Source organism: Pongo pygmaeus, chromosome 14 (assembly GCF_028885625.2).
Source record: "Pongo pygmaeus isolate AG05252 chromosome 14, NHGRI_mPonPyg2-v2.0_pri, whole genome shotgun sequence".
NCBI classification, from domain to species: Eukaryota; Metazoa; Chordata; class Mammalia; order Primates; family Hominidae; genus Pongo; species Pongo pygmaeus.
The window spans coordinates 99,651,609-99,795,787 of record NC_072387.2 but is presented as its reverse complement, the minus strand read 5'-3'; the positions used below and the strand labels follow the sequence as shown (position 1 = coordinate 99,795,787).

Sequence of the window (144,179 nt, the reverse complement as noted above, 5' to 3'; positions counted from 1 at the left end):
TAATAGCACCAAAAACGGTGGGGGAGGGTAAAGAAGCTATACTGGAGCAAAAATTTGACTACTACTATAGATTACTACAGAAAGCAAGTTGCTATTAATCCAGGCCAATTTTTAAAAGATGTTAATTATAATACCCAGACTGATCATTAAGAAAATATGTCAAACATACGTATATAAGAAACAAGATGTGTAAAATGGTATACTAGAATATAGATATTTAAGACAAGAAACGGAGTAATGGAGGACTACAGGAACAAAACAGTCATAAAACTTATAGAAAACAAATAAAATGGCACATGTTAACTTACCTTGTCAATAATTACAATAAATATAAATGATTTAAATTCTCCAATCAAATGATGCAAAGTAATAATTAAAATAATAATTTAATAAATTAAAATAATAAGGCTTTTTTCCAGAAAAAAAATCGTTTATATTCAGACGTAATAGGTTGAAAGTAAAGTGTGAAAAAATATATATAATACTAAAAAGTACCAAGCAAAAGCTGAAACGGCTATAGTGATATTAATTTAAATTGACTTTAAGAGAAAAAAATGTTAACTACAGTCAAGAAAGGACATTTTATATTAATCAAATGGCCAATCCCTTAAAAATAGAAATTATAAATGTACTTGCACCCAACAAAACATCCCCAAATACATGAAGCAAAAACTGCCGGAATTGAAGGGAAAAAATTAAAAACAGTAATTAGAGGCTCAGAAACCCCCTCATAATAATGTATAGAACAATTAGGCACAGAACAAAATGGAAATAGAAGACTTGAAGAACACAGTAAACTAAAATACTACAGAGCTAACTAACGTCTATAGAATACTCCACCCTACAAGAACAGAATACACACATTTTTTTCAAGTATCATATGGAACTTTTTTCAATTATCATATGGAACTTTTTTCAGAATGGAATATGTTAGGACATAAAACCGGCCTCAATCAATTTAAATTTATTGCAGTCATATAAATAATATAAAATATTTAAAAGGATTAAATTGTGCAGTTGTTTGTCAGCCACAATTTGATTATATTAAAAAATCAATACAATATGAGACATTAAATTATTTGTTTTGAGATGAATAAAATCACAATACAACTTACAAAACATATGGGATGCAGCTGAAAAATTAGTACTGAGAGAGAAGTTTAAACCAGGTCTAAAAATAGATGTCGAGGCAACAACTTTATTAAACAAACTATGACAACTCCCTAGTACATTATTTTTTGGTAGATAATGATAAATTCTACCAAATTTAGAGAAGGACTTGCTGGCTAACAGCAGGAAGTGTGGACATCAGAAAACTTACAGGTGTCAACTTCTTCAGGCTGCCCTCCCAAGGAATCTTGCATTTAGTTATTTTACAACCTTGGAAGCAAAGGCCTGTCAATTCTTGGCACAAGCAAGACACATCAGACATACAACACAGTATTTACTCCAGAGCTTCCTATCAGGCTTTGTTGGGAAGGCTTTTATGTTTTAGCTTTTTTCTCTGTCCAACTTGCTTCTTCTCCCTTCCTTTCATGGGTGTTATTCCCTAATAATAATAATTTTTAAAATCCTCAAACTCTGTTTCAGCACCTGCTTCCAGAAACGTATCCTGCAACACTGTATGTCAAGACAGGTACAGTGAATCAGGCAATAACCTGAAGCTTCATGCTGTCTCATTCATTATCTGATTGACGTTGAGTCACATTGGTAGTAGGCAGGGTACAGACAGTTCCTGGGACAAGTTGATAGTTTAATTGAGAAACATTTTACTTAAGGTGAATTCAGATAATGTGAATGAATGCACAACAGACATCTAAGAAGTAATGGGAAAGTAGCAGTTATGTTATCTATCCACCGCCATTCCATTGGGATATAAAAGAGGAGAACTATTAAAACAGCAATGGATGACAATGGGCCCTGGAATATATAATAATGAAGCTTGAACTGACTCTCTGATTCTGTTTGTCCTCCACTCAGATGTAACAATTCTAGCTCATGAATTCTTTTTGATCCTGCCACACCTGCCATTCCTTTATATAAAAGGCAAGGCCAGTTTTTCAAAACCTGTATACTGCTGGGTTGCAGGTGTCATGGCTTTGTTCTAAAACCTGATGTCTTGTATTGTGGTTTTCTCATGAGGAAGTGCTACGGACTTTACATTTCTCCCTCTAATATCTCCAAAACCATAGCATCTGCCAGATCATATGACTATCATTTTTTACTTCCTTTCTTCATAAAATCTTGTGTAAAGATATGATGTGATGCCTGGAGCAACAATAGACACCATGTAAGCAAATAAAAAGAATATTAAAGTTATCTACAGCCAGTGCCCCACTATTATTGGCTTTTTGAACAAAGTTTATAGACTTTATTTTTGGCAAATTTTAAATATCATTATGGTTTTAGCCACTGTATCTGTTTTTACATTTTTCATTTATCTCATTTGAAAGTTTTTCTGTGTCACTGGTTACTTTAGAAAATGGGGAAATATTTTCATTTACAAGTTCCAAATGTAATTTTGAAATCCTTAAAGTATATCTTGGAAATGAATATATCTCAGAAAGGAACTCAGACACCACAATGGAAGTACCATCATTTTTTTTCTTCTCATGTAAGGCCTATTATCCTTGACAGAGTCATGTTGCCTCAACTGGGCACTTTTCCTTCTTATTTTCGGTACTACAAATTACTTAAGATACCTCAGCCTGTACTGGACATCTCTGTTGATTCCTCCAATAAAATAGCATCTCCTAGACCTAACTTCAATTTATCTATCTTATTATTATTTTTCACTAAGAATTTATTATCTTTCAAGAATTGCCTCAGTTACTCATAAAACTAAATCTTCTGCGGCCAGAAAACATAGTTGGTGAGATATATTGGGATGCATCTAAATAACATCTGTGGCCACAACTTATGCTTACAGCAGCAATTTGCTACACATGATAGTCTAGGGTTTTGAACCTGACTTTGTAATAAGTGGATGGCAGTAGCAGAACATATTCAAGTGCCAGGAGTTAGATGATTTATTTTTTATAAGAATTGTGAATAGAAATGTAAGATAAGTGTTGGTGAGGATATGGAGAAACTGGAACACTTATATACTGTTGATGCGAACACGAACTGTTGCAGTCATGGAAAACAATACGGAAGTTCCCAGAAAAATTAAAAATAGAACTCTCATATAATCCAGCAATCCCGCTCCTCAGTATACTCCAAAAGAATTGAAATCAGGCTCTTGAAGAGATATCTGAACTGCCATGTATATTGCACCATTATTCATAATAGCAAAAATATAGAAATAACCACCCCTTACCATGTTAAATGTTTATTGGTTTACTTTTTTGTTCTTTCATCCAACAAAATATAAGCTATATGTGGCTGTTAAGTTTTTTAGTCATGATCATTGGTCACTTGAGTAAATGCATAAATAAACTCCTTGACACTTCTAGTTATTTTTGTAAGTATAATTATTTTCCTTCTTATTTACTCTTCAAAACAAGTGCGGATAAGAAAGGACAAGATTTATTTTATCTAAAGGGAAGTTTTCTTCAGGCCAAAAGGGTCTCTTAAATTAGCTTCTAAAAGTGATTCAAATAATCAATAGGCAGTGTAATCCTCCTCACCACCTTACCAAGGGATTCAACACACCTACCCAAATTCTCATGTCCTCTGCTAAATCTTCGTCTTTCCACAGCCATTTGTGCTTCCCTAGCTTCAGAGTCAGTGAAAAAATCCTCCTGTACTCACCTTTAGAAAACGAACTGGCATGGAATGTTCTTCCATTTGTTTGTATCCTCTTTTATTTCATTGAGCAGTGGTTTGTAGTTCTCCTTGAAGAGGTCCTTCACGTCCCTTGTAAGTTGGATTCCTAGGTATTTTATTCTCTTTGAAGCAATTGTGAATGGGAGTTCACTCATGATTTGGCTCTCTGTTTGTCTGTTATTGGTGTATAAGAATGCTTGTGATTTTTGTACATTGATTTTGTATCCTGAGACTTTGCTGAAGTTGCTTATCAGCTTAAGGAGATTTTGGGCTGAGACAATGGGGTTTTCTAGATATACAATCATGTCATCTGCAAACACTGACAATTTGACTTCCTCTTTTCCTAATTGAATACCCTTTATTTCCTTCTCCTGCCTAACTGCCCTGGCCAGAACTTCCAACACTATGTTGAATAGGAGTGGTGAGAGAGCTCATCCCTGTCTTGTGCCCGTTTTCAAAGTGAATGCTTCCAGTTTTTGCCCATTCAGTGTGATATTGGCTGTGGGTTTGTCATAGACAGCTCTTATTATTTTGAGATATGTCCCATCAATACCTAATTTATTGAGAGTTTTTAGCATGAAGCATTGTTGAATTTTGTCAAAGGCCTCTTCTGCATCTATTGAGATAATCTTGTGGTTTTTGTTTTTGGTTCTGCTTATATGCTGCATTACATTTATTGATTTGCGTATATTGAACCAGCCTTGCATCCCAGGGATGAAGCCCACTTGATCATGGTGGATAAGCTTTTTGATGTGCTGCTGGATTTGGTTTGCCAGTATTTTACTGAGGATTTTTGCATCAATGTTCATCAAGGATATTGGTCTAAAATTCTCTTTTTTTGTTGTGTCTCTGGCCGGCTTTGGTATCAGGATGATGCTGGCCTCATAAAATGAGTTAGGGAGGATTCACTCTTTTTCTATTGATTGGAATAGTTTCAGAAGGAATGGTACTAGTTCCTCCTTGTACTTCTGGTAGAATTCTGCTGTGAATCCACCTGGTCCTGGACTCTTTTTGGTTGGTAAGCTATTGATTATTGCCACAATTTCAGAGCCTGTTATTGGTCTATTCAGAGAGTCAACCTCTTCCTGGTTTAGTCTTGGAAGGGTGTATGTGTCGAGGAATTTATCCATTTCTTCTAGATTTTCTAGTTTATTTGCATAGACGTGTTTGTAGTATTCTCTGATGGTAGTTTGTATTTCTGTGGGATCGGTGGTGATATCCCCTTTATCATTTTTTATTGCGTCTATTTGATTCTTCTCTCTTTTCTTCTTTATTAGTCTTGCTAGCGGTCTATCAATTTTGTTGATCCTTTCAAAAAACCAGCTCCTGGATTCATTAATTTTTTGAAGGGTTCTTTGTGCCTCTATTTCATTCAGCTCTGCTCCGATTTTGGTTATTTCTTGCCTTCTGCTAGCTTTTGAATGTGTTTGCTCTTGCTTTTCTAGTTCTTTTAATTGTGATGTTAGGGTGTCAGTTTTGGATCTTTCCTGCTTTCTCTTGTGGGCATTTAGTGCTATAAATTTCCCTCTGCACACTGCTTTGAATGTGTCCCAGAGATTCTGGTATGTTGTGTCTTTGTTCTCGTTGGTTTCAAAGAACATCTTTATTTCTGCCTTCATTTCGTTATGTACCCAGTAGTCATTCAGGAGCAGGTTGTTCAGTTTCCATGTAGTTGAGTGGTTTTGAGTGAGTTTCTTAATCCTGAGTTCTAGTTTGATTGCACTGTGGTCTGAGAAACAGTTTGTTATAATTTGTGATCTTTTACATTTGCTGAAGAGAGCTTTACTTCCAACTATGTGGTCAATTTTGGAATAGGTGTGGTGTGGTGCTGAAAAAAATGTATATTCTGTTGATTTGGGGTTGAGAGTTCTGTAGATGTCTATTAGGTCCGCTTGGTGCAGAGCTGAGTTCAATTCCTGGGTATCCTTGTTAACTTTGTCTCGTTGATCTGTCTAATGTTGACAGTGGGGTGTTAAAGTCTCCCATTATTATTGTGTGGGAGTCTAAGCCTCTTTTTAGGTCACTCAGGACTTGCTTTATGAATCTGGGTGCTCCTGTATTGGGTGCATATATATTTAGGATAGTTAGCTCTTCTTGTTGAATTGATCCTTTTACCATTGTGTAATGGCCTTCTTTGTCTCTTTTGATCTTTGTTGGTTTAAAGTCTGTTTTATCAGAGACTAGGATTGCAACCCCTGCCTTTTTTTGTTTTCCATTTGCTTGGTAGGTCTTCCTCCATCCTTTTATTTTGAGCCTATGTGTGTCTCTGCACGTGAGATGGGTTTCCTGAATACAGCACACTGATGGGTCTTGAGTCTTTATCCAGTTTGCCAGTCTGTGTCTTTTAATTGGAGCATTTAGTCCATTTACATTTAAAGTTAATATTTTTATGTGTGAATTTGATCCTGTCATTATGATGTTAGCTGGTTATTTTGCTCGTTAGTTGATGCAGTTTCTTCCTAGCCTTGAAGGTCTTTACAGAGAATACTACAAACACCTCTACGCAAATAAACTAGAAAATCTAGAAGAAATGGATAAATTCCTCGACACATACACCCTTCCAAGACTAAACCAGGAAGAGGTTGACTCTCTGAATAGACCAATAACAGGCTCTGAAATTGTGGCAATAATCAATAGCTTACCAACCAAAAAGAGTCCAGGACCAGATGGATTCACAGCAGAATTCTACCAGAGGTACAAGGAGGAACTGGTACCATTCCTTCTGAAACTATTCCAATCAACAGAAAAAGAGGGAATCCTCCCTAACTCATTTTATGAGGCCAGCATCATCTTGATACCAAAGCCGGCAAGAGACACAACAAAAAAAGAGAATTTTAGACCAATATCCTTGATGAACATTGATGCAAAAATCCTCAATAAAATACTGGCAAACCAAATCCAGCAGCACATCAAAAAGCTTATCCACCATGATCAAGTGGGCTTCATCCCTGGGATGCATGGCTGGTTCAATATACGCAAATCAATAAATGTAATGCAGCATATGAGCAGAACCAAAAACAAAAACCACAAGATTATCTCAATAGATGCAGAAGAGGCCTTTGACAAAATTCAACAATGCTTCAAGCTAAAAACTCTCAATAAATTAGGTATTGATGGGACGTATCTCAAAATAATAAGAGCTGTCTATGACAAACCCACAGCCAATATCACACTGAATGGGCAAAAACTGGAAGCATTCACTTTGAAAAGTGGCACAAGACAGGGATGAGCTCTCTCACCACTCCTATTCAACATAGTGTTGGAAGTTCTGGCCAGGGCAATTAGGCAGGAGAAGGAAATAAAGGGTATTCAATTAGGAAAAGAGGAAGTCAAATTGTCAGTGTTTGCAGATGACATGATTGTATATCTAGAAAACCCCATTGTCTCAGCCCAAAATCTCCTTAAGCTGATAAGCAACTTCAGCAAAGTCTCAGGATACAAAATCAATGTACAAAAATCACAAGCGTTCTTATATACCAATAACAGACAAACAGAGAGCCAAATCATGAGTGAACTCCCATTCACAATTGCTTCAAAGAGAATAAAATACCTAGGAATCCAACTTACAAGGGATGTAAAGGACCTCTTCAAGGAGAACTACAAACCACTGCTCAATGAAATAAAAGAGGATACAAACAAATGGAAAAACATTCCATGCTCATGGGTAGGAAGAATCAATATCATGAAAATGGCCATACTGCCCAAGGTAATTTATAGATTCAATGCCATCCCCATCAAGCTACCAATGACTTTCTTCACAGAATTGGAAAAAACTACTTTAAAGTTCATATGGAACCAAAAAAGAGCCTGCATCGCCAAGTCAATCCTAAGCCAAAAGAACAAAGCTGGAGGCATCACGCTAGCTGACTTCAAACTATACTACAAGGCTACAGTAACCAAAACAGCATGGTACTGATACCAAAACAGAGATATAGATCAATGGAACAGAATAGAGCCCTCAGAAATAACACCACATATCTACAACTATCTGATTTTGACAAACCTGAGAAAAACAAGCAATGGGGAAAGGATTCTCTATTTAATAAATGGTGCTGGGAAAACTGGCTAGCCATATGTAGAAAGCTGAAACTGGATCCCTTCCTTACACCTTATACAAAAATTAATTCAAGATGGATTAAAGACCTAAGCGTTAGACCGAAAACCATAAAAACCCTAGAAGAAAACCTAGGCATTACCATTCAGGACATAGGCATGGGCAAGGACTTCATGTCTAAAACACCAAAAGCAATGGCAACAAAAGCCAAAATTGACAAATGAGATCAAATTAAGCTAAAGAGCTTCTGCACAGCAAAAGAAACTACCATCAGAGTTAACAGGCAACCTACAAAATGGGAGAAAATTTTCGCAACCTACTCATCTGACAAAGGGCTAATATCCAGAATCTACAATGAACACAAACAAATTTACAAGAAAAAAACAAACCCCATCAAAAAGTGAGCAAAGGACATGAACAGACACTTCTCAAAAGAAGACATTTATGCAGCCAAAAAACACATGAAAAAATGCTCACCATCACTGGCCATCAGAGAAAGGCAAATCAAAACCACAATGAGATACCATCTCACACCAGTTACAATGGCAATCATTAAAAAGTCAGGAAACAACAGGTGCTGGAGAGGATGTGGAGAAATAGGAACACTTTTACACTGTTGGTGGGACTGTAAACTAGTTCAACCCTTATGGAAGTCAGTGTGGCCATTCCTCAGGGATCTAGAACTAGAAATACCATTTGACCCAGCCATCCCATTACTGGGTATATACCCAAAGGACTATAAATCATGCTGCTATAAAGACACATGCACACATATGTTTATTGCGGCATTATTCACAATAGCAAGGACTTGGAACCAACCCAAATGTCCAACAATGATAGACTGGATTAAGAAAATGTGGCACATATACACCATGGAATACTATGCAGCCATAAAAAGTGATGAGTTCATGTCCTTTCTAGGGACATGGATGAAATTGGAAATCATCATTCTCAGTAAACTATCGCAAGAATAAAAAAGCAAACACCGCATATTCTCACTTATAGGTGGGAATTGAACAATGAGAACACATGGACACAGGAAGGGGATCATCACACTCTGGGGACAGTTGTGGAGTGGGGGTAGGGGGGGAGGGATAGCTTTAGGAGATATACCTAATGCTAAATGATGGGTTAATGGCTGCAGCACACCAGCATGGCACATGTATACATTTGTAACTAACCTGCACATTGTGCACATGTACCCTAAAACTTAAAGTATAATAATAACAAAAAAAGAAAACGAATTGACAAGCTTAAATTTTATCTTACGTAAGATAGAAGTCTTAATTTATTTACTGAATCTTTTTATCAAGAAGTTGGAAAAAAGAGGCAGTTCCTATATTTTTCAGCCTCTCTTGTTGCTGCTTTATAGATCACTATATTTTATTAGACAATTCTTCTTAAAAACATTTAAGAGTACTTTCTATACTCCCTATTGCGTTTGTTTATTAAAAGAAATATCACCAACAATCAATAGTTTACATTTTATTTTGATAAAATTGTGAATATTGCTCCAGGAAAGTTTTAAAAAGACGTCCAATGCAATATTCTTATTAAAATACATAGATGAAGAAACCAAGGCTGGAAGAGGTTAAGGGACTATTGTTAGTGCAGGACAGCTATGAAATTATAGAACAGGATATATTTTTCCCAGGCTTATACTCTATTCAATACACTGAACCATAGCAAAACAATTTTATTGTAGATGTATAGACAATGAATAATGTGGAGGTATTTCTTCTCTTAGAATTTTATCTCAATATTTTAGAAGGTAAAATTTAATATATGAATAATTACATGAAAATGTATTTTTGATATTTTTGAGGCTTGAATGTCTTTTACATTAAAGCTTTACCAAAGGAAATATAGCCATTATTTCAGAAACACTGGCGGGGGGGGGGGTGTGTGTGTGTGTAAAATGACACTGCAAGCTCTTTGGCATTATATCGTCCATATTTTTCAAAACAGATAACTTAGCTCATACTACTTTGTCATGGTTGAGCTAGAGTGTACATATTTCATTCTTTTAATCTCTCATTTTAACTTCTCAGCTCCTTCTGCATTTTCTTCAAAGGTCTTTCCATTTGTCAGCATCTTTATGACATTGAAGTGTTTCAAACTGGAAACAACATTACAGGTATTTGACCTTATCAGCTTTTCTTGTTTATTGCTTACTTTTCACCTGTCACAAAAAATAGAATGGAAACCTGAAATGACAAGACGCTTTCAGTGTATGATATAGCATTGCTTTATTTAAGTGGAGGAGCTCTATTTCTCAATAAAATATGTAATTATAGCACACACTTTTTTAAAGTTATCATCACATTTACCATTATATAAACCTATGATGTTTTATATATTATTTAGATGTCTTGTTTGAGTCCACAGAAGCTGGGTGCTTTCAGTTAAGAGTTTGTGTCTAAATGTAAATTTCAGTGCTGTAAGGTTACTCAAAAGGTTTCCAAAAGTAAAAGTACAATTTACCGTTTGGGGTTTGAAAATAATTGATTCTTGAAAAGCTGGAGCTTTTGTACAAATAAGAACTATTAAGACCACAAAATAAGTATTTAAATGATAACTGGAACTAAATTATTAGCTGCTATTAGACACTTTCGTGTTTAATAAAAGTAAAAGCAAAATGAAACGGCTTTAGGTAAGTCCTCCCAGAGGATGAAATGTGAAAGTGAGATGGTAGATAACTTCGGACATTTTGCTGAAAAAATAAAGGGAAAGAGAGAGAGAGAATGAATAAAGATGAGAATTAAGAAAAATTATGAAAGCCAGTTTTCCTCTCTGATCTCTAAACTGAAGGAAGAGGAACTTCCCCCATGAGGTAGAAGGTCGCTGAAAATACTGGTATGTTTCAGGAAGCAACTACTTTTTCTTTTCAACCGGTTATGAAACAAGCAGAGAGTGGCATCTTTTGTTAAAAAGAATGTTCTTGGAAACTCCTGCTAAGCACATAAGAAGACTAAAAATATGCAAACGATGACAAATGCAGGAATAGAAAGTGTGTTGACAAGCAATCCTAGAAATAGCCTGTGTATGGTGGGGGATTTGCACACAAAAAGGAGAGGGATGTCTATGATTGGCAGGGAACTAGGGGTCCCCTGGAGGACCGTCTATCACTTAGTAATAGATTAGAGTCCTAGGTTCCTTGTCAGGTGCTACTGCTCCAAACAGGCTACTAGGCTTCCTCCCACCAATCCATGCTCCTCTCCCATTTCCCCCTAACATCTGCTTCAGTGGGGCCTTAATGGGGTCACAGGCCAGCTTTCAGCGTCAGGCTTTTCCTTGCTAGCAGGCCTGTCTACCTCGAGGGTAGTCACACTAGTCAGTACCCTGTTTAGCATGGTAGCCTGGCAAATGTGCCTAACTTCCTAGGACAACTCAAGATCAGTGGCACTTTACAGGGAAATTTACAAACATTTGGCATCAGCAAAAAATAAAGACATTTTAAAGCCACAGAGACTTAAAGGATGTCTAAAGAATCTGACCTTGATTATCCAAAATGATATTAAATTTTTTTTGTTTGTTTGCTTTAGTTTCCAACTTGAAAGCCATTACAATTTATTAATGTTTTGCCTCATGAACTTTTGGTCAGCATTGTATTACTTTTATTGTTTGAAATATAGTGTCAGATATCTATATGGTCCAATAAAATACTTTTTACAAATGTTCTATCTTCACTTTAAGATAAAACATATTTCATCTGATTTTCAGAAGATCTCTCTTTTTCTCTCACCCTCTCCTTCTTTCACTGTTTCTCTTGCTTTTTTATCTACTTATCTATCAATTTATATATCTAATCTACCTGTATATTAATAGTGATCATAGTATATAAATCTTGTTTATTTGCATCCACTTGATTCATCTAGTTTTGAGAGTTGTGTTAGAATCTACTTTGCATGTGTCATTTTCTATGAAAGTCTCTGTTTTTCTTTCAAATTTCTGCTTAATGACAGTTGTTGCTTTATTGTATGTTTTATAAGTATAAATAAATGTTACATCTTCATTGTGAATTATAGTTACAGCTCACAAATCTTCCCTCTTTACCTTTTTTAACAACTATTTTGGGGGCTAATTACTACTTTCTCTGGTATCAAAATCAGGTCCCTTAATTTTTATTTTAGTCTCCCTATAATATTTTGGCTCTTTTTTCAATGTTTAGCCTTCAGGAATCATTATGTTTTAGATGTGTTTCTTGCATACAACATAAAGACAGATATGCTTTTCTGGTCAAGTTGGAACTATTTTAGTGAATGAGTTAAACTCACCTGGATTTATTTAAATGTAAATTTGTTCGGTCTTAGTTCTAGGACACTTTTGTGATCCCTTCCTTCCTTCCATCCTTTGTTTGTTTTATTGTTTCCTTTTCTTTTTTAGTACGCTTGTTTGCTTTCATTTGATATCCAGTATCATATGTATTATTAAATGTATTTATCCATCAGGTAAATTAAAATCTAGTAATAATAATCACATAATAAGAGGTTTCAAAAACAGGAGAAAATTTGCTTAGAGGACTGAAATTTTATAATATGCCACAGAAGGTGTTATATAAATCCCACATCATGATAATTATCTATCCATTTTCTAGTCACAGTTTAAAAGTATATTTCTAATATACCTCCCGTACTTTTTAGAAGTGTAATTAATATTTCAGGTAATTTACCTTAAAATCAAATGTGATTTGACCTCCTTGTCCTCATTTTCTACCTCTCCAATACCTATGTGAAGATAAGTCCAGCAGCATTATGCCAGGTATACAGACAAGGATCTCACTATGTTTCCTAGTAAGTAGCATCATGGCTTCCAAGGAACGTAATGCTTTAGTACAGTTTCTATCACATAATAAAAGTAAATTTTGGATCTAATTTTTTCCATTATATTATGTCTAGAAGAATAGCTTGAAGTATCTATGAAAAACAAAAGCCAGTATAATTTTATATAAATGAGGAAAATGTTTATTCTTTTCATTCCTCACCCCAATACCTTCAATGACGCAGCCATGAAATTATTCTTCTGACTGTCAGAGACATAACATTATTTACAATTTGACAGCTGTGTCTCCCTACATTTGGATCAGAAATAATAGTTTTGAACTGGAATTTTTAAAAATCCTTGTTTATTTTCTACCAAGAAAAATTTTGTATAATGTAACCATAAGATATAAAGTATTTTGTTTTATCGTCTTTAATGCAGTGGTGTATCTGTCAAAATTATATGCAATCCCTATACCATGAGGAAATTTGGTTGGGAATTGGAGTGGACATGGCAATTGTAAAGACTTGGTAGATCTTAGAGACTTTTCACTTAGCAAAAGAGATGGAATCAATGCAATTTAGCCATCCCGATATGAGGTGATGTATTCCCAAAAGTTATTAACAGAGGATTAATACTTTAAAAAAATTCCTGTGCTGAAATGAGACTCCACAACTTTAAAGGAGTTAACTGAATTATGAACAGTAATAATAAATATAGAACTAATCTAGATAGTGGTGAAACTTTTCATTGTGGTCATTGAGAGGGAAGAAGTATAACAAATTATGAAATAAAAAGGAAAAAGGAAAAAGTCATTATCAATTGATTCTTTTGGTTTCAAGCCATAATAGCAACTCTGGTCACTTAAAGAATATATAACATTTCTTGTAAGCTATAGGGAATCAGCTTCAATAGTAAGGCGAGAAACAGGAAATAACCTATTCTATGATGAAGGCACAGCACTAAAATCAGTAAATCCTAAGATACTCACTTTGGGAAAATTCCCCCTCCCCGCAACACACACATATATTTTAAAGGCATCAGCAACATGAAAATTACTAGCAAAGGCTTATAAACTCAAGCTATTCACTTAAAAATCAGTAATTCACTGAGTTGATGTTAGTGATTTCTTTTGTATACCACCCATTCCAGATCTCAGATTGGTCAAACAATCTTGCTTCTTCTAGGGATCCAAATTTCCCCCTAGAGACAGGAGTCCTTCATTAATGGGCCTCCATGAGACCCCATGCAATAGTCTTCTGCTTACCTTTACTATTGGGAATGTATGACCAGGACATACTTCGCTATTATTTATAATTTTTTTATTTTTATTTTTTATTTTTTGAGGCAGAGTCTTGCTCTGTCGCCCAGGCTGGAGTACAGTGGTGCAATCATGGCTGACTGCAACCTCTGCCTCCCGGGTTCAAGTGATTCTCCTGCATCAGCCTCCCAAGAAGCTGGGATTGCAGGTGCATGTCACCACATCTGGCTAATATTTGTATTTTTAGTAGAGACTGGATTTCACCCTGTTGGCCAGACTGGTCTTGAACTCCTGACCTCAGGTGTTCCACACTCCTCTGCCTCCCAAAGTGCTGGGATTACAAGCATGAGCAACTGCGCCTGGCCTATTTGTAAAATTTTAAGAAGTTCTGCCCAACTTAAATGATAAGAAACAGTGGATATAAGGAATGAAAAATATAGGAAAGTAGAAAACCAAGTTGTAATTATTTTCTAATAATCTGTTTGCAGTTTATGCGGCTATGTAATATTATATAGTGATTTTACTTTTGTTTTTTAAAGAAGACTTACTGTTTCAGGACAATCTATTCCAATAGCTATGATATAAAATCTTAATTATTCCTTTATAATGAACAGTTTGTAGTGTTTATAGGCTTTTTTTTACATAGTCCATTAATTTATCTCTGTTTTGTGGAAATCAACATTATATTGCTTACGTTACTGTAATTCCATAGGTCCTCACACTATCTATTGGTGGGTTCAATTATTTTTTTTTTCTAAAAATTGTGTTTAGTTTTTACATATAGAGTACTTTACTTGAAATTTTAAATCCTTTTATAACATTTAAAATAAACATCCACGAACCTATCATTTAGATTTTGATCTGAGTTCAGTTACATTGAACTTCATATATAAGTTCTATTTTTTTAAGCACATTGGCATAATGACAGAATTTGGAACTCTCATTCACAAGCATATACAAATGAACATTTATTTGTTACATATTCCTTGAATTGGTCTTTATAAACTTCAAAATTTTCTTCAAAAAGTCGATTTTGTCAAAGTTAATTTCATATTTTTTGTTTCATTGTTTCCTATTATATTGCCCACCCTGATCATTCTGATATGAATGAAATAGATAAGTATTCCTTATATCAATATTCATTACATGTTGTCACCGTATGGAACATTTTATTAATTAATAGCATACTTCAGTATTATAAGAAAGATTGTTAGTAATCTCTTTTCTAAGTTTAAAAATCAACCTAACTTTTCATTTTTTAAGGGACACATTTCTGAACCCTAACGGATTAACTAGCTGGCCTCTCAAGTTGCCTTTCAATGTTAATAATTAATTGTAGCTTAGAAAATGCTCATGTGTAATGTGAAATACAGACTACAAAAAATAATTATTGGATAATGTGTATAAGTTGCATAAAAGCAACAGAATATGAATTTTATACACAGGAGAGTTACACAGATGCACACATAGAGAAGCATGTGTGCTTCTTGTGCATACCACACAGAATTCTACAAAGGAAGGACAAGAAAATAAAAAGAAATATGAAAAGTATTTTAACTTACATGTCAAAGTAAGTGTTTTTTTTTCTAATAACATCTATTCTCAAAATATTCTTCATGTATAGACCTTGAAAATTTGAGACAGGTCTCAGTTACTTTAGACAGTTTATTTTGTCAAGATTGAGGATGCGTGCCTGTGACACAGACTCAGGAGGTCCTGATGACATGTGCCCAAGGTGGTCAGAGCACAGTTTGGTTTTATACATTACAGGGAGACATGAGACATCAATCAACATATGTAAAATGAACATTTGTTTGGCCTCAAAAAGCAGGAAAACTGGAAGCAAAAGCCAGACAAATGCAAGTAACTCGAAGTGGGGAGGTCCCAGATAGGTGAGAGACAAATGGCTGTACTCTTTTGAGTTTTTGATTAGCCTTTCCAAAGAAGGTAATCAGATATAAATTTATCTCCATGAAGAGAGGGATGACTTTAAATAAAATGGGAGACAGGCTTGTCCTAAACAATTTCCAGTTTGAATTTTCCCTTTAATTTAATGATTTTGAGGGCCTAAGATATTTTCTTTTCACAAATGTGTATCTCTTTACTTGTCAATACCCCCAAATAAACTCTATGCCATTGTAGCTTGCTTTGGTGAATAAGCACAAACAGGCTTACTTGGATTCAGAAGTCAGACGCACCTGTGTTCCAGCCTTGGCTGTACAACTTATTAGCTATGTGTCCTTAGCTTCTCTGACACCTATGTGTAGTGCCTGGCTCCTGAGATTACCGAGAGCAGAAAGGGAAATTATGAGAGCTAATTGCTTAGCACAGAACCTGCCCAAGGTAGTAAATGGTTTTTGTGTCCATTATGCCTGGCAGCTTAATGAGTCTAGGATATTGATTGGTTGTCTTCAGCTTCACTCTTTGTTTCATTTCCTCAAGCCCCAAAAGGGTGGCACAAAAGAGGCACATTCTGAACTCAGAGTGCTGAAGAAGAAATGAATTGAAAGGACAGGAAAACATGGAAAAACATATGTTCTTGTAAACCAGAAATATAATTCTAAACTCCCAACTGACTGAACATGAAATCTCCTTTGCAAAAATTATAACTGGGGGAATTTTGACAGAGACATCTGACATGGCTGACTCCATCTTGTCTCTAGATTCACAGGCTGGCTGTCTTTGCTCATTCCTAAGCATGAGCTAAGCTAGCTTTGTGGGAAAAAAAATAATTTATGGTTTAAATAATAGCCCTTCCCCAAACCTAAACTGTTCTTGTAAAACTAATGAAAGACCACCAAGTTAGGATGAGAGGGCCTGGAATTTTAGATAATTATCTAAATTATTCTTGAGGTCATAAGATTTTTAACTTCCCCAATTACTCTTGAAGATAACATCTATTATTGTATAGATAATACTATTGTAAAACCTAAGATTAGCCTTTTGAGACGTCTTTTCATGTTTTTGCATTTCTGACAACCAGATGGCTCCATGTGGTCTGTTGTGGCCCCCACCCAGGAAGTGACTCAGCACAAGAGAACAGCTTCTACATCCTATGATGGTCATTTCAAAACCAACTAATCAGTACTCCCAACTCACTGGCCCCCTGCCCACCAAATTATCCTTAAAAACTCCAGGCCCCAAATTCTCAAGGAGACTGATTTGAATAATAATAAACTTTTGTCTCCTGTGCAGCCAGCTCTGAGTGAATTAAACTTTATCTCTTGCTAATCAAAACATATCTGACAAGTCTCAATTTAGTAAGTTTATTTTTCCAAGTTTAGGGATGCACTGTGACACAGCCTCAGAAGCTGCTGATGACATATGCCCAAGGTCATCAGGGTACAACTTGCTTTTATACATTTTAAGGACACATAATACAGCAATCAGTACATGCAAGATTTACAATGGCAGAACAACTTGAAGTGCTGGCTTCCAAGTCATAGGCAAATTAAAACATATTCTGATTGGCAATTGGTTGAAACAGTTATTATTTATAGAAAGAAATGTCTGGGTTATGATAAAGGGTTGTGGAGACCTACATTTTATTATGTAGATGAAGTCTCTAAGTAGCAGGCTTTTTAGAGAGAATAAACTGTGTTTCTCATCAGACTTAAGGTCTGTGTTGATTTTAATGCTGAAGGGTTATAATAAGGCATATCCAAACTCTACTTCCTGTCATGGCCTGAACTAGTTTTTCAGGTTAAATTTTAGGGTGACCTGGCTGAGGAGGAATCCATCCAGAGGGTTGTCGGGGGCCCTTAGAATTTTATTTTTGGTGTACACTCTATTGCAATTCCACTGTCTTGAGAAATTGGCTCTGTCTAGGCAGCAGACAAGGAGAACCCATTCGGCAGTTACAAACAGACCCCCGCCCCGGGCCAAGGGAAACCTGAAAAATTGAATTCCCAACCAAGATGGGAAGAGAGATCAGGCATGCCTCATTATACCACTACCCTTTTGGAATTTAGGCACAACTGACCAACATTAACCTTAAAATAGAGATAATAAGGCTGAAAAGACAGATACTTTGTAGCAATAAGACACCAAAATCAAACCTGATTCTGCCATAGCATTATAAGATAGATAGCAGACCCTGAAAGAAATCAAAATACATTTTGAAATGCCCTTCAAAGCTATATTTTGTGGAAGAAATTTGCATCTGTAGAGAATATCCTTACTTTTCTAGGTCTTTCCCAGATCTAGGAGCGATTAAATGAAAGTCTGATACCTTTAAGGTTAGAAAAGAGACATTTACCATATTATCTAGGGCTGCTACACAGAGGCTTCATCTACTTAACAAGAACCTTGGCTTTCACAACCTTCCTTATCTTAAGTATTCACTTCAAGTCTTTAGACAGAGCTTAACTCTTTCAACCAATTACCAATCACAGAATCTTCAAATTCACTTATGACCTCTAAACCCTGCATCGAGATGTCCTGCCTTTCCAGACTGAACTAATGTATACCTCTATTTAATGTGAATGCTGGTTCATTGTGCCTAACTCTAAAGAGATGTATTGATTTATGTCTTTGCCTGTAACTTTTGACTCCCTAAAATGTATGAAACAAAACTATAACCCGACGACCTTGGGCACACCTTCTCAGGACTTCCTGAGACTAGTTCTTGGGACATAGTAATTCATATTGGTTTATAATAAACCTCTTTAAATATTTCACAGAGCCTGACTTTTTCATCAACATTCCTCCAAGTCTCCCTAAATACACTGGTGTCTCTGTCTTTGGTAGTCCTCCCACCTGCTAATTCCCACATTGGTCATCACAGTAATGCTTAAGTGTATTAAAAGGTGTCAACTCAATGGAATATTTCTGACCAATGTCTACTTTTCTACTATATATTAAATGTGCTTTTTTAGAGTTATGGTGGATTCTTAGGCAGAGCATGGGTGAGGTACACATGCAGGTATACAAAAAGATTACCTACAATAGTCCTGCTGGACTTCCACTCTGACTAATGTTTCACCATTAAATTGAGCCCTTTGAGGCAACCCATATCTTCCTAAAATAGTTTCTGCACTGTGTTCTAGCCAATCACATGCCAGCATTGAAACCATCTCCACAGGGTTGACAAGAATTGCATGCTGGGTTCCGGACAGAGGTATAGTTATAATTAAGCATTAGTCAGGCTGAACTTTGGCCGATTTCCTCATTGCTAAAAGTCACATAGCAATAGATACTGACCATTGCCATACCAATTGTTCCTATAAATAAAATTTCTGACACTAAGGTCATAAGACTGTTAAAGAATTGATTTTCATCTTCATTGTTCCTAAAGACAGGATCTCTGACATTAGAATCAAAACAAAGGCTTTTGTGTAAGGATTGCTTAAGATGTTTCTCAGACCCTGAATTGCAGCAATCACTTTGAAGACCTCTATAGAGGGATGGGATTAGCATGAGAACACAGCTTCTGCATCTCCCTATCCCATGAACTCATCCTGCACTCTTCCTTCTACTCATCAATGACCTCTACACTTCAGCCTACTCCCAAACCCTTAGAAATTCTAACTCTAAATTCCTTGGGGAGATGGTTTTGAGGTTTCCTCCCATCTCCTAGTTTGGTGATCCTACAATTACGCCTCTTTCTCTTCTGTAACCTAGTGTCTCAGCTTACTGACTTGCTGTGTGCAACAGGAAATGAACCTATTATGGTTAAAACATTATCAGTTTATTATGGACCCACTCTAATCTCATACCCAGGAATGAGGTCTGGGGAAAATGGATTTAAAAATAGACAAATTCAAAACCAGGGCCACTGGTTGATAGTGAGAAGTCTGAGTAGATTCAAAAGTAGGAAGATGAAGAACTCAGACAGCCCACTCAGATCCCTGATAATTATGAACAGCTGCCCTGCCTTTTATTGCTTCCACTTTAAAGCAGCTCTGAGAATCAACTCTTCTTTACCTGATAATTCCATCATCTTAGTTTTAGAGGCAACAGGGAAAAAATGGTTCACTGAATGGGGTCTGGGATTATCTTAAACAACAGTTCCAAGGTAGAATATTCATATTAATTGAACCGTGGGATCTGAAAGAAATTACCTGATGTGATGCTATATTCTGTACCTACAATCATGTGATGCGGTGATTAAGGGAGTTGTTGAAGTAGTGTAGAGCGAAAAAGACTAGCACATAAAAAGCCTTCAGCAAATGGGAGACATGTTTACTCTACCCTTTAATTGTAGTCCCATTTTCAAGAATTTCCTCAATTCCTTAGCCTTCTTCCAAAATCCTTTATTGGAAAAAATAAGGCATTCTCACTTTATGTATTTTCATGAAAAGATCACATGCAACATTCTAATTCATTCATTCATTCATTCATTCATTTATACTTGAATATTTTGAATAGCAAATGGGAGAACTATTCCCCTAATTATCACAAAGTTTTCTTTAGTTCTTTCTCTGTAGTACCTACCTACCACTTGAGAGTATTTATCTTTCAATGCCCCTTCGGTAATGTTATTTTCCCAATCCTTGGTCTCTGGTCTGTTGGGAAGAAACCTCCAATTGCTACTTAAGATTCTCTCAGGGAATTAGGATGGCAACATGAATTAGCACTAAGTATTCCCTGATCTTTGCAGGTTGATAACTCAGAAAACCTCCAGGGGCAGCAAGTCCCGTCTCACTGTACCTTGAATTTATTTGGCCCTGGTCCCTTAATTCATAACGCTCCTCCATATTGAATGAGGCTAATGGAATACACCATGCAATCAGCCAACTTCTCTCAACATCTTGAGGTGGGGAGGCAGTAGACATGAGCATTATAAGTTACAGATGAATCATAACAAATACCCAACACCAGATTCATGACACAAGCTTGAGAAGGGTGTTTTGTAGCCACCTGCAGATGAGCTTGAATTAGATGGATTCAGCTTAAAAGCAAAACCCTAAATGTAACCTGATCTTGCTACCATCTGCCTCATTCCCTCACAAACTCACCACCACCCAGAACAGCATTTCTGAGAATTCCTAGCAGGAGTGACACTCATTATGGGGACACCTTTGTTTGTGGGCACAAGTAAACAAGCTGGTAGAAATGGTTCATAGCCTAATGGGAGACATTCTCAAAGGAGACAAGAAAGAATAATGAATGAGCTATAAATGAAGTTTTATATGCTATTGGAGAGCAGAAGTGGTGTGAATGCTTTGTGCTGAGAAGCCCCTCCAGCAAGAAGTGCTGCCTCATATAACCCAAGAAATTCATGAAATCCCGGGGAAAGAACTATGCCCAACCACACAGCATTGCATATCTAAAGGCAGGAGAGACTGCAACATACATTTTTTTCCATTTTAAAGTTGAGATATAATTCACATACCATAAAATTAAGTATTTTTAATCATACATTTCAGGGAATGTAGTATGTTGACAAGATTGCATAACCATCACCAAATGCCAGAACATTTTTATCAACCCTAAAAGAAACTCCACACCCTTAAATACTCACTGGCAAGTACTAATGTATTTTCTACTGCTAAGGATTTGCCTATCCTGGACATTAATATAATTGAATTCATATAATTTGTGACCTTTTGTTTCTGGTTGTTTTATTTAGCACAATATTTTTAAAGTTCATCCATATTATGTACTTCCATCTCTGTTATGGTTCAATAATATTCTACTTCATGGATATAGAATTTTGTGTATCCATTCATTAGTTGATAGATATCTGGGTTATTTCCACCTTTTGATAATGTTGCTATAAATATTTGTGTACAAGCTTTTGTGTTAGCATATAATTTTTCAGTATTGCTTCACTCTCCTTTTCTGGTGCCAGTCTTTGCATATACTGAAGGCATTTAATTTAGTTTAGTTGCTTCTGATTACTATTCCCCCACATTTTCTGGTTATACAGTATTAAGAGACGCATGACCCATGCCATGTCAAACTGAGTCTTCACTGGAATTTTCTGGAGGACTACTCATAAAGACTGGGCTTACTAAACCTGTAGAATATGAATCTGAAACTATGTAGTAACCACATTTTCAACTGAATGGAGAAATCTGATCCAACAAATCAAAATCAAAGTTAATTCAAATTTTATGATTGTTCAGTTTGATTGCCTAAATTCAGTCACATCTGACTAGACTTCCTAATTATGTGTGTCAGTAATTTTCATCTTGGTTGGTATTACAAGGAGAAGAAGAAAGTCCATGAAACATTGCTATTGTATAAACCTAAAAATGCCAGAATGTCTTGAATGAGCATGGTGTGCCAAAGACCACAAGGAGATCTTACATGGGACATTTTTCTGTATTACACCCATTGCAAATAACTGTGCTGGGCAAACACAGGAAAGTTGGCCAGGAAAGTTAAATAAGGGGGACAGAATTAGGTTTAGTCAGTCCCAAGAATCAATGTAAAGCAGGGTCAGGTGCAGTGGCCCATGCCTGTAATCCCAACATTTTGAGAGGCCTAGGCAGGTAGATTGCTTGAGCTCAGGAGTTTGAGACCAACTGAGGCAACATAGCAAAACCCTGTCTCTACTAAAAATATGAAACCTAGCCGAGTGTGGTGGTGTGAGCCTGTGGTACCACCTACTCAAGAGGCTGAGATGGGAGAATTGCTTAAATCTCAAAGGTAGAGGTTGCAGTGAGCTGTGACTGTGCCACTGCACTCCAGCTTGGGTGACAGAGTAAGACCCTGTCTCAAAACAAAAACAAAAACAAAGTAATAATTAAATGCAGAACTAAAACTTCATAATATGACTGCCTTTTTTTGAACATAGATGTCTTCATTCTCATAAGCTCTTAGATATGCTATCTAAAAAGCAAATCTGTATTAAACTCTTCTTTTATTTACAGAAAAATTAGACATAGACCTAAAATAACTCTGATATTTGTCATTTTAATACTCAATAATTGAGGAATATATACCATATTCTTAGTGAATGCATTAAAAAGAAAAAAGAGTCCATCATGATAACACTTATGATAGTTCAAAAGAGAAGAAAGAATGAGAAAAATCACAGTAAAAGCAGACCATAGAACAGAGACTACAAGGTCAAACTTTCACACATTACCAACATATATCTTCAAAAATATTCAAGAGATTGAAATTTAAGGGATTGGATTGGAATTTCATAATTAGTTATGAAAAAGACATCTAGAATATTGAGAAAGATACTGTAAGGGGTGACAAATAACTAGTTTTATGATTCAAAGTGCTTATAAGGCATCAGGCAAAAACAGTGAAGATAAATCTACTCAGGAATTAACCCAGTAGAATTTGTAAATTTCAAGAATGAAAGAAAAATATGTCCAAGTGAAGTGATAAGGTTATTGGGAGGTTGGCAAGTAGCTTAGAATGTGTGTTACAACTGAGTTTATCAGGATAAGAAGAATAAGTGTGCAAGAAGGAGAAAATATAGCACAGATGTCAGAGCTTGAGCGGATTAAGCATATCCCCATTAAGGGAGAGTCAGGATACTCTAATACCTCATTAAGCAAGGAGTCACTGTGCTCTAAAGACTAAGTATAGGATTTGTACAGGAAAGAGGGTAAGGGTGAACCACTGCATAGCGTTAAGGTCCGAACAAGTTAATGTGGCTGCCTCCTCGTAACGGGCGTGAACTCAAGAAGTAAAAATAGATGTAAATTCCTGTGAGTAACTATGAATGAACATTTGTTGTGATATATTTTCCATTTCTTGCCACCAAGAAAGTCTGGGAAGAGTAACATTCCCCAAACAATGAAACGGCTAGCTTCTAGATTTTGGTTGTCCAGTACTAACTTCCACTAAAATGAACCTCAACTCCTTGGAAAATTTTTAAATTCCAGATTTGGAGCAGGAGAAGTACAATATAATCCTGAATTTTAGAATGAAAAAGTATAATTTGGTACCAAAACATAAGAAATAAGTTCAAAGAATGATTCAAAGAATGATTTGGGACTTGTCAAAAAGACACAAAATCCAGTTAAAGGAGGTTTTCACTGGCAAAATCTGGAATAATTTGAGCAGGAAAATAAATAACAATAATGATGGATTATAACACACTGAAAAAAATAAGAAACTATGAGTCTATACTGATAAGAATAAATCAATGCCTTGTAATTTTCATGTGGAAGATGTTTACACAGTTTCGCAATGCCTTAACATTAAATTCTAATTACTTACAAAAGAAAAGAGAATGGTTTTATGGTGGAGATGTCTGGTAGGTACTAATAAATCAAATAACGGATACTAACATAATCAGCAATAGGGCAAAAATATTTGGTGCCACCTGAGGGTAGGCAATGAGAGCACAGTGGCACATCTCTAATGTTCCTGCCAAGTATTCCAAACCCAATTAAACCATGAGGAGACATCATACAAAGCCAACATAATGGGCACTGTATAATAAAATTTGTAGTTTTCAAAATTGATAAGTTCATGAAATTAAAGTCTTGGGAACTTTCAGATTGAAGAACACTACAAACATGACAACTAAATGCAACAGTTGATTCTAAACTGGGTAATTATGATACAGCAGGTATTATTGATATATTTTTTGTTTGTTTGTTTGTCACAGGGTCACCCTGTCAACCCAGGCTTGATCAAGGTTCACCGTAGCTTTGACCTCCTGGGCTCAAGGGATCCTCCTGTCTCAGCCTACCAAGTAGCTGGGACTACAGGTGTACCATCACATCTAGCTAATTTATTTTTATTTTTTGTAGAGATGGGGTCTTGCTATGTTGCCTAGGCTGGTCCCAAACTCTTGGACTCAGGCAATTCTCCTGCCTCAGCCTCCCAAACTGCTGGGATTCCAGGCATAAGCCACCATGCCCAGCCTGAATCCTGAAAGTGTTCTGAAGGTTAGATGAGAGTAATGTGTCGATGTCAATTTCCTGAGTTTGATGGCTTAGTTGTGTTATTTAAAATAATATCCCCATTTTTGGAAAATATATCTAAGTGTTTGGGAGTGATTTTTATCAGTCAGAGTTATCCAGAGAAACAGAAGCACTAGAATTAACTAGGAGATACATAATAGAATTTGTTTCTCAGGGAAATCTGATTTTGATCTAAGGCCTTCTGATTAGACGAGGTCCAAGAAGATTAAAGAGAATAAGTGCCTTTATGTAAAGGCAAGTGACTGCAGGTATGAGCCACATCTATAAACTACCTTCATCACAATATCCCTGCTAATTTGCATGCTTTCCCTACATTGTGAACTCTCCCATGAGTCAAATTGACAAATGTGCTCCTTTCATCGTTTTGTAATATCCCTGTATTATTGAATATTTTATATTATAGGATGACTGGCATTTATCTCTAATACATTCTGTGCTTCTTATGGGAGCTAATGTTTAATCTTTCAAGTAGGTACCCCTAGCACAGCATCAGACACATAGGAACTGTTTTGAATAATTATATAATAAATGGATGTTTATAGATATGTGCAAAATAGTCTGTAAATGGCTGTACATGTCTTTGTCAGTAATTGAATTTTCATAATTTCATTTTAAATGTGCATAAAAATATTAAATATTATCAAGATATGGTTGATGAACTAAGGGATCATAATTTCAGGACACTGAGTTGCATAACCATTTTGGGTTAGTAAGTTTTACTTAAGTCAGGGATATGTAATTAAATGATAAATAATATAATATTGAACTAAGTTGTAAAATATTAGTTTGGAGATATAAATCAGCAGTAACTGGGTTACTTCAAATCATCATATAAAAACCCATATGAACAGTACACCTTGTCATCATTTTACAATATTTCTATGAGACAAGATGATTAGAAATGCTGTTCTAGATATTTTCATGTGTTACAGATATTACACATTAATAATTTTATCAATTTTATGCCTATAAGGGTTAAATAATTTGGTTGTAATATTGTTTTGTTGCCTTACAACTTGCATAGCCTTGGGGTTAAATCAACATAATCTTAACATCACTGCCAAATCACTGTTGCAGTTTTTTTATTACACTCTTGCTATGTTTCAAGAATGATTTCAATCTTTTATATCTAATTTTATAATATACTTGCAAGGCAGTTATTTCTGTTAATTATTTTTAGATGAACTGATTGATTGTCACAAAAGTTAATTAGTTGCCTTAACTTCTAATTATTGATATTGCTGCAGCCAGGAACAGAATGCATGCCTGTAAAACCACAATCAAGTCTATTTCCTGGACACCTACCACGCTTTGATTTTGTCTTTATTTTACCCATAAAATGGATTTACCTACATTAAAAAATATATATAAAGTAGTTTACTGATAAAGATGTGAGAATTACAGAATTTTAGAAACACAAAGGATTATGACAGATTCTCATTTTAAAGAAATTGAGGCTTATAGAAGCTTTACAAGCTAAGTGGCAGAAATTCCTGGACTAAAATATTTTTGCATTACTTGGAAATTCTAAGGGGCAAACAAATTCCATTTGAACATACTTAATGCCAAATATGTTAGCCCATAACCCACTTTGTAATCATTAAATATGATGTTGTATTGATTATTTACCTACTGCCTCTCAGCAACAGTTCCACCCTGAATTCTCTGCTCTTTCATGGTAGGAACGGAGTTCGAGTACCCTATTCTCAGACTATTTTGCTGGTTAGTGTGCCAAGGTTCTGTCCTCACAAAGCATTCTTCAGATATATGAAGGCAAGGAGAGGGAATGAAAGGCCTTATTTCTTCTTGGTTTTAGGTCTGTCAGCATTTCTCTAGCTTCCAGGTTTGTTTGGTGTTTTTTCACTGTGTTTTGCAATTCAATTATCAGATAGATCACAGTGTGAGCCAGCTCTGCCTCTTCAGTGGGCTGAATCCAGGACACAGGTCAATGGGACCCTGTCTCCAAACACTAATATTTGGTGACCTCACTTTATCATTTCTGTTGCTGCTCAGTGGATGGTGGCTGCTTACTGTTTTAATCATCTATCTTGCTTTCTGCTTTCAAACAAAAGTCTAGCCAATTTCCTGTATTCCAGTCACTAAAAGGCAAACAACTGTGATTATCTTGTACTAATACAATCATTTGACCAGAAATATTTCATTTGAAATCTGAAATCCAGTAATTATTTTGTTTCTTAATAAAGTATTCTATGTAATTTTGTTTTTCAGTTCTCAGGGGAGTAGAATTTAATCAGATGTTGTGCTTCTGTTGGAAAACCTCTAATGGGACAAGCTTGGTGACTCCTCACATAATGAAACACCCAGCCGTAACAAAACACATAGCTAAAAGTGGCAAGAACAGTATCATTCACCTGGGTTTTACAACACTAGGGGCACACAGTCTGCATTTTGGGTAAGAGGGGACAATCAGAGTTACAGTCTAGGTGGACAGGTGGTGGTGGAGTTGGCAGGGCAGTCAATGAATTGATGGTTTCTTGGTTTTCAGATGAGTACCACCAGTCAAGGAACTGCAAGGAGAATACACGGACAGAAAGGCCAGTAGACAGGGATAAGGCAATACCCCTCACGGCTTTCTTCAGAGCTGACTTTATCTTCTAACACCGCTGGCTGATTGCTGTATCATGCTGGCTTCAGCTGGTCTGTGCTCCAGAGCTTGTATTCCCTGAACTGTCAGTCGACCTAGCTGAACTCCAGCCAGCTTCAGCAGTGGTGAGTGATGCTGAGATTTTCCTAGGATGTATCGCAGTTGTACAAGAAACCATCCTTCCCAGGCCATGTTAACAAATGGGTAGGCTGCCAGGAAGGGTCTGTAAAATCATTTCCAGTTGGAAGATGGGGGATGAATAGAATATTCATCCTCTTCTCTCAGCTAGAAACCAGCTTCTCCAGCTTCACTTTCAGATAGAAAAGAAGAACCAGAAATATAATTGATTTCCAAAGCTGCTCCTTTAGGAGACTAGCACTAGCCAATCTGTGAGACTTGTGAGTGTCCCCCATTACTGTGTCCGGAATTGGTGGGTTCTTGGTCTCACTGACTTCAAGAATGAAGTCGCGGACCCTCGCGGTGAGTGTTACAGCTCTTAAGGTGGCGCGTCTGCAGTTTGTTCCTTCTGATGTTCGGATGTGTTCGGAGTTTCTTCCTTCTGGTGGGTTCGTAGTCTCGCTGACTCAGGAGTGAAGCTGCAGACCTTCGCGGTGAGTGTTACAGCTCTTAAGGCAGTGCGTCTGGAGTTGTTCGTTCCTCCCGGTGGGCTCGCGGTCTCGCTGGGTTCAGGGGTGAAGGCTGCAGATCTTCGAGGTGAGTGTTACAGCTCATAAAAGCAGCGTGGACTCAAAGAGTGAGCAGTAGCAAGATTGATTGCGAAGAGCGAAAGAACAAAGCTTCCACAGTGTGGAAGGGGACCTGAGCGGGTTGCCAATGCTGGCTGGGGCAGCCTGCTTTTATTCTCTTATCTGGCCCCACCCACATCCTGCTGATTGGTAGAGCCAAGTGGCCTGTTTTGACAGGGTGCTGATTGGTGTGTTTACAATCCCTGAGCTAGATACAAAGGTTCTCCATGTCCCCATCAGATTAGTTAGATACAGAGTTTCAACACACAGGTTCTCCAAGGCCCCACCAGAGCAGCTAGCTACAGAGTATCGATTGGTGCACTCACAAACCTTGAGCTAAACACAGGGTGCTGATTGGTGTGTTTACAAACCTTGAGCTAGAGACAGAGTGCCGATTTGTGTATTTACAATCCCTGAGCTAGATACAAAGGTTCTCCATGTCCCCATCAGATTAGTTAGATACAGAGTTTCAACACACAGGTTCTCCAAGGCCCCACCAGAGCAGCTAGATACAGAGTGTGGATTGGTGCACTCACAAACCTTGAGCTAAACACAGGGTGCTGATTGGTGTGTTTACAAACCTTGAGCTAGATACAGAGTGCCGATTGGCGTGTTTACAATCCCTGAGCTAGACATAAAGGTTCTCCAAGGCCCCACCAGAGCAGCTAGATACAGAGTGTCGATTGGTGCACTCACAGACCTTGAGCTAAATACAGAGTGCCAATTGGTGTGTTTACAATCCCTGAGCTAGATATAAAGACTCTCCACGTCCTCACCAGACTCAGGAGCCCAGCTGGCTTCACCTAGTGGATCCCCCACCGGGGCTGCAGGTGGAGCTGCCTGCCAGTCCTGCGCTGGGCACTCGCACTCCTCAGCCCTTGGGTGGTCGATGGGACTGGGCGCCGTGGAGCAGGGGGCGGCGCTCCTGCGGGAGGCTCGGGCTGCACAGGAACCCACGGAGGTGGGGGAAGGCTCAGGCACGGTGGGCTGCAGTCCGGAGGCCTGCCCCGCGGGAAGGCAGCTAAGGCCCAGCGAGAAATTGAGTGCAGCGCCGGTGGTCTGGCACTGTTTGGGGACCCAGTACACCCTCTGCAGCCGCTGGCCCGGGTGCTAAGTCCCTCATTGCCCGGGGCCGGCTGCTCCAAGTGCGGGGCCCGCCAGGCTCACACCCACCCGGAACTCCAGCTGGCCCGCAAGCGCCGCACACAACCCCGGTTCCCACTCGCGCCTCTCCCTCCACACCACCCTGCAAGCTGAGGGAGTGGGCTCCGGCCTTGGCCAGCCCAGAAAGGGGCTCCCACAGTGCAGCGGTGGGCTGAAGGGCTCCTCAAGTGCCACCAAAATCGTAGCCCAGGCAGAGGAGGCGCCGAGAGTGAGCGAGGGCTGTGAGGACTGCCAGCATGCTGTCACCTCTCATTACTATTCTCTTTAAGCCACAAAAGTTTTCAGAAAAGGAGGCAGTGGTTTTAGAGAGATAATACTGCTGGAGCAGGAGATGTAGCAGAGTAAAGATTTCATCAAACCACCTCCACAAGAAGCCATAGTGGGTGGGATGTGATTCTGCAAGAACCTTGAACGCATGCTGAAGAGCAAGTCTCACTGCTGTCATTAAACTGTCTTGTGATACCACCACAAAGATGGATGGCTGGTCAACAGCCACAGAAGCTGTCGTGAGGTGAGCCTGTGTTCAGCCATAGTTTCCTGTGTGTACTGGCTTTCACTTTTCCCACAAACTCGTGAGCATGAACGTTTTGGGGAGGAAGGGTATCAAAATAGTGCTCAGTCTTAAAGGTAAACTTTCTGCATGGTATCCAAAACTCCAAACTCAATGAACTGGGAAAAAAAAATATCTATTCTCGAGGCGGACGGAGTCTCAAGGAGGTTAATAACAAAATTGACTCAGACGTGGATGGAAGTGGTATGTGGTAAGGGGGTAAGTTGTATGTGGTAAGGGGGTAAGTTATCAAATGCTGCATCTCAGAGCAGAACGGGGCTGTGTGGGACATGTATCGGGGAAGGAGCACGATCCTCTGGACCCGCAAACCAGGAATCCCACCCCCACCACCAAATCATGAGAGCTCAAAAGCCAGTGGATTCTGAGGATTCAGAAGTGCCAGTGTGAGTCCTGGACACAAGGTCTGGCTCCAGCTGTCTGCTTTGAGTATCCCTGCCAGTGCCCACTCTTGCTCACTGACCCCAGTTGAAGAGCAAAGAATATATATATATATATATATATATATACACAAAAAAACCCCCATGTTTTATATATAAATATATATAACATATATAACACGATATATAACATGTTATATATGACATATATAACGTTATATATATATATCGTGTTATATATGACATACATAACGTTATATATTATATATCGTGTTATATATGACATACATAACGTTACCTATTATATATCACGTTATATATGACATACATAACGTTACCTATTATATATCGTGTTATATATGACATACATAACGTTATTATATATCGTGTTATATATGACATACATAACGTTATCTATTATATATCGTGTTATATATGACATACATAACGTTATCTATTATATATCGTGTTATATATGACATATATAACATGTTATCTATTATATATCGTGTTATATATGACATATATAACATGTTATCTATTATATATCGTGTTATATATGACATATATAACATGTTATCTATTATATATCGTGTTATATATGACATATATAACATGTTATCTATTATATATCGTGTTATATATGACATATATAACATGTTATCTATTATATATCGTGTTATATATGACATATATAACATGTTATCTATTATATATCGTGTTATATATGACATATAACATCATATATATTATTTATATATGATGTTATGTGTTTCTATATATTATATATTATAGTATTTATATATAACATGTTATATATATATTTCATATATATAAATATATAAAAAACTTTTTTTGAGACAAAGTCTTGCTCTATCATTCAGGCTGGAGTCCAGTGGCACAAGCTTGGCTCACTGCAACCTCTGCCTCCTGGGCTCAAACAATTCTCATGCCTCAGCCTCCCAAGTAGCTAGGACTACAGGTTTGCACACTACACCTGGCTAATTTTTGTATTTTTAGTAGAGACGGGATTTGGCCATGTTGCCTAGGCTGGTCTTGAACTCCTGACCTCAAGTGATCCGCCCACCTCAGCTTCCCAAAGTGCTGGGATTACAGGTGTAAGCCATCGCGCATGGCCAATATTTATATATTATATGGAGTGGGTTTTCTTCTTTCTCAAGCAAAAAGAGATATTTTGACTTTTTTGCATTTAAATGAGGCAAATAACAAAGTATCATAGAGCCACAGTTATATAAATCTCACCAAGCAAATAGTTATGACATTTTAAACATTTCTGGTCATATGTTCATCAGTGCTCACATCACAGACACTAGCTAATCCTGACTGTTCCTTGTGTGACGGCTGCTGTTCATGCTTTCCCTTCCCAGTTGGAGTGCCCTTTCTTTTCATCCTCTTGTACACTTTGACCCTTATCAAACTCAAAGGAAGTTAGCCTGAGGCCTGAACATGAAGCCTCACCTTTCATATTATACTTTTCAGAAATGTAAAGATATTTTATTACATTTTCCTGAAGAATGACTGTCTCCTTTAATTGTATATATTTCAGTATTTATCACAATTTTTATAAAGATGGGGTACAAATTATAAGTACAAGAATCATTTGGTCATATATTTTAATTCCTGAAATCATTTAGCTTTGCCTTTCATGTATTATTTTGAATAATACAAAGATAATATTGCAAAATATGGTAAAAAGCAATGTGGCCTTTTATATCTTCAACAATGCTTGCATTCAAAATACAACAATGTCTTCTACTAAATGTAAGTATGAAAACAGTCAACCAATTAAAACCAATTTATAACTGAATAATAATTTAAGGTTTTTAACTCAATCATAGTTCAATTTATTTACCTCTTCTATAAATACAACAAAAAGTTGAGTTTGCCACAAAATACATTGCTAAATTAAAATTTGGGGATTTCCTTTTCAACATTGAAAAAATTGTAGTAAATTAGAAAACTAATCTAAACCACTTGAAGGTGTTCTATGTCTGCAAACACTAAAAGAAAGCCTTATGCAAACTACCACAAGAAAATAGTACTCAAATTTTAAGGAAAATAATACCCAATTTTTATTTTTTTACTAACATTGATTTTAATTTTCTGTTTACAACATATATACTTTCCACAAAACCTACAGCATATCTTTTTTGGACTAGTGTATTTTCTTTTCATCCAGATGAGTTGCTTTTAGCTCTACCCATCTCTAATGTGTTACCAAGATATTTTAATATTTGTTAGATTATGTAATATTTAGAAAATATTTTTCTCCCAAATGCAGACTAAATTTCCCCATTAAGAATATGAACTTCAAAAATATATTTAACTTGTTACTTTTTCTCTTTTTCTCTATATGTAGTTTTTCCCATTTCTCTTCTTTTTTATACTTTTTTTTTCTTTTTTTTATTATTATACTTTAAGTTTTAGGGTACATGTGCACAATGTGCAGGTTAGTTACATATGTATACATGTGTCATGCTGGTGTGCTGCACCCATTAACTCGCCATTTAGCATTACGTATATCTCCTAATGCTATCCCTCCCCCCTACCCCACCCCACAACAGTCCCCAGAGTGTGATGTTCCCCTTCCTGTATCCATGTGTTCTCATTGTTCAATTCCCATCTATGAGTGAGAACATGCGGTGTTTGGTTTTTTGTCCTTGCAATAGTTTACTGAGAATGATGATTTCCAGTTTCATCCATGTCCCTACAAAGGACATGAACTCATCATTTTTGATGGCTGCATAGTATTCCATGGTGTATATGTGCCATATTTTCTTAATCCAGTCTATCATTGTTGGACATTTGGGTTGATTCCAAGTCTTTTTTATTGTGAATAGTGCTGCAATAAACATACATGTGCATGTGTCTTTATAGCAGCATGATTTATAGTCCTTTGGGTATATACCCAGTAATGGGATGGCTGGGTCAAATGGTATTTCTAGTTCTAGATCCCTGAGGAATCGCCACACTGACTTCCACAAGGGTTGAACTAGTTTACAGTCCCACCAACAGTGTAAAAGTGTTCCTATTTCTCCACATCCTCTCCAGCACCTGTTGTTTCCTGACTTTTTAATGATTGCCATTGTAACTGGTGTGAGATGGTATCTCATTGTGGTTTTGATTTGCATTTCTCTGATGGCCAGTGATGATGAGCATTTTTTCATGTGTCTTTTGGCTGCATAAATGTCCCTGTTCGCAGACGACATGATTGTATATCTAGAAAACCCCATTGTCTCAGCCCAAAATCTCCTTAAGCTGATAAGCAACTTCAGCAAAGTCTCAGGATACCAAATCAATGTACAAAAATCACAAACATTCTTATACACCAATAACAGACAAACAGAGAGCCAAATCATGAGTGAACTCCCATTCACAGTTGCTTCAAAGAGAATAAAATACTTAGGAATCCAACTTACAAGGGACGTGAAGGACCTCTTCAAGGAGAACTATAAACCACTGTTCAATGAAATAAAAGAGGATACAAACAAATGGAAGAACATTCCATGCTCATGGGTAGGAAGAATCAATATCATGAAAATGGCCATACTGCCCAAGGTAATTTATAGATTCAATGTCATCCCCATCAAGCTACCAATGACTTTCTTCACAGAGTTGGAAAAAACTACTTTAAAGTTCATATGGAACCAAAAAAGAGCCCGCATCGCCAAGTCAATCCTAAGCCAAAAGAACAAAGCTGGAGGCATCACGCTACCTGACTTCAAACTATACTACAAGGCTACAGTAACCAAAACAGCATGGTACTGGTACCAAAACAGAGATATAGATCAATGGAACAGAACAGAGCCCTCAGAAATAACACCGCATATCTACAACTATCTGATCTTTGACAAACCTGAGAAAAACAAGCAATGGGGAAAGGATTCCCTGTTTAATAAATGGTGCTGAGAAAACTGGCTAGCCATATGGAGAAAGCTGAAACTGGATCCCTTCCTTACACCTTATATCAAAATTAATTCAAGATGGATTAAAGACTTACATGTTAGACCTAAAACCATAAAAACCCTAGAAGAAAACCTAGGCATTACCATTCAGGACACAGGCATGGGCAAGGACTTCATGTCTAAAACACCAAAAGCAATGGCAACAAAAGCCAAAATTGACAAATGGGATCTAATTAAACTAAAGAGCTTCTGCACAGCAAAAGAAACTACCATCAGAGTGAACAGGCAACCTACAAAATGGGAGAAAATTTTCGCAACCTACTCATCTGACAAAGGGCTAATATCCAGAATCTACAATGAACTCCAACAAATTTACAAGAAAAAAACAAACAACCCCATCAAAAAGTGGGCGAAGGGTATGAACAGACACTTCCCAAAAGAAGACGTTTTTCCCATTTTTCACCCTCAGGAAATGTTTATTAAGCTTCCAGTATTATTACCTTTGCACATGCAACCGATATTGGTAGTTATTCATCATGTACAGTCTAGGCACTGACATTTCAGTGATACATGAAAGATACTACCTCCATGTTTGGCTTACAAAATTTGGGGAGCTAGATAGAAAACATGAATATACAGTTGATCATGTAATTTTAATTGTGATTACTTCAGAGAACACATGCAAAACGTCCTGATGCGGCCGGGAGTGGTGGCTCACGCCTGTAATCCCAGCACTTTGGGAGGCTGAGGTAGGTGGATCATCTGAGGTCAGGAGTTCAAGACCAGCCTGACCAATATGGTGAAACCCCATCTCTACTAAAAATGCAAAAATTAGGGATGGGCGTGGTGGCTCACACCTGTAATCCTAGCTCTTTGGGAGGCCAAGGTGGGCAGATCATGAGGTCAGGAGATCGAGACCATCCTGGCTAACATGGTGAATCCACATCTCTACTAAAAATAGAAAAAATTAGCTGGGTGCCTGTAGTACCAGCTACTTGGGAGGCTGAGGCAGGAGAATGGCGTAAACCCAAGAGGTGGAGCTTGCAGTGAGCTGAGATCACGCCACTGGTCTCCAGCCTGGGTGACAGAACGAGACTCCATCTCAAAAAAAAATTAGCCAGGCATGGTGGTGTGTACCTGTAATCCCAGCTACTCGGGAGGCTGAGACAGGAGAATTGTTTGAACTCAGGAGGTGGAGGTTGCAGTGAGCCGAGATTGTGCTGCTGCACTCCAGAGCGACAGAGTGAGAATCTGTCTCAAAAAAAAAAGTCTTTCCCTTGTGTTACATTTCAGGTACCCAAAACATACTCCATAAATATTATAAGATAAATGATTTTAAAAGGCAAAGTGCTGTTTGATTCCAAAGACTACAGAACTGAATCTTTTCTATTCAGACAGAAAAGAAAACATCATCCCCCTATAGCAACAAGACAAATAAACAAAATTAAAGAACAGTCCGGGAGATAAATTATATCAAAACAATAGCAAAATGTGAACAAAAGACATTTTCCAAGAATCAGTTCCACATGAATTAGTCTGAAAGTAATTCCTCTGGCATTTATAAGATGAAGAGCTCTATTCAAGTTCAAGGGCTGAGGACCTGCTTGTTCCAAAAATTGACGTATCTGAGTTGTAATTCGATGGCAGAGAAGAATTTGTATGGGTGGAAAGGACATTTCTGGGCGTATTTCAGGCCGGTGAAATACAAGAAGGGGAAATCAAAGATAAATTGACAAAATAAACTTAAACAATATTACTGAGAGGTAGCAAAGGGATAATTTTTCACTTTGTTGCTCCTGCTGAAAGTGGCATTTCCTAAGAAATAAGAATTACCTGTAGAATTAAAAAAAAAGCAGTTTTATATAGCAGTCAATATGTTTCTTACAAAAGCATGGGAAGCAAATTTCTTCCATCAGAAAAGCTCTGAAATAAGCAGCAAATGTGAAGATAATTCAGTAAAGAAGAAACAGACCTCTTGCATTTGTATATATGAGTTAATAGAAATAACAAAATACATAGCAAAACTTATGAAAAAAACATTTGTAAAGGCCCTTGCCTATAAAGTCTCAATGAGAATAAAAGGAATACTGTAACATTGAAAATAATTGACTTTGATGAAGACTAGTGGAGAAACCAAGAGAGATACAAAACAGAGTAAACAAATAATGGGCAGAAGGAATATAGCAGAAATTTTCCAAACTACACTTAATTTATAAAACATGTGAAGACTGTTTTTTATTAGACTGTTATTACATCTGATTATGTAAGCTGTTAGTGTCAAGCTGTTTAACTGTATATGCTGTATTTCAAGTTTGTCATAATCCTCAGTGAAAAATTGTGGTTTTATAAAGTCTCAAATTTTAAAAACACTGACTTTTAAAAGGAGCTATACCTAAGCAGGTAGATTAAGTAACCATTGCTAAAATACTTCTAGTTAAATAATGTACACAGCAGCATTTTGAAGAAGAAAATTATACATAACAGAAGGCAGATATACACTGGGGTAGAAACACACATGTTTATCCTAAGTGTTCAATTTTGGAAACTTCTTTAATTTTTTTGAGCCTTAATAACTTCAAAGAAGAAGTATTTAAAATTGATAATGCATATTTAATAGTTTGAGGATCATATCTAATATTTTTTATCTTGAAACTAGCATATATTATGAAGTATGATATTGAGTATATAGAAAAATCAAAAAGGTAATAATAGAAAATGGTATTAAGAAGCAGCAGAACTCACATAAGTTTCTGACTTTTGAACTGACTTACATAAAGTTAATACTGTGCAAAGCAGCATAAAAGAGAATTGTGGTTTTTATTATTTTAAACCACTGCTTCTTAGGGACAAATTTGTATTTTGATTCAGTCTCTCAAACAAATGTAGAAATATGTAAGAAATACCTAAATAAACAAAAAATAAATAAACAAAAGCAACAACAAGTTTAGGCTGATTTCTAAGCCCAGGGACAAACCTAAAAATTCTTCTAATACAATTTTTGCCAGGCCTTCTAACCTAGTCTTGCTTTTTCATGTGACCTAGGTTATGAACTCAGCACGTGTCCAAATTTTTAACTTCTGTCTATTTTTTGGAGTATAGTTTTGCTAATGAAGCTTGGGGGCGAAAAGAGCTTAAATATGCATTATTTGGGATATTAAGATTTTCAAAAATTTTTTACAAGACAATTATCATTAAAGGTTATTTTAAAAATACAGTGTCTACCTATTGTTAAAGCAGCCTCTACAGGATTACCCATTGAACTATAAACCGAAAGAAGAAAAAAGTTTCAGTCTCCAATACTTAATTTTTATTCCTACAATTTTGCTGTTCCAAAATTTTGCTTGTGTTTCTATACTTCTATATTTAAGTCATATATAATTCATATAGGCCTTAAGGGAAAACTGCTCTATTATAATAAAAGCAAAGTCCATAAAAACTAATTAGAAAATAATTACCAAGAAGACAAAGAAATGAGAAATGTTTCAAGCTTTGAAAAATGTCCCTTCTATATTAGTCTTCCATTTTGTCTTACTAAGCTCAGGCTATCATAATAACATACTAGAATCTGGGTGGCTTAAACAACAAACATTTTTTTCTCATATTTCTGGATATCGGAAGTTAGAGTGTCAGCAGTGTCAAGGTTCTTGGTGAGGACCCAATTCTGGTTTATAAAACTTCTTCCTGTGTCCTCAAATGGCAGAAAGAGCCAGTTTACTCTCTGGTTTCCTTTCATAAGGGCATTAATTCCATTCACGAAGACTCCACTCTCATGACTTGATCACTTCCTAAGAACCTCACCTCCAAATACTATCATACTGGGATTAGGGTTTCAACATATGAATTTGGGGAGACGGGGGTACATTGAGTCCACTGCAACTTGGTTATGCATATGTATTGGGAAATTCAATATTTAATGTTGATTTACTACAAGATTAAAATTTTGGAGTCATTTCCTCTTTTATATGAAGTGCACTCTAATTTTATAAACTTGGGAATTTGTCTTCAGTCATATTCCATTGAAGAAACAGGTAAGCCCATCATAAAAAAATCTTCCATCCTACTTTGTAAAGAATTATCCATTTTGATAATAAATTGAACAAGTGTTTTAATTTTAGAATGTTAACTTTATCTCCATTGCCAAACAGAAGTTATTATAATTTAAACATAAGACAATATTATCAAAAAAGATTTGATAAAAATTTGGACAAACAGCATACATATAAAAATAAAAATATCATTTCTTAATTTATGTAACAGCCAAAGTAACTATATTTGTTTTGGCACATCAGCAAATTCAGAACCATGGCAATGCCAAATGTCTGAACATTTTATAAAGAATATCTTATATATTTTATATATTATCTATAATTAATAATATTATTAATACTATTAATGATAATATATTATTATATATTATATATTACATATCTTATATAGATACCAAATATAAAATGCCTAAACATTTTATAAAGAATATCTTATATTCACCCTTAGGCCAAAAAGTGAAAAATAATTTTGCCAGGTTTAAGAGCTTTTTTGTTTCTAATTTTTGTTTCTTTGTTTTGTAAATAACCAATTTTTACATTTATTTCAGGTTATCTTATCTATTCTGATTTACTGTTGAGACTACACATCCTTATTTGGTGTAATAATGTTTTAATTATTTTAGTTGCAACTGGTAAAAACCTCCTTTTTTTCAAATATGTTTCTTGATTACTATTTTTTACATGATATGTATGAGTTTAATATGCATGCATTTAAGCTTCAAAAGCTACAACTGGGATTTAGCTTAAAATTTCTAACTATGGCTGGGCTCGGTGGTTCTCGCCTGTAATCCTAGCACTTTGGGAGGTCGAGGTGGGCGGATCACAAGCTCAGGAGATTGAGACCATCTTGGCCAACATGGTGAAACCCTGTCTCTACTAAAATACAAAAAATTAGCCAGGCGTGGTGGCATGTGCCTGTAATCCCAGCTACTTGGGTGACTGAGGCAGGGGAATAGCTTGAACCTGGGAGGCGTAGGTTGCAGTGAGCTGAGATGGTGCCACTGCACTCCAGCCTGGAGACAGAGCAAGACTCCGTCTCAAAAAAAAAAAAAAAAATTCTAACCATGACAATTTGTAAACATGTTGTTTCTACCATTTTCAGAATTTCCTCTCAGAAATAATGTCTCTTTCTCATTATTAAATTGATATATTATAATCCTTGGTAAGTTTTTGTATTATCAATTACCTCTATCAAATACATTTTTTCTTTGGCTGTTTCTGAAGTATTCTACTTTGGTTATTTAGTGATAAAAATACTTTTAAAAGAGTCCTCTTCATTTTAACTATGTCATAAAGCTCTGTATTTTGGCTTATTTTTGTCAAATCATGCAATTGGAAATGTATTACTTCTATGGGCATTCCAATGGATTTCCACATCATGTATATTTTATGATCATTATATATCTATGACCATTCTCTTTCATTTCATGTTTTAACATAATCACCTTAGCATTTCATATTTTAATTGAATAATATTGATATATTTTAATGTTTATTTTTTCAATTTCCAAGGATTTAAAAAAAATGTTGCATTTTATCAAATGCTTTTAATCCCATTTTTAAATTTTCTAATTTTTGTATTTTATGATAGATCACATTTATATAATCCTTAAATATAATTATTACTTGTATTTCTATGAAACATTTATATGAAAAATATATTGGCTTTGTAAAGCTTCTGCCAATACAGTACTAAATTATTTTAAATATCTGATTAATTTTTATCTATATGGATAATAAAAGCTAGTATTTTTTAAAGTGACTACTATACAGCAAGCACTTTCTCAAAAATCAGACAAGGAGCTACACAAATAATTATTAACAAGACGACCACCGGTTTACATTATGAATTAGAGTTGGCCAGGTGTGGTGGCTCACATCTGTAATTCCAGCACCTTTCCAGCATGCCTGTAATTCCTAGGCAGGTGGATTGGGGCAACATGGTGAAACCGCATCTTTAAAAAAAGAAATAAAAAATTTACCCAGGCATGGTGGCATGCACCTGTAGTCGCTGCCACCCTGGGAGGCTGAGGTGAAAGCATCACTTGAGCCCAGTAGGTCAAGGCTGTAGTTGGCTGTGATTGCACCACTGTACTTCAGCCTAGGTGACAGAGCAAGACTCAACGAAAGAAAGAAAGAAGGAAGGAAGGAAAAGAGAGAGAGACAAGAAAGAAGAAAGAAAGAAAAAGAAAGAAAGAAAGAAAGAAAGAAAGGGAAAGAAAGAAAGAAAAGAAAGAAAGAAAGAAAACAGGAAAAGCAGGAAACGCAATTTAGAGTTTAGAAGAATGGTGTTAACCAGACTTCAAATGATTGGGGAAGAATCATTGATTCTTCCAACGACGTGTCTTCCAATGATTCTGCCAATGATATGCGGCAAGTGTTCCATATTCTAAATTGGGCCCCTAGGTTTTCTTTAGAGCATTAGGAAAGAAAAGGTAAATTTGATTTTATTTATTTTTAAGGTAAAGAATAGAGAAGAAAATATATTTGGAAGGAAACGTGCGACGTTTCCTATCATTTTTCTTCCCATTTTTTAGTAGAAGGAGTGGATAAAAATACCTCCTCACACTGACATATCCTCTTTGAATCTGGGTACAGTGGACACTGTCTATTTCACATACGATTAGCCTGAGGTTTTGCTATCTACCTGAGATGGCTAAACAGGAGAGAGAAAATACTTCATCGGGAGCTAGCTACACGTACATAAATTTGGATTGTACCAGATACGCGCTATGCAAAAAAGGGAGCCAAGCTGATACCATTTAAAATGCTCCTTAGAAATAATATCTGGAGGAATTACATAATGCCAACAACAGGGTGGACATCTGGAAGTCCAGGCACTGAGAAATTCATAAGCAGTTAGCCCAAGTGAATGCATTGCCTCAGTCTGGAAAACTAAATTTAGACATTCTTTGAGCTGGCATGTCTTAAAGTTAAGAAACTTAAAATGTACCTTACTATAGAGTAATCTTTGGCCAGATTCCAAGCCCCAAGAGATCCAAAATCAAATCATTATGCAACCAATCAAGTGAAAATGTTTTTGCCCTTTAAACATATTTTCTAACTTCCTCCCGGCTGTTTTCCCTGGGAGGTCATACGCCATGATTAATAAGCAAAGGAGAAAAGTAGGAGAGCAATGTAGGGGATGAAAGAGTCTACCAAATGTCCATTTCCAAATTGGATCTCCAGCCTCATATAAGGCCAAGTCAGTAAAAAGAGGAATCTTTAAATAAAACTTGGAGTTTCACTATTACACAGGATAATTTAATTTTTGGTTACATAAATCTTTTGTGAGACTGAAAGTAACTGCAGAAACGGCTGTTGTCATTTTGTTGAACTACTAAAGTCACAAGAAATTCCTTTAATTTCATACAACAGAAGGGAAGAATTAGCCCCTCAGAAAGGGTTTAATCAAGAAGAGAAGATGTTTATTTATCTTGCATCATATGGAGTCCCACTCTAACTCTTGACTTACAATACAGTGGAAAATATGGCATAGTATTTCTAATACACCAAGACCGATATATTGCATAATTATAATATGCTTCAGCAATAAAAAGAGGTGTCTGGGACTCAGATGACCATATAACTTGAGTAAAAATTTTTTTTTTTTTTTTTTTTTTTTTTTAGATGGAGTCTCACTCTGTTGCCAGGCTGGAGTGCAGTGGCACGACCTCGGCTCACTGCAACCTCTGCCTCCCGGGTTCAAGCGATTCTTCTGCCTCAGCCTCCTGAGTAGCTGGGACTATGGGCACCTGCCACCACACTCAGCTAATTTTTTTTTTTTGTATTTTATTAGAGATGGGGTTTCACCATGTTGGCCAGGATGATCTCAATCTCCTGATCTCGTGATGCGCCCACTTCGGCCTCCCAAAGTGCTGGGATTACAGGTATGAGCCACTGTGCCCAGCCCATTTACCTTTACTTAAATATATATATATATATATATAGTATTTTCTTGCTTAATTGAACCACAGTAAATATAGCCATTCTTTTTTTAATGGAAGTTTGGATGATGTCTTCTTTCTAATGTTACAAACAAGGCAGCCATGAATATTTATGTACACATCTCTTGTTGAAAATAACGTTGTTTTATTTAGAATGCCTGACATATGCTCTTTCATTTTCTTTATTAAAAATATTAACACATTTTGTTTTAAATTTATTTATTCTATAAAAAATGTGATTAGACCAGTTTTACACTACTATATATATATTTTTTAAATGTATAAGTTTCAGAACACATGATTTTTTGTTCTCATAGTGGTCTTTTTTTCTCTGTGTCATTTATTTAGTTCTAAAAATAAATTTATTTTGTGTGCTTTTTATTGTTTAGACTATATTGTTCTGCTTTCATTTCCTCAGAAATTATCATTATACATAATGTTTTTAATTCATTGCTACATGTGTAAAACATACATTTAAGATTAACTGTTCTTGTCAAACAAGAGCAGTATCTTTTTATTTTCTCCTCGATAGTATAAGGATATCTTTAGGTTTTTGGAACTTCCAAATACCTTTCAATACAATTTGAAGTGTTAGATAACTATCATGTTTACTAAATGTTAGACACTCCATATCTTCTTTCCTAAGACAAGTGATTTAAAGTGTACTTTATCATTATGTTTTCACTTTATCGTTTGTTTGGATGTATTTATCTATTGGTTGCAAGTTACTTAACACTTTTTATGTGTGTGCAACAGGAAGAAGAAATGAAAGTGATCAAGAGCAGTACATTATCTAACTTTCTGTTTATTTGGAAATGCCTTGTGTTTGATTTTCTACATGGGTGACTATTTCCCTGAGTATAACATTCTTACTTTAGAATTCTTTTAGTATTCAAAAGATGCTATCACATTGCCGTCTGACATTTAATGTGAGTGAGTCTAGCCTGATTTTATTTCTTGGCAAATAAAGGAAATATGGGTCAATGCTAATAAAATACTGTAGTTAATTTTAATGGTTTTTTTCTGAGATTTATTTACATGTTATACATTGTGTGTTAAACTAGATGAATTGGCTTTTCTTTCTTCCAAAAAATACATTAATATAATGCTCAAATATCATTACTTACTTTTTTCCTTTTTTATTGTTTGGCCTGAATACATACGCAAAGTTCAGTGAAATAGTATTTTATTGCCAAAGAAAAATAAAAAGCACTAGATGCAAACAACATTATTTTCTTCATCATATATATAACCAAACATTTATTAAGAAAATTTTATTCAACTATATTTAGGTTATTTCTTCTAGTCTGAGAATTAAGTTTTTATGACATGTATTCTTCCAATCAATAAAAATTATAATATACAGATTGTTTGATTTTTTACATATGTATTATATATGTATTATTTTCTTTTATTATTTCTGTTCTTATTAAACTATCTTGTGAAGATTTGCCTTTTTTTAACACTAATTTACTCTTCTAAAATTTCACATTTATTTTCAACTTCCTTCAATGACTATTTTGACCCATTTAATTTTCAATTCTACCTCTATTGTTCCTTTGATTGGACAATATATTATTTGTTTTTGCATTTATTATCATGCCTCTATAAAATAAATATCAAAATACTTATTATTCAGCTGTTTGTTTGTAATTTACCTTCTTGTATTTTTAAAATAACAATTCTTGTCGATGTATTGATCCTATTACAGTAAGACATTTTGTCACCTCCCTATGAATATACCAAGAAATGTTTTTAAAATATTTTTATATAATTTTATAGTAAATTGTATGATTATAGCATGATCTCATTTTCATTATTGTGACAATCATCCCTTCCTGGAGCCTTAGTTCATCTCCCTTTGTCTGTTTTATCTCTTTTTTCTGTTTATTCATTGATATTAGTATTTGTAACAATCAAAGGCAATATTGACCAAGAGATAAAATCTTTGAATTGTTCTTGATAATGCTCACATTAATTTTATTCTAGTAAATTTATTTGCCAGAAGGAGAGCAAGGGGAGGAGTTTGCTGTGAAAACGTGTTAATCTTCATTATTCAACGTCACAGTTTAAATATCTATACACTAATTTAGTGAATATTTTCAGAGGATTTATCCACTGATGACTTAGACACATGAAATTTTAAATGCTGGACCACTTTTTAAAATGAACTTCCTATGTTACAATGCTCAGCTGGTATCAAATGTATCTTGTTCCCAGTAATATTGATGCTAGGAAAGGTAATGTTTGAATGGTTATAAATAAAAAAAAAAGGATGTTTTTGTGGATTGGTGAGTGTAGGAGTAGATCACTAACAACTTTTCAACTGCCCTCTGGCTAACTTAGAAGCGCCTTGAATTAAAAATTGGATAAATGCCTACTTATTTGTTGAATAAAGATAACGTGATTCATGGTTTATTCTGTTCAGGCTGCTATAGCAAAATATTATGAACCAGGTGGATTACAAATAACAGAAATTTATTTCTCATAGCTGTGAAGGCTGGCAAGTCTAAGATCAAGGTCCTGGCAGATTCAATGTCTGGGAGTATGATGAGCTTTCTGGCTCATTGACAGCCATCATTGCGCTATTTCACCATTGGTAGTGTCAACAAAAAGAGGCAAACTCTGTAAAACATTTGAAGAGGTTTATTCTGAGCCAAACATGAGTGACTAATGGCTCACGAAACAGTCCCAGAAAATCCTGAGAACATGTACCCAAAGTGGTAGGGTTATGGCTTGGTTTTATACATTTTAGGGAGACATAAGACCTCAATCAATATATATAGGATGTACATTGGTTCTGTCAAGAAAGGTGGGATAACTGTAAGCAGGAGCTTCCAAATCATAGGTAGATTCAAAGATTTTCTGATTGGCAATTGGCAATTGATTGAAAGAGATTTTATCTAAAGATCAAGAATCAATAGAAGGGACTGTCTGGGATTAAGACAAAGGGTCATGGAGACCAGGGTTCTTATTATGCAGATGAAGCTTCTAGGTAACAGGCTTCAGAGAGAATAGATTGTAAATGTAAATATTTCTTATCAGACTTAAAATGGTGCTAGACTCTTAGGTAATTCTCTCCTGGGTTTGAACAAAGACCTGAAAAGGGCAGGTGATTTTCTACATAATGTAGATTTTCCCAACATACAGCTTTGCAGGGCCATTTCAAAGTATGTCAAAAAATATACATATATTGGGTTAAAATACTTCAGTTTCTTTCACAGCCTGCTATTTGCCATGTTGGTGTCTTATTGCTACAAAGAATCTACTTTGTTAGTCGTAAGGTCTCTGTTTTAATGTTAATGCTAGTCAACTGAGCCTGAAATCTAAAGAGAGGGAAGTATAATGAGGTGTGTCCAAATACTCATTCCCATTATGATCTAAACTAGTGTTTCAGGTTTACTTTAGAATGTCCTTCAAGAAAAAGTGTCCGTTCAGTTGACTGGGGGACTCAGAATTTTGTTTTTGGTTTACAGTAGAAGGGGTGAGGAAGCTCTCTGAATCCTCTTTTATAAGGGCTCTGCAATTATAACATAATCACCTCCCAAAGGCCCCACCTTCTAATATCATACCTTGAAGGTTACAACTTCAACATATGAATTTGGGGTTGGGCTTGGGGTTAAGGGGCACAAATATTCAGACTATGGCAGCTCAGGACAAAACAAAGGAGACGTAAACGTTTTCCAGGACTGTAACACAACAGTGCTACAGAGGACATGTCATATGCTGGTTAACAGTTTTGCTAATTGTTTCATTTTCATATCCATTATGGGTCTTCCAGCCAGATTTCATTAATAGTTTGCAGTTTTCTTTCTTTCTTTCTTTCTTTTTTTTTTTGGAGATGGAATCTTGCTCTATCGCCCAGGCTGGAGTGCAGTGGTGTGATCTCGACTCACTACAACCTCTGTGTCCCGGGTTCAAGCGATTCTCCTGCCTCAGCCTACAGAGTAGCTGGGACTACAGGCGCGTGCCACCATGCATGGCTATTTTTTTTTTGTAGTTTTAGTAGAGATGGGGTGTCACTGTGTTAGCCAGGATGGTCTCGATCTCCTGACCTCGTGATTCGCCCACCTTGTCCTCCCAAAGTGCTGGGATTACAGGCATAAGCCACCGCGCCTGGCCTGGAGTTATTTTTTTAATATTGTGCATTGTATATTTTTTTCTGTTTTCATAGATTTATTCAGGAGAGTGTATGACATGATGAAACAGTGAGACAGTACTTGGTAGAGCTTAGTAGAGGCCACCTTAAATAGCAATCTCATTCCTTCTAGTTTTTCAGTCAAAGAAGAAAAAATACAAATGAAATATTTGATTGCACTAATCAAAACACACAGCAAAAATTCTGAGCAAAAGTGTCTCTGAAAAATTAGAGAACATTTAAATTTATTTCCCAAGTGAAAGAATAAGTTCGATAGTATAAGAATAGTAATTGGTATTTGTTTACACAGACACACATGTCAGAAGCATGAGAACCAGAGCAACTCCATCTTAAATAGGAGCTGGGTAAAATGAGGCTGAAACCTACTGGGCCGAATTCCCAGATGGCTAAGGCATTCTAAGTCGCAGGATGAGACAGGAAGTCAACACAAAATACAGGCCATAAAAACCTTGCTGATAAAGCAGGTTGCAGGAAAGGAGCTGGCAAAAACCCACCAAAACCAAAATGGTGACGAAAGTGACCTCTGGTTGTCCTCACTGCTACACTCCCATCAGTACCATGACAGTTTACAAATGTCATGGCAACATCAGGAAGTTACTCTATATGGTCTTAAAAGGGGAGGCATAAATAATCCACCCCTTGTTTAGCATATCATCAAGAAATTACCATAAAAATGGGCAATCAACAGCCCTCCGGGCTGCTCTGACTATGGAGTAGCTATTCTTTGATTCCTTTACTTTCTTAAAAAACTAGCTTTCACTTTGCAATGTGGACTCCCCCAGAATTCTTTCTTGAGTGATATCCAAGAACTCTCTTTTGGGGTCTGGATCAGGATGCCTTCCTGTAACACACAAACCACCACCATCAACAACAAAGCATTCCTTCTTTATAAAGATACACTTCCAGGCATATACCTCCCTTGGTGTGGATATTTTTATATTTGGGTGGTCTGCTGTAGTAAGGTAATAATAATTAAGAAGTTCCAAAACAAAGTAATGATAAGGACTCAAGGTGATGGATACCGGAAATGCCTGACTAGGTCATAACATATTCTATGCATGTAGAGAGCTCTTACATGTACCCCAGAAATATGTAACACATTATGTATCAATAACAGAAAAATATGTAAAATAAAATAATTTTTTAAAAAGCAGTTACATACAAAATAAGACCCTATTGATTTTTGTTACTGTTTTACGAATTAGAAAAGCAAAGACCAACATTGGCTTATAGTCACATAACTAACTAGGAATAAATTAGAAAAAAAAATCTTTTTTTTTTTTCACAGATATCAAGTTATTTATTGAACAACTATAATGTAAGAAGACTGTAATTACCAAACATTCCTGGGTTTGTGGCAACCATACGGCCCTAATTTGACATGCAGACATTTTAGCAAACTTCTCTTTTTAAAATCCAGTAAATGTATTTAATGCTACAGTGTTATTAAATGAATATTATAGCTTACCATCAATTGGATCTTAGAATCACAGAAAATTTCATTTGCTCAATGAACTATCAATAGGAACTAAAAATAGGTAAGTAATTATTCTTCAGTATAAGAAAGTTTTGGTCTACTTGAAAAAATATATGTATGTATTATATTTAGATTCTTTATAGATATGTTTGATATATGTGTATATATACTTATATGTATATTATATTTATGTATTTGTGTATATATGCATATATAAAAAATAAGGAAAGAATAAAATCTAAAAAAATACAATATTAAAATGAATACTTCAAAATGCTATCTATATTTTAAAGGAATTCTTTTTTACTGAGAAAAATATCCTGGTAAAACATTAGTCTATGTTCTAAAAATTCAAACTAAATCACTAAAGCTACATGTTGTGTTAAAATAAAATAAGTAGACTCTTTCTCTGAGTTTTATTAGACTGAGTTGAGATAGGTAACAATTCACAAAGACAAATTGAGAAAATGTTATTATTTCAAAAATTGATGATTATTCGTCCAATAAATAATGTGATATAAAGTCATTTTATTACTCCTCAAAATTTCATAAGACTATGAAGTACTTCATTACTGTCTTTAGATATCATTTCTTCTGCTCCTTCAAAAGAATTTCCACCAAGATGCAATCAGTATTTGTCAAATTTTCAATCATTTTATCATTCAAATGCTTGTAAACATTTAAGCATTATATCTAATCTCACTTAAATTATTCAGAAAAATGCTTAACTGTGAAGAAACTATAGATATTACACTATATGTTGACAAATATTACATTGTTGACAACTTAATTTTTATTATCTAATGTTTGCTCTGTAAGCTCATTTTAACTTTATAAAAATTTATGTAGGAAATGTTATTGGCTATTTAAAGTTGTATTTACTTTCTTATTTTAAACTTAAAGTTAGTACTTTTCTCTAAAATATCACTTTTAACAAAATATCTATTAAGCATGAAATCAAAATATGTGTACACATGTACACTGATTTATCACCAAAATTTTTAACACTTCCTCTCTCCACCATCCAGACAATATGGTAATCAATAAGAAAAAAAATTGAAGAAACATAAAATATAGGCCATAATATTATTAAAATTAAGATGACTGGCAAATGTCAGTTAGTGTAATTAAAAGCCTAATTTACACTCAATATGAATAATATTTATCAGATTATTTATTCATTTAGCAAATTGCATTATTGAATTTGACATCTATTATGTACCGGGACAATATTGTATATTATAAAACCTATTCATTAGTTGTCTCTTTAAGAACAGATTATTCTGTTTTCAGGATTGTTCTACTAATCAAAGTATTATGCTGGAGAGCAGAAAGAATGCATATGTCATTTGCAAATAAATGATTAGCAATTCTCAATTCCCCACAATAGAAAATTACTTAATATTATCACATAGTTACTATACTATGCAAGGGAAGAGTGACTCCATCTGGGACAATCATCAGCATCTTTGCAACTATTTACACAAATTCAGTAAAAAAGGTAGAGGACTGCCAACATTTTCCTTTAGAGAGATATAATGACTGGCATTATCACCGACTGGGATATCTTTTTTCAAATGATTATTGATCTAGTTTGGATCTGTATCCCTATCCAAATCTCATGTTGAATTGTAATCTCAGTGTAGGAGGTGAGGCATGGTAGGAGGGGATTGGATCATAGGGGCAGCTTTCCTCCTTTGGGGCTAATCTGGTCATAGAGTTCTTGTGAGATCTGGTTGTTTAAAAGTGTGCGACACCTTCCCTCTCACTCTTCCTCCTGTTTCGACCAAATAAACGCTTGCCTGCTTTCCCTTTGCCTTCTGCCATGAGTAAAAGCTCCCTGAGGCCTCCTCAGCCATGCTTCCTGTACAACCTTCAAAATCATAAGCCAGTTAAACTTCTTTTTTTTTTATAAATTACCCAGTCTCAGGCATTTCTTCATAGCAATGCAAAATCAAACTAATACAATAATAGTTTACTATGTAATCCATATTTACTGATGTTCCCATTATTAATTATGGTTTCCAAGATAATGGAACTAGACAATAAAATATAAATTTTTAATTTTAAAATTATGAATTTCTCTGATAAAATATTTTCTTCTCTTCAGTATATAGTTATCAGAGAAATAATCACATAATTGGCATTATTTCAAAGATGTACAATGGAACAAGTGTGACTGTAATATTTAATGAGGAAAAACAAGTCACCATCTAATTTTTGACTCTATAAGGAAAATCAATTTTTAAAAATGCAAATTCCAATATCCAAAACCGTATTTATTTTTATTTTTGTGCTTATTTTTCCATATTATATGCTTTAAAGATTTTGTTAACTTTCTAACTAGAGTATTACTTCTTTTAGAATAATTCTTTCCATGCAGTATTAAACCTAAATTAAAAAGAATAATTCTTGTTTGAACACGTTATATTATTTAAATATAGATATATTCGTTCTTGCACTTACTGGCTTTTGCTTCATTAATACATATCAAAGTAACATGTAAAATTCATATATTATTGTCTCAGCTTAATAAATTATAGAGCAGAACACTTTTAATGACACAAATCCATTAATCTATATCCACATCTGCAGTATTTTTTACCTAGTAACTTCTCTGTATTTTCTTAGATTTTGAATATATAAAAATCCAGAGCATCGTTTTCACAAAGTAAACATTTCATCTATATTTTTGGATGCTGCGTTTCACTCTTAAGTGGTCAAAAATAGTGTTTTATTTTAATCAAGGAAAATAAAATCTAGACAGACAAGGTAAATATCTAGGTAAACTAAGACACAGCCATAAACATAAAACTTAAGGCGAAACTACTAAAAAAATTCCCATTAGCAGGTCTGGGATGTAAAAAATATAATTTAGATATGTGATAAACCATGTTCATCAAATGAAATTAATAAATGATCATTATGTTATGCTAACTAATAATGGCTTATGAATTATGTTTACCACATGGAAGAAGAAATAGAAAATATGTTAATTCTAACTGTAGTCAGAGCTGCACCACTGCACACATTCAATAAACATCTTTCACATCACATATGTAAGGCAATGTCTGGAGTTGGAAGACATAAAGTTTGTAGCTGTGCACAGTGCCCTTCTATACCAAGGATTTTGGTGCAGGAGATCACACCTATGAGTGCAAATGTAATCTAAATTCCTCAATTTTGCAAACACCTATTCTTCCCCAAAGTATTGGTTTAAGATTTAGCAATACATTTAATCACCACAAATTAGTTCATTCATTTGCCAAATGGAAATGAAATTAGTGTAGTATTACAATTATTCTTGTAAAAGTTAAATTAAATAATACCTACCAAACTAATTGATTCAGCCTATATACATAATTGAAAGCATAACTGTTGTTACCACTAAATTAAATTATTTTAATTTCATATAATTGTTATTCAATAACATAAGCCAAAAGTTTTCATTGCAAAATGAACCACTATGCTTTATAGAGTGATAACAATTTTAAAACATATTTTAAAATACTACTAGGTACTCACAATAAAGAAAATATTACTTTAGAGACCCCAAACAAATGATTGATGTGCAAGCTGAAGAAAAACACATTAAATCATAAATATTATTTTATTTCCTTAAATATTGAAGAGTGTGGCTCTTTTAGAAAAGAGAATGTAAACAGATTCTTGAAGTGTTATCACCAAATCATGTCTAAACAATGTAAAATCAGTCCAGAGTGTTTCAGAGCAAACCTCTAAAAGTAATGATGTGTAATTCCTGTATAGCATACACAGGTTACTTCAGGGAAATCTCATTTCTCTTTATCACAAAAGAAAGAATTCAGAAAAATAATTGTCAGAGTCAGTACGATAACCTGAAGCTATAACAGAAAAGTGGTTAACAGACAGAGGCAAAAACTTTTAAAAAAGAAGAAAAAAACACTGATAAGAATATATATAACAGAATGCAAATGGCCCATTATTAAGAGGACATAAGGATTTCTAGTAAGCCTGATGTATTTTCATTAGCAAAATTGCATTTTATATGTCAAAATGCTGTGGTGATCAATTATTTTTACCGTACAACTAAATAGAGTTAAAGGTACACCAAGAGACATGGACACTCTTTCTTCAGAGTGAATTTCACTGGTTATGTCACACAATTTTATATTTAGAACCAACCAACTCAATTACATATCTCAATCTCAGGTTTATCTGTCTTAGTAGTTAAATGTATTAGTCCATTTTCACTCTGCTATGAAGAAATACATAAGACTGGGTAATTTATAAAGGAAAGAGGTTTAACTGACTCACAGTTCCACATGGCTGCAGAGGCCTCAGGAAGCTTACAGTCACAGTGGAAGGGGAAGGAAACGTGTCCTTCTTCACATGGTGGCAAGAGATAAAATTGCCAAGTAAAGTGTGAGAAGCCCCTGATAAAACCATCAGATCTTGGGAGAATCCACTTACTATCACCAGAACAGCATGAGGGTAATTGCCCTTATGATTACCTCCCACAAGGTCACTCCCACGACACATGAGGATTATGGGAACTACAATTCAAGATGAGAATTGGGTAGGGACACAACCAAACCACATCATTAAACATATTTCTATTTCTATATCTATTTTACTCCTTTATACTTCAGCATTCAGGAAATTTAAAAGAAATTTGACTGATTCACAAAATACTTATTCAATTTTTATTCATCTATTTAACAGACATTTATTGAGCCTTCATTATGCTAGGCACACAGCTTTAGACCCTAGGAATACGCTGATGAGGAAAACATACTCTTTCATTAAGTTTACCTTCTACTGAGGGAGTTTGAAAGTAATCAAGATAAATATATTAAATATGCAACATGTTATATGGCAACAAAAACAAAGGAGAAAAGTAAAGCAGGAAAAGGAAAATAAGAAATGTTGAAAAGGTTTTGCAATAGCTTCAAATTTGGATCCTGAGCTACTGAAAGATCATTTTTACCATTTACCAAAATGAGAAAGACTATGAAAAGACAAGGCATGTGGGGAATATCAGAAGCTCAGTTCTAGGTGCATTGTTTTTGATGTTTGTTTATTATTCCTTAAGATTCAAGATTCTGTGTTTCCTGGGAGAGATCTAGGCTAGAAACGCAAACTTGTGAAATATTAGTATATGTATGTATTTAATATGGAAAAGCAGGAAGCTGTATGACATCACTGAAGGAGTAAATATGGATAGAAAGAGACTCAGTCCAAGGACTGAGCCCTAACACACTCCAGTATTAAGAGGTTAGAATATTTAGATGAAGAGAATCCAGCAAAGCATACTGAGGTACATTGTTTAAAATAGGAGGAAAACAGGATGAGTGTGGTAAACTAAAAACCAACTGAAGAAAGTGTTCCAATGAAAATTAAATGTGCTAAATGTTGTTGGTATTAAAGACAGATGAATATTGACAAATAATAATAGGATTCAGCAACATGGATATCATTGGAAAACATGACAGGAAAAGTCTTGTGGTTGGCTGGAATAGGTGGAGTGGGTTCAAAGATTTCAAAATGTTAAATGAAATGAGTGAATAAGGCCAGCTCAATTAGTTGAGGTTAATCAAACCAGCTTTCACACAAGTCACAGACACAACCATCACTGTTTTTTCCAAAGAGGTTCTCAGGAGGTTTAGTATTTATACATTTTCCCAAAAAGAGGGGAGGATGCGGTGAGACAAATCATTACATATGTGTGAGATTTTAGTTAGTGCCCAGTAAATCTACATTTTACATAAGATAAAGTGAACATTTGAAGAAAAAGGAAATAGAATAAGAAAACAATTACGCAGATTTCTGGGTAGGGGGTGAAGGAACAATTGATCTCATCTCACCTTTGTTTTGCACCAGAAATATAAACTAATAATGGACATCTATCAGTGTGTAAGCCAACAGACTTTGGTTTTAGGAGACAGACATCCATTGCAGATCTAGAGTTTCAATTTACATGACCTTGTTTTGTGGGAAGATATACATTTTGAAGGTTTTGAGGCTGGTAAAGAATTTACTTATGAGTGTTTTTGTGGGGAGTAGTCATCAGGAAATGTCTGAGGTTTTTGCCTTACTGTGGGGTCTGTCTAATGGATAATGGGTTTTGTTTGTTTGTTTGTTTTTTGGAGACAGGATCTCCACCAGAATGCAGTGGCATGACCATGGTTCACTGCAGCTTCTGCCTCCTGAGCTCCAGCGATCTTCCCACCTCAGCTTCCCGAGTAGCTGGGACCACAGGCACATGCCACCACATCCAGCTAATTTTGGTATTATTTGCAGAGAAGGGGTTTTGCCATGTTGCCCAGGCTGGTCTCAAACTTCTGGGCTGAAGCCATCTAACCACTTTGGCCTCCCAAAGTGCTGGGATTACAGGCATGAGCCACCACTGTATAATGTTTTGACACCAGATTGTAAAGTAAAAGTTATTCATGTTATTCATCAGGGAAGAGGACGGCAGCATAGGGTGACTCAGTCTCCAAGCTTAACTTTCCCTTTGGCATAAGGAGTTTTGGTGTCCTGAGATTGTATTTTCCAAGAGAAATTGGAAGCAGTTTTAACAGACAAATCTTTGTAGAGTCTTGTGCAAAGCAAAGGACTATAATTGTAAAAGGATGGAAAGACAAGACAATAGTGCATCATTTTTTTTTTTATTTTTTGGTTGAGACAGAAATTATGTCACATTTATATGTTTATGGAAACAATCCAAAATAGGAATATTTGATGCTAGAGAAGAAAAGAAAGGATAGTATTGTAAGAGTAAATACAAATCTGACGAAAAATAATAATAATTTTCCTTTCTGTAAGAAGGAAAAGAAACTACTTCTCATTTCTTTTTTCTTAGAGCAGTTTCTTTAGAGAGCTGGTCATTGTAAATTCTTTTTCTGCTTCTTTGATATGTATGTAAATCATTGTAAATGCAAAATAAACATCTTGCTGATTTTATGGCCCAGGGATGTTTTTCTCAAGGACCTGGGACGTATGCCTTTGAAATGCAACCATCAAGGAATATAGAGCCTCTATCTCCAGTTTCTCTGGGAGTGTAGGAGACTAACTTCAGTGGGTACCTCACTCCAAGCTGCAAAACTACTATCCATCATAAATGTATCATTTACTTTTACTTTAAATAAAGCCAATTAGCTGACACAATCACAAGTACCAGGTGAATTTAGGATGAACCATGCGTAACAAATGTTGCTGTCATGTCCTCTTCAAAACAAGTATGTATTGAGCACATGTATGTAAAGAGCTGTATCTGCTTGGCTTAACAAAGGATGAGTTCTTTCTGTCTTTGTATTCTCTTTAGCAGGCTGCCTATGATGTGCATCACATTCTGATTTAAGGCTTATTCAGTAATAAAACTTTTCTTTCTATTCTTTTGTGGGGGTGTTTTTGGGTTGGCAGGAAATTTTGTTTTTAATGATATTTTCCTGACAACATTCAGTGAGTCAGTACAGGGATTGGTTTTAGCTAGGAGCTCAGGTAGTTCATCTCTGGAACAGAACAGAAGGTACAGTACGTGGTTACAGAAAAGAAAAGTGTGTAGGAATGGTGATGGAAACTCTTTTGATTGTTCCTCTTTTCTCAGTGAAAAAAGGAAGTGATATCAATAATAAGAGATAGGATGTGGTTCATTGTTTGAAGTGCAAAAGGAATCTAAGATCACAGATTCTAACCTAGTAGAGTAGAGCGATAAAGGCGATGGAATATAAAATTTTTTCTAGGCATTGCTAAAGGCCAGAGAAGAGTAGTGCTGATTAATTTAAACTTCAACCAGTCAGGATAAAGGTATTTTTTCCCATGTATCTTGAAGCACACTAGTTCTTTCACTAACTTGGTGAAGAGTTATTGGGCTAAGTTTTAGACAAGTAAGCCTGAAAAACAATGAAAAAAAGAGGAAATAATTGACAGTTTTAAGTAAGTGAATAATTCTAGTGATTGATCATAGAATTTACCTGATACATACATTTCAAATAGTCAAAACATATTATTAATTGCCTACAAGAGACAAGAATAAAACATAAATATAAACAACAGAATAAAACATAAAGAACAGAATATCCCTTATATTCCATGAGAGAGAGCACTGTGAATTTATGTAAACACATTAGTAAATGAGCATTTATTAGAGGTATTAAGTGCAGGGAACAATATAAAATGGAAGGCTATCTTAGAGATAAAGCTGAAAATGGTCTTTGATCTTTATGGTCAGGGTAGGCCTGACTGCAGGGGGTGCATTTGAAGTGAGACCTGAACCCAGAAGGCTACACTTGGAAGATTCCAGGGAATCATATCTGCCCTCCCTGCCAGCCAAATTGGCAGTGAGAACAAAGGTAGAATGAGTTTGACATATTTAGGGAGATCAAGTGTTTATAGCATAATCAATGAGGGTTAGCTGGTGTAGGATGAGGGGACTGGAGGGGTTGGTGGGAGCCAGATCAGGGAAGAGTCTAGGTAGGATCTTATTCAGAATACAGTGGAAAGACTGGATACATTTAATCTGGAGACATATGCCTTTAAAAATGTACCCCTTAACAATATCAACATGGCAGTTATATGGTAAATGGATGTCAGAGGCTAGAGTAGAGGAAGAAAGACAGGAACAGGATTCTTATGCAGCGCAGGTAGGAAATAATCCTGTCTCAGACTAGGGCTTTAGGAGTACAGGTGATAAAAGTAACCAAATTCAGGAGATTTCCTGGAGAGTGGGCCATCAATTATTCGTAACGAATAGGTAATATGGGTAAAATAAATAAGGGGATGAATCTAAGGTGAAAAATAAATCTTGCCTTCAGGAGCTGGGTGTGGGTTCGTGGTATTTCACTGAGCTCAGCAACAATTGGGATGAAAGCCAGTTAGACCCCCAAAATGATTTCATGCGACTTCTTTCAATTTTATACTTAGGCAGACATTTTTTTTTTTTCTGTGCTCCTTGTCAAACGCTCACCCCTGATTGCTACTCTTGAGTATTTTCTTTAAAGTTGTGGGAGCCTCTGTATAGCATCTAAGAAAATATTAAATGTACAAGAAAATTAAACAACTAGAAGAAGTCCTCACTTGATGGATAATGGTTGGAGTGGGCAAGTATCCCAACCTCTTGTCCTTCAGATGAACAGTCATAAGAGGCATTTTCTTTCAAAGGTTCTGGTAAAATTGAGCACCAGTGACCCATATGAGCAATCTCACTAATATACTCTGTATTGCCTTTCCCCCTCTGTCTCGCCTTTCCCCCTCTCTGTCTCACACTCTGTTCCCTCAGTCTTCCTTCATGGTGTCATCTTCCAAATAAACTGGCTGTAATTAAATCCTTGTCATAGGTTCTGCTTTCAGGTTAAGCCAAACTGAATCCTATTGTTGCAGGACTTTTCCTTATTTCAGCTAAAGATGGGGTCCTTGTCCATTCCACGGCCACAAAGATTTAGGTTTGCAGACGATTTGAAGGGTGAGTAAGGCAGAGTTTTATTGGGTGAAAAGGAAGAGAAGGGGGAAACAGGGGCTCTCACAAAGCCAGAGTCCCTGCTAGAGCTCTTCCCACCCCCAATTCAAATCTCAGGTTCCACGTTTGAAGGGAAGGAGCCTGACTCCTGCCAGCTGCAAAGGGTGTCAACTTCTGTGGCTCCACCCCCGTGTGCAGGCTGCTTGGAGTTTCTCCAGGGACCCTTTCTCATCTTGATGTCTCAATATACTTTTATTCAAGAAAACATTCCAATTAAAAAAAAAAGTCCAGGGATCCAAATGAGAGGGAGAAAGATAGAAGAAAATCAAATGAGCCTCAGAAAAGGAATTCGATGTGGAAAATTTGAGACCTAGAACTATGTGTTTAGCTAGAGTATACAACTAATATGAACGAAAAAATCCTTTTTCAGATATGCAGCACTTCAGGATATGCAGTTTTTTATCTTTCTGAAATATGGATGCATTCAGCAAAACATCAACAAAAAATAGTTAAAAACTATGATTCAAAAGAGCATCAGTGTGCTCTGGTGGTATTTAGGGTCTGGTTGCGATTGCTTATGACTAGAGTAACTGAGATATCTTAGTAGCCTTACAGGATACACATTTGAAGATCTACTTAGAGGAAATTCGAAGATCAAAGAGGTCTGCCTGTATTTAGTGAGGCTCAATCTGTGGTCAAGTGTTCATTTTTCTTAAGACCTGAGATAAAAACAGGGGAGAAAAAAAAATAAGCTTTTGAGTCTTTACTTTTTAGTATTTTCTGGTAGTAACAAAAAAATTAAGTATGTTTTTTCAGATACTGTTCCAATATACAGAGAATATTGCAATATTGATTTGAAAGGTACAATACAAATTACAAGATAAATGCTAAATAGAAATAATAAGCTGGGGGTGGTAACTCATGCCTGTAATCCCAGCCCTCTGGAAGGCTGAGCCCAGGAGTTCAAGGCTGAAGTGAGCTATGATTGCACCACTGCACTCCAGCCTGGGTGACATAAGGAAACTCTGTTTCAAAAAAAAAAAAAAAAAGAAGAGGAAAGAAGTAGTAATCCTTTTTATTATTAATTTCAAAATAGCAATGCACTATCATATGAACTCTGCTTTGGATATCTCTGCTACCCAGTATTAAATTTAAAAACAAATTCCCAAAGTAGATTGAGTCACACCTAACTTTATAGTGCAAAAGAGTTTTTACATATGAAAATATATTTCTTCTTTGATATCTTCTTTATCCATAGGCAACCTACTGCCCAATAGGCTGAGAATGCAGCTCTGTGCTTCTTAACATTTAGGAAAATTTTTTCGACAAGTAAATTGCAAAAAAGTATCTTAAGATAATTTATCTTCTGTTTTTGTTTGTTTGTTTGTTCCCCAATTATAAAATGTTAGAGGAGAATGGGGCTGAAGAAAGAGAGAATACAGTGATGGAGGCAAGCAAGGGGAGAAGAGGGAAGCCAGATGGAGCAGGAGGATCCAGAAGGAAAAGAAAAGGAAGGGAGAGAAAGGGAAGGGAGAGGAAGAGAAAGGAGAAAGACTGTTAGTTTATGTCCTCAGATTGAAAGGAAATTTTCCAGAAACACCCGGAGATATTTAGAATTCTTCCCTAATTTTCAGCTTCTCTCTGAAAGCCTGGCAGGGCTGCAAAGTGTTCATGTGGTACAAGGGAGGATTCTCAAATGCTGGATTTTGCCAAACAATTTGGTAACCAGTGTGGAACAGCAGAAGACCTGAAGAAAACTCAGGGGCTTTAATAAAGGCGATAATATCTGTAACTCTTCAACTAACGACTAAAGGGACATTCAGACACTTAGGACCCAAGAAATCAAGTTCTGTCCTCAAGGCTAAAGAAGACTAATGATAGTGAAGATAAAATGCCCCATTCCCCTGTTGGGAATAAATGTTTAAAATCAAGATCTACTTGTTTTATCAAAAATACATAGATGAGGCAACCTAGAAAGACCTCTTCTCTGGAAAAGAATTTTTAAAAACAATTAGCTGGGTATGGTGGCATCTACCTGTAATTCCAGTGTTTTGGGAGGCAGACGAAAGAGGATTGTTTGAGACCAGGAGGTCGAGACCAGCTCAGGCAACAAAACAAGACTCCAAGTCTACAAAAAATAAAAAATAAAACAAATTAGCTGGGCATGGTGGTATGTGCCAGCTCCTTGGGAGGCTGAGATAGGAGGATCGCTTGAGCCCAGGAGTATGAGGCTGCACCAGCTAGGATCAAGCCACTGCACTCCAGAATGCACTCAAAAAAAAATAAACAAATAAATAGGTAGATGAAATATGTTTGTATGTAGTGTTTATAAGCTAAAATTCAGGCCAGTTTAATTAATTGCCTCTTTTCTGGGCATTTAGGCATAGGAGTGAAAATAAAGTGAAATCCAGGATATATGAGCCTAAAAGTGATTTTAATTTGAGTAGAAATTAGGCCAATGTGCTTTAACCTCTTCTCTGACAACAGTTCCAAATGGAGTTAAAGGCTGCTAACTGAACCATGTGTGCAGGTAGTGACTAAAATGTTTTAGTAACGATACAAAAAGTGCAGCAAAATGACAGTAGGTGTGCATTTTACCTTGTCGTTTATAGGTTATTTTAATTTAAACACATTTAGTCAGATATGTTGGTTCTCAGTTCTTCTAGAAGCATATGCTGAGGTGAATATTTGAATGGAAGTAGTTTATTTCAGTAGTGATCCAAGAAACACTGACAAGGAATAAGGAAGTGAGACAAGGAAGGACAAAAAACCAACATTATCGCATTAGCAGACAAGCTACTGCAGTGGGTAATTGGAGCTTAATCTTTCAGGAGAACTGTGAGAGCAGATATAGAACAAGCACTTCAGTTGTTCCTCCCACAGGACAAGGGAGCTGGGATGTCAGTGCTTGGCCCTCCATCAGTCATTGATTGAGGGCCGCTCCTGGGATACCTTAATGTGAGCACATCTGGTTGGCCCTGTGTGTGCTGAAAATTGAACCCCAATAGCCAGAGAAAGCCCTCAGGCATAAACAATGAACACTGACATTTGGAAGTCCAGCTCAAATACACTGAAGTGATAACTGTGAAGAATTAAGGAGAGCATAGGCTGTATTTTGTGTCATAGATGCACCAATGTTTATTTTCCGATGCCTGCCTGCTTGATTTATTTATATATACATTACCTGCATGGCCTTAATACATCTTTAAATTCATAACTTTTGACGTCGCAACTCCTTGAGAGTTGTGATTACAAATTTCTCACTTGTAAAACAATGCTAAAATGATGTTTTGTAGGAATTTTGAAGGGAAAATCAAATTCAAATGAACTTGTGTTAAATTACCATTCTGTAAGCATTTGCAGGCAATCCAAACTTCACTTGTGTGGAGGAAGAAATGTCTCAGAAATTTTCAAAACGTGAATAAGTAATTGATGACTTAGCAAACATATAAAAATCTTTTTTTTTTTCATTTTTGACATGAGGTTATTTGTTTAATTAGCAAATTGGAAAGTTTTTATATTCTATATTTCATCTTAAGGGTTTTATACAACTTGTGTAATTGAACTAAAATTATAGGTCATTCTGAAAGTTAATAGGAGAAAGAAAGAAGTAATTCAAATTTAGTAGTCCTTGCTTTGATGGTTAATTGATTTGGAACTTTGTAGAGCAATAGACTAGGGAATAGTTCTCAAGTTCTATGCTCATTCTAGTGCCATCTAATGCAATTAATACTTAGACAAGTGAAAGAAAATTGGGTCAAAACATTTATTTATTAAAATCTTAAAAATAAACCAAAAAATCAAATCAAATGAACAAAATGTACAATATGAATCAGTGCTAAATATATTGACTATTTATTACCTATTTTTAAAAGTCCATTATTTACCAGACATGTACTTATTCAAAACCCACACATGCTTACAACATTATAGATGTTAAGAATGTTGTACACATTGTGATATCAAGAGAGACAGAGTCTAATGCCTTCTTTGGCTAGGCCATCTAAATGCAAATTCCAGGCATGTTTCTTAAAAATCCATGTGTGATATAATCATTTCTTTCTAGAGTTTTAAAAATATAACCCCAGTTATCTACATATTAATTTGTGCTGGTGTGTATGTAAGTGAATACTAGAAATTTCAACATTTGGATTACAAATAATGGCTACAATGATAGTATTTTAAGCCTCATTGCTTCCAAAAATAGCTTGATAAGAAATTAAGATGATCACTTAAAGCTAAAAGGTTTGATTGTAATTTCTGATCTTAACCTTGATTAAGGAAGATAAAAGAATGCCACACACTTTCATTGTATGTTGTTCTACAACATTTATTGAAATACATTGCAAAGAAAACATAATTAGAAACAAGTAATTCATTTTACAATATTAAACTAAAAAGAAAAGTCACTGAATTTTAGAATTTGAGTAGATTTTAGAAATAATGCTTTTTGGAATTATTATTTTTGCAAGTGATAAAAGTGACCCTGCGTTTTATTGATATACCAAGCTAAAATAGTTAAAATCAGCAGCAGTGCTGACATTTGAGCACAGGAATATGTCCTTTCTCCGGAGCTTATGCATAATATGTCATTACTTCATTAAGAATGACAAGGAATCTACTCTTCTGCAAATACCTTTAATTATGTTTTTCACCTAGGAGAGTCAATATCTCTGTATTCCCCTAACTATGCAGTGCTGGTGATCTAGCATCTACAGCCCTGATTACAGTCCTATTGTAAATGGAGCAGAATATGTTAAATGTTTACGGGGAACACAGCAGGGATTTTAGCTGTTTGTGGATGTGTATGCTCTAGATTATAAATAAATCCCTGCATAGCACAACACAGCAACATAACAACACTCAGCCCTCGCAGTGACCTTAAATGAAAAGCCCCAGGCATCTCTACCCAGCCACTTACTCATTCCATTTGATAGCATTTTGGCTGATAGAATGAAAGAGGAAAAAGCTTTATCTGTATACTCCACGAAAATATTATAAATGAAAAGTAGAGAAAACATGACTGTACTGGGAGTGAAATAATAGTGAATGATCCTTCCACTGAAAATCATGAATGAACAATTCTCCTACAGAATTATTCATTAGACTAAATGTCAAAGATGCTAATATATGCTGATATATATTATATGGAGCCAGTTATATCCCAAATTCAAGTTTCTCTCTGCGTTTGTTAATCATCTCTTAAACATATATTAATCAGTTGAGGGATTAATTTGTTAATTTTTGTTTTTAAATTTAGTTTATTTGAGTACTGGGCAGTGACTTTTGTACTACACAGTTATTGCATTCTATATGACTAAGTAAATACATTCTATACCCATAATAGTACCTTAAATGTATTAGCATAACAAGTGATAAAATATATGACTTAAAGATACTTTGAAACTTGCACATATTACAAAGGTAATTAAATGTACTTGCATTTACAAAAAGATTCTCAATTGTGTGTACAAAGCTAACTTCTTAATATCTGATTTGAATTTTAAAAATACATATAAGTGTCATAATCCTCAAACATTGTGTTATATCTCAACAAAAGAATCATATTGCAATGTTTGATTTGAGAGGAGCTTGCCAGTAGCTACAAGACATACATTTTACCTAAACCATGTTCATTAAGTACCAGTGAATATGTAAATATTTCACATACATTTTCTCTTAGCATATCAAAGTCAGCACCTTCAAAATGAAGTTAAACCTTATGAAATGTAATTTGGAGTATTATAATAGAATGGCATTAGGTGAAATATGTGAGAGCATTTTGAAAATGAAAACTAGTCTATAAATATTACCTCTAGCTAAATGCTGAAGTCATAGATAGTTAAAAAAAATAATTCAAAGTGTGCAAAGCCCAGTAAGCAAACCCTTATTGAGAAAGATGCTTTTCAGGAAAGTAGATAAATTACTATTTTTGGCTAATCATTTATCTCCAATTCTAGTAGGATCATTGTGCTCCTGAGCTCTGGATATCTTATTTTGTGTCTCTAAGTCTAATCACTTCCAGTTCATTGATCTTGCTAGAATTTTAGGCCATAAATGAATGTAAGCGACTGTTATCACTCTTTTGTATGCCCTTGATTTTAATATGGTTTTGCTAACACATGGAATACAACAGAAATATTTTTAAAATCTGTGTCATTTTAATATTCTTCCAGAGTCTGAAGGGATTTTAAATGTCATAAGTCACAAGTTTTCCATTTCTATAGGTGCAGAAACTACAATTTTAAGTGATTTCCTCTATGTTTGGTAAATAGGTAATAGCATGAGCAGGTTAGAAAAAAAGAACCATCCAAGAAATAAGATGGATGGTAGCATTAGAAAACAGGTTAAATTTCAGTATCTGCCATTTATTGGGTCTATGATTTACAGTCTCAGTAATTTATTATCACTCACCCTCAGATCTTAGATTTGGGAAACTATATAAATTAAAAATACATCAAATTAAGAGAATTTTATTGCTCATCCAATGCTATGGAAACACCATAATTTAAAATTCATTTAGAAGATTCTTTGGATGTTTACTTGTAAAGGGAAATGTTATATATTCAACTTGAATAAAGTAATTTATATAGCTGATGAGCATTTTATACTAGCTTATTTAAACTTAAAACAAAAATATTCCTAGAGACCTTTTTATTCCCCCTAGATAGTCTACTTTCAAATAACAATTTTTGTTGAGGCCAAAGCAGTCCCATAAGTCTAAAATGTAGATTTTCATGTGAGTAATAAAGAAACCTAATCATTTCACTGCAGAAAACCCTAGACTTAAGTTGTCAATTGACCAAATAACCAGAGATTTCTCAAAAAATTACATAAATATAGCAAGTCTATTAATTTTGTTATATAAATAAACAATACAAGATGTGAACACATATTTTATACTTGTTTTTAATTAAAATTAATGTTGAAATAATTCTTGGATTAAAAGTATTTGTCATTATTTTAATTATTTTCAATTATCAGATTATATTGCTGTTCTACAATAGTCCAAAGTAGATAACTTAACATTTTAATCCTTCTAATATCTATGTGGCAGATATTGTACTTCTATCAATAAAATTGTTCATTCGTTCTATAGCTTGTATTTTCTCAAGTAAGGGGGGAAATGGATTACAATAATTATTTAAAAATAGTATTTCATCAACTCTCATGCAAAATTCTCAGCTTCCTCAAATTTCTCTCCATATAATTGTCAGTTTCCAGAACATTATTTTTAACGTGATGTCCTCTGAGCTATCTCTTGAAGTTGGCAATTTGAATATCCTGCATTTGTAGCCCAGAGGGGATGTCTATCTGCAGAGCACCTGTAACTATGAAGTTTCTTTTAGGTTACTGACAGTGAAGTAAAGTTTTGAATACCTTTTTTTCATTTCAGTTGAAATCACTGTGATGTAAGCACTGACAAATCTGCTCATGGAACTGCTAAAAATGTTGTTGAAAGTCCTTTCAGTATTTGTTTGTGTTTTTGTTCAAGAATTATTTCTTTCAGATGTGAGTATGAGCCCCGAGGGACATGTGATATCCTGAGTGACAGACATTCTACCCAAAAATGGCCCCCATTTTCAAGAACATTTACTGAATACAGAGAGCCCATGTTAAATATGAGAACATACTAAATTCCTCACATTGAAAACCTTTTGATTATTCATTTGCCTAATATTCATCATGGACCCACTAGAGAATTTAAAGATTACAGCTGGACAATATACTCACAAAATAACTAGAGCATAACATGATAAGGAGGGAGGGATGGCTAACATTATGCATGTAGAGTCAAGTGCCTGAGCTGTATAACTATGGACTATATTTAGGTTTACTATATTTACTATAGTAAATTAGATTTACTATATTAGTAATATATTACTAATTAATATATTAGATTTACTATAGTTAGTAAATCTAACTATATTTAGATTTACTAAATATCATTATCCACACCTGTACTGTTGAGATATATCATGACAATTAGTTCATATAGTTGAGATTGGGATTTAACGAAATTTTGCAATATGAAACCCTTGGTGAAAGTGAAGGTGGTACATATAATGTGTTCGCTATTATTTTGTTTATTATTCTCATTAATGTTTAAATCAAGAAGTGATATTTCATTTGAATTCAAAAAATAGATAATTTTCATGTATAGAGTAATTGAAAGCACAAGGAACAGCATTGATTAAAGAATGTACGACAGAAAAATAAAATACGAACTTAAAAAGGAAATCAACTCCCTGTTCCAGTTTTTGCTAATCATTCCAAAGGTCCTTCAAAATGAATACATGAAAAGCAGAAGAATCATAATTTCAGAGGAATACATATATATAAAATAAAATAAAATGTCATATATAATATATATGTCATATAAAAATATATATAATATATATTATATATAAGTATATATAAATAGATATTATATAATATATATATTTATTATCTCTCACCCTCAGATCTTACATGTGAAAAACTATATAAATAAAATTGCATCAAATTAAAAGAATTTTATTGCTCATCCCATACTATGGAAGCACCATAATTTAAGATTCATTTAGAAGATTCTTTGGATGTTTACTTGTAAAAGGAAATGTTATAGATTCAACTTATATATATATTATATATGATATATTTATATAAATATATGATATATAAATATATGATATATTTATATAAATATATGATATATAAATATATGATGTATTTATATAAATATATCATATATAAATATATGATATATTTATAATATATTTATAAATGTGTAATATATATTATAATTATATATTATATAATTTATAATTATAATATATATAACTAAATATTGATTTATTTAACCTTACAATTCAGGTATAAAATATCATCTCCAAATCAGAATGAGCTAGAAAACAAATAAGGCACAGATTTCAAATTTATCCAAACCACTAGGAAACCTTGGATTTTAAATGAGATCACAGCAATTAAGCATAGAAAGATTGTTCATTGAAAAGGCACATTGCTTCTGCTGGCTCTATTCCAGCAGACACACCTAATGGGAGTAATGTGGCTTTCACAGATTTGGAAAAATCAAGATTTTCTTAGTTTGTATACACACTGAAACTTTTCCAGGACAATATAAAACAAATGTGCATATGACATGATACGAAATACAACATTACAGTCCAAACTGCTTTTAGAACACCATTAAAAATAAGTGTTTTTATGCCTAACATATTGGCTTACATCTGTAATTCCAGCATTTTCAGAAGTTGAGGCAGGAGGATCGTTTGAGCCCAAGAGTTCATGACCAGCCTGGGCAACATAGTGAGACCTTGTCTCTCCAAAAAACAAAAAACAAAAACAAAAACAAAAAAGTTTTTAAATTAACCAGAGCCAGGTGCAGTGGCTCACACCTATAATCCCAGCACTCTGGGAGGCCAAGGCAAGGCAGTTGCTTGAGCTCCGGATGAGTACTTCGTGGCACATGCCCGTGGTTCCAGCTACTCGGGAGACTGAAGTGGGAGAATTGTTTGAACCCGGGAGTTCGAGGCTAAGTGAGCTATGATCATGCCACTGCACTGCAATCTGGGCAATAGAACAAGAAACCATCTCAAAATAAATAAATAAATAAATAGACAAACAAAAAATAAATAACTACCCAGATGCAGTAACACACATATGTATTCCTAGCTCATCAAGAGGCTGAGATGGAAGGACTGCTTGAGCCTGGGCGTTCAAGGCTGCAGTGAAATGTGATCGTACTACTGTACTGCAGCCTGGGGAACAGAGTGAGAACCCATGTCAAAAATAGTCGAAAACTAAAACAGAAAATAATTCTGCTATTACAAGCAAATAAATAGTTTAATGTAGTATCTTTTCTCTGCAAAACTTTTTGGTGCAATATTGCTGTGACTAGGTGCAATATGCTATGATTCTGAATTCAAAATAAATTATGGCATATTTCCATTTGGGGAACTGCACACTTAAACAATATTATATAGCTATCAATTTAGCTTACAAAGAGCTGCCAGATAGAATTTACATAATGTTTCCAGAGACAACCTTGTCAATTAATTCTGGAAAGCAAACCAATTAGGTAAAAAAGATGGACAGTTCAGCCAAAGAAGAGAAAAATGATTTTTCCCATGGCAGAATACTCATCTTAGCAAACAAAATATATAGAAAACTTGATGTCAGAAATATTACAAAGTTAATGATTTCTCCATTTTTAACTCACATTCAAATGTTCTAGAAAGTCATCTTTAATATTACTTAAATTAGGAAACCAATTAAGTTTTTAAATGTATATCAAATGTACTTTTAAATAATATTTAAAAATTAAAATAATTTTCATTCCTTAGTAAATACATAGAAATGAATAAAACTGGAAAAACTAGAGAGAAGCAGAGCCCAGGATAACAAAGCTTTAATTTTTCTATAGTTTATTTAATTGATAAAATGTATACGTAGTTTTATACATATTAATGTATGGCTGGTCAATAAAACATACAAAATCAATGCTTTCCAGAAAGATATGTATTCTGGTGGAGAATGAGAAATATGTCAATCAATACAAACATGCACACACACATACACACGTGCAGATCCATACCAAAATATATACCACATATTCCACATATTTTATGCAAATATATCTGGCAAATATGTGGTATTTACTTTTGACAAATATATCTTATCAGCCAAAAGTATACACCACATATTCTAGGCAAACATATCTCATAAGATTGGCTAATTTTAGGCAAATCTACTCAACAAAACTGTAGTTTTGATAGAATTTCCAAAATAAAAATAGAACAATTTTTGTTGTTAATTTAAAATTTTTCTGAAAACAAAATAAGAATATGCCTTACACCTAACACAACATACAATAATATTTTCAAAATGTCATTAGTTCTTCTTGGCATTCAGGCTCCCAACGGAGCATGTTCAGCAATGCAAATAAATAAGGCAATTATCCTTCATTACACATGTTCTTGAAAGTTTTAATCTAGTGGAATAAAAGCCTTGTACTTAAAATATATATCTGCATGCCTTCATTCATAATTACAGGGAGATACATGCTATTTCTATTTTGAGTTCAATGTTTCACTGCACAAACAGAAACATCAATGCATATGAAAGCTATCATAATAGAAACTCATTTACATACAAGATGGTGCCAGAAAGTTAAAAATGTCATGAGGAGAAAGATGAGGAAAAGATCAAGCTTAAATTCCTTTTCACTGAATTTGAGTAAGCTCATATTATTCCTCTGATTGTAATTATATATTATTATCTGTAATGTATCACAATTTCCAGTAGGATTACTTTTTTTTCCATGTTATGTTTGTGTGAATTATACTGTTTCTGAACTTTGATTTTTACCTTCCTTAAATTATAATCAGAAAGAGTGGACTTACATCATGAAATATTCATATTTACAATGGGCAGCATCATTGGATGAGCAGATGAGCTCGTATTTACTGGTCTCCTTCAAACCCAGTTTTGTTTTGTAAACAAAATCTAAAAGTAACTGGAAAGTAGCATATATTCTGGTTAAAGGTCTGGTAATTGGAATCAGACAAACTTACTTTCCAAAGTTTGCTGTGATCCTTAATAGCTATGTAGAATTTTTCAATGTAATTGAATTTGCCAAGATTTATCACTTCATAAACTGTTCCTTATACGAAAATATTGGGATAATGATAACTATTTCCATTTAATAATCTTGAGAAAAAAGAACAAAGATGGAAGCATATCACATTCTGATCTCAAAATATATTACAAAGCTACAGTAATGAAACAGTATGGCACTGACACATACACACACACACAGACAGACATAAAGACCAATGGGACAAAATGGAGGTCCAGAAATAAATTCATGCACATAATGTCAATTGCTCTTAGACAAAGGTGCCAGGAACACACAATGGGGAAATGACACTCTCTTCATTAAATGATGTTTGGCAAACTAGATATCTACATGCAAAAGAATAAGTCCAGACCCTTATCTCACCCCATACACAAAATTCAACACCAAATGGAATAAAGACTTAAACTTAAGACCTGCAACTGTAAAACTCCCACAAAGAAATATGAAGAGCTTTATGGCATTGGTCTTGGAAACTGTTTCTTGGACATGACACCGAAAGCTCAGGCAACAGAAGGGAAATAGCAAGTGAGACTACATCAAACTAAAAAGATTCTATACAGTAAAGTAAACCATCAACAGAATGAAAAGGCACCCTACGGAATAGGAGAAAATATTTCAAGCCAAATATCTGATAAGGAAGTTAGTTTTCAAACTATATAACGAACCTCTACAACTAAGGAAAACAAAGAAACAACCTGATTAAAGATGGGAAAACGACATGAATGGATATTTCTTAAAAGAAGACATACCAATGGCCAAAAGATATATGAAAAAAGGCTCAACATCATTAATTCTCAGGCAAAAGTAGTTGAAAACTACAATACAATGAAATATCACCTCACATATGCTAGGAAAGTTATTATGAAATAGAAAATATAATTGGTGAGAATGTGAAGAAATTGGAATCCTTGTACGCTGTTGGTGGGAATGTAAAATGGTTTGGCAGCTATGGAACATAGTATGGATGTTCCCAGAAAAGTTAAAAATGAAACTATGGTATGATCTTGCCATCTTTCTTCTGGGTAAATATGCAAGGGAATAGGAATCAAGATCTCAATGGGATATCTCCATGCCTATGTTTACTGCAGCATTATTCACAATAGCCAAGACATGAAAACAGTCCAAGTGTCCATGGGCCAGTGAATAAAAATGGATAAAGAAACTGTGGTATCTACACACCATGGAACATAATTCATCCTTAAAGAAGAAGGAAATCTATCTTTCCATTTGTAGCAACATAGTGGGACCTGGATGATATTATGCTAAGTGAATTCAGTCAGTCACAGAAGAAAAATGCTGAATGATTCCACTTATAGAAAATATATAAAATAGTTAAAATTATAGAAGCCAAAAATAGAATGTTGCTTTTCAGGGGCTGGGTGGTGGGAGAAATGGTGAGATGTTATTCAACTGGTATAAAGTTACAATTATACAACTGAGAACGATCCCAATATCTGTTGTAAAAAATAGTGCCTACAGTTAACCAAGGTGGTATTGTGTATTTCAAAATTTGCTAAGAGCATAGATTTCATGTCATGTTCTTACCATAGAAACAAAACAAAAAGAAGGAAACAAAAAGAAACAAGAATACTTTGGGAGGTGTCAGATATGTCTACTTCCTTGATTGTGGTGATGTCATCACAGCTGTTTGCATATGTCCAAACTCATCAATTTGTACACATTAAATAAGTACAGTTTTGGTACATCAATTATATCTCAATAGAGCTACTAATTTTTTTTAAAAATGTGTGTATGAAAGTAATCACCTTTTTCCATCCTTAGAGAAATGTATATTCAAGATTTAATGATCAGGGAGATGAAATGGCTCAGATTGAGGTAAGTGAGACAAAACCAGATATTAAATAAATAGAAATAATAATTTATTAAATAAATAGAAAAGGCAAGCTGTGGGATGGAGGCTGGGCAGGACAATGAGAGTAAGAGGAAACACAAATTGAGAAAAGGACACAGTTGAAAACGGAGACTCAAACAATAGAAAAGAATCCAACTATTCGTGTATATCAGATATAGCAGGATTTAACAGAAATATAGCTCAAACTTTTGAGTTAGACAGATATGAGCTCTATTCAATTGACAATTCAATTATTCGATTCAATTCTTATTTGTGTAAATGTGGTAACCACTCAGTCCACTCAATTGTAAAATTGAAGAAATAATATTCTCTATGGTTCTTAACATATGATAATTATTGGTATAGATATTTTGTAGAGATACAGGCAAGGGAGGATCTAGAGTTTGTGGTTTCTGAAACATATGCAATTTGTGGAGTCTTCTTAGAAGAATAATTCAAAATTAATGTTACTAGCTTACATAAGAATAAAAGTTTAGCATGAGAAAGTAAATCACCACCAATTACAAATACCACAAAATTCATGTAGTTCAGAAAAATAACAAAACATTTGTATTAATAAACAGCTCAACACAGCAGTAGAATATATTTTTTCTAAAATATTCGTGGCATATTTCATGACTATTTCAAAGGACAATGATTTCATAATATAATTTTCTATATAAATTACAGAAAACTAGTTTTCTCTTTCCTCTAGCATGTTTGTTAAAATTTGTTACATTTATTACTATCATTGTTATCAAAGGGAAGCAAGTTTAGAAAGTGTTCAATTCAGGTTCACAGGTTAATACTGAAATCGTTATCAAATATTCAGGCTTATTGTTAAATTTGGGGAAACTATTACCAGGTTTCTTCCACTTAGACTACAAAACAACAAGTCATTGCAAATTTTCATTTGGGGTGACTTTTTATATACTGGCTGAATTGATGCTACTAATTAGCCAGTTTGTCACTGATGCTCTGATAGTGTTATTTGTATTATGAATTGACTATTATCTTTGTCAATGTCAGTATTTTGTGTCAAACAAACAAGAAACAAATCTTTGGCCAATGAGCTGACACAACACAATAATAAGTTGTAATATATAAAACGTGTGATCTCACACGCAGACGTACTCAATATTTGTTTTAATGATACAAACTTGTGCCCTACAAATACGAGGTTTCTGACAAATTCTACTTTATACAATGCCCCCACAAAGAAAAATATCTATTTTTTTTCTTATCTGGAATATGATGCATTATAGTGTATCTGTCTGACAGAACGTTTCTTCCTTTTTGATTACACATCAATAAGAACCAATCTTTTGCATATTGTTTTATATTCCTGATGATTAGTATAATTTTTCACAGACCATCTTCTGGCTCCAAACATGTGGAATCTTGTTTCTTCTATTTAATCGACTCCTCATAACTGACGCTAGGCAGTTTGTTGTATCACGTTGATGTTGTGATATTTCTTCTAGCCCTACTTCTCATGCACAATAGAGACGGACTAGGGATTGTGGGCTATATAACTACTTCTGAAAGCACTCCTAGATTAAACAGAGAGCAAAAATTTGATTTTCCGTGGAAGTGTCTGTGATAGAGAAAAATATTTATTCCACAAAATCCAGATTCTTCTTCTGAACCAGATCCTAAAATTATCTGGAAGCACTGTAGTACCATCGACAGTAGGAAAGGTGGGATGGAGAACAAATAAGAGGGGTAACAAACTTGGTTTAAGCAAATGCAAATAAAATATTTTAAAACATAGAAATTGTTACAAAAACATAGGACCCTATATATTAGTCAGCTCAGTATTCCCTAACAAAATATCACAGACTGGGTGACTTCACAGAAATTAATTTTCTCGAAGTTCTGGAAGCTGGAATTCCACTGATAGAGGTGCTAACAAATTCTGTTTCCGGTGAAGGCCTCTTTCCTGGTTTGCAGATGGCCGCAATCTCACTATGTCCTCATGTTGCCCTTTCCTCAGTGCGGGTGCATGGGGAGAGAGAGCTCTCTGCTGTCCCTTCTTATAACAACATTATTAGATCAGTGTCCAACCTTATGACCTCATTTAACCTTAGTTACTTTCTCATAGGCTCTGTCTCCAAATACAGTCACACTGATGGTTTGGGCTTCAGTGAATTTATGGGAGGTGAAGGTAGGGCACAATTCATTTTATGAAACCATTCTTAATACCTCTCCTAGGGTCTTCTAGGGAGTTTGTGTAAATGAAAGTCTTCAAATCTTAAACTTCTTCAGCTTGATCTAATGCCAGCGGTCACCCATGGGTTCCACCATTTCATGAGTATGCTGCTCACGTGCCTATCTTAATTAATTGTTATTAATAGTGTGATTTTAATTTTATTAAGCTTATTATTTTAAAAACGAAAACTCTAAAATGCATAATATTTAACATAGAAAATCTATTAGTCATTTTGCCTATATTAAAATCTATGTTTACATCTTTTTAAACACATACATATATATGCATTTCAAAAGTTATATTTACAAATAAACCAGTAAATTAGGTAATAAATTATTCAATTGTAAACTTTCTTAGCTTAAAGTAATGGTCTCAGTCATGGTTTCATATATAAAGATGTAGTATTTTCTATACGTGCATAGATTACTTCAAAAATAATCAGATTGTATAAAGAAAATATAATTTTGTAGAAGTCCATAATCAAATCTAACAATAAAAATATTTGCTACAGTTTAATATTATTTTCAAATATCTATAATGTTTTGAAAAAGTTATTTTGATAGTTATAAATACAGAAAATTATTGTTATATATGTCTTATTTTAAATAAGTTATGCTTGGAGGAGTCTATAAACATGAATAAAAATAAGTATTCTGTAGCAAAAATTTTCTCTATAAAGAGGTACAAAAATGAGTATTTTTTCCAGATCTAATTTTCAGATTATAAGTTCATTTATTGTTGCTATTAGTAATAATATTAGGGAACAATTTAAGCAAAGTCACTAGAAAAATTATCCAACTGTCATAATCGTACTGTGAATAAATAAGAAATTAAGTGACAAAATAAATAGAAGTGAGAAATTGAGGAAGCTGAAGATAACAAAGCAAAATAATTGAAGAACAAGTGCTTTAGACTTCTGTGCAGAAATCTTACTAAGTATATAATTAGAATACCAAATCTATTTGGCATCTAACTGTCAATTAAAGTAAATAAAAGGGTAAGATTTAAAATTGAGTGTCTCCAGTAAGTGTTTAATTTAGATTTAATACGATAGTAACAGCTGAAAATGAAAAACAAAAATGCTTTCAGTTAAAGAACTGACAGTTCATATTTAATTCAGATATTGTGACTAAATAGTAAAACAGCTGTTCTCTTAAATCTATTTTCTACAGATATCTGGAGAGGTTTATAATTAGAATGCTCAAAATTTTTTAAAAAGTGTAATTCATTTATAAAATTTTTCTGCCATAATTATTTAATGAATAAATATATTAAAATATATTACTAGATTTTGTTGGAGATATATGTGTGTAGATATGTGTATACATGTATACATATATTTATATGTATAGATACACAATTCCCCATTTTTTTATACATAGAATTTCAGGTTCTTCAACAAATGAGTTAATTTTTCTCTTTTCATCCTCTAGAGACACTTATTCATAAGTATTTTTTGTTTAAAGTGTATTCAGAAGGTCTTACACACTTTAAATAATTTAGTTCCTTCATTAAAAAGTCTACGCTCGGCCAGGCGTGGTGGCTCACGCCTGTAATCCCAGCACTTTGTGAGGCTGAGGCGGGCAGATAACCTGAGGTTGGGAGTTCGAGACCAGCCTGACCAACATGGAGAAACCCTAATAAAAATACAAAATTAGCTAGGCGTAGTGGCGCATGTCTGTAATCCCAGCTACTTGGGAAGCTGAGGCAGGGGATCACTTGAACCCTGCAGGGGGAGGTTGCAGTGAGTCAAGGTCGTGCCATTGCACTACAGCCTGGGCAACAAGAGCAAAACTCCGTCTAAAAAAAAAAAAAAAGAAAAATATGCCAAAAAAATTCTTCATGTTTTCAAATTGCAACTTGTTATACAGCATACTACTATCTAGTTGCCTACCCATGTGTGAATATTTATAGAAAATAGTTTATATTTCTCACTCTGTGTGTGTGTTTGTATATATCCAAATACATAGTTCCCCCCATGTTAAATAACTATAGGGCTATTATAAGTAGCATCTGCCTATTTTAAAACTGACTATTTAAATAACAGTAAGAGAATCTGCTATTGGTATGGAGGGGTGAGTGCTTCAACAAAGAAAAGCCCAAGGAGAAATGCCTTCTCTGTTTTAATCAAGGCTTTAAAGGAAATTAACATCATTACTTCTCATATTACTCTATAAAATCAAGATGAGAAAATACTTTCCAAATTATTTTATAAGGCCAGTATTACCCTGTTGTCAAAGCCAGACAAAGACATCACAAGAAATAAAAACTACAGACCAGCATACCATATAAATATAGATAGAACTATCTTCAACAAAATACTAGCAAACAAAATCCAGCAGCATATTAAAAGATTATACACTACGATCAAATAGAATTCACCACAATAATGCAACATAGGCACAAAATATGAAATCAATCAAGGTAATATCTGATATTAGTAAAATAAAGAAAAATAATTACCTCAATTGATTTTTAAAAATAGACAAAATATACACTTTAACATGATAAAACATTCATCAAAGTAGAAATGGAAAAAAACTTTCTTTATCTTGTTAAAGTGATCTCCAAAATCCCACAGCTAACATCATACATAATATTGAAAAAGGCTTTCCCCACTAGATCAGGAATAAGACAAGAGTGTCCACCCTTGCCAATTCTATTCCACATTATACTAGAAGTTCTAGCCAGATAAATTGGACAAGAAAAAGACATAAAAGGTATTCCTACTGGAATCAAAGAAGTAAAATTATCTCAATTCACATTTCATTTATGACTTTATTGTGGAAAACCTTAATAATACACATACACACGAATCTATAAGCCTTAATAAGTTCAGCAAAGTAGCAGATACAAGCTCAATATGAAAATCAGTTTAATTTCTGTACAATGATCATGAACAATCTATAAAAGAACAATTTCATTTAATAACATAAGCAAGTGTGTAAGTATATAGTTAACCAAGGAAGTGTAAGATATAAAACATTGTGAGAAATTAAATAAAACCAACAAATGAAAAGTCATCTCTTATTCATTGATTGGAAGATATAATGTTGTTCAGATAGCAAGCCACTAAATTGACCTACAGATTCAATGCTGTCCCTAATCAAAATTGCAACAGCCTTTCTGGCCTACAAGCTGCTCTTGAAATGCATATAAAAATATAAGGGACCTGAATAGCCAAAACAGTTTTTAAAATAAAAACAAAATTGTTGGACTCAGATGTCTGATTTCCAAACTTAATACAAAGCTGCAGTAATTAAAGCAGTGAGGCACTGGCATAAGGATAAGCATATAAATCAATGGATTATAATTGAAAGTTCAGAAGTAAACACATCAGGGAGGTATGATTATTCAATAAGGGAAGAATAGTCTTTTCAACAAATGGTGCTGGGACAACTGGACATCTGCATGGAAAATAAAAAAGTGGACCACTACCACATACTATATACAAACGTTAGCTCAAATGGATGAAAGATTTAAATGTAATACATAAAAATCTTAGAAGAAAACGTAGGTGTAAAATTTTGTGATCTTGGATTAGGTAATGGCTTCTTAAATACGTCACCAAAAGAACAAAGATAAAAAGAATTAAATAAATTGGATGTCATCACAATTAGAAAACAAAACAAAAACTTGTGTTACTCAAAGGACCCTATCAAAACAGTAAAAATGGCCAACTTATAGAATGAGAGGAAATATTTGTAAATCGTGTATCTAATAAGTTTTTAGTATCTAAAATATATTTTTACATCATGTGTACTAAAATAATAAAATCATTAGAAAGAAAATAATTTAACAGATATTTCTGCAAAGAAAACACAGATATGACCAGTAGACACAGGAAAAGATATTCAACATCATTGGTCATTACAAAAATGCAAACAAAACTGCAATAAAAATACCACTTTACGCCTACCAACATGACTATAACCAAACCAAATCTAACCAACCGAGCAACCAACAAAAAATATAAAAAATCTACTGTAGGCAAAGATGTGGAGAAACCGCAATCCTTATACCACTGCTAGTGGAAATGTACAATGCAAATGCCGCAGCTGCTGTGAAAAACTTTCTGTCGGTCCTTCACAAATGTAGGCAGAACTTACAATATATCCATGCATTTCACTGCTAGTCTGATACCCTAGGGCACTGAAACCATGTTAACATGCAAAAAGTGGCGTACACACTTTTAGGCGAATTTCACCAAGTTCTAATATTTACATGATTTGAGTCACAAAGGAAGAAGAGAAAAATAAAATTGGGACGAACATTTTCCAACTCTGGCAAAAGACATAAAGTTATAGATACAAGAAAATCCCCAAATGAGAGGAATTCAAAGAGAATCATCCTAGGCACATCATACTTAAACTTCTAAAAACCAAAAATAATAAGAAAAATCTTGAAAATAGCCAGTAATTTTAATTACCACAAATGTAGAAACTATGGTGACCACAGAGAGAGGGACAACAGCTTCAAGAGACAGAAGAAAAAAATAAAAATAAAGACTTTCAACTGGTAATTCTGTATTCCTTTAAATCTCCTTCAAAAGTGAATTTAAAATAAAAACATTTTCAGAGAAAGAAAAAAATAAGAAAATTTGCTGTCACTAGACATGCAATACAAGAAATGCTAAGGGAAGCTTTTCAAGCTGAAGGGAAATATACAGAAGGGAAAATCTGTCCACCAAAGTAAGAAATGAAGAGCATCAGAAATAGTAAATATAGTTTTATATATACAATAATATTTTTAATATTTATTTAAAATTTACATGACTGTTTAAAGTAAACATTTTAACACTTTTTTTTTGTGGGAGTAAGATATATGTGGTAGCAATACACATGACACCTATAGTATAAAGGTTGATATGGTGGATAAATGAATTTACATCATTGAAGGTTATCAGTAAACATACTACATAAAAAGGTATGCAATAAATATTAATCCCTAAGTAAATCCCTAAAAGATATAATGCAAAGAGGTTGAACTGAAAGGTCAATAGAAAAGTTCAAAAGTTAAATTTTAGGGCTGGGCACGGTGCTTCACGCCTGTAATCCCAGCACTTTGGGAGGCCGAGGCAGGTGGATTACGAGGACTACGAGGTCAGGAGATCCAGACCATTCTGGCTAACACGGTGAAACCCTGTCTCTACTAAAAAAATCCAAAAAGTAGCCGAGCATGATGGCATGCTCTTATAGTCCCAGCTACTCCGGAGGCTGAGGCAGGAGAATCGCTTGAACCTGGGAGCAGAAGGTTGCAGTGAGCTGAGATCGCGCCACTGCACTCCAGTCTGAGTGAGAAAGCGAGGCTCCGTCTCAAAAAATAAAAAATAAATAAAAATAATAATTTTAAAAGTGTCCAAATAATTTTAAAAAGCCAGAAGTGGGAGAGAGAGGAACATAAAATAAAAAGAGCAGTCAGATAAAAAAAAGCAGACCTAAATTCAACCATATAAATATTTTCATTAAATGTTAGCAAACTAAGCACTTCAAATGAAAGGCAGGTATTATAAGAACTAATTTAAATATTTCATAATTCGCATTCATTTAAGCATTTCTTGGTCTTTGCACCACTTGAATATCCACCAGCTTCTTCATTGTGTCTTCTCATATTTGGTGGTCAGAACTGAGCCCTGAATTAAGAGGCACTGTAACTGAGCCAAAAACATTGAGTAAAAATTAACAGAGGACGTCAGCACTCGGGATGGGGAGGGAGCATGTTAATTTACACGTGTTGACTCTCTCTGAAGAAATATATTAAAAGTTGTGTTTTTATTTGTTTTCATACTTACGTTTGTTTTTCCTCAAAATGTTTTCAACCAAAACAAAAAAGAAAACTTTGTTAAATAATAAGATTATTCAGCTAAATTTCTTGACATAAATTGCTATGACTATAACTTGAATAACAAAAATTCTTTCCTTTACTTTATCTGTCTAAATAAAGCCTATTATTTAGAGTATGTAGAGTTTTGTTTTGTTTTGTTTTTGACGGAGTCTCGCTCTGTCGCCCAGGCTGGAGTGCAGTGGTGCGACCTCGGCTCACTGCAAGCTCCGCCTCCCAGGTTCAAGCAATTCTCCTGCCTCAGCCTCCCGAGTAGCTAGGACTACAGGTGTGTGCCACAGGCCCAGCTAATTTTTGTATTTTTAGTAGAGACGGGGTTTTACCATGTTGGCCAGGATGGTCTCGATCTCTTGACCTTGTGATCCACCCACCTCGGCCTCCCAAAGTGCTGGGATTACAGGCATGAGCCACCGCGCCCAGCCAAGAGTATGTAGAGATTTTTAAAAATATTTTTCATTGAAGATTAAATAAAACATACACTAAAATCACATCACGTTGGTAAATAAAGTATTTCTGGGGAAAAAATATCCCATGCCTCAGACACTGATACATTGTCAAGTGGAAGTGAATCTAGGAAGTGATTTACTACATCAATGATAATTTGATCACATCAGGAGATCTTAAGTATGTATTTTGGTAAATAAGAGGATTTGGCTCTTAAACTTGGAAGCCAATATTGTGATGACAAATAACAGACCTTGTATATCCAAGTTCCCACAGAGAATTCAACTGCTTTCTATTCATTTCTGAATAGTAATGGTATATTGAAAGTATTTTACTTAAATGAACAACCAAGTTGTGAATTCTATCACATGGTGATTTTGTACAGGGTTAAAGATGCACAATTTACACTGTAATAACTTCAAAAACTGGTCTATAAATATTCATTTTCAGTTAGCCACTATTCAGAGAATTATGCTAGTCACTCTGTGTTTGAAAAACTATTGCTGAATTTATCACTGAGTGATTAGTTATGTTATTAGAGGACTGCTGAGTTTCAGTCATTGAAATTTAACACACTTCTGTAACCCATTGCTGAGAGTACTTCATTTCATTCCCATAGAAACTGATGCTTCTTTGACAAATAGGCTGTAAGTAGCTTTTGACAAATGAGTGTTAGAGTTTTAAGCCTTTGCTGTTGGTGGAAATTTTAAGTATAACAATATAGTTCAGATGATATTTTTCCTATCCTAAATTTTATTTCATTGTAACTACTAAAAACTAAGTTTTATATGACAAATATTTCCAATAAAACAAGTTTTTAGAAATAAATACTTGGCATTTTATATTGCACATGAAATGGTGTAATACAGTTGACAGGTAGATTGTAGTAATAGCAAGATGCCTTTTGTAAACTCTAGGGCAATAAATAGATAAAAAAGTTTTCAAATAATAGGCTAATAATGTAGGTAAAATGGAATCATAAAAATTTAAATAATACAATACAACCAGAAAATGAGGAAAAAGTAAGAAAAAACAATGAACGAACCAGTAAAATCACAAGAAAAAAACTAGTAAGGCTATAGATGTACTTTAATATATCAATAATGACATTAAATTAAAATGTTGGAAACATCCTGATTAGAAGACATTATTGGAAGACATCCTGATTATTACCAGATTGGGTAAAAAATCAAAGCCACTTATAAAGGAGGTCAATTTGGCAAGAGGATCTACAAATCCAAAATATTTATTCACTTAATAACATAGCTTCAAATATATGAAACAAACTGATAAAATCATATGAAGAAATAAAAGAATCCACAATCACAGTCAGATATGTCAGTATCCTCTCCCTGTAATATATCTGTGGCCCATTATAAAAGTCTTAACACATTTAAATAGATAAAAGTCTACATAGTACATTCTCTGATCACAGTGGGATTTAATTAGAAAAAAACATCAGGAAGATATCAGGAAAATTCCCTAATATATAGAAATTGAAAAAAATGTTTCTAAACAGAACATATGTCAAAGAAGAAATCAAAAATAAAATTAGAAAGTACATATTCTGAACAAATAAAAATGAGATACAACATACCAAAATCTACAAGATATCTGTAAAGCAGTACTTAGGGAGATATTTATAACACTAAACATTAGAAAACAAAATTACATACACTCAATGAACTCAGCTTCTCCTTTAAGAATTTAGAAAAACACAAGAAGAAATAAGAAAATGGCAGAAATCAAACAGGTAATTAATGAAATAGAAGAACAGAAAATTAACAGAGAAAAATCCTCAAAATAAAAACTTGTTGTTTGAGAACATCAGTAAAGTTGATCAACTTCTAGTCAGACTAATATAGAAAAAAGACAAATGGAAATTTATTATACCAACACTAAAGGGTAATTAAGGAATACAAGAAACATAATATGCCAAAACATTGACAACTTAAGTAAAATAAAAAATTCATTGAGATAAAACCTACTAAAATTGATAAATTGGATTACTTCAAAATAACTTTTGTGTATTAGGGACTCAATTAATAGAGTGAAAGACCACCCACAAAATGAGAGGGAATATTTGTAAATTATATATCTAATAAGAGGTTACTATCCAGAATATTTAAAAAAAAAAACCTTCTGCAACAACAACAAAAACACACAAAAAACTAATTGGAAAATGAACAAAGGACTTGAATAGATGTTTTATCAAAAGAAATATGAAAATAGTAAGTGTATGAAAAGATGTTTGATACCCCTAATCATTAGGACAATGCAAGTGACAACCACAATGACATATCAACTAATACCTATGAGGGTGGCTACTGAAAAAACAAAAACAAACCAGAAAATAACAAGTATTGGTGAGGACGTGAAGAAATTGTAACCCATTATGCACAGTTGCTGGGAATGTGAAACGCTGAATTATCTATGATAGTTCCTCAAAAGTTAAAACTGCAATATGATCTAGCAATTCTTTGGGGTATATAACCAATATTATCGAAAGCGGGTACTTGAAGAGATACTTGTACTACAATCTTCAAAGCAGAATTATGTGCAATTGTCAAAGGGGGAAGCAATCCAAACATTTGACTACAAATGAATACATAAGCAAAATGTGGTATATATTTATAAGAAAATATTATTCAGATTATTACAAAAGAAGGCAATCCTAACACATGCTACATGTTTGGACTTTCAAATTGATCAAATTTATAAAGTGATTGTTCCAAAGAAGATGTCACTCTACTTCAGGATCACACAAATATATCATGAAAATAATAGCGATATAAGTAGTAAAAACATGCTCTCAGTTTAAAAATCTCAAAATAGTCAAAAAATTATAAAACACAAACACTTCAAACAGAAGTTGGCAATGCAAATCACCATAATTTGGGTAAAGACACAGAAACTACAGGGTAAATATAAACCTTCAGAGTGAAAGAAAATGAAATGTTATTTCAAATACTGTAATATATTGCCTATTTATTAATCATAAAGTTTCATTCTTACATTTATCTAAAGCTAGTTAAGTCATTGACATTTTAGAAGGATTACCTTCTAAATAATTATAATTTGCAATATAACTAGTATATACATACATACACTGAGAGAGAATATACTCATAATAATCATTATATGGTCATGTTAATTGTATCTGCCTTTGAAGAGTATGAATTAATATTTTATAATGTTTTAAACATTGTATCAATGATTTTACTCACAATCTTCTGGTAGAAAATCATTATTTTTATTGTGTAATACAGGTGAAGAAACATACACGTTTAATGCCTCAGCTAATGATATACAGAAGTTGCAGCAGGGGTCAACAATTACAATTTATTTGGGGATGTAACTTTCAAACTGCTGTTTCACATTGACCTCTGAAAGAAAATCAATTATATAGAGCTTACTGGCTTAGAGAATGTCAATGCAATGAAGTTTAATTCATCATTAAACCTGTACTGTCTGTTTTACTAGTCTATTGTTTACTGTGAGTAGTAATGCAGCATAAAACCACATCTGGAAAATAAGGAAAGGTTTATTTATTGGGATATCTACTAGATATTAGTAATATGTCTATTGAAGTGATTTTCTATCAGACCGAATACAGTTTTCTAAAAGATTTTAATTTATTGAATGAGACTGAAGCAGAAAGTAGAAGAGATAATCATTCTATTGCACTAAATGTAATGTGTTATTGTTATAACTTCCGGAATTGTATTAAAACACTCAGGGAAATAAGCTGTCTTAATGAAGAATAATGGATTCAAAGGCAGCTGGAGTGACAAAAAGAGCTATCTAAGTTTTCCATTTCTAAGCAATTTACTGTCTGACAAAAAGGAATGCATATATATATATACACACATATATATACACATATATACGCATATATATACACATATATACGCATATATATACACATATATACGCATATATATACACATATATACGCATATATATACACATATATGCATATATATACACATATATATGCATATATATACACATACGTGTATATATATATTTGGTGGGAATTGTTTTGTTCTGTAACTACACAGAGAACTTCAAATCCAGCAAATCCTCTTACAAAGAAGAACATATGACAATAAACACAATTCAGTCAACTAAAAATATTGGCTAGAGACATAAAATTTATTCTCAAGAGAGTACTTCTTGTGAATTTCGACAAAATGTTAATAAACTAGAATTTTTCCTCTTAATTCTTCCTCCCCAAATTCATATCATTTGTATAGTGTTAACTTGGATATCTCACTTGTACATAGAACAAATGCAGGGATTAAATTTTTTGTAAGTGACATTTCTGCTACCACAGCATAGAGGCATAGGACAGACTTTCTGGTACCTTTTTAAATACATAGGCAGATTTTTCTCTAGTGTAAGTTTTATTAGAGGACAACTATTATTGGATTATGAAGTTTTTTTGGAGTGATTTTGGTTTTAGTTTCTGATCTCATTTGGGTCCAAGGTAACTCATACCTCCTGCCCTCTAATAGGAACTGTATTAAAAACTAGCTGTAGCAATTTGGTGATAGGACTTACACTAGGTAAGATATCTATCCTGTCTTCCAACTAATTCATGGCATTATCTTCTCCTGCTTTAACTTATCATATTTGGTTTCACTATCTGGGACTTAGTTTTAGCTTGATGTTATATTATAAAACAAGGGAGTATTTGCATGTGCAAGGTTCAGTATATTTTCAATAAATAAACAACTTCCTATTTTTCTTCCGAGTGTGATTTAAAGATATCTTTTTGAGATAATCTGCATGACCGCCTCCTTGGAGCACACATTCTTATTCAGCCTACCGAATTTTCCTGCCTCACCATGTCATAGTCACCTGGTTATGTGTTTAAATGTATGCACACATTCATACTGAATATTTTTGGTGAAAATAAAGCATCATTATTTCTTGTTGTAAGGGATATTAGATATCATGCATTTCCACTTCCCTCAGTTGCTTAGAAATAAAGAAACTCAGACCTAGAAAAGTCAGGCCATTTCCTCAATATCATTCATCATAAAATATGTTGCACAGTCCTATTTAAAAACATCCCGATTTACTATCTTATTTTAAAACTGTGTAAAATTAAAAACAAAAACTTGTAAAAAAGACCTTATATTCACAAAATTGGGAAAATGCTGCATCTCTGTAATGAAGTAACACCAAAACTAACATCTGTGTTTATATTAGTCCATTTTCACACTTATATAAAGATACTACTGGAGACTGGGTAATTTAAAAAGAAAAGAGGTTTAATTGACTCACGGTTCTGCATGGCTGGGTAGGCCTCAGAAAACTTACAATCATGGTGGAAGGTGAAGGGGAAGGAGGCACCTTCTTCACAAGACAGTAGGGGAGAGAAAGTGTTCAGAGGAAACTGACACTTTTAAAACCATCAGATCTCATGAGAACTCCCTCATTGTCATGAGAACAGCATGGAGAATACCGCCTTCATGATCCAATCACCTCCCACCAAATCCCTCATTAGACATGTGGAGATTACAAATCCAGATGAGATCTGGGTGGGGAGACAGAGCCAAACAATATCAGTGTTCTTCAAATACAGATTTTCACTATAGCGAAACAAAGGTAGTGCTAAGAAGCATGAAAGTGTTTAAAAATATTTAGAACATTAACCCAAATTTCTATGCCCATTCTTGGTTTTTAATAAACATAGTGAATGTTGCAAAATGGTTGTATTATTTTTTATTTTTCTATTTAATATTCCTAAATAGTTCTTGTTATATTTACTTATCATTAAATATATTTTCATTTATGTTTTAAATTATAAATTTTACAGTGGTCATTTTACTTAAAGCTTAGTTTAACATATGAATAAATCTATCACATATGTACTTATTTCAATTTACAAGCATTATTTAATCAAGTAGTTTCCTGATTTCTATTCTAGACCAATGTGTAACAAACTTTGAGAATATCTACTACTCATTTTCTATATATTATTTTATATATATATAACTAAGTGCCATTGAGAGTGAAGTACAAAAATTCTTAGCATGTCATGATAGGTTGATTACCTTTTGGGCCATGTTTGCTTATCATCCTCATCTCCTGAAATTCCAAGCTAAACCCTCCTTAGCCCTCTTCAGGGAATTTTGTGTATCCTAAGTGTTCCCGAAGTTTCCATATCATCTCACACATACTTCCATCTGCACAACTTTCCTTCTGTCCATTGAAGTTGTTTAGAGTTCATCCGACAATATTTGACTCATCCCTGAAACTTCAATTCAGATATTACTAGTTTATGAAATTTCACAGCCCAATCCTAGATAGGGCTAATACCCCGGGAGAAAATGAAGTATATTTCCAGCTGTTAAACTATGTTAGATAACTCATTTAATAATTACAACAGCAGTATAAATGTATATGTTGACCCTTTGGTGCCACTGATAAACACTGATCTTAAGTAGGTAAAAGGTAGACAGAGAAGCTGCCTGTTCCTGCATGCCTCTCATTCTCTGAAGCATTCAGTCTGCATGGTGTTACCTGACCAGTGAAGATTGGTGGTCCACTTACAAGACCTAGGGAATTATGCATTTCTGTTGATTATTTCTTATTCCTTTATTAGTCAGAGAGTTTTGTGAGATAATGAGTGTTTCACAATTGATGAAACTTTCAGCATATAAAACTTTTTGTTTTTCTAACAAGAGACAAAAATGAAATAAAAAAATAGTTTTTCCTATCTCAATACAAATTTCTCTTAGTTTCTCCCTTCTCTATTTTATTTTATTTTATTTTATTATTTTTTTTTTGAGACGGAGTCTCCCTCTCTCCCCCAGGATGGAGTGCAGTGGTGCGATCTCAGCTCACTGCAAGCTCCGCCTCCTGGGTTCACACCATTCTCCTGCCTCAGCCTCCCGAGTAGCTGGAACTACAGGTGCTCACCACCATGCCACCACGCCTGGATAATTTTTTGGTAGTTTTAGTAGAGACAGGGTTTCACCGTGTTAGCCAGGATGGTCTTGATCTCCTGACCTCATGATCTGCCTGCCTCGGCCTCCCAAAGTGCTGGGATTACAGGCGTGAGCCTGGCCAGTTTCTCCCTTCTACGGAATGAAAAACACATGGTCTGTTTAATAATCTTTCGTCACTTAGTTTTCTTACCCAAGAATAAAAAACAAATTTAAACTAAATTATATTTAATCACAAAATGGGTGCACATTTAATACTATTAAAAAATTCAGTAATATTTTCTAAAGTCCTATAAAGAACACACATTAATAATATAATTTCCTGAAAGACTTCTACCATTCATGCTTTAAGCACTATTATCTATGAATTTATCTTTTAGAAGTGCTCACAAAAATTGCTCACTGATACATTGTAAGAGAAAAGGAAAAATGAAGAGCAAATTTAAACAATATAAAAGGCCATCAATCAAGGATTTCTGAGAAGAGCTTATAATCTTATTCCAATCCTCTTCCTAAAGCTAACTATTATTAATATTAAATATATCCTTCTAAGAATTATCATTTATATCTATGTAAATACCATTATGCCATAAACATGTTTTAACAAAAGGAAATTATCTTATGAATAGTATGGCCTTGAAGGTTGGGCTGTCTCATCTCTGGAGCATTTGTGAGACTGGCAATTGTTGGAAGGTCTTATGTATCAGGCACTAGACAAAAGATATGCAAGAATATAATAATTTACTGCTTTACTTAACAATGCAATGCAAACTATGTATTTTTCCTATTCCAAAGCATAGAGCTCAAGTATTTTAAAATACATGAAATAATGTTTAATATTCTACAAACTTTCCGATGAGTAATTTCTTTTACTATGATGTATTTAACTGATGTTTTATAATGCCTTTCTATTTCAAACATATGAAATATAGAATACAAAAGTAATTTTAATGTATATGAGCTTAAAAATAAAAAAGAGGGATGCCCAGGTGCCAATTAACAAAAAAGAACTCAAAACCACAGTGGCAGACTGAAATCAAAGTTGCATTATCCCCAGGGTATATTTTGATTGGAAATGTGCTTAGAGGCTTGGATTTTTAAACTAGTATGAAGATCAGAGTCAAGGCCTTAAGACTGATGCATGGCTATAGCTAAAACTGATAAATTCCATAAATCAAGGAGCTGAGCAAAGCCTGTCTTACCTATGAATGGAGAACATAAAGCCCTTGTTAATGAGCTCACGTGCTGTAATCACAAAGCATACATAGAAACTTATTTCCAACTCTCAATTTAAAAACAAATCCAGACTTAAGGAAGGAGAGATTTTATTTGAAAAGACTACTACAATAGAGAAAGCACTCTGACCTCAGTGTCTGTAACAAGCTTCTCAAAATCACACAGAAAAAGAGCTTTCTTATATAGGGAGGTTTAAACAGGCTATACAGGAACTTTGTGGGGAAATTCCTGCAAACCCTGCTCATGTAGGGGTGAAGTGCAGGTATGGGAGTGAATATGCAGCATCAGTGGAACAGTCCAATAGAAAATGTTCTCTGTTGTCAGCTGACTCTGAGAATGAGTTGTTAAGGGAGGATGTTCTGCACATTAGTGTTTGCTTAACTCTGGATTGAGTCAAATTTTAGGGGCCAGAAGGGGAGATGGGAAGCGTGACTAAAGTTTGGGCAAACCAAGACACTGGGTAAGTTACAGTATGTTGTGGGCGCTTGGTCAGCTCCTCCTGTTGTTAGACAAAAAATGTGCCCTTTAGGCACTGACAGGAATAGAACAGGAGTCACTGTGAGGCCGAGATTAGTCAAAGCAGTTTTCAGAGATAGACTGGCCTTTATGAGTTTGTTGTCCTTGTAGGATGGGCTGTCTCATCTCTGGAGCATTTGTGAGACTGGCAGTTGTTGGAAGGCCTTATATATTAGGTACTAGACAAAAGATATGCCAAGAATATAATAAAAATAATAATTATTAAAGGCTAAATAAGTGAATAAATCCAATATGTAAGTTTTGAAGGGAAGTTTGTGGGAAGATGAGAGTATTTCAGGACTGAAGAATCCTTAGGTTGTGGAGTAAGGAGGACTGGCAATTCATCAAATTTTCAAAGTTGTGGTCTGAATATTTTTGGTGATGGCATAGACATCAGAGAGATTGTGAAAAAAATACATACAGTAATTGCTCTGGCCACTGTGCAAATGTCCTGCTAGAAAGCACAAATTATGTCCACTGCCACATGTTTTGAAACAGCACTCCATTTTATAGTTCTCTGGTGATTATCTTAGAGGTTTTGGTAAGATTGCCGCATAGTCCTGGTTATTCTCTTAGCAAATTATAGCAAAGATTCAATGAATTTATCGAGTTGCCCACGTGGCAGTGGCACAAGGCACAAAAAGTTGTTCATGATAGAACTGCAACAATGATGAGTCCTTCAAAGTACACATCAAATCATTGGACTTTAGCTTGCAGTACCTTTTAGATCCAATAAGGTGTTGGACAGTCAAGTTTTAGTTCTTGGTGACACCAAGTCAGGAGAAAAATAAAGAAATTGGACAAATTGGTTTGGAAGATTTTAAGAGATGATGAAAGAAAATGGAAGAATTGAACATTTGGTAATGGTTGACAATTTGTGTTACGTGACAGGACACAGTCCAGTTCATAGTAAGGGACAAAGCTGTTTGAGAGAGGAAATGTAAACCAAAAGTATGTCTTATAATTTTCTGATAAACAAAATGTTTATTTTACAGGTACTCTCCCTTTGATTATAGATAATTTCAAGGATCAATTATTCTTGATAACAAAGTAAGACTAGCCTTGTTAGGTTTGGCCTGATTCTTTATACAGGTGCTACAACAATGATAATTTACCTTAAAGCCTTGCTTAACTTGCTTTGCTAGAAGTTTATATAAAATGTATCAGACTAGACTTTTAAAAGCCTCTCGAAGCCATGAAGCCGAGCTAAGAGCTTACCATACAATTTTATGTGTAGTACTTACAGATTTGAGTGAATTTCACTTTTCTCTTTGTATCCAAAATATGCTAAGATTCCTGGGTCTGACAGGAAGTGAACTTTCCCACTCATTTGAAAGACTGGAAACCTTATAACCCAGTTAACAAGACAATTTTCTCAAGAGGGGTTTGTAAGCATTGGTTCCATTAAGTTAATCTTACCTCCTTAAAAGTGTCTTGTCATATTTGATTAAATGAGCAATATTCTTAAATATGACATTTCGGTCAAATCCTCGGTTGCATGACCAACGTATTTCTTTAATAAGTAGGGCAGACTCTTACGGAATCTACGCAATAATTATATTGCCATGAAAGTAATAATAATAGATTTCAAAGAGGAGCCAGGCAGAGAGAAAAGATAAATATTTTAATCCTGTTTACAAAAGCATAGTCGACTAAGTTTTACGGGTTGTAAATAGCTTAAAGGAAAAGAAAGGTTTCTTAAGTCCAGAAAATAGAACATCAAGGCAACCATTTTGTTTCAAACAAAACCATAATTATCCTTTTTTTATCTCAAAATTATACATAAGTTTATTCAGTCTTATGTATCATAGTCCAACTTTATCCACAGGGCATACATTTCAAGGCCCCCAGGAGATACATGAAACCATGGATAGCACTTAACACTATATTATATTTTTCCTATACATACCATGATAAAGTTTAATTTAAGAATTAGGCAGAGTAAGAGATTAACAACAACAACTAAAAACAGAACAAGTATAACAACTATAGCGATATGTTAGCAATACTACTCTTATGCTTTGGGGCCATTATTTAGTAAAATATGGATTACTTGAACATAAGCACTGATCTACCAGGGCAGTTGATATGATAAGGGATATGATAATCCAGACCAAAGATGCTATTTAGTGACTCATGAGTGTTTAACATATACAACATGGAGACTGTGGACAAAAGGACAATTCATGTCCTGGGAAGGACAGAGTGGGACAGTACAACATCTTATCACACTACTCAGAATGGTGTGCAATTTAAAACTTATGAATTGTTCATTTCTGGAATTTTTCATTTAATATTTTCAGACCACAGTTGACCTCAGGTAACTGAAATGGCAGAAAAGGAAACCACAGATGATTGGGGACTGTTGTGATTAATTTTTTGTTCTGCTCAGTCTTGGGATAGCATCTCATTATCCCATCTGCTTTTTGGTTTACTGGAATTCTTCATATCCTGACTCAGTCCACTGAGATGGTCTAAATGTTATTTAAATTATTCTATCAGAGACCTTGCTCAAAAATACCTGGCTGACAGTCATTTTTATGAGTCTGTAAGAAAATCTTTTTTTTGACAAATCTGACCTGTAGTTGACTCAAAAGTGCTTTCAGGCAGGCATGAGAGTTAAAAACTACATGTAGATGATAAAAGGCTTAAAATGGTTCTGGCAATCTTGCTAATAATTTTTGAAACTAAAATGTCATATAAAAGTTATTATAAAAATAATGTAAGTGGCAAGGTTGTTTCTGTGGAATGCAAAACAAAACAAAGTAAATCCCAAATGTTTTAGAGAAATTGTCTAATAAATTTAATTATTAATTTTGTTTTCAACAAAGATCAAATGTATCTAATTTATGAAAAGAGATGAACATAATATTTACCGAAAAAACTTCAGATATATGACAATTCCAAAACATAACATACTACAAAAATAACAAGCCAATAATTAAAATATATGAAGATACATTAAGACTATTAAGTAAACATATTCAGTATGTCTGGAGTAGCATCTGTATATCAATGAAATGAAACAGGAGCTATTACAACCAATATGACAAAAATACAAAAGATCATTCAAGGCTACCATGCACACCTTTACCTGCATAAACTAGAAAATCTAGAGGAGATGGATAAATTCCTGGAAATATACGACCCTCCTAGATTAAATCAGGACGAAATAGAAACTCTAAACAGACCAATAACAAGCAGCAAGATTGAAATGGTAATTTAAAAACTGCCAACACAAAAAAAAGTTCAAGACCAGATGGATTCACAGCTGAATTCTATCAGACATTCAAAAGAGAATTGGTACCAATCCTCTTGACACTATTCCACAGGATAGAGAAAGAAGGAATCCTTCCTAAATCATTCTATGAAGCCAGCCTCACCCTAATATCAAAATCAGGAAAGGAGATAACCCAAACAGAAAACTACAGACCAATATCCCTGATAAACATATATGCAAAAATCCTCAACAAAATACTTAGTAACTGGCCAAGTGCGGTGGCTCATGCTTGTAATCCCAGCACTTTGGAGGCCGAGGAGGGCGGATAACCCAAGGCCAGGAGACCAGCCTGGCCAACATGGCGAAACCCGGTCTCTACTAAAAATACAAAAAATTAGCTGGGCGTGGTGACAGGCACCTGTAATCCCAGCTACTCAGGAGGCTGAGGCAGGAGAATCACTTGAACCCAGGAGATAGAGGCTGCAGTGAGCCAAGATTGTTCCATTGCACTCTACCCTGGGCAACAAGAGTGAAACTCTGTCTCCAAAAAAAAAAGCAACAACAACAACAAAAAACAACAAAATACTCAGTAACTGAATCCAACAGCATATCAAAAAGACATTCCACCATAATCAAGTTGGTATCATACCAGGGATGCAGGGATGGTTTAACATACTCAAGTCAATGTGATACCCCACATAAACGGAATTAAAAACAAAAACCACATGATCATCTTAATAGATGCAGAAAAAGTATTTGGCAAAATCTAGCCTCCCTATATGCTTAAAACCCTCAGCAAAATTGGTATAGAAGGGACATACCTTAAAGTAACAAAAGCCATCTATGACAAACCCACAGCCAACATCATACTGAACAAGACAAGAACTGGAACAAGACAAGAATGTCCACTTTCATTACTTCTATTCAACATAGTACTGACAGTCCTAGCCTAAGCAATCGGACAAGAGAAAGAAATCAAGGGCATTCAAATTAGTAAAGAGGAAGTCAAACTGTCGCTGTTTGCTGATGACATGATCATATGCCTAGAAACCCTAAATACTCATCCAAATAGCTCCTAGAACTTGTAAATGAATTCAGCAAAGTTGCAGGATATTAAATTAATGTACACAAAACAGTAGCTCTGCCATATACCAACAGTGACTAAGTTGAGAATAAAATCAAGAAACTCAACCCCTTTTACAATAACTGCAAACAAAATAAAATACTTAGGAATACAATTCGCCAAGGAGGTGAAACACCTCTACATGGAAAACTACAAAACACTGCTGACAGAAATAATAGACAACACAAACAAACGGAAACATATCCCATGCTCATGCATAGGTAGAATCAATATTGTAAAAATGACCATACAGCCAAATGAAATCTACAAATCAAACAAGTCTCATCAAAATACCACCATCATTCTTCACAGAACTAGAAAAAACAATTCTAAAATTCATATGGAATGAAAAAAGAGTCCACATAGACAAAGCAGGAATAAGCAAAAGAATAAATCTGGAGGCATCAAATTACTTGACTTTGAGCTGTACTATAAGGTCAGAGTCACCAAAAACAACATGGTACTTCTATAAAAATAGGCACATAGACCAACAGAACAGATTAGAGAAACCAGAAATAAAGTCAAATACTTACAGTCAAGTGTTCTTTGAAAAAGCAAACAAAAACATAGGTTGGGAAAGGACATCCTATTCAACAAATGGCACTGGGATAATTGGCAAGCCACATGTAGAAGAATGAAACTGGATCTTCGTCTCTCACCTTATACAAAAATCAACTCAAGGTGGATCAAGGACGTAAATCTAAGACCTGAAATCATAAAAAAATTCTAGAAGATAACATTGGAAAAACACATCTAGATACTGGCTTAGGCAAAGACTTCATTACCAAGAACGCAAAAGCAAATGCAACAAAAACAAAGATGAATAGGTGGTACCTAATTAAACTAAAAAGATTCTGCACAGCAAAAGAAACAATCAGCAGAGTAAACAGAGTGGGAGAAAATCTTCACAATCTACACCTCTGGCAAAGGACTGATATCCAGAATCTACATGAACTCAAACAAATCAGCAAGAAAAAAAAACAAAAACAAGCAATCCCATCAAAAATTGGGCTAGGACATGAACAGATAATTCTCAAAAGAAGACATAAAAGTAGGCCAAGAAACATATGAAAAAATGCTCAGCATAAGTAAAAATCAGAGAAATGCAAATCAAAACCACAATGCAATACCACCTTACTCCTGAAAAGGTGGCCACAATAAAAAAATAAAATAAATGAAATAATAGATGTTGGCATGGCTATGGTGAAAAGGGAACACTTTTATATTTTACACTGTGAAAAGTGAACACTTTTCCACTGTTAGTGGGTACGTAAACTAGTCTGACCACTATGGAAAACAGTGTGGAGACTCCTTAAAGAACTAAAAGTAAAACTACCTTTGATTCAGCAATTCCACTACTGGGTATCTTCCCAGAGGAAAATAAATCGTTATACAAAAAAGATACTTGCATACTCATGTTCATAGCAGCACAATTCTCAATTGCAAAAATATGGAACCAGCCCAAATGCACATCAATCAACGAGTGGATAAAGAAAATGTGAATATATACATATATATATATATACATCACCATGGATTACCACTCAGCCATAAAAATGAACGAAATAATGGGATTCACAGTAACCTGAATGGAACTGGAGACCATTATTCTGTGATGTAACTCAGGAGTGGAAAACCAAACATTCTACGCTCTTACTTATAAGTGGGAGCTAAGCCATGAGGGTGCAAAGGCATAAAAATGATACAAAGGACTGGCTGGGCACAGTGGTTCACGCCTGTAATCCCAGCACTTTGGGAGGCCAAGGCTGGCGGATCACGAGGTCAGGAGATCAAGACCATCATGGCTAACACGGTGAAACCCCGTCTCTACTGAAAATACAAAAATAAAGTTACCAGGGCGTGGTGGCGGGAGCCTGTAGTCGCAGCTACTGGGGAGGCTGAGGCAGGAGAATGGCGTGAACCCAGGAAGGGGAGCTTGCAGTGAGCCGAGATCATGCCACTGCACTCCAGCCTGGGGGAGAGAGGGAGACTCCGTCTCAAAAAAAAAAAAAAAAAAAAAAAATGATGTAAATGATACAATGGACTTTGGACTTTGGGGAGTCAGAGGAAAGGGTGGGAGGGGGGTGAGAGAGAAAAGGCTACAGGTGATGGGTGCTCCAAAATCTCAGAAATCACCACTAAAGAACTTAGTCATGTACAAAAATAAGAAGAAGAAAAAAGATTAAAAAAAAAAACTCCATAATAAGTAATGTTAATTCTTAATTGAAAACCACTGACCTAGACTATACTGGATTCAAATGAGAGACATTTAACAGTCACCAAGTTAATAGGTTAAAGGTTACTGAAATTATGACTGATAACACTACACTTTTGTGCCTAATAAACATCAGGCAAAACAGGACTGAATTTTGATGAATAGAAACATATCAGAACAGTGAGAGCATTGATAAATTACTAGGAGCCTTATACAGTCTCGAAAATATTTATATTAATAATTTATTTATACATATTTAATATACGAAGGGCCAAGTATTTCATTTGACTTGACAACATTCCCCATAAAATTTACAATGTATCAAATAACCCTAATCTTTTCTAGCACCTCTGTCATTACAAGGTCAAAGAGCAAATCCTCGGTAATTTTCCACAGACTCTCTGGAAAATCTCAAAGACAGTTTTATGTGGAAAATATATCTTTATTTTAGGACTTGCTTTGAGGAAGAGAAAAATATTAAAAGTTGTCAGAAAGTTTGAGCATTTCATTAAGTAGAATCATGGGTTGTGAGAAACAATACTTGGCTACCTATTTAATCAAAGTGACAAAAAATGATATTAAAAGTAAACATAGCGAACCACTTCTCATTTGACAGCAAGAGAAGCTCCTCAGCATATATAGTGAAAATTGTTGTAATGTATTTTTTAAAGTATCTGAAAATAACCCTAAGGGCATAAAACAAATGAAGAAATATTTATTCAAGAAAATCTACGAAAACTCATTAAGAATTGTGAATCTGCAGAATCTGTGTATCTGACTGCCTGCCCTCCATCCTTCCCCCAGCTGTTTGAGATGAAAACTCCACTTTGGACTGGTACAGCCAAGAACACAGGGCTCCCATTCTCCCTGCAGGCCCCAAGAAAAAGGCCATTTTCCAAAGACAGGCAAGACAGCATTTCTCATGCTTTCCCCAGCTACCTACTGTGGAGGCTAAGTTCCTGGTGATTGTGGCCAAGAGGCAGAGAATACTCTTCCACTAAGCTCCACCCTGTGCCTCTGAGAATTCTGGGGTCCTGATTGCCTTTGCTGTGACTCATTGCTGTGAGAGGCAAGTCAAGAAGACCTAGTGCAGCTGCCTTCCTTATCCACTGACAGCTCAGTTCCTAAAGTGGGAGTGTCTTCAGACAGAAGCACACCATCGTCCACGCCCACAGCAAAAACACTGCAGCTCAGGGACTCTGCCCTGGGGGAAGCAGTCCACAGTACAAAACTCCCATCCCTCCCCTCAAAATTCACTTTACTTGCAACAGTGCACGGAGACGTTCCTATGAAAGCTCTTGAACCAGTGAAAGTTGTGATGAAGGGCAATTGGGAAGAATTGGTAGGTTTGTTTAAAATAGAGACTGAAATGTAAGCTGGTTAATTTGCCAAAGATTAACAGGGAGAGAGATGGCTGGAAAAGCCCTCCTGTGGTCAGAAGAAATCTAAAATACTGACTTCAGGAATTCTCCCTTTGAAGTGCTGGTATTTGATTAGATTAGTCTGTGGGGCAGGTTATGTCTCAAAGCATTATTGAAAACATCAGAGCAATCAGCCTGCAATTAGTGGAACTTAACAACTACGAATGGTCAGAAAAAGTGACAGTCAAAATAACAAACACACAAACAAGGCTGGCAGGAACTGTCTAGGTAAGGAGGACAAGCAGGTAGGGGTGAGCAGCCACCATAATCAGGTTGTCTGTTCACCCTCGCCTGCTGATTTAAGAGGGAATGTTCTTCTCTGTGGCACCATATTGATTGCTGAAGCTTGAAGTCAAGCCAAAATTTAAGGGCCTGTGGGGAGGAAAGAAAACCCACTAAAGTTCAGTCAAACCAAGTCATTGGGTAAGTTATTAGTAATACTGGGCACTCGGTACCAACTGACAATTTGTACATCTAGAAGCTGTCAAATCTGCATGCCAGGAGCTAAACATAATAGAGCAATCGGAAAGAGACTCAAACCATTTATGTTTAAATGCCCTCAGGGACATTAAAGAAAAAAAAGAAAAATATAAGGATATAGAATATCATGGCTAGAATCTAACAGACACTAAAATGTAAGAATTCAAAATATTATAAATAGAAGCTAGATTTGGTAAAGAGCCAAATATGATTTCTATAAAATAAAACTTACAGTTACTATAATAAAAGAATAACCTGAAATCAGTAAGTTATACAATAGCTAAAGAAAAGTTAATCAATTGTTTTAAAAATAGTAACAATAACAAACCAAAAATTGGAACATGAACTGGCAAAAGATGATAATCTATAATACATAAAGTTTAATAAAAATATAATATAGAAAATGATACAAAAAAGTGACAACTCAAGAAAATAAATGTACAATGTCAGTAAATATGTGACTTTATAATATAAGAAACTAAAACAAATTTCTCAATTACTATATTTCCATTTCTCAATTACTATATTAAAGAAGAATTAAAATCATTGCTTATAAACACTAGTCTAGATTTAGGAAAATTAATCATGTCATGTATAACCTTTGATTGAAAGATGATTGTGGCCACTTTTGGGGAATAATTTGGCATTGTTAACAGAAAAACAAAACTGTAAAATATTTAAAGTGGTTTATTCTGAGCTAGTATGAGTGACTATGGCTCAGGAAACAGTCTCAAGCAGTCCTGAGAAAGTATATCCGAGGTATCCAGGGTATGGTTTGGCTTTATACCTTTTAGGTAAAACCATTAAGTCAATACATTTTAGGTAAATCATAAGTCAATAAATGGAAGCTGTAAGTTGGTTTAGCCTAAGGAGGCAGAATACCTTGAAGTAGGGTGATTCACAAGTCATAGGTGGATTCAGAGTTTCTGATTGATTGGCAGTTGGTTGAAAGAGTTAAGCTTTGCCTAAAGACTTGAAGTAAACGCTTGAGTTAAGATAAGGGGGAGTCATGGAGGCCAAGGTTCTCATGAGGCAGATGATGCCTCCAGGTAGCATCCTTCAGAGAGAATCAATGATAAATGTCTCTTTTCAGACCTTAAAGGTTAGACTCTTTTAATCTGTCCTAGATCTGGGAAAGACAGGCCTACAAAGGGAAGGCCTGCTGCATTAATGGAGATTCTCTACAGATGCAAATTTTCCCCACAAGAGATGGTTTTGCAGGGCCATTTCAAAATATGTCAAATTTATTTTGAGGCAAAATATTTTTATTTCCTTCAAGGTCTGCTATCTGTCATGTGATGCTATACCAGATTCAAGTTGGAATTTGGTAACTTATCGTCACAGAGTCTATTTTGTCAGTCTTACACTCTCTATTTCAATGTTAATGCTGATCAGTTATGCCTAAACTCCAAAAGGGAGAGGATATAATGAGAACTGTCCAGCCCCCCTTCCATCAATGGCCAACAATCCAGCTTTTCAGGTTTCTCTGGGGTCCTCTTGGCCAAGAAGCGATTTTGTTCAGTTGGTTGGGGGGCTTAGGATTTTATTTTTGGTTTACAGCATTATATACTGACATTTTATGTGTGTGTCTTTGCCCTGACATATCTGCTTCTGGGAATGTATTTAATAAAATTCTATTAATGTGTGTAAAAATATACAAAGAGTTTATTACGACAAAAACGTTAAATGATGTAAATTTTCGCCCATAGAACAATTTTATGTAAGTACTTTTTAGAATATAACTTCACAATAAAGTTTACATAACTGGAGTTTTGCAATGTATTTTGACCTATAATTTAGCTGCTTTTCTCTAAATGTATACTCACTAAGAAAGAAAATAAATGGGTTTTACTGTGATTCTTTTGAATCAGGGAGCCACAAAATGCATCTCAACTAGAAAACATTTAATTATAGTAATAATAAAATCATCAGATTCATATTAAATTATCACATACCCTTTGATGACCTTAAATATTAATGTAGTAGTTTTATCTACTATAGCCAAAAAATTAAAACATTCATTTTAAGATATCTAGGTCTAATCATAAAACCCAGAGAAGTCAACTCTAAACCTAGAGAAGCCTTTAGAGTCCTGAAAACTGAATTATTTTTTAGCAAAAATAAAATACATATTTTAAAAATGCAGAAGTCAAATTGAAAGATTCAGTGTAACGTAAAGTCTAGTATGAAGATATTTTAAAATATTATGTGATTTTTCTGTTTCTTGATGGTTACTGCATTCAGATGGCTAGATTATAGACTGACCTTCCTCAGACAATAGACATTTAAGAAGTAAAAACCATGCCTTTTTTTTTTTTTTTGGAAGGATAGCAAGGCTGAGGGAAACACAAGACATATTTATCTGATAGATACGATGCAACCTAAAGTTTACAAATCTGCTTATTTTTCTCTAGGTATATGGAGCTAGAAAATCATAAGGAGAAATATAAAGACTTCAATATTGGTAGATCCCTGGGTGGGTTGAAATTTAAGCAATTCACCCATTAGTTTAGGAGTTTTGAGAGTGTAGAGGAGACTTGAGCCCACATTACAGGTGAAAAGAATTCCAGGGAGATAAAATGTGTAAAATGTTTAAATGGAAATACACAATGGATAGTGTGTTATGGGCTTTAGACACTCAGTAATTTTCCAAGCCAATGAGATCTTGGAGCAGCCTATTAATCCTTGATGCTCAAATACCACCTGAAGTATTCAGAAAAACTGACATATCGAAATAAGCTAAATAAGTTGAAAGAGATCTTGTTTTATACAATGAGTTAGTAACCCGCCTATACCTATAATTGAGAACGTGGTGAAAAAATGGCCATATCTGGTGTTGGCATCACATAGGCAGACAACAAACAAAACCACATAATTCAGCCTTCTCTCCACACCACCAAGTGCCTCAAGGTTGAATAATATTTTAAGACAGTAATTGGACAGATGGTTCTCATTAAATTCTCTGAAAATTATTTTTTAACTTAAGAAAAAAACAATACATCCATTAGAAAATACTTCATAAGGACTAAAAGTGATATTTTATAATTTGTGATGGTAATTGAGAGGTAAAGAAAATAACATTTGTAAAAGTCAATTCTTTTTTCCAGAGAGCAGATGATAGATTAATTGGTAGATTGATACATACATAGATAAATGATAGATAGATAGATACATAGATAGATACATAGATAGGATGGATGGAGATCAATAAATACATATATACATATATACATACATAGACAAATAGATGATAGATGATAGATAGATAGATAGATAGATGACAGATAGGAGGGAGGGAGAGAGAAAGAGAGAGCGAGAGGGACAGATACCGAGAGAGAGAAATAAAGAGAGAGAGGCAGAGAGAAGGAAAACAAACCACCATCTTTTCTTTCTGAATTAACGATATTTTCTTGTTATATCCTACTGCTGACAGTTCCACCACTTTTCCCACAAGAAATTTGCTTTGATTGCTTTGTAAGGTAAATGGACTAGTTTCTCACATGCAAGATTTGCTTATTCTTCTTAACTAATTCGGAGTTAATGATCCCCCAAAATTGTTCAAACTTGTTCAGGGACCATCTGCCAAACCCAAAGAGACATTTCTTCCTGGGAATGATAAGATGTCTGTATTTATGTTCTTGTATTTACGCCTTTGGATAAATGTTGCATGGGAGGTTAGTAAGAAAGCCATATTTTACAATTCAAGGGATCCAGTTTTTTTCTAATGATAGTAATTATTGTCACCATTTCAGAGCACATTTTATTAGGTCCTGTGCTAACAATTCTATTAGAAAGTCTTATCAGCTTATTTTAGAGAAAAACAAATTGCATTTAACAGAGATTACATCACTTTCCTAAGCCCACCCAGCTAATAGGTGGCATAGATAGAATCAAAGTTCAGAGGGTGCTCACAGTCACTATACAACACCATTTTCATTTACTCTCAAACTCCTGGCCTCAAGTAATCCTCCTGCCTCAGCCTCCTCAGTTGCTGGGATTAAAAGTATGAGCCACTGTGCCTTCAATACACTCAAGACAAAATAATGTAGTTCTGTATAGTATAACGGTATATACCACTTTGAAAATGTTAATTCATTTACATTTTCTTTACTATATGAAAAAAACATAAGCTTCGGTCTTCTGTGCTGAAAATAATCTGTAAGGGAGCAACAGCAGAAGAAACACCAGTTGAGACTATGACAATAATTAGAATTCAGGCAACTGTGAATAGACCAGTGTGGTGGTAGTGAAAAAGTAGTGAGACATAGTCAGATTTTTGTGTATTTTTAAATAGAATATACTAATGAATTGGGAATGGGGTGTGAGAGAAATATAGCAATGAAGGATAGTTATAGTAGTCATAGCCGAATCACCTAGATAGATAAAGTTTCTATGGACTGAGCTGGGAATACGTTGGAAGGAGCAGGTCTGGGGTCAGAACAGAGGACAGCAAAGGGCAGGAGTTAGTCTTGGGCATGGTAAAGTTGAGATGCTTACTGTGCTCTTCGGTTTGCTTTGAGTTTGTTCAGGAAAATAAATTTTATAAAGAAATTAAAACTCCATTGGATATAGAAATTAGGATTCATACCAATGTTGGATGATTTGGGAATTCAGGTACATTGATCAGGAAAATCATTACTGAAGGTCAGGGAAATCGTAGCTAGAGGTGAGGCAGACACCAAAGCACTGAAGCCCATAGTTCTCAAGTGTTCTCTGGAAATTTTTAAATCTTAAGACTTACTGACAAAGTTCACATTGTCTCAGTATGTAGCAATGAATCAGCTGATTCTCAGGTTCTCATGTGTCTGGCTGTGACTTTCATGCCTACCCACACATCTGGCTGCTACTTCCATTAGAGAATAATGATCTTCCTATCCTTTTGCTATCCAGATATTGAAACCTTCCCACCGATAGTCCTAACAAGAACCACAGAGGGCAGCAGACACCAGGATATGCTCTTAGCTGTTCCTCACCATGCAGAAGGGACCTCAAAAGGGGGTACTGGGTATGCCACACTGGGAAAAAATATAATCCAATATAAATTTATGATCAAAATATCTAGTAAGCAATTGGATAGAGAAGTTTGTTTCTGGGAATGAATGAGCAGCAGCATCATAGATGGTTTCCTAGGGCTGCCATAACAAAGTACTACAGACTAGGTGGCTTAAAACAAACAAACAAAGCAACAAACACAACTGCCTCACAGTTCTAGAAGCTAAAAGTCCACAATCATGGTCTCATCGTGGTCATGCTCCTTCTGAAAGTCTGGGCAGAATCCTTCCTTGTCTTTTTGTAGCTTCTTGTGGTGGCCATCAATCCTTGCTCTCCTTGTCCCACAGCTGTATCATTCCAATCTCTGCTTCTGTCATTGCATGGTACTCTTCCTGTGTGTCTCTGTCTTTACATGACATTTTTCTCTATTTATAAGGGCATTGGTTCTGTTAGATTAAGACCCACCTTAATGGCAGCATCTTAACTCGAATTTACTTGATCAATCAAATTAATCAAGTCTGTAAAGGGACTGTAAAGACCCTATTTCCAAATAAAATAACATTCGCTGGCACTGTGGGTTAAGACATCAACACATTTGGAGAGGGAGAGAGCACACTTCAACCCATAACAGTGGTCTTCAAAGTTCTGAGACTGGACAAAAAAAAAAAAGTGAATTTAGGTAAGAAAGAGGAGAGCTCCTAAAATTCCCATCTGACACATAGAAGAGGAGATAAGAAAGATCAGCCAAGGAGATTAACAGAATGTGGTCATTTAGATAGAAGCGTTTGTAATTTTTTAAAACAATTGCTGCTGTAACAAATCACCACAACTTAATGGCTGAAACAATGCAAATAAAAATTTGGAAAAGTCAATGAATGATAAGAGAAAAAGTGAACAACCCTTTAAACAGAGAAAATGTTTGAATGTGGTACTTTATTTGAATAGTACATAATTGCTTCTGAGATAGGAATAGCACTGGGTAGTCACAGGAGGATGGAAAAATCCAAACAACAACTAACACAGGAACTATACAAAAATAAATCCACAGGGTAACAGAAAACCCAAAATAAGAGAGAGTAAATGGCCAAAATCTCAGTCAAGGTGACATGTCCATAAATCTTCTGGGCAAGCCCAAATAAGGGAGAAAGAAGATAGCAATGACGGGCATCCCTGAAATCCCCCGTTGTTCCAGAATATTGAGTGATTATTTCACCCTCTAATTAAACACCCATAAAATGAGAAACCCAAACTCTGTGGTGTGTGACTCATTCTCATGAGCATGCCTGCCTTCTCTCTTCAGTGTATACTTTTGTTTTGCAATAAGGTTTCTTGCCTTTTGCTTCATTCTGACTTATCCCTGAATTCTTTCTTGCAATTATTTCAAGGGTCTGGGAACCAGCTGGGGCTGAGGTCTCACCAGCATCCCGAGACCCTGCTGAGTCTCTGACAATACTTCTACCAGTACACGTTTTCATATGGGTTGATGAACATTTAGTTTAAAAAATGTATTTATTTTTCTATAGTTGACTGTTCATCTTGGCTTTAATAAATAAATAAAAAGTTCTTGTCTTTTTGGAAAAAACAGAATTTTAAAAATATACCTCTACCTCTATTAATCAGTGTTCTCCAGGGAATCAGAACCAACAGGGTGTCTGTGTGTGTGTGTGTGTGTGTGTGTGTGTGTGTCTGTGTATGTGTGTGTGTGTGTGTGTCTGTGTATGTGTGTGTGTGTGTGTTGGGTAAGAGAGAGAGATTAATTATAAGGAATTGGCTCAAATGATTTTTGGAGGTTGAGAAGTCCCAAGATCTACAGTCAGCAGGCTAGAGACCCAGGAGAGCCAATGATGTGGTTCAAAATTTGACACACTCACGACCCACAAAGAGCCCATGTATCAGCTTGAATCAAAAGGTAAGAAAAAAAAAGGTGGATGTTCCAGCTCAGTCAGTCAGTCAGGAGGAATTTCCTCTTATTTACAGGAAAGTCAGCTTTTTTGTTCTATTCAAGGTTTCAACTGGTTGGATGAAGGCCACCACATTAGTGACAGCAATCTGCTCTACTCAGTCTGGCAATTCAAATGTTAATGTCACCCAAAAACATCCTCCCAGACAAACCCAGAATAAGGTTTAACCCAGTACCTGGGCACCCTGTGACACAACCTGGTTGATACATAAATTAACCATCGCAGTCTATATCAAAAATATTCTTTGTGAACTCAGTAAGTGCCATGCACTATTCTAGAAGTTGGAAATATATTACAGCAGAGAAAACAACCGAACAAAAAATTCTGCTTTGTTGTAGTTTACATTCTATGGAGGAAGATCGATTTTGTGTACAAATTAAGCATGTATGTATTTATACAATAGGATCTATTTAATATGTGTATTTTTAAATAGATTTTAAAATATTGAAGCTAAGTCTGATATTTTTAAGAAGCTATTACAAAGACCATATTTATTCCATTTTTAATAAACTTTTATTTCTATGTTTGAACATCATGATTAAGCCAACTGAAAATTTGACGAAAAAAATTGAAACACGTTTATAACTCTTCAAATGTACTTTTAAACATTACTAAAAAGGGCATATTTTGTTTTGATATCCATCTTATTGAAATTATTCTTTAATTGTGATCACAAAATATAAAATCGGAGTTCTTCAACATTTATAAATACATAAGTTGCTGGTTTTGAAGTGAAAATTAACATGCATGGCTTTCATATACAAAAATAAAATACAAATTATATTGTTTAGGATTATATCTGTATGTTTTTGTTTGTTTTTCACAAATGTAATTATCATGTTTTTAAGGTATCAAATAGTTTTCCATAAACATGTACAAAGAATTTTTAAAGTATTATCTGAAAATCTATTATTTATTCATCACCTCTACTTTGGATTTTTTTGAATATCAAATGAATTTTTACTTATTACTATTCCCTAACACTTTAAAGTACTGTAAAATCAAACTATTATGAGCTTCTAAACTCTATCAATGTATACTTAAGGAATTTCTATGCATGTAGTTGTGAGCTTAGAGCTTTTCATAGAATGTGTAATTACTGTTAAAAATTGCTTTCTGCCTCTGAACATACTATTAGGATGCAAAACAAAAATAGTTACAAAATTTCTCTAAGGATTATTCTTCAATATTTTAGCACTATCTGAGTGACTGAATGCATTAGCAGTCTAGGAATTTCAGTTAGAATCTGCATTAATCCTTAGCAAGCCTGAGTTACACATATAGTAGAAACCCTGAAGAACTCTGTGCTTTTAATTACTGCTCCTTTCTTTCTAGATATAGAACTCCCCTGGTGATGAGCAACTGAATAAAAATCCATCATTAAGGCACTCAAAGTTTATCATTGTTACCAATGACCTTTCCATGAACCTAAGTTTAAGGACAGGTTAAAGGAAAGGCTGTGTGAGTATAACATTTAAGAAACTAGCTTTATTAGAGTAAACATTAAAATAGTTAACTTGCTTGGTGTAGTAACAATTATTATTAGGAATCTGGTCAGTATAGCAAAATAATTTGTTTCTGTTGTTCTTAAACTGAATATCCTCAACCAGTACTTTTTATAAATCAGAGCTAATTTTATTTTAAAGACGTTTTTAAAATACAGTAATGATAGACCTAAAATTTATTTATTTAGAAATTAACTTTTTTAAAGGTTTCTTAAAATTTTAATATAAACACTTCATATTTTCAAGTTCTCTGAGAAATATTTATAAATTTAGACATTCTTGGATTTGGTTGCATATCCGCACCTCAGTTCTTCTTGATTCATTTCATTTCCAGAATATCTTTGAAATATAACAATCCAGGAATCTCCAAGAATCCCCAAATTATGGGAGTGCAATATATTTGATACTGCTCAGTCCAGACTTAAAGATGTCTAACTTTTTAATGCATCATTTAAGTCAAATATTTTTCATTGACTTCCGTTCTTCTGTGCCATCAATACTCTTGTACTGTTGCCCATATTGTGCACAATGATATTTCAATCTTTTTAAAAATGCCTTTAGTTCTGGAAGCCTCAATTGCTATGAACAATCAATCTAACAATTAGTCGATATTCACCAGTTTATTTCAATGTTTGTCAAGGTTTCTGGTGCCTAAAACACATTAAAATTTTGTCAACATGTATGTATTTCCAACTGAGCTCATAATATTAAGGAGAGAAAATAAGAAAAAAATGGCTTCCAGTTTCTTCTCAATAAAAGTAGAAAGTCTATTTCTAATATTTCTCTTTTTGGGTCCCAAAATATCACTGAGACACTTTCAGAATGCCATGATTTCATTTTGCTTCCCCATTTTGTTTTCATGGCTTTCTCCTTTGGTGTCCTACACTTTCTATATTGAATCTTGTTAAACTTACATGACGTTTTTTTGTGATCTTCTTTCCTAATAATCAAGATACTTCTGTTTCTAACAGCACCCCTTACACAAGTAACTCCGTATTAGAAAAAGGCTCCATCTTACATTTCAATAGGCACCATGCCAACACAGACAATATGTTTTGCCTAATCAATAAAGACTGCATCCAACCAGATAAGGACATAACCAAGCACATTCTTCTACTATCAATCCTCACCAGAAGATTCTGCGGCCATAAAAAGAGCAGGACTTCATTAGCTATAAACATACACTTTAATAGACAACATCTTGCTGTCACTTGTGATAAGCATCTGGCAACCCCAGCCTAAGGCTCTGCCAACATCAAAGACATTTCCTTGCAAGATGCTGATGCTGATGGGCTGTACAGGGCCAAGGCAGGACATTGTGTTTTTGTCCATGTTGCTCTCCACGAACTGATTCATTAACCATTTTTCCTAACCCTTTTCTCTTGATCTTAAATGTTATTATACTTTGTTTGCTGTGGGTTAATTTATAACATTTTTATATTAACTATGTATACTGTTGTATATGGATTGCAATATTGACTGACTTGTGGAATTGTTTGAGCCTGTGCACTCACAGCTCTGACTACTGTGAACAGGAAGTACTAAGGAGAATTGCATCCTTGGGAACCCCATGAGGCTTGCTTTTAGGATTGAAATTGCATCAATAAAAGTCTGACATTGTGGAAAGACACAAGCCTGTCTGGACCTGGTTATCTCTGACTTTGCGCTGCTCATGATAAGAAGGTTAAATCAAACACACTTTAAGAAAACAAAGGGAAGGGGGAAATTGAATGGCTTAGGTCATTGAGCCACTGAACCACCAGAGTAGGGTTGACTATAGTGACAACTGCAGTGAGGGACTTGAACACTATCTTTGCACCTTGTTTTCACACCTCTCAGATGTCAGAATCATTTTCTTAGTAGAATTTCACCACAAGTCAAGAGATATGACTGGGTGATATACTGTAGATTTCTATGTTTAAATAGAACTTCGGAGGACTTACCATAAAGTAAAGATTGAAGAGTGGGTTAATCTTAGTCTATGTCTCTCACATACTTGCTACAAATATTGAAACATACAATTTAAGTTTATATTGATAAAGAGATTCTCGTAGTAACAAGTAATTGTAGTAACTAAGTTTTGGCTTTATCTTGTCTTATAAAATCACCCTCACGAGAGTAAAATATTTAATTTGCTTGCTTAAAACCTTTATTACCTTACAGCAAAATAAAACAAAAGTTTGACGTGTATACCTGCCTAAATTGTTTGCAAAAAATATTTTAGCTTTTTTTTAACACAAAGCAAACCAACATATTATGATCACAATCTTTTTTCTTCAGCAGAGCCACCAGTGTCACTTTACTTCAGATCCTTGAAGCTATCTTGTATGAACGCAGTAAGAAGTAGGGCCAAGTGTGATTATTTACTGTAACTATGGAGTTTCATCCTCTTAGCAGATATGTCAATTTTTTTTATTTTTTTAATCACAGGACCTAGAAAAGGATATATGCTCTGACTAGAAAAATTTTGTAAATGGATATCCGGTTTATATGAATGTATAAAATTACTTTTACCTCTCACATGCCATAATTATCAGTGAAAATATAATTTATGACAAATAATTTCTATATTTTTTAAAATAATATATTTTGAATATTGTATTTTTTTCAGACAAGCTACAAAGGCAGAGATAACATTTCAAAAAATATTACATTGGCCGGGTTCGGTGGTTCACGCCTGTAATCCCAGCACTTTGGGAGGCCAAGGCAGGAGGATCACAAGGTCAGGAGATCGAGACTATCCTGGCTAACAAGGTGAAACCCTGTCTCTACTAAAAACACAAAACTTAGTGGGCGCCTGTAGTCTCAGCTACTCAGAAGGCTGAGGCAGGAGAACGGCGTGAACGCGGGAGGCGGAGCTTGCAGTGAGCAGAGATTGTGCCACTGCACTCCAGCCTGGGTAACAGAGTGAGACTCCGTCTCAAAAAAAAGAAAAAAAAAATTACATAAATCTATGTAGCTAACACTTTTCTTCTTTAAATGGATGTATAACAGTTGTACATATTTTTGAGGTATGTGTAATATTTTGATATTTGTATAATATAAAATGTGTAATAATCAGGCTAATTGGGATATAAAAACTAGATGAAATAGGTTACAAAATGAAAAAAAGTTATAATCTTCATACATAACTTGTGTAAAAAACATTGGTATAAAAAATGATTTACAGTGCTAACATTCCTCAAGAAAAGGGATTATAGGTGATATCTATTATCCTATCAAGTCCTTCAATACTTTCCAATGTTTTTGTCAGTGTAGTCTTTATTATTAATATAACTGGGACATATTTTATATTCTATAGTATTTTCTGAATCAATTATAATTCCCCTGAGTGAAGGCTGTATTTTATAAGTCTCTAATATCTACAATAGTATCTAGCACAGAGTATCACAACTATATACTGAATTTGAATCTATTATTACTTTTTCTTACTATATTTTTATAGAGGGCAGAAGAATGTCTTAAAATATACTTCAAATTAACATAATTAGATAAAAGGTAATAATGATCATTTTCACACCCACGTAATACATATCTCAGTGAGAAGTATTAAAGGTGAAATAACATGAAATACTGTATTTTTTTAAGGCCTTAGTGTTCTTTAGACTGAAATAGTAACTAGAAGAGTCTACAAATAACTGTTTTGATGTTGCATTGTTCAAGGCTGAGACTCTAGCACAGGTAATGAGTCAGGTATTTTACGAAATGCTAAGCAGCACCAAAAAAACACGCGTCTACTATAGAATGTGCAGAGCATCCTTATTTGTCATAGATTAAAAACTCTGCATTTCTGCCTTGTGATTTATTTATGAAGCTGTTTCTTCCAATGTGAATAATGTAGCACTTGAAGGATGCGTATTTCTTCAAGTTACCAAAGGAATGCTTCTCTTGATAGCTGAAGGGTTTGTTGAAACATTTAGTAATATTTTACAAGTTTTGAATATCTTTCAGAAAAATCACCTTCCCCAACTATTTTTTAAATTCACTTTATCAATATGTTTCCATTTAACTTTAGCATTCGTTTAGCTTCCGTGATGATTTTCTTGACATAATATTCCAAATTTTCTCAGATCCAGAGGCAAGACTTACATCAAATAAGTTCCCTATCAACAAGGGAGCAACAGAGGAGATTAAAGAATGGTTTAGTTTCATTTTACTCATCTTAATCCTTTCATTCATCCAACATACATATATTAGCTACTCTTTATGAATGAGGATTTAGATAGAACTTGGTGATATAGAGAAATATTAAAGTATGGTTCTGAATTGTAAGATGCATATGCTTTACTGAAATTAATTGTTAAGCAAATAGAGATTATAAAACAATGCTAGATGTACAATGGGGTTGTTGCTGATCCCAGAAAGGGGAGAATATTCTGGTCAAAAGAACAATGCAACAATATTTGAAGATCAGTTTCAGTGACATACATAAAGTAAAGGTCTGAAGCATTACTGTCCAAGGAATCATTTTAAAAGCCTGGACCACAATGAGACTAATATACCACGTAATCAGAAAATAATACTGACAGGACATAACCCGTTAATGAATAAGATCTGACCGAAATGGCTGCCTTCAGAAAACCACTGTGAAATTTGATATGATACAAGACAGCACTGGTTAAAAAAAGAATTTGTCATATTTTGGTGCAGGTCCATGCTCAGAGAAGGGGATTTTTATAAAGTACAATTCAATTTTTTGTGGATTTTATCTGGAGATTCTGCATATTGCAGTATATCAGGCGGCAGTGGAAATCCCGTCATTGTTGCCTGGAAAATTAGAGAACTGAAAATAGGGAATCAGTGATTGCTGCAAAAAGAGGAAAAACTTGTGAAAATTGGAGAGAAGAAAAAAAAAAAAGATGACAAATTATCTCTACTACAGCTCTCTCTGACCCTTGAACTATGCATGTGTGGAATAGATTTAAGAAAAAAACTCAGCAAAAAATTATATACCTAAAATGAGACAGTGGATGGGGCCAATAAACAGGTTTGATTTGTGTCAAGTGAAGATAGTTGAATGCTAAACAGAAACAACTCTCAACGGAGGAAAATGACATAATCTTCTGTCTTTCCAAGTTTCTATTCATAATTTTGAAGACTCCATCTAAAATTACTTTATATAAGAAAAACTGGGAAAATGGGAAACATTCTCAAAAGGAAAAAAATGAAACCAATAACAAGATAACCTCAATATTGTAAATAGCAGACATAAATGTTAAAATAGCAAATATAACTACTATAAATAAAGATCACAATATGCTCATAATTAAGGAAAGATATGAATTCTTAATATATCTACATATTATAAGGAGGAAGCAAATGTAAAACGTAACTTAGATGTGAAAAGTACAATCTCTGAAACAGTAAATTCACTAGATGAAAATAAACCTTAATGGAGATGACAAGAGAAAGAGAAAGTGACCTTGAAGGAAGAGCAATAAAAACCACCACCACACACACACAGACACACACACAGACACAAACACACAAATATAAATGAAAATGAACAGAGCCATAGAATCAGTTAGATAATATTAAAGAGTCTGAAATCTGTGTAACTGGAATTCAGAATGAACGAAGAGAACTGGAGGAAAGAAAAAATATATATGAATACACACATGCATATATACGTACACACACACACACACACACACACGTATACCATATCATTTGAAGACACAGCTCTTGAAGTTTTCCCACACTCTTTTAGATACATTTTCAGACTCACATCATAAAATTTGCTCAATTTTGGGGTTTGCTTTCCATTTTTGGTTTAAAAAAACTCTGTTTCTCCCACTCTTATTATTTATGTGTATACACATATATAATATATATACACATATATATTTATACACACAGCAGGTTTAGTACTGTTATCAATTAAAAAAATACACCTTACAAGAGAAGCATGAGCATAAAATGTGGATCAATTTTATAATTACATGCTCCACTTCCCATTGTCTTAAGCAGCCCTTTCCTTGCCATTGATGCATAACTGTTGAGCCTAAAGCATCCACTCCTACCATCACCTTGTACTATGGTCTTAAAAGGCAACTCAGAAGCTGATGCTCTGATTAGGTAATGTCATGTGGAATCATCATTTTCAACGTGATGGTATCCATTATTTATCTTTTCTTTTTTAAAAAACAATAGTATAATTTCCTCAAACTTAAAAAAACTGTTAAAATAGTTCCATATTAATTGATCAATCTTAATTATCATTTACCACTATTGGTGATACTGTTTGACAACTTGAATGAGATACTAACTGCCATAACTAGCTCATTACAAAAGTTCATTTTTTTCTTTTAAATACATCATTAGTCAGTAAATTTACACTCATAAGTTTTGCATCCATCTACTACCCTGACTTCAGCCAGCTGTTACACTAGGTTTGCAAAGTTGGGTCTTTCTTGTTCTAGTTCTATCTTTGCTTCTAAATATATTTGCTGTTTGCGTCTACAAATAAGCAGTTTTTATAAAGGCAAATTTTAAACTTATAATAAATCTTGGAGTACTGCTAGAAAGAAGAGTAATGTGGAATAGATCGAATAAGAGAGAAAGAGAGTTTGTAAACTGAAAAGTCTTTCCCAGAAGCAGCCCTGACGAATGAAAATTGACAGAACTTTTTAAAGCTGCAGTGGCAGAATCAATACTAAGAGTTGTCAGAAAACCATTCAGTATGGATATGTCTAGATTTGAAGGCATCAGCACAGACTACTTTATGCCTTATTTGGGGAATTTAAAATAAATTCAATGATTCCAGTTTTGGAAGCATAAATAGCTCTTTCTGTAATTCATGTGCCTGGCAAATTTATAGACTTAGGATGCTAAAGGAAGGAATATAAGATGAAACACTCACTACAGATACTAGACAGAAAAGAAAACACATCAAGAATTGAGTTGTATTTTGGACTGATAGATTATCTCTCTATGGGAGTCATACTAGTGAGTGAGAGGAAGTTTTTGTAAAAGATTCCTAAAACTGTTGGCAATTTGGGAAACCTAGAATATAAATTACATTATTAAAATGAAGGAACCTACAAGAGAGTACCCAATGAGTATATTATAGCAATAAACGAAATTATATAAGTTAAAATATAAATCAGGATTCCAACTTTTGCCTAAGAAGTAGTGTGATGATTAATATTCAGTGTCAACTTGCTTGGATTGAAGAATGGAAAGTATTGTTCCTGGGTATGTCAGCGAGGGTTTTGCCAAAGGAGATTAATATTTGAATCAGTGGACTGGGAAAGGCAAACTCACCATCAATCTTGGTGGGCACCATCTAATCAGCTGCCAGCACGGCTAGAATAAAACAAGCAGAAAGGAGTTGGAAGGACTTGACTTGCTGAGTCTTCTGGCTTTCATCTTTCTCCCATACTGTATGCTTCCTGCCCTCAAACATTAGACTCCCAGTTTTTCAGCTTTTGGATTCTTGGACTTGCACCAGTGATTTACCAGAGGCTCTTGGGCCTTTGGCCAGAGACTGAAGGCTGCACTGTCGGCTTCCCTACTTTTGAGGTTTTGGGACTCAAAGTGATCCACCACTGGTTTCTTTGCTCCTCGACTTGTAGATGGACTATCATGGGAGGTTATCTTGTTATCACGTATGTCAATTATCCTTAATAAACTCCCTTTCATATATACATATATCCTATTAGTTCTGTCCCTCTACAGAGCCCTGCAAGTATAAAGCTGGAAGAGGTATTATTTCTATGGCAATAACAACATCAAGGGCACGATAATCTAAAAAAAAAAAAAGGACTTCTTAAACTCATCAAAGGTTTGAGGTTACAGAGAAATGCAGTAGCTTAAAATTAAAAATAAATAAATAAATAGTAATAGATGCATGTAAGGAGAAATAGAGTCCAAGGACTGGCTCACTAATGGCAGAGAGTAAGAAAAAGAATACTGCCATTAAAGTGTTATCTAAACGCCAGGGTTTCATTCTAGGTCCCGCTGCTCTCAGCACAGAAAGCCAATCACTGAAATGATGAGTATTAGCAGGGAAGAAAGCTAATCAGGTACTGCACCCAAGGAAATGGGAAATCAGTCTTAGGTCCATTTCACTGAAGAACTAAAATTATGGGTTTATTTAGCAAGGAAGAAATGTAACTATGCATGAAAAAAACAGGAACTCAGGTGGGGTTAGGAAGCAATCATGGATGAGGGGCCCAGCATATTATTGCCTGGATGCAAGTTTCAGTTATTTGATATTTTTTAATAATCCTGAGGGTCCATTTCTGAGGAAAGAACCCAGATAAAGCTGGCATAAGTTTCAAGATTTAAGACCAGAAGAGTCAATTTCTATGTTTATCAAAATAAAAACAAAAAGAGTCTATGGGACATTTGGGTTGGTTTCAGCCCCTTTTTTCTATTTATCCATTCTTCAATCATGGTGAATCTGTTGTCAATTTTTCTGGCTTCTTCATGCTGAGGAGGGGCATTGTGGGAAGCTCCATAGCATGAGTGACTAGTAGGGGCATTGTGGGAAGCTCCATAGCATGAGTGACTAGTTTTCTTCTGAAACACAATCTTTCTCTCTCTAGCCCCCTACTTCCACCAAAGACAAATCACAGCAGGATCAACCTACCTGCAAAGTAGGCTGCAGTCCCATATACTTGGCCTAATTACCCACACAAAATGCAGCAAGACTAATTGTCCACACAGGCTCTCCTAAATTGGCCTTGCTAGACCTCTCACAAGACCATTTCAGTCAAAGCCCTGGGCAAATAACCAGTACCTTCACTTGTATCCTGTTAGAAAATAGATTCTTAATGAACTTATTCAAAGAAATTGTATTAATTAAAAATATTCATAAATACAAATAATTTACAAATTCTGGAGAAATTAGGCAAATGGAGAAAAATGCCTCAAATTATGTTTATAATAGTATACTCAATTGTTAAAGGCTATAAATAGCTCAAAAGGAAAAAAGTTATCCAGACTCTGAAGAATCATCAATGTTTCAAACAAAAAATTATTTCAATCCTCTATCAGTTCAATCCATTCAATCAACTCCTGCTCTGATTCATATGGTAAGCAATCTTCATTAACACATAAGCCTTTTAATTAGTGCCCTGGAAATTTTCTCTCTTGTCCAATGACACAATCTCCAAAATTATCAGAAATCTGCATTCAGGAGTCATTTTCACGAACTTCCTCAAAGAAGCAAGCCCTGGACTGCAGTGTCTTCCTGAGAAGGATCAAAGCAAAACAACAACTGCAGATGACAAAAGTCTTTAGTCAGCCATAGTTAAAAAGACACAGTTGACAATAAAATTAGATTTCTGTGGCATACAACAATTTAACATGATCATCATAATTATTACTGAGAACATATATTAAGACATGTCAGAATTTTATGAATATCCTACAATCTTGGAATACATATTAACAAAACATCTATATAAATACAACCTAAAGGAAACTAAATGCCATCTCATATTTGATAATGCTTGATGAATAATTCTAACATAACTAATAAGACTAATATATCTCCCTTGGACTTCAGGAAACCTAGTACCCAAAATAGTTATTTTGAGGTAAAAAAAGACTGAATTTAGAACTTGAAATTTTGCTCTTGGGAAGTTTGACAAATATCAAAGTACTAAGACACTTGAAATCACAAAATAGGATCACAAGTCATTATAAAATAGTCATTCATTTAGCCAAAAATGATAAAACTGAAATGTTTACCTTTTAATAGAGACAAGATTCAGGTTCCCAAACAATAAGATCTAATAAAGACAGTATGAGGCCAAATAAATCTGTCTCTCCCCGCTCTACTTTTTCCCTGCAGTTCACATAAAAGGTAAACAAAAATATTGTATCTCTTAGTAATATTACACAAACATTATATTCAAAAGTGAAAATAAAAATGTTACCTTTGTATGATATATTATTAATGCGAAAGTTAATTTCAATAAAATTTTATAAACACGTCTATTTACTTAAAATCAGTTTGATCATAAGGTAAGATACCCATAAACTTTTTATAACCTTTTACAATTCTTTATTAAAGAGCAGATCAATACTCCAAGAAAACCCTATTATTATGACACATGAGCTCAGACTCGGGCCTTGAATCAGTGTGCTTTTGATATTAATGTTTAATTAATAGAAAAATTCTGAACTAATCTTATCCCTCAAAATCGGTTCTTACAATCTCATATGCCCACCTTTTCTACAAGAGTCCTTGGGCCTCAACTGAATGGTTTTAATTTCTGGCCCTGTGTCTCAAGAAAACAGTTCATTTTGATTGTCATGTTCTCCTGGGTCTGAAGACAAGAATTCGACTAGTGTCAATGCTCAAGATTTAGCAGTGAGTTTTTCAGACCCAGGAGTCAAAGCCCTGTAACTTAATAGCACAAGGATTAGTTAATAGGATATTTATACTACAGAAAATCCTATCATTCTGTCTAATATATTACAAAATAAAACACTATGATTTGGTGTCCTGTAGTGACTGCCTGCGGCACTTCATTGTATTAAAGTGGTTAGATTACTCCTTGCATATGTCTAACTGCTAGCATTCTAATGACAGAACTGTGACCAAAAGCATCAAAAATTAACAGGTTCTTTGCCAATCTTATCAAAGTAATGGTAGAGGTAAGAGGCAGAGAAATTCTAGGCAGACAAGGTTGGGTCCCCAGTGAAACCCCACCTTCAATCCATGCCTGAAACCCACACCCCAAAGTAAGAAATTCTATTCTTGTTTGCCCACTCTATCCATAAATAATGTATTTTTATGAATTGAATGTTGCCTTTTCCAAAACTACCTACAGCCCTCCCGCCCCCATCCTGTGGGGCCCCCATCCTGTATGAAGACCCCAGACTCATTTGGTAGAGGGGAAGATGGTCAGACTTCAGTGAGATGGCTGGACTTCAGGGAAGAGATGGCTGGACTATGGAAGAGACAACCTGACTACGGGGGAAAATGACCAGCCCATACAGTCTCCTCTGCAGCTTGCCTCTCCACGGACAGCCATTTTCATTGCTTAATAAAATTATCTGCCCTTCAATTGTGCAACCTCATTCTTCTTGGACACCACACAAGAGCTCAGGACCCCTGTGTATGGCTATCCAGAGAGGCCAACACACCAGCCCTTTGTCCTCGCTGGTGGAGGATGGCCACCCCATGCAATGAGGCAAGGGGCCTACTGAGTTTCTAACACACTGCTGTCCATGGATGGTGTAACTAGCAGAGCACTGTAACATCCTCTCTGGGGCCTTGGGGTCATGGGCATCATCACTAGGTTGCCACTGCAAGGAGCAAACTGAGCTGCTAACACACTGAAGTCTGCAGACAGCAGAACTAAGAGAGCACTGTAACACTCCCTCTGGGGCTTCGGGGTTGCAGGCACCCACACCTGGGCGCTGCCATGGGTCCCGTATGGAGCTTGCTCCTGCTAGCACCCAGAGCAACTGGCTAGATTCCACACTTACATATTCACGTCTGGTCTGGCCGTGGGACATGCACAGAGTTTGTGCCCGTGTCGTTGCCCAGACTGGCTTGCCAGGTGCCACACTCACTTGCTCACATGCTCCCTCCTGCAAGAAGTTGAGTGTAGTGGGCCAAGAAGAGGGGGGCACCCCTGTTGTGAGTCTGTCATAGGGTCTGAGAAAAATCCTGCATCAGTAAGACAACTAACTTTTCTCTCCATCATTAAAAAACAGTAAATGCAAATATCAGTTAGAAATTAAATATGAGGAGAAATAATGTCCTTCCACTTAAATATTATACTACAAAACAGAAACAAAGAAAGAACAACCACACAGTAACTTATTTTCAGCTATTTAAAAGAGCATGATCACACATTTCCAAAACTGATTTATAGATACAGTACTGGCAACCGATTAGGTAACTTTCGCCACTGATATCTTCAAACTAGTGCAACAATTGTACACATTTTGTTTTCAAGTATACACATAAAGGCCCATCAGTGATAAATGGCCTGGGATCAAAAATCACTAGAAAGTCTCACATATGCTTATTACTACCTAATCCAAGTGAGTGTCACTTAATTTAAGAATGGTCACCACAACTAAATTAGTTTGAGATTAATCCCATTCAATATAATTTCCTTAAGGACGAGACCAATCATTAAAAGTTTGTACCCATGTCACAGTGTTTCTTCATTATCTGAAGGAAAATATCTGAAAATCAACTCCAATTATTGATTAGACTGGATAACCTTGGAAATAAACACCATTTAAACATTTTAATTATCATCCGCCTTTCCAAATAACAAAATAAATAATAATGTACTATCTCTGTTCAGAACTTGCAGAAAAAAGTCCTTTGTTTTTTTTTTTTGCTAGGAACATTAAAGCTCTTGTGGCTCTCTAGATAATCAGAATTAAGCAAAACCAACCAAATTTTAAATAGCTGGTGTCCTTTATCAATTTTTGGAGGCTTGACAAAAGTAACTTATGAACTTTAGATAAATAGAGCAAATTGGTTGGGTGTGGTGGCTCACACCTGTAATCCCATCACTTTGGGAGGTGGAGGTGTGGGAATCACGAGGTCAGGAGATCGAGACCATCCTGGCCAACATGGTGAAACCCTGTCTCTACTAAAAATACAAAAACTAGCTGGGCTTGGTGGCGTGTGCCTGTAATCCCAGCTACTTGGGAGGCTGAGGCAGGAGAATCGCTTGAACCAGGGAGTTGACGGTTGCAGTGAGCTGAGATCGCACCACTGCATTCCAGCCTGGTGACAGTGTGAGACCCCATCTCCAAACAAAACAAAACAAAACAAAACAAAAATAGAGCAAATTGTGAACTGCTGGAAATGCATAGGAAACAAAATAACTATTCGTAGAACCCAATAAAAGCCTTTATTGGAAACTAAAATAAATGAATGGTTTTATATATGTATATATAAGTAAAACTCAACAGAGAACAATCAACACATAAATGAAAACTACAAGCAAAAACAAATAAACAGGAAATGAACTGCCAAATTTTCCTCCTACTCAGTTTACCTGAGAAGCTGAAGTGTCACCCAGGGTCTAATAAAACACAAGGTGGATATTTTGTTCCTGATATACAATTTAATGACTTGTAAGTCCATCAATAACACTATATATTTTGTGCAATTAAGTAATTCATTTTAGACACATGATCAGTAAGTACCTTAGTGCTAGCACTATCTATGCAGAATAGCAAATATAGTGTGAAGCAATGCAAGTATTTATGAGAAATTTGCCTCCACACTAAATCTAGCTGCGTTTAATCATATTAAAAAAGAATGCCAAACTGCCAATGTATTTATTTATTATATTTCTTATTTTACCTTCATCAAGACAAAGAGCCTTAACCATAAGCAATATTAATCAACCAAATTTCTCCAATTTTCTATCAGGCTTTAGATAATATCTTATTACCTAAACTTTTTCCACTTTCTATTTTCTTTGTAAGTGCATGAATATAGACACATGGAGAAACAGGATAAAAACTGCATATGACTTACACAGACCATCTATGATATGCTTCAACTTTCTGTTTTGTCTCAAATTTTCTTTTTTTTCTTTTTTTTTTTTTTAATAAACAACCAGTCATCCAGTCATTTTACTTTAGGAGAAGAATTCACCACACATATCTTTTCCCACGCAAAACTATACGTTTTTCTTTATAACCTTCCTTACCAAAAACACATCTTCATATCCATAACTGTGTTTACATCTCTCTTCAATATTTACTGGTTCCTTACTACCCTGTTTTATAAATAACCTTTTCTAATATATAATTTGAATTAACCTTTTGATAACTTATAAATTAGTAAAATGATTCTTTTTCTCTATAAAAACACATCTTTGGCATATTTTATATACAGAATTATATATTAACCAGAATATATAATTCTTATCCTTAGTAACCTCAAATTTTAGTGAAAACCTAGGAAGTAAGAAAACCTGACCTGGCTATTAGATATTAGCATTTTATTGATGGGAACCATTCCACAATTTTTAGAAACATATTTCCCCATCTCATAAACTTTTCTTAATTGTAAATGCCCCAGATATCCAATGAGCATCTATTATAAAATCCAAAACAAGTTTAAGATTTTAAATTACACAAAAAGTTTACCTACAACATTTATGACACTTACGTGCACTCATTTTTTTTCATTTTTAAGTTCTAGTTACTTTTGAAAACTGTGATATTAGACACAGCTTGTCTTCATTTAAAGTTAGCTATTTCCTTGTTAATCATTTTTTTATAGCCAATGAACATCAAATGCTCACCTAAGTAAGAATTTCAACACTGAATACAGAAGTATTTTTGACAATAATGCAGAAGATTCAGCTAACAGCATTAAATTAGTCTCATTTGTCAAATAAGAGACATAAACCAAGATTAGTTCTTTTTGGCTGGGTTTATCATTTTATAACCTTCTATGCCAAACCCTGATACCTCAAAATATCTAGCAGAGACAAATATAAACCAGACAAAGATGTATGCTGACAATTCTGAAGACACTTCTATTTATATTTTATTAATAATTTTAAAGCCAGATTGTTTATTAAAGGTTTACTTATGTCACGGGGACTTGAAAAATACTTTAGGCTTACTTAATTTATGAGTGATCTTTCATTTATAAGCCAATTTGGTGGATACAACATTTAACATAATAAATGTACATACATAAATACATATAGAATGTATACACACATAAAAACAAAGATCCAAAGGCTTTTATCTCAGAACTGTAGCCATGAGATAGCCATACAAACTCACCAGTTTACATGGCTACATATTTTTTTTGCCCCAGTGGGCTATCCAATGAAGGCTGTGAACTAAACTTTTTGGTAAAGCCGTTTCCATGACAGTTTAATTTTTGATGACCAAACTTTCCCAGACTCCAAAGAACACTGGAGCCAAACAGCACCACAGAAGGATATCACTTGGACACTAATAAGGAGGCCAAACCATGCTTAGAACAGCAACATAAAAGCCTGAAGACATAGAAATTCGTCTCACTTTTTAATTCAACAGCAAACTCCAAATTCCAAAGAATACTGGGGCCAAACAGCATTACAAAAAAATATCAGTTTAGCAAATTTCAATTTCCCATAACCTATATTCACACACACACACACACACACACACACAAATAATCACCAAAACGCAATTCAACTTCTGCAGCAACAGACAATCCCCAAGAGTGTCCAAACTGAAATAGTCAGGGTGCATTCCTCTCGATATGTTGGGCTTTTTCAACCTGTAAATGGAAATTCCTTCAGAATTTTCCAAATTCAGAGGAGCAGATTGCACTGTCTGGTAGCCACAAAACACACTCGCTTGCCTGGACACACCCACGACACACAATTACAAACAAGCCCCTAAGTGTCCATACTAAAACACTCAGAGTGCTTCCCTCTGTCAGTCAGCTGGGCTTATTAGCCTGCAAGAGGAAATTCCTTTAAAATTTCCCAAATTGAGAGACAGATCTTATTGTCTGGACCCACAACACTGCTCAGGAGGGCTTCTGAAACTCCCAGCCCATGGCAGCTGAGCCACAAGCAACAGGTTTCTGTCAGCGAACCAAAATCTGTTACTGAAACTCAAGGGTTCAGTCTTGGTCCTGCTGCTTGCAGTACAGAAAGCCAATCACTAAGACAGCAACTATTGCCAAGGAAGAAGGCTTTAATTGGGGGCAGCAGCAGAGGAAATGGGAAATCAGTCTCAAATCCATCTCCCTGACTGACTAAACTTAGAGGTTTATATAGCAGGGAAGAAATGTAACTCTGTATGGGAAAATAGGCACTCAGGAGGGGGAGGAAGGAATCATGACGAATGCAGGGCCTGGTGTCTCACTGTCTGGATGTGATAAGCTGGTAAGTTTTAGTTCTTTGATACCTTTTGAGAGGCCTGAGGTCTTTTCCAGAAGAAAGAATTCAGATAAAACAAATGTACATTTCAAGTTTTAAGACTAGAAATGTCAATTTCTATGTTGATTTAAAAAATTTTTTTCATGGGATTAATAGGTCTGTTTCAAAAGTAAGAAAATTTCCGTTACAATTTTCAGTTTATTGCTAAAGACTGATTGTAGCTTAACATGAGAGCTGCAGACATGTTGGAGATTTTGTAGGCACTCTTGTGCTATTCATCATGAAACTCCATCAGGCACACAGAAGTTAGTCTGAGCAATGAGCAAAAGGCAGGATAAAACCACCTACCTAGTACAGGCCTGGAAGAAGGTATCAGCAGCCACAAGGGAAGAGGCAAAAAGTCTTGACAAAACTCTTTGCTTCTGGAGACAGAAGCCTAAAATTGAAAGTGAAAGGGCAACAAATATGGAGGACAACAAGGTATAGTGTTATTGTTTTTGTTTTTTAAAGTATTAAAGAGGGCTGGGTGCGGTGGCTTACGCCTGTAATCCCAGCACTTTGGGAGGCCAAGGCAGGCAGATCATCTGAGGTCGGGAGTTTGAGACAATCATGAGCAACATGAAGAAACCCCGTCTTTACTAAAAATACAAAAAATTAGCTGGGTGTGGTGATGCATGCCTGTAATCCCAGCTACTTGGGAGGCTGAGGCAGGAGAATCTCTTGAACCTGGGACATGGTTATTGCTGTGAGCCGAGATCATTCCGTTGCAACTCCAGCTTGGGCAACAAGAGCAAAACTCTATCTCAAAAAAAAAAAAAAAAAAAAGCATCAAAGAGCACAAAAAATATTTTTATCCTGAGGGTGTGACCATTTGCAGGCATACATATAATTTACTTCAGCCTGGCAGGGGGTGATGAGGATATTCTTAGTTGTCCTGAGCATATTTAGCTTATAGTATACCTTGTTTTTCTTGCTCCCAGAAATGGGCCTTTCTTGTTGATCTTACATTTTCTCCAGCAGGCAAGCACTCACTGAAAAAAGCAGCTACTATCTACAACTGGGGGAGGAAAAATAGCATAAACGAAGACACTCTCTGAGGAAAAACACAGAAAAGTCCTAAAGGTGCGGGTGCAATAGGAATATTGAGTGACGATGTCAACAAAGCAGCCACACTTTAACCATAAGAACACTGGGGGTCAGGCACAGTGGCTCACACCTGTAATCCTGGCACTTTGGGAGGCTGAGGCTGGTGGACCACCTGAAGTCGAAAGTTTCAGACCAGCCTGACCAGCATGGAGAAACCCTGTCTCTACTAAAAATACAAAATTAGCTGGGTGCGGTGCAGCATGCCTGTAATCCCAGCTACTTGGGAGGCTGAGGCAGGAGAATCACTTGAACCCAGGAGGCAGAAGTTGCGATAAGTGAAGATCGTGCCATTGCACTCCAGCCTGGGCAACAAGAGCAAAACCCTGTCTCAAAAAAAAAAAAAAAAAAAAAGAACACTAGAGGACATTGAGACCATGTTTCACTCATAATAACCATAACAGAATCAAACAGAAAACATAGGTTTAGTAATGATTAGAATATTTCAACTCCTGGCCAGGTGTGGTGGCTCAACGTTTGTAAACCCAGCACTTTGGGAGGCCAAGGCAGGTTGATCACAAGGTCAGAAGTTTGAGATCAGCCTGTCCAAATGGTGAAGCCCCGTCTCTACTAAAGAATACAAAAGTTAGCCGAGCACGGTGGCATGTGCCTGTAGTCCCAACTACTCGAGAGGCTGAGGCAGAAGAATTGCTTGAACCTGGGAGGTGGAGGTTGCAGTGAGCTAAGATCATGCCACTGCACTCCAGCCTGGGTGACAGAGTAAGACTCCACCAACTGAAAAAAAAAAAAAAAAAAAAAAAGGAAAGAATAAAAAGAAAAAGAAGAAGAATATTTCAACTCCCTACATCAGTGACTTAGCAGCAAGAGAGGTGTGAATATTTGAAATTATAAATATAATTTATCTCAACTTCAAGTGTTCCCTATAATATCTAGCATTCGGAAAACGTTTATGACACAAAAACACAATATAAAAACCCATGGTAAAGGTAAAAAAAGATAATAAAATAAAGCAATCAGAGATTGAGTAGATGTTGGAATAATCAGCTAGAACATTTGAAATAGCAAGAATTAATATGTTAGAAGTGAAAAATTTCAATGGCATATATAAACAGGTAATTTTAGCAGAGAGAAGGAAACTATAAGCAAAAGAACAAATAAAAATGCCAGAAATAAAAAATTATAGTAATAGAAATGAAGAATAATTTTGGGAGGCTAATAAATGCTTATTTAGCCAATTAAACAATCAATGAACTTGAATATAGGCAAACAGAATTTACAAAAATAAAATTAAAGAAGAAAAATAGTAATAGAAAAAATATAAAGCAAAACATCTAAGAGCTATGGCAAATGCCAAATAATATAGCATACTTTTTGGCATAGAAAAAGATAGAGAAAAATACTTCACTATTTGAAGAGATAATAGTTGAAAAATTTCCTAAATTAGTGAGCTATCAAATCACACATCCCAAATACACAGATAAACTTAAGCAAAATAAATAGCAAAAGAAGAAAAAGAAAGACTCTTAAAAATACCACAGTGTAATTGGTGAGAAAGTCATAAAGGAGAAGAGGAGGGATTAAATGCATACAAAGTAACAAATATATGAAATACAGCAGTGTTCCTGTTAGAAAACATGCAAAACAGAAGATATTGGAATGCTGTCTACCCAAAGACATCAAAATAAATGAAATAATAAAGAAATAAATGAAAATCAAGTGAATTGAAAATAGATAAGGAAAAAAATCAATAAAACAAAAAACCCTCAAACCCCACATTATTTAAATTATTAATAACTTGAAAAATGTCTAGGCAGACATATCAGGTAAAAAATAAAGACACATATTCCCAAACAGTCAGAGAATCGATACCACTGTAGACCATAGAGAAAATTTAAAAACAACGAGGCATTATTTCTTTAATGTTTATAAACCTACAACTTAGATAAAATTGGGCAATTTGTTTAGAGCTATGAATCCCAATGTTCATGCAAGGAAAATAATTTGACGTGAATAATCTTTATTATATATAAGACAATGCATTTTTATTTAGAGTATTTCCAAGAATCAAATCTCCAGGCCCAGTTGATTTCAGTGAGTATATTTGTCCAGAAAATAGAATAAAAGCAAAGTCTCCCCTAATTATTGTATAATATCAGCATTACTCTAATACTCAAATCAGAAAACATTATTTTTTAATAGGAAAAATAAATACATCAATATTAGATCCTAAATTATGAGAAATGTATGATATCAATGTAAGATGTTAGTAACAGGGGGAACTGTGTGTAGGGTACAAAAGAGCTGTCTCTCCTATATTTGCAATTTTTCTGAGAATCTGAAACTATTATAAAATAAAAGTTTATTAAAATTCCATAGCTACAATTATGCTTAATGGTCAATGACCTAATTATTTTTCTCCAAGTTTGCGAGCAAAATCACCTACATCCACCATGCTCAATTATGTTTTAACATACTAAAGTTTCTAGTCAGTGCAATGAGCAGATAAACAATATAAAATTGTGCATTTTGTTAAGGAAGAAATAAAACTATATTCACAGAGAATATGAATCAACTTCGAAAATATTTCAAAGAAATTATCAATAAGCTACTAAAACTAATATATGATTTTAACAATTTTTCACGATATAAGATAAATACAAAAATCCACTGCATTTTTATACATCAAAAATGAAAATTTGGTTGTTGATATATCTTAAATGATACATTTAAAACAATGTAATAAAATATGGACTATGTAGGTACAAATCTAACAGAATGTGTTCAAGAGCTTTATACTAAAAACTATAATAAGACAATAAAACAAATTAAAGAACATTCAAATAAAAGGAGCTATACACCATTGTCATTTTTAGAAGAAGTAACATTGTGAATTTTTCCCCAAATGATGTAAAGATTTAACACAATTTCCCTAAAATTCTATTAGTATTTTGGCAAAAATCAATAGGTTGGTTCAAAACGTACATGGAAATGAAAATAAACTTGAATAGCCAAAATAATTCTGAAAATAAAAAATGATGTTTCTTGTCCCTGGCTGGTGAGGCCAATACCTGTATCTTTCAAAGTCTTTAGCCACAGCTGCCCAGAAAGTTGTCCAGCCCTGGGAAGACTCCATGTCAGACAAAGCAAAGGGAACACTTTGCACATGGATTTGATGAGCCACCAGGCAGACTGAGGCCTCAACTACAATTCTTTCAGAATAGGGTCTGTTTCCTGGATTAAGAAAGCATGGCACATACACACCATGGATGGAATACTGCATGGAATACTATGCAGCCATAAAAAAGGATGAGTTCATATCCTTTGCAGGGACATGGATGAAGCTGGAAACCATCATTCTCAGCAAACTATCGCAAGGACAGAAAACCAAACACCGCATGTTCTCACTCATTGGTGGGTGAGAACAATGAGAACACTTGGACACAGGACAGGGAACATCACACACCGGGGCCTGTCGGCGGGTGGGGGGCTGGGGGAGGGATAGCATTAGGAGAAATACCTAATGTAAATGACGAGTTGATGGGTGCAGCAAACCAACATGGCACATGTATACCTATGTAACAAACCTGCACGTTGTGCACATGTACCCTAGAACTTAAAGTATAATTATAAAAAAAAAAAAAAAAAAAAAAAAAGAACAGGGTCTGTTTCCTCTGGCACTGGCTGAGGAAATAGAATTCCAGCTGCCGTCCTCACTGCTGCTATCAATCTTGTGTATGGAGTTTGGTAGTCAGGCTATTTAAACCAGGACAGTGCACTCAGCACAAAGCAACAGCTTCTGTTTTCAAGCCAACCCCTGTCTGGAGTAAGGTTTTGAATAGATTCCAGTGTTCTGAAAAGTCACTTCTATTGATTTTTGCCAGCTCATTAGTTGCATTTGAGGAGGGACTGAGCTCTGGACTTTTCCATTTTGCCAATTTTGGTAATGTTACCTCCATAATTAGCTTTCTTAACCACCTTATTCTTCTCTTTTTATACCAGCAATGGTAAATATGTGTTGGTTTGTTTATGTTTTACCCCTCCATAAATATAACACAAGTCTTGTGACTCTGTTTATTTTTCTATTCTGTCTTCAACTGTGCTTGCCAATGATAATGTCAACTATGGATATTTAAAATATGATCAGAAAGGAAAATAGGCAACAGAAGATGATCATAAAAAATTGTAGCACTAAACTTGCTTAGTAGTTCATGGAAGATGTACTCTTTAAGGTGTGGCTTTCCTCCATTCAGTCAGATCTCACTGATCCAGTTTCCAAGTGATTCTGCAATTCTACTGGGCCTTGTTTTTACATGAATCCAGGGAGAGGAAAATGAGAGCTGTAAGAGACACACTACTTCATAAAAGCCTTTTCCCTATAGTAACACACATCCCTTCCATTTCGGTTTCACTTAGTTACATATCTGGCAAATAGTTCAGAAGAGTAAATGGATTTTGATAAACAGCTAGCAATTTCTGCCATGGGATGGTTTGAGTCAGCTTTTTTTCAGATCATTCCTGAAAAATGGTGAGTAGTTTTCCCAGAAGAGAGTAGGATGAAGTGAAAAAACAGAGAGAGGAAGTGCATGTGCAAAGGCCGGGAGGCAGGAAACAGCTCAGAATCCTTCATATCTGAATGAATAGTGGTATGCCCAAAGGAAGAGTAGTGGAAATTGATGTTGAAAATGTATGCAAGGGTCAGATCAAGCAGATTATTTGTACAACGTTTTATAAAAGTTATAGATTATATTTGTGCTGCAAAGAAAATCTGTTTATAGAGGCTAACCAGGGAGAAAATTTATCAGCTTTGCATATTTTAGGGATTACTATCCTTATTGAATGGATAATTAGTGAACCTTATATATATGCAAGAATAACTAGACAGCTTTCACTAAGACTGTGGCAGTGAAGATGAATAAACATAGGAATTAGTGATGTTTAAGAGGTAAAATCAACAGAAAATGGTTGACACACACTTTCAACTTTAACATGAAAAAAATAGGCAAATGTCCTCAAATATTTGCAAAGATGACATGTAGTAAGGTTCTCTGTCAGTATTTGATGTTGTTCTTTGAACAGCACCTACCATAGAGTTCATCTTTGATAAATACATTTGAAATGAATGAGTGCATTAAAGTACAACACTAGGGATAGAAAAGGGAAGAATAGCTACTGTGAGCTAAATTCAGCACAATATAAGAAAGAATCATCTGAAAATTTAAAAATGTCCTTACTATTAAATTATTACTATTAAACCTTCATAATATCACCAAAGGCTGGATTATCAGAGGTTAGAAACTGAAGCACAGAGTAAAAACAACCTACTCAGAGGAAGCACTGGGAAGCTCTGCTCACAATGAATGAACAAGGAAGCTTTGTTCTAAAATGAGGATTTGAGAGCAATGAAGGCTAAATCAACATAACTCAGAGATTAAGTGCTTATAGGTTTCCTCCTCTCAATGTTTACGTGGCTTTACGTTCAGTGCACAGTGGCAATGACATGGTAGTGGCATATAATGTAACACATGCAAGAATCTGATATCCCTACAACAAAAATAAAACACATCTAATTTAGCATCCTATATAGGTATTCAAAATTATCCTTAAAACTATAATATTTGAGTATACTTTAATCTAAATGTATATCTGTATATACTTTTATATACAGGTTATATACTATAATCTAAAACTATAATATTTGAATACACTTTGATCTGAAAGAGGCAGTGTGTTAATGCCTCTACTATGACTGATTGGATGAGCAAATAACTTTTTACTTTAAAATCATACACTTTTGTAGCTAAATCAACCTGAAAATTGATACTTGGTATAAAAACACATTTATAGTTCAATAATTTTTTGAAAGTTATTAGAGTCTTGATTGAAACTATTACCCACTGTGAAAATCAGAAAGATTTTTAATTAGCTTTATTGAAACTGCTTAGATTGTGACACATGATGAAAATCCTTTTTTACTTTTGCTTGTTTTTCATATTAGAATTTGTTTAGTGGAACTCATTGTATAACTAGTTCACCTCAATTGTTTAATTTTCAAAGTACATTTAACTGAAATACCTTCAGTTAGAAAAATCCTACTTTTCGAAATGAAAAATCCCCTGAAATCCAAATGGCAATTAAATAAAATAGGTCAGGCTGATCTCTGCCTTGAGAGAGAAGAATGGGTCTGAGTCAAAATATAATGGGAAAGGAAGAGATGTGACATAAAGTCAAGCAGAAGAATGTGACATGTGCTTATAAGGGTTTTATTAGAAACTTAAAAGTACATTTCTTTAAGTTAGTACGCAGATACGTAGATGATTAGTATTTGCTTGAACAGTAGATATTATATCAGAGTAGTTGCCTAAATTGGCAAATGGCAACCAAGCATTTTCTATGTTTTTCATCTGTTTCTTTCTGTTGCAATTACAGAATTAAATTGAGCTCTTCCAGACATTCTTTGTTTGGATCGGTGGTGGGTGTGACAACTGTTATAACATACAGCCCAGGGGTACAAAGTTTGACTAAAGAGCAGGACTGGCCCCAAAATGAAACAGGCAATCTTAAAATTGGTATTTTCATATCTACTGATAATGGATTTCAAGGAAAGCTGCTTTAATCTCAGCATCTGTCTCCTGTCAACCACCACCATCACTTCTCTCCTGATACACATTCCCTTAGGTATAAGAAATCATAGACTTTCAAGGATTCTTCTCTTCCTAGAATATTTAGAGAAAAAGAGTTATGATTTGTGCCTGTTTCTGAGTCAGCTCATTGAAGTGCCTAATTCTCCTGTCTTTTCTGATTCTGAATAAGCTGCTTGGATTACTTTTGATTTTGCTGCTCTGCAAAGTCTGTATGTTGCAGTGACTTTTCTCCATAGCTCAGATGCTTCCATCCTTTCAATGGCCATATTGGAGAGTTGGTGTTGAAAAACTCCCCACTTAATTAACAACTTCTAGCTCATTAGAACTGCACCACCTTTAGTCTGTTCTAAGTAGTAGGCTTTCAAAGAAAGGTAGAACACAATAGATGAGAATTTCAGCATTATTCAGAATATGGCATACTTCCTCTTTTTTGCTAGTTGCTGGAGCACATCTAGCTCTGCCATCCCTAGGCTATCAGTCTACCACTGCATTTCTCCACATTACTTGGGTGACCTGTTGAATCATTCAGGCCTTCTGCTTCTGCACTCCACCCTGAGTAATACAATACAGACATTGTGAATTACACATTTTCTGAAATCTCAGTGCCAATCTCTTTGGTATACCTACTTTAGCTCAAAGCCAGAGAAATTCTCAATTAAAAATGCATATTAATATATATCTTAGTTAGGCTTCCCATGGAAACTAAGAACAGGTATTAATTTGGATTTCAAATAATTTAAAAAGGAAATATTTTCATTTTATTCTGAACTCCTTAGTATTGTCTCATACAGAAGTCTGGACTCTCTTTTGACTACCCAAGTAGTCTGTTGCAGAAGCAGGTGACATATGTTGTTATGCTTTTGCTCTAAACGAACAATTTTCAACTGGGAGTATCAAGTAGGTAAAGGCTAAGGATGTTGCTGAACATCCAACGAAGCAAAGGACAACTCTTTACAACAAAGAATTATCTGGCCCAAAATATTACTAGTGCTGAGGTTGAGAAATCTTGCTGTAATTAACATATGCATCCTCTATTATAATCCTCCATGTAATACACCTAGATGCAGACCTATGTAATACAGTTGCAACTTTATATTTTTATGTATTATTTATTAGTATAAATTGATAATGGATATTTTGGTCAATTAATGATTATGTAATTAGAAATATTTTGCATATGTATACAACTTTATAGATTAAAAGCTATCTTTCAAATCATTATAAGTTCATTAAAAGAAGACTTAAGTAAGGTACTTTTTTCTCCATATTGAGAAAAAGAATGTTAGATGTCACTAAGCCCTAGCTAACATTCAGTCAGTTCCCCTAATTTCTAGATACAAGAGCTAAAAAGAAGTAAAGCAGTTTTCTGAGTTACATTGCTAGATAATATAAGTAGAAAAAAATAGAATTACATATTTAAAATATGTTACTTTTAAGGATCTTTTTTAAAGGATAAGTGCATCCAACTCCCAGAAGCTGTAAGAAATGAGTATCATATCCAGCTCCTCCTGCTCTTCCAAACCTATCCTAGCTTCACTAAAGAATTAGCCACAATGAATGAGAGCCACCTTAGTCTGGGAAATTTTGTTTACCAAACCCCCACTCCTGGGATGAGTGATAGCTAATGGCTCACTAATATGGACATACAAGAGCCTAGATTTCCTTGCTCAGGTAGAGGCAACTCTAGCAAGGCTTTACCTGAAACTGAATCCTTGCCAAGCTCTTTTCCCTTCTATACTTTTTTTCATTTCCTCGGTTGCAGGTTTTCCTGAAGCACACTTTATTATAAAGTGACAGGCACTTGAATACTTTTCTCAATCTCTGTTTCTTGGAAACCCAAACTAAGACATTTGGTACTCTTCCCTTCCCTCTACCACACCAATATCTAGGGTTATGTAACTATAGGAAGCAACTGAGCAAGATTAAGGAAATAGATTACATGGCAAAGGAGCTGCAAAAACTGGTTAACTTGTAAAGGCAGGAACTGGGAGGGTAGGACAGGAGTGGATTCGAAGAGTGCTGGATAAAGGAAGGAAAAACAAAATTGGTCCTCCAAAGTAAGCTCCATGGATGAGCTTCTAGAGTTGGGTTACTTACTGGCTGATGAACCCCATTTCTACTCATTGCTCATTATGGAGTGTAGCAGCTAAGCCTTTACCTGTGTTAATCTGGAATGTAACACAGGTAGAAAAGAATGCCCTGTCTCAAACCATATCTCTAACACTTAAAGAGAGAAAATGACAAGATTAGGGTATTAACAAAATCATAAATATTAAATCAAGTTTAGATACATTTGCATAATATCAATGGATGGAACAATTCACTTAACTGTTTCCCTTCCTCAGTTCAAAGGTAGAAACTTGCCTTGCTTAAGAACTATACAAATGTCCAGTAAGAAGGTATCTTGTAAGATAATGCTTCCTTCCTTGGAATCTGCCTTCATCTCTTCTTTCTTAGACCAATAACTAGGGTTAAATCTCTACATGATTTTACTAGGCAAGTTCTGGGTTTGCTAAAGAAAGAGAAGCATCATATACTGAAGAAGCTGTAAGACATGGCTATCATGTACCTGAGAGAGTAGAACTAGGTATGCCTCCTAAGGAAGTAAAATGTAAAGGTGAATAAGAGAATGTTTGTTAACATAGAGTCACTCTGCCATGACATAGGGTTTAACATCCTGGCAAGAATTCCAAGGTGTGTTCTATTACAGATGGAGTGGCTCTGAGAAGTCTGAGAAAAGCAATGGCACACATTAAAGAAGTAGAGGTATGAGAACTGTCATGAAAGACTATGGAAGAGCACAAAAGGCTCCGATCATTTTGACTGCTATTATGGGGCTACTCTGTAAGGAAAAGCCTCCAACTTTGCTGAGATTATTTTATTTTATTTTTTTGAGTTAGAGTCTCACTCTGTCACCCAGGCTGGAGTGCAGTGGTACATTCTCAACTCATTGCCACCTCCACTTGCCAGGTTCAAGCGATTCTCCTGCCTCACCCTCCTGAGTAGCTGTGACTACAGGCATGCACCACCATGCCCAGCTAATTTTTTTGGTAATTTTTAATAGAGACACAGTTTTGCCATGTTGGCCAGGCTGGTCTCGAACTCTTGACCTCAGGTGATCTACCCCCCTTGGTCTCCCAAGTGCTGGGATTACAGGCGTGAGTCACCATGCTTGGCCAAGATTAAAATCTTTTATACTAGCAAATTGTATTTATGAACAGTTAAAGGGATATCAGGAAAGCCTTAGGTGTTCTTTACCTAAGGTAAAAACAAACACAGTGGCCAGAGAAGCATAAGCTTCCTTGAGTAGGCTTGTCATGCCTATTACTTGGTAGCCCAGAACTAATAGTAGGAGATGCTATTACAGAATTAGTCATCCTGGTAGCAAATGGTATGATCAGATGTAGCAATTCAAAGGCCGGGTGGCAGCATTTACAAATAGAAATAAGGTGGGTATAATTACCATAATGAGCAACAGGTTCAGAATGATAGCTGGGGCTGTTGACTTGCTAGAATCTACAGAGATGGATAGTATAATTTGGTGTTCCAGTAAGCAATATAAATAAGTAAGCAATAACAGTATTGTTTATGTGTAATCACAAGTGGTTAATAATGAATGAGAGTTAAGACTGCACTCAATTGCTACAATGGTAGTCTTAATCCTTTCTCCAGTTTTCAGACCTATTGACTGAAAGAGTGAACTAGTCCAAGAAAAGATTGGGTTCTCATGAAGAAACATCCTTTAAACACTCTAGTAAGTGCATGCAGGATTGATTATTCCAATAACTCTCCAAATGTAGTAGAGATGCAAGAACTCTGCTGAAAATGGACCCAAAACTATATTATTAGGTAACTATACACTGAGGAAAAGGAACTTTCCAGATCTTTTGAGAACCCTTGATTACAAGGGTAGAGTTGATACAAATACCTGGGAATACAAAGTACTAGCATAGTTCCCCTATCGGACTAAGGATATATGGGAGTCAGGTATTAAAGGAGACTTTATGCAGGTCCATCTCACAGTAAGTCCACTAGAACCATGGACCTACCTGGTAGTAATTTGCCGAATATATAATTAGATTGCATTTACCTAGAAATTGGAAAATGACTCAGGTTTCTTTCCTTACCTGAAGAGTTAGATCTATTGTAATAGAAAAAGTTAAATAAAGTACCTTAAAACTGACTTACTGTCTTCACTATGAGTAAAATAAAAATAATTGCATTATAGGGGAATAACAGAAATTAGGTTCACCCAAAAAGTCCTAAAAGATGCATGAATCTTGTCTTCTCATATTCTCATTTTGCTCACCAGTTTAGCACTTGCAAAAACCAGATGGACAATGACAGAAGAAAGTAGGATACCACAAACATAATCAAATAGTAGTCCCAATTGCAGCTGCTGTGCTGGATAAGGAATTTTTGCTAAAGCCAACCAACACAATCTTGGCCACTAGAATAAAACTTTCTCTGGACAAATGTAATTTCCATACCCATCAGTGTGGAAAATTATATGCAATAGCATTCACATGGTACAGACAACTATATGGTCTTGCCCCAGTGCTAAGTTCATTATTTTTCACTCTGTTACAATATAGTATGACAGAATCTAGACCCATCTGGCATTCCTATGAACATGTCATAGAGCCACTCTATCAATGCCATCACGATAATTAAATCTGATGAGAATAAGATGGCATCTAATCTGGATGTCCTGGGAAGATACATCTTCTCTAGATGATGGATATAACCCTTCCAAAGATTCAAAGGCCTGCCACTTGGGTTAAGATTTTAGGAGCTGAATTGTCAAGGACATTCCAGGACATCCCCTTTAAAGTAAAAAAAAAAAAAAAAAAAAAAAAAAAGTTTGTAGTACCTTGCAATCCTTGTCTGTCTCTAAGAAAGAAGCTGAGCAGTTGGTAGATCTTCTTACCATTAGGATTTAGAATATGATACTTTTGAGGATACTGTTCTTACCTACTTAATAGGTGTGCAGAAGGCAGGTAATTTTGAATTGAGTTCAGAGTAAGAAATGACTCTGCAGCAGGTCTAGCCGATTACGCAGGCAGCTCAGCAGTTTAGGCTATGTGATCTGGCAGATCCAAACTATGATAGATATCTACGGTAGAAGAGTGTCATCTGAAATTTCTGTCAAGTGCAAAAGAAAAACCACATTACAGACCTCTAGATTTCTAGGGTAAAAAATATAATAGCTCTTGACATGCTACTAGTCCCTTGCAGGATGCAGACTATCTGACCGTGACATGTCACATGACCATGCAGCCAGATCTGCCCATCATATGCTGGCTGCTGTCAAACCCACCAACTCACAAGCTCAGAAAACAATCTTTCATAACATGGAAGTTAGTTTTCCTGCATTGGACAGAGGGCATACAAAAGCTGTGTAAAGTGACACAGCCCCCTATCCTGTGCAACATATCTCTGCTATACTGACACCTCTTCTTCAGCTCTTATCTGTGGCCTCACAGAGGATCCTAATGACCAAGTTAGTTAGTTAAAGCAAAGTAATCAGAGCTGAGTTCAGAGATGAGACAGCTTAATATGCTGTGCATGCCACAAATGGGCAGCTGTATCCTTATCCCCTCACCCAAAGATGACTCTACATTTATTTTAGGTAGTGCACTCAGTAGTCTACCTTGTGGGAAGAGAGGAGTGGTCCCCAGTAAGAATAGATATGGAATTAAAAATGGCAGGAAATTGCTTAGCTGATTGGATGGTTAGGGATATGTAGTCTAGAGGCAATGTAGTCTAGAGGCACGTGTATTGACCAGGGTATGAAAAGTTTATAGTATTCACCAGCACACACAAGAGAACACTAAGAAAAAGACATGAGATACCCAATGGTGACTTGATCAGTTGATGTCAGCATGCCTTTTTCTTTGGTCATTTTGTGTGGTAGGCCTATGTACAAAGTAAATTGAGTAGCAGAAATGGAAGCTCTGCATGGGACTAAGGTATGAGATCCTGCTTTCCAACGTTGCTCTAGTGATGACTGCTGAAGAATGTACTACCTACAAGCAATAAAGGCTGTTGGTGAGCCCACAAAATAGCCTCACCCTTCAGGATGCTCGGTAGCCATGGAATGGCAGGTTGATTGTATCAGATCTCTTCCCTTCTGGAATGAGGAGCTATTCATTCTGTGAATATCTATGAGACTCATGCATATCCTGGCTATATGTTTTCTCCCCCCTCAGGACTTCCCATAGCACACTATCTAAGCACTAAAGGAGTGTGCAGTTAATTGAAAAACAATCATGCCAAGATAATAATTTTGCAGAAGACGACTTGAGACAGTAGTCACATGACTGTCAGGTGCATTGGCCATCACTGACTGACATCCAGATAGTGAAATGATTTTTTTTTACCATATTAACAATTTTTATTTGTTAAATTCAGTGGGATCAAGTATATTCACATTGTTGTGCAACCATTATTACCATCCAGCTCTAGAACTTTAGTATCTTTCCAAGCTGGAACTGTATCCCCATTAAGCCATAATTCCCCATTGCCCCTTCTCCCTGTCTTAGCAACAACCATTCTATTTTCTGTCATCACAAATTAGACTATACTAGGTATCTCATATAAGTGGAATTATACCATATTTGTCTGTTTGTGATTGGCTTATTTCAGTTGGAATAATGTTTTCAATGTTGTGCCATATTGTACCATGTGTCAGAATTTCCTTCCTTTTTCAAGTTGAATAACATTCCATTGTATGCACAGGTCACATTTTGTTTATCCATTCCACTGTGTCAATGGGCATTTGGGTTGCTTCCAACATTTAGCTATTTTAAATAAAGTTGCTATGAAAATGGTTATATTAACACTATCTTTTTGAGTTTCTATTTTCTTTTGGGTGTATATTTCCAGAAGTGAAAATCTAATTCATATGTTAAGTCTGTGTTTAATTTTTTGAGGAACTGCCATGTTTTTCATGAACATTGCACCATTGTACATTAACTTCAGCATTCACCAGTGTTCTCTACATCCTCAGCTATACTTGGTATTTTCTTTGCTTTAAAATTATTATTGTTTTTAATTGGCACACAACATTATACTTGTACATATTTACAGGGTACAGAGTGATATTTCAATTCACTTATACAGTATGTAATGATCAAATCAGGGCAAATAGCTTACTCATCACCTCAAACATTTATAATTTCTTTGTGTTGAGAATATTCAAAATTTTATCTCATAGCTATTTGAAATATACCATAAATTACTGTTAACTAAAGTCACCCTACAGTGTTTTAAAACACTGCAAGTTATTCTTCCTATCTAGCTGTAATTTTGTATCTATTAGAAAACCTTTCCCTATCCCCAACTCCCTAATCCCCCAAAACTCTCTACTTCTATGGCATCAACTTTTTTAGCTTCCCCAATATCATGTGGTATTTCTTTTTCTGTGCCTAGTTTATTTCACCTAACATAATGTCCCCCAGGCTCATGCATGTTGCTGCAAATGATATAATTTCATTCTTTTTTTTATAGGTGAAAAGCGTTCCATTACGTACAAAATTTCTTTATACATTTGTCTGTTGATGGACACTTAGTGTGATCCCATACCTTGGTTATTGTGAATAATACTACAATGAACATGAGAGTGCAGGCATCTCTTCAACATACTGATTTCTTTCCCTTCAAATATATATATGCCTAATGACACAGATCATGTGACAGCTTGAAGATGATACCCTTTAAGAATGATGTTTTACATCGTGAAACCCATTCTCTACTAAAAATACAAAAATTAGCTAGGCATGTTGGCACACACCTGTAGTCCTAGCTACTAGGGAGGCTAAGGCAGGAGAATCGCTTGAACCCAGGAGACAGAAGTTGCAGTGAGCCGAGATCGTGCCACTGCACTCCAGCCTGGTGACAGAGAAAGACTCCGTCTCAAAAAAAAAAAAAAAAAAAAAAAAAAAAAGAATGATGTATTACGCCATTCTTGCATTTCCATAAGAAAATATCTGAGCCTGAGCCTAGGTAATTTACAAAGTAAAGAGGTTTAATTGGCTCACAGTTCTGCAGGCTATACAAGTACTATGCTGGCATGTGCTCAGCTTCCAAGGAGGCCTCAGGGAGCTTTCAATCATGACGGAAAAAAAAAGTGGAAGCAGACATGTCACATGGCAGAAGCAAGAGGAAGACAGAGTAGGGGGGAGGTTTCACTACACTTTTAAACAATCAGATTTTATGTGAAATCACTTACTATCCTGAAGACAGCTCCAAGCCATGAGAGACCCGCCTCAATGATCCAAACACCTTACACCAGGCCCCACTTCCAACACTGGGGGTTACATTTCAACATGAGATTTGGGGGGATAAATATCCAAACCATATCAGATGGTGAGCGACCCTTCAGAATACTTTTATATTTTAAACTAAAGCCCACTCGTTATCTGGTACTGTGTGTGCAATACATAGAATGGATCTGGGAACTAAGAAATATAAATAGGAATGACACTATCTATCAGAACTCCTTGTGACTCATATGGTAACTTTGTATAATCCATCCCCAAACATTTTGGCTCTGTGAGATTAGAAATCCTGGTTTTCTGAGCAGAGACACCACCAAAAAACACATTAATTGTACCTCCAAACTTAAAACCCCAGCTTTCACTTGGTCATTTGATGCTTTTTGTGTCAGTAGATCAACAGGCATGAAAGAAATATCAAGCTGGCAGAATTATTGGAAATAGATTTATGAGAAGTTAGTGCTGTTGCAATGGCATAGGAAGGGAATATGCCTGGAACTTAGTTTAATGTGCTAAGGTGTATCTTTTTGTACTTCCAGGTTCAGTTTTAATTATAAATGAACAAATATAGCAACCACAGCTGGGTATGTGCATGTTAAACCAGGGATACAGACAATTCAGAAATGAAAGTCTGCTTTATCCCAACAGACAGGGTACCTAGATCAGCAGAAGTGCTATATATAACGGGAGGGAAGCATTTTGAATGGGTGTTCCAGGATGGAGATGATGAGTAACAGTCCTGAAACTAGAAATAGCTTTAGCAACAGGGAGTGCAATTCATTCTGTTATGTCTCTTTAGTTTCTCTAGAAGCAAAAAAAAAAAAAAAAAAAAAAAAAAAAAAAGAATTAAATGGTACAAAGGATGGAGACAGTAGATTCAAGTTGTCTCCTCCAGATCCCTTTTGCCAGGTCAGTTTATTTCTCTTCTAGCTGCTATTGAGTGCTGGCAGTTAATAACTCACAGTTGCTTCGGTTCTCCAGACAACTGACCTAACTGGCACTGCCCTGCAAAGAGTAGCATGCTTTCCTTCTTAAGAGTTGACCCACAGCCAATTATGAATTATAAGAGGTACAAACAAGTATATCCATTGATTCAACTGAAGTACATTTTTATGTTGCAGAATCTACCCTTAGAGTAGCCTAAGCTTAGAGTTTAATGGAGAACACATTTTCTCTATTCTGTTTCATTTCCCTTATTACAAGTTTTTCCTAAACAGGACTTAAAGCTGCATGTGCACTTCATTCTCTTTTTTTTTTTTTTTTTTTTTTTTTTTTTTTTGAGATGGAGTCTCCCTCTGTCGCCCAGGCCGGAGTGCAGTGGCGCGATCTAGGCTCACTGCAAGCTCCACCTCCCGGGTTCACGCCATTCTCCTGCCTCAGCCTTCTGAGTAGCTGGGACTACAGGCGCCCACCACCAAGACCAGCTAATTTTTTTGTATTTTTAGTAGAGACGGGGTTTCCCCGTGTTAGCCAGGATGGTCTCGATCTCCTGACCTCGTGATCCGCCTGCCTCTGCCTCCCAAAGTGCTGGGATTGCACTTCATTTCTTTTTCTTCACATATATACCCATAAAGCCTTAAAGTTTTATGTGCACTTCAATTTCTGACTCAGCCTCTACATCTAAGGCATCCATCACAAGACCACTTGACTTTAAATCTTTATATTAGTTGTCTGGAAGTGATTAAGCCATGACAGCACAGGGCTTATGAATGGGATTTTAGGGCCTTTACAAAAGAGACACCAGAGGGATCCCTTGCCCCTTTCATCATGTATGTGAGGTTACATTAGAAGACTGCTATCTATAGAAAAAATGTCCTGCCTAGCACTTCTCAGCTTCTAAAATTTCACTCAGTTAATCTTGCACTTCTCAGCACCTAAAATGGTGAGAAATAAATTTCTATTGTGTGCAGTCCTAATTAGCAAAACGGAGTCAGGCTGGTGACACCAAGGAAAAGAAAAAAAGAATGCAGAGAAGCTAAAAGTCTGCCTTTCTTCATGGTCCAGAACACACAGCCCTCCTGCACAAATAACTCACAATCATCCAGACCAGCTATTGCCAGACCCTCAGGTAATATTAAAAACTGCAAGTTAACTCACTACAACCTTGGCATTATCAATATTGCACAAAGCCCTCCTCAGCACACAGCACAGACATCATCCTATAAAATCCGCAGAAAGCCTTTGTCTCTTTGCAGTCAGCTCCTCACCCTGCCTGTTGCTTCCTTGCAATGTATTTTTATACTTTCTCTAATAAATCTTCCTGAGATAGTGGCCGATTATCCATGACTTGTTGTTTAAAAGCCACTCAATCTATGATATTTTTTTCTTGCAGCCCTAACAGACTAAGATACCCATTGTATACTTTTTTACTACTCAAAAAAATTATCTCAATCTATTCAGAGTTTAGTGAATGGTTAACTTCCAATTTTATTAAATATACATATATAAACATGGACATTTTGAAACTACATTAAGTAACTTACCAAAGTTATGGAATAATAAGAATGCAGATAATTTGAGCAGTGGTTATATTTCTGAAGAATATTCCAAATTTAGAATTGCCTGCATTAAAACTAAAAGTGTGCTTGGGCTGTTATAAATATATGTCTTGTCTTTAAGCAATTTTAATTAAAGATTATATCCAGTCAAAGAATATGAGATCCCAATCGACTCAGGATTAAATTCTCACAGCTGCAGCTGTATGTTTGTTCCTGGACACTAAATTGATAAATAAATTTCTGTATATTCAGAAGCATGTGTTAAGATCATTAATTATGAGTTTATAAAAATAATTAAAGAAGCTGGCAATGTTTATTCTAAAAAACAGAAATACTATAAGGGCCTATAATAATTATACTCAAATGTTTGAACAAATTTCCTTGGAAAATTAGACCATACTACCTCAAAGAAATGGACTAGTGATAACAATTAAAGTCACAAAGAGATAAAGCTTAGTTCACTACATGGAAGTACTGCTAGTTGTCCATAATTGAAAGTGGGCAGTTTGGAAGTTTTTGTATCCGCTGTCAATGGAAGCATTCAGAAGCTGAATGATCATTTATTGAAATAATTCAGGAATAAGAGGTGGTGTTTTCTTTCAGGTCTTTCCAATACTAAAATAAAAAAATGAGTCTATAAAATATCTTTATTCTTCTTTATTATTTTTAGCATTTTCACGTATTATTTTAAAAATTATATCATATTTATAATAGAATTATGGAGTTCTATTGAGATTACATGTTCATAAAACAGGTGAGTATAATGAAGACAGTAATAGAAGGTGACTTGCAAAAAGACCCATAGGGAGTTTTTGACATTAAATAACTTGTCCTGCTGATGTTTTTGTGTTTTAATAATGGAAAATATGGTAGGTTAGAACTTGGGTAACTGATGCAATGCAAGACAGATAATGCAAGTCAGATTATGTAACTTAACATTTCATCATGATTAGTTTTAACATGATTTTAACCTAATAATGTTAAAATGTCAGTTACAGAATCAAAAATATACTGTGATACACACACATATAAACAGAGAGCTCAATATAATAACAGAGGCAGGTATTAAGGTCCTGTTATAAACGATCTTCTTACAGAGATATACAAAGATATTAAAGATCACATATTGTACCACTCTGTCACTATACATTAGTAAATTTTAGGTAATTTAAGCAAGGTTGCAAAAGAGAAAGCAGAGCCAGAAGTAGTACCTACTGTTCTAAGAAGCAATCTGCTTTTCATTTATATAAAGAGTTTATGCATTTCTCTAGGCTACATAAGGGGTAATTTGCTATGCATGAACAGGTAAACTATTACTTGCAAGAGGTGGTAAAGAGATATTAAACATACATTTCTCAAAACAGGAAAAATAACCTGAAATATTAAAGTTACTTCTCTAAAAGTTTTGCCTATTTCTCAGTGTTCTACTTATCTTTTGCTAGCTACAAAAATTTAGGCAGGTGATATTCAGAAACAATCAATAGTATATCTCCATTAAATCCTCTTTCCAAGGTCATATAATTTGACCCTCTTGGAGTTAATCTTTTCAATTCCACTAAGCTAAAAACGAAAAGTGATTTTGAATCTCTAAGGGCATACAACAACCAAGAACAAATTAAAGGGAGCCCTCCCACTGCAGCAGTGCCTTGTTTTTTTCAGAGTGTCTAAAACAAGAGAACTAAAGGATAGTCCCCCAGAGTATCTTCTAAAAGAATATTCATAGACGTAGAAAAAAATACAACTTGCACAAACGTTAAATATCCAATCAATAATAATTAAATTCATAAGAGGTTCAAAAACCTCAATACAAATATGATATAATAAAGTTATTTGCTTCATTGAACAGGTAAATGTTTCAAGTTATAGAAATGAAAGCAATTCCTACAGGAGAAAACATCTAATGTTTTAGCATCTAATGAACAAGGCACTGTGCCTTGACACCTTGTGAAACTATCTTCCCAAATTGGTTTGTTATTGTTAAAAAAAAAAAGGTAGAATTAAGGTGGGGATCAAATTAGTTTCCTAAATTGATAAATATGTATTGATATTTATTAATGGATAGGTAAACATTTATTAATATCCTATTCTAAGTAAGTCATTGATAAAATGACACGTTGTTGGCTGGGCGCGGTGGCTCAAGCCTGTAATCCCAGCACTTTGGGAGGCCAACACGGGCAGATCACAAGGTCAGGAGATGCAGACCATTCTGGCTAACACGGTGAAACCCCATCTCTACTAAAAATACAAAAAATTTAGCCTCCGGGCGTAGTGGCGGGCGCCTGTAGTCCCAGGTACTTGGGAGGCTGAGGCAGGAGAATGGTGTGAACCCGGGAGGCGGAGGTTGCAGTGAGCCGAGATCAAGCCACTGCACTCCAGCCTGGGCGACAGAGGGAGACTCTTGTCTTAAAAAAAGACACAATGTTTATTTTAGCAGTGCACTGAGGAAGAAATTATGATCCTAATAAAATGAGCAACAATTATGCATCAGAAATATTCTATGAGTGTTTTTATAAGGAAGGTAATGCAAGAAAATATCACACTTACAAGATATGTACATGGAGGGAAACAAGATAATAGAACAATTTGCCTCTGGCTCATTTAGTTTAGACAATAGGGAAGAACTCGGACTTAGTATGTGGGCAGTCATTATGATATTGGAAGATAAATGAAAGGGTGAAGGAGGAGAGATGTGTTACTCAAAAAAAAGCACACTGATAGGAGAGTGCGAAAGAATGATAACTGCCTCTGTAATTGTGAGATTTGGAAAGAGGAAAGAGTGTCTACAGAAGAAATCTCAGCTTTCTGAGAAGTGTGTTAAATAAAAGTTCATGAATACCCTTTAAGGAAATCTTCATTAAATATATATATGAAGTCTTCATTAAATTACATATATATGTATACACACACACATATATATAAATTATTTAATTTTTTGAGTCAGATTTGTACTTATGTTAAATTATATTAAATGAATATAAATTAATATAAATGTATCATTATGCAGAGAGAGAACCAAAAAGGAATCCAACATTTTATAAGTGATTTTCTTCAAATATAATTCTACTTTCAAAGTGCAAGTTATTTTCACAGATTTTATTTAATAACTTATTTTCATCTAGATTTTCCCACACAAAATGATCCCAAAAATTATCTTTAGAAAATAATTGGGATTTTTGTATCTTTGAGCCAGTATAAACACAGGTTGGATTCTACAAAGCAAAACAAATGCAAAACGATTAATTATACTCAGTTACCAGGTAAAGTGATTTAAAAATCTATTATAATAAGTTAGCACTAAAAAGTAACTAACTTAGGAAACATGATCTATTTTTTAAACTTAAAAAAAAAAACATAACTTGAAGCAATTGTAGGAAATCAACCTCTATTTGATAATTGTTCCCTTCCTCACATGAAGAAATGTGCACAGGTGAAAACTGCATCATTGTTTTTTCCGTGGCTTACTGACTCCCTGCTGTATACCCCTTCACCTAAAGTAGCATTTTAGAACAATTAGTGACTATAGAGATGATTATAATGTCACAAATGTGAGATTGTGACTTTAGCTAAAGAATAAACAGCAGGAGGAGAAAGGCTATTAAGGAGTAAATATACTATTTCTCAGGAAAAATGGTTTGCAATTAGAAATGGGAACAAGAGAGAATAGAAAGACTCAGTTATAACCATTTATGATTTTTTAAAAATTGTTGCTAGTTTTAGCAAGAAAATAGTTTTATGAAGTAAGCCATCTGTTGAATTTAAAAAAATTCAAAGAGCACTATAATTTAGAGAAATTCCCCTTTGTCTTGGAAGAAAATCAAATATTTTTAGAATGGAAAATAGGACAAAGATCAAAGCAAAACATTACTAAGTAAGTATGACAGATACTATGTATGAATGTAAGTGTTAACTTTGAATGGTTATACGTTACTTGAATGAAACGCTCTGCCAGGATATGTGAAAACTAGATGTCAGAAATCTGAATACTTCCACCTCACCCATCTCATAATGTCAACTAGATTAAACGAGTAGAATCCATGGCCAGACTGTGCCAATATTTCTTTTCTCAATTACATCAGTTATTTTTAAAAATAATGTGCGCACAATAGAGATAGATACACAGATACACATATACACACAAGGAGATAAAAAGGCAATTGAGGTAATAACATTTTTGAGGAACTTTGCTTCAAAAATCTGATTTATTCCCCAAATCTTTTGTATTTTTGCCCCGAGTAAAATATATATATATCACCAGCAATCTAAAAGAAAATGTTGAAATAACATAAGAATGACAAATGAGGTTACTAATAAAGCAGAAAGAAAATCTGAAATTTCTAATTCCATATCATGAGAAGTAAATTCCACATGCAGTAAGGTTTTTGGCTGACAGTTTTTAAGAAAGAAAATAGAATCCCAAAACAGGTGAAGAAATGTAGTAAGATAATGGCCAAATAAAGACACTGAGCACCAGAAAAAGACAAACCACGACCCTTGATTCAAAAATGTTAAACCCAAGAAAACTGCACTTAGAGTAGTCTCAGTAGGGAAGACACTCGTGGGAAAAGAGGCTGGCGAGATAGCACAGAGATGGACCATTGTGTCAGTCAAGGTTCTCCAGAGACAGAACCAATAGAACATGTGCATGTAAGTGAATGTGCACGTGAGTGAATGAAAAGTATGTTCACGTATGTGTGTGTATATGTACGTATGTGTGCATATAAAGAGATTTATCTCAGATATTAGCCCCATTTATTAAATGATTTCACTGCAATATCTATATTAGTGTTCAAGTAAATAACTAAGTACTATAGCCTAGCTAAGTTGACACATAAAACAAATCATCACAACGATACAGAGTCTTCTGAGCTATGACAAGGGACTTGGAGTTGACTCTAAATAAAATGAGAAGCCTTTGATGGGTAGTAGGCAGATGGAAGGAGCTATAACGATGTAAACACAGGGCCTAATAGCAAGACATTTATTGTTATCTGTTTATAATGGTGGTTTTGAGCAGAAATGGCAATATTTAAAGAACTATGAGCAAGTAAG

The 144,179-nt window shown here is 35.0% G+C and overlaps 1 pseudogene; it reads right to left on the bottom strand.

The window, feature by feature from the left end:
- Nucleotides 1-27,078: 27,078 nt before the first annotated feature.
- On the bottom strand, nucleotides 27,079-116,247 carry LOC129011357 (peroxisome assembly protein 12-like; annotated as a pseudogene).
- Between the last annotated feature and the right edge of the window lie 27,932 nt (nucleotides 116,248-144,179).